Genomic DNA, 144,179 nt, shown 5'->3' on the forward strand with positions numbered 1-144,179 from the left:
ATCCTGCAACAGACGGATAGACCGAGAGAACAATCAAGACTCTTGAGGATATGTTACGAGCTTGTGTGATGGATTTTGGTAGTAGCTTGGAACAGAGGTTGGATTTGATTGAGTTTTCTTACAACAACAGCTATCACACTAGTATTGGCATGGCGCCATTTGAGGCCTTATATGGGAGGAGATGTAGGAGTCCGATTTGTTGGGACGACGGTGCAGAGGAAGTGGTTTTAGGACCAGAGATGGTACATGAGATGGTTGAGCAGATAAAGATGATCAGGGAAAGGATGAGAGCAGCTCAGGATAGGCAAAAAAGTTATGCAGATCTACATCGCCGGGATATCGAGTTTCAGGTTGGGGACAAGGTTCTTCTGAAGGTGTCTCCTATGCGTGGGGTTATGAGATTTGGGAAGAAAGGCAAGCTGAGTCAGAAGTTCATAGGGCCATATGAGATCCTAGACCGGGTTGGAGAGGTTGCTTATCGTTTGGCTTTACCGTCTTCTTTGGATAGGGTACATAACGTGTTTCATGTATCTCAGTTGCGCAAGTATGTGATTGATCCGTCACATGTGTTAGAGGCAGAGAGTATAGAGCTAGATGAGTCCTTGTCTTATCTTGAGGTGCCTAAGCAGATTCTTGACTGGAAGGTTAGCATGACTAGGAGTGGTGAGACAGTTTTGCTTAAGATCCTTTGGTCTAATCATGAGGTAGAGTAAGCTACATGGGAGGCAGAGGAGGCCATGAGAGAGCGTTACCCTGTCCTTTTTGATCAGGTATGTATGGTTACGGGGACGTAACCTTGTTTCTTTTAGGGGGGTAGGAGATGATCGCAAATAGTTTTTACACCCTTTATGTGTCGTGTCGGTATGTTTTGTAGTGGTTTGAGTCGGGTTGATTTTGGTTTGAGTCGGGTTGAGTTTGGTTGTTAGCATGTTTTTATGTTGAGTTTTGTTTTGGTTGTTGTGTCGGGAGTGTGGTGGTATGTTTTGTTTTGTTGTGGTTTGAACTTCGGGGACGAAGTTCTTTTTAAGGAGGGAAGACTGTAATACTATGGTTTTATGAGCCTCTGGGTACTCTATCGACTGGGCCTTACTCTGTCGAGTAAGGGTGTTTTGGTTTTTAGAAAAGTATTCTGCATGTAGGGTACTCGATCGAGCATCCTGGGTACTCGATCAAGTAAGTGGCACTCGATCGAGTACGTCAGCTACTCGATCGAGTAGCTCGGTTTACGGGTGATGTTTTTTCGGGTTTTGTTAATAACACGGATTAGTTTTAAATCGTTCCGTCATCTTTATAATACACTTTTACAAACCTAACTACATTGAAAAGTGATTTAAGTTACGTTCTTCGCATTCATCCGTGTTATTGACAAATCCCGGAGCTTGAGAGGTCGGATTTCATCGTTCTTTACATCAGTGTGATCCTTACGTCGAGGATAAGATCTACGTACCGATTTTATATTATTTAATCAAGTTTGTTCAAACCCTAATTTGGGTGACTGGGGATTTGTGTTAGTTTTGTATGGTTAGTGATTATGTGATGATATGTTACGAGGAGGATTCGTAGAGGAGGCTTTTTGATACAGCTGTTGAGATCGTCTGCGTGTGTTGCATTCCAGGTAGGGTTTCCCTACTCAGTATTAGTCACATAATGTGTTGGTTGTTGGTTGTGATTGTTGTATAATATCGTATTCGTATTGTGACGGTTGTTGGAGTTGGTTACTGTTGATAGTTGTAATTGTTTGTATCTGTCTGTGGTATTCAGGGTGCGTCCCTGGCTGAGTGGGGTCACTTGCGGGAATGGTTTCACGCCCATTATTCGCCTTCTGTGGAACCCGCCACAGAAGGGATGTGCACATTAATGGATTTGGGTTATGCGCTCTATGGTATGAGCGGGGCTTAGGTGGGAACGGTTGGGGTCCCCCACTTGCGGAGTGGAGTAACCTGTTGCGACGGGTACTCTGACAGGACTTCACACTTTAGTCTGTAGTCAGTGATGAGGAGTGATTATGGAGTTTGGGTTATATGACGGTTGAGATTTGTTGGTTTCTGTTTTATAGTGATTATATATTTGATTGTGTGATTAGTACTAACCCCTTCTTTGTTTTGAAAAACTGTGGTGATCCATGCGGGGATGGTGAGCAGTTGTTGAGCAGGTATGAGTCGAGACATATGGGCTAGCTGGGATGAGTCACCACGAGATGATAGAGTCTTCCGCTGTAGCTTGATAGTTTGTCAGACATTTTATTTAGTTGATCATCAGTTGGTTTAAGAACATGTAACCGTATTTTTATCAGTTGGTTTTGGATTGTATTCACTAAACTTTATACTATTCAAATGTTGTTTATTTATTGTCTTTTGATTATCATTGCCTCAGGAAACCGAGATGGTGACATCTTTATACCTGAGTGGTCCTGGTAAGGCACTAGGAGTATGGGGGTGTCACAACATCACCAATCTATACATGGTCATTAACATCCAAAAGAGATTTTCTTCCAAGCTCATATCATGACTTCACCCCATGTTTAAACCTAAAGTAACAAATCTCAACCTACCAAGCTTTCAAATCCCAAATACGATTAACAAAGTCAAGTTCCATAACCTATGTAACATATACAACTCACACCTTACACAAGGAATTCCACCAATCAATCATACCCGCTTTATGTCAAGCAATTGGGCATAAGAATTACCAAGGTATGTCTTACCACACTAGCAAAGCTTTCCTAAAAATAAAATCTCTCAAAGCATGGGTTACGATTCAACCACAAACAAACTCCACATAGCCAAAATCCAACCAAGGTTAACATGCCACAAAAGTAGGAGAGCTGTCTACGAGGCATCATGGGAGGATAAGCAAGAAACGAAAGATAAGTCGGGAGGGTACAAGGGTAGCTTCCAAGGTAAAACAAAAGAGAATTTAGATGAAATATAATCATTAAAAGGTAAAGAATAAGGCAAGGTACACTAAGAACGAGAAATATTTTCGAGGAATTAGAAGCATTCATCAAAGGTTGAACAAATCTTCAATCTTCGGCAATAGGCACCAAGACTTGATCGCCATATGGGTAAGGCCATGGTTTGTTGATCGAAGAACACAAGAACCAATTATTGACAACCAACAAACATGTTAGAACCTATCAAAGAGCAACCACAATATAGACTACCACCTTAGGTCCTTAAGTCTACCCATCTCTCATTCATTATTCAAGGTCAAGTTCAAATTTAAATTTGGGGTACACGTGTGTGCGTCGGGAGCAACATAGGCTCTGATACCAACTGTGACACCCCACAATAATGCGGAAAATATGAAATTTTTAAAAACTTTTTATTACTAGTTAAAGTTTAACATGCGGGAGTCACTAATAAAAGGAAACAAGTGCAATGATAAGCAAACTTAGGTTATTACAAACCAAGTCTAGTAAAAAGGGGGAAAAGATATCCCACAAATAACAAGTCTAAAAGGTGAGTCTAAGCATAACGATAGACAAAAATCCAACTGTCAAGGTACTCGCTAGCTCACACATGTCTTCACCTCAAATAAGTACCAATTTGCAACCTGTTCATTCATTAAAAATGAATGCCACAGTCAGTGGGGAGTAACTCACGGTTCTCCCACCCATATTATATCAAAATGAACATAACAAAGAACACAAATAAGGCAAGACATAATAAATACGGGATACAATTCACTTGAACAAATAAGCATGGGATTATTCATGTTAGAATAATAAGAGAAAGCGAGATAGAATAGCAAATGAGCATGTCATTGGCATATTTAAATAAGTGAAGTAAAGAAAAGAACATAGATACGGTTGGGTTAATCACAAGCACGAATTCCAATGAAATGTGACATGCAAGTATTCAAATTATAAAAGACTAGTACTTAAGTTATGTGAGATAGATAAATGAGTAGTCATCATAGCAATACATATAGTTGAAAACCACAGCCATTACTTTGAAAATCTTCTAACAAACACTGCACGGGACGTGGCTATCAACGTCACATGCGCACTCATGGCTTGCATCTCACCATAATAACGGATGGGAGCATCAATTCCGGCGATTATATCGCAACTAGAAGGCTTGCATCTCACCTCTAGTGTCCGATAGGACCAAGACTGTTATATTCAACCACATAAGATGTAAACTCTCGTGTAGAATGACATATGCCAATGACCATAACCAAGCAAGACATTTACTTCTCTAAGGCTAAATTTCCCCCGGAAAAGACTAAGATAAAACACACTTGCCAGAACAGCATAAGTGACCAAAACCGTACTTGCCAGAATAGCACAAGTAGCAAAAACTGTACTTGCCAGAACAACACAAGTAGCCAAAACCGTACTTGCCAGAACAGCACAAGTACTCAAAACCGTACTTGCTAGAACAGCACAAGTAGGGCGTAAAAGAAAATAGATAAATCGTACATGCCATAACAGCACAAGTAGTCAAAACCGGACTTGCCAAAACAACACTAGTAGGCCAAACCCGCACTTGCCAGAACAGCACAAGTAGGGCGTAAAAGAAAAGAGATAAACCGTACTTTCTAGAATAGCACAAATAGGTTAGACCCGTGTTTGCCAGAACAACACAAGTGGGCGTAAATATAAGTCAAGAAAGAAGGCATAGCATTATGGCAATTTCACGAGAATACGACACATTACAAGTAGTTACTTAGAATAAATCACTCATACTTAAAATATGATGAAAACATGAAAAGGAGCAAGTAACAACCCATAAGTGAAATATAACCAACCATTTCATACTTGTATAATATGGCTAAATATTTTATTTCATATTTACAAGTTACTTGAGCTTAAAATAGAACAAGTGATAACAAATGAATTAAGTGATACAAAATACGAGGCAAAACGTACGTAAACAAACAAATGAGAACTCAAATATGAAGTATATAGTATCTTCATACTTTTCTAACATGAATAAACATTATACTTCATATTTACATCTTAATTAAACATAGTATAAACAAACGATAACAAATGAATTAAGTAATGGGTAACACTAGGTAAAATGTAAACATATCCAAACCGAACCGCATTTAAGCTTAACAACTAAAATCGATGTTTAATATGTAAATAAGACATAAGAAAAGGGCTCCAATGATAAAAAAAAAAGGTTTCAACACACCATACAAAAGCATTAGAACCAAGTTTAAGATGCATACCCAACAAGAAACATAAAACCCAATTTATTATAACAAGTTTAGTACTCTACTAAAACAAGGGTCAACTTCAAACAGTCATCACTTGAGTTCTTGACCTGATAATGAGGTAAAACCAATTGTAGGTGATAGATTATCCTCTTACGGTTCTAACGGTAGGCCATAAGCCCAAAACAAATAAGGAACGAAGGAGTTATGGCCATTTTACGAAAACTGGTCAGGCTAAAAGCCGCACTGCGGGCTGCTTTCCACGACACAAACAAGGCATGAACTTCATTCCCAATTCAATTTATGATAGATTCACAACCCCAAATTAATCATATGACCAAAGACCATCGCAAATACGACATACCTACCATATCTCAACAATAAACACCCACAACATGTAGCAAAGATCGTCGCAAACTACAAGATACATACAATAGCTAAACAACACCTCATTTCTCACAAACCAACTTTACCAATTGATATTATTTGCAATAAGCCATCTCAATAACATAAAAATACAATTAAAATATCAAGTAACATTAATAATCCAACAAAATTCATCAATAACATTAAAGGTAGTAACTTTACTATCTAAAGACTAAACTTTAACAATTATAGCACATAATTTGATATAATACCGAGTAACCCATTACCGTTACCTTTTATCTCTTCAAGGACACGATTCCGACTCAATAGCACTCCGGAATACTAAAGCTTTCTGATGTGACCATAATTTGAGCATATTTAGTCCCCGAATTAGCCTTGTTACCATGCTTTTTAGTACATATTTGGGTCATTTATTGTCTTTTGTCCTTTGTTTTGCATATTCTTTGAGGTTTTGATCCCTTGGTAGGAAAGGAGTGCAAACCTTGCATTTTCATGGTAAAATGAAGCTAAATTGATTGAATTTAATGACCAAGCATCAAAGAGAAGACAAGACTAGAAGGCCTTTGTACATACTATAGTAGATGGGCAATGATGAGAAAAGATCTTTGCATCCCCGAGGAAATCCTCAAAGGTTTGATGAAGAGAAAGGAAGAAAAGAAGAAAGGAAGAAGCGGACAAAGAATCCGAGCGGATTGCCCACAATCCGCCCGTCTCGTGCCCTGGACGCTCGGATTGTGTGATAGCTAATCCGTCTTCTACTTGTTCAATGAAGGATGCGCATATTTTTTCAAAGACCGGTGAAAAGGAGACCGGAGTCTCCCTTGAGACCGGCGATTCCTCAAGGACTTAATCGTCATTTAAGCCCTTAGTAAACCTTAATTTATGTACCTAATCCCCACTATAAATACCCCATTAATCTAATTAGGTTATCATGTTCTTTTTAGCAATCTTTAGTGTAGTCTATATCAATCAAATCTCTCTTTAATCTTGTAATCAACTTTTAATCGAGTCTTAATACAAATCTCATTTCCTAATTTCTCTTTTGTTCATCTTTCATTTTAGGTAATTGAAGATTATTTGGGTTATTATTGGGAGATTGACAACCTTCCAATCAATCATCAAGTACTTCTATTATTCTTAGCTTTATTACTGGAATCATTAGTAGGTATAATTCTCTTAATCCCTTTTTAATTATTGTTAATTATCTTCATTTATTCATCATGTTTTACTTTGTTGGTATGATTGACAACCTTGCTAGCATGTTCAACATGATAATGAGTGAGTAGTTTCCTTAGCTAGGGTTAATGGGTAATTAGGGGAAACCAACATGGGGGATGATCCATGCTTAAATTAATATGTTTTCATAGTTTATTTGCTTGCTTGTTGTAATCTCAACTTATGCACATGTTATGTTTGATGAAATGCGAGCCTATGAATCCTTGCATTTTTTACCTATCACCTATCTTTTCAATGAGACTTGTAAGACATAAAACAACTCGAGTCTCATTAGACCATGCATATAGTTGAGTAGGGAAGATTAAGTCGACTTGTAGGTGTTGTACAATCTAATTGATTCGGCTCCGGGACCCAAACTTTCTTAGGATTGTAAGATATAAACCAACTCGATCCATCACAACAATAATTGCTTGCTTATGATTTGAGAATATGTTTGTATGATCAATTCCCATGAATCCCCTATGACCCCATGACACCCTAGTGCCTTTTATCAATTGTTTACACCCCTTTTTAATCATCTTGCTTGTTTACTTTTATTGCTATTTATTTTAGTGATCTTCTACTTCAAACCCCAAATTGTGACACCCCTAGACACCACTAGTTGCAATTGAAAATATCATCTCAATTCCCGTCCCTTGGGATCCGACCTTTACTTGCCTCTTTACTAATTGTAGAGTTGTTTGTGGAGTTATAAATTGTGTTTTGGTCTAGGTGCTCCTAACGACAAGTACCAAAAACTAAACCTCCAAGTGAGTCCGACCAAAAAAATGGCGCCGTTGCCGGGGACGGTGTTAACTTGATTTAGATTTTCTTATATTGTTATTAGTTGTGTCTTTCTTTGCCTTGGGGAAGTAAAACTCCTCAAGGTTTGTTCTAACTATTTTCAAGTTGTTTGATATTTTGCAAGATGGACCTTATAGATTGTTTTGTAGAGGACCACTTAAGTATACCTTTCTTCAAAGACCCCATGCAAGCATTGGAAGCCTTGGAAGCAAGTGAGGCTAAAAATATGTATTGGGAATTGGACGTAGATCTTTTTGAGGCCGCTCTAACCAACAGAGAACTTACTCATGAGCAATCCGAATTAGTACATAACATCCTAGTGGAAGCATACCAACCTATAGAAAATGAGCAATCCATCCTAGAAGACATCTTACAAGCTCAAGAGCAAGAAGAGTTTGTCATGGAATTCGAGTATGATGAGATTGATGAGAACGAAGAGTAAGTTGAATATGCCATGAGAATGGAATGTCTAATTGAAATGGAGCAAATCCTCAATAAACCTTCAAAGGAGGAAAGTGAGGTACAAACCCCTACTTTAAAACCCCTTCCCCTAAATTTGAAATATGCTTACCTTGATGAATCAAAGACCAAACCCGTAATTGTTAATGATAGACTTGATGAAAACCAATTGGGAAAATTGCTTGATGTGTTAAAGCAACATGAAAAGGCTATAGGTTATAGTCTAGATGACCTTAAGGGGATAAGTCCCAACTTTTGTATGCATAGAATTCATCTAGAAGAGGACCATAGACCTACCATCCAATCTCAAAGGAGATTAAACCCCCACATGCAAGAAGTTGTCAAGGGAGAGGTTATGAAATTACTTGATGCGGGAATCAAATATCCCATATCGGACTCTTTGTGGGTAGCCCCGTTCAAGTGGTACCTAAGAAAGGAGGTACCACGGTGGTGACAAACGAAAAGAATGAGTTAATACCCACAAGGAAGATCACTGGTTGGCGTATGTGCATTGACTATCGAAAATTGAATTCCGCAACAAGAAAGGATCATTTCCCCCTACCATTCATTGACCAAATTCTTAAGAGGTTAGCCTCCAACAAATTCTTTTGTTACCTTGACGGGTATTCGGGATTCTTTCAAATCCCCATACACCCGGATGACCAACATAAGACCACCTTCACATGCCCTTATGGTACTTTTGCATATAGGAGGATGCCTTTTGGCCTATGTAATGCCCCCGCCACTTTCCAAAGATGTATGATGAGTGTCTTCTCCGATTACCTAGAGACCATAATGGAAGTTTTTATGGATGATTTTAGCGTTTATGGAAAAGACTTTGACTCATGTTTGCATAATCTTTCTCTTGTATTGCAAAAATGTGAAGATGTTAGTCTTGTTTTAAATTGGGAAATGTATCACTTCATGGTCAATGAAGGAATTTTTTTGGGTCATTTAATCTCGGAAAAGGGCATCGAGGTCGATAAAGCTAAGGTTGAGGTGATAGAGAAACTCCCACCTCTCGTGAATGTTAGAGGGGTGAGAAGTTATCTCGGTCACGCAGGTTTCTATCACCGTTTCATAAAAGATTTTTCAAAAATAGCGAAACCCCTCACTCAACTCTTACTTAAAGATGCCCAATTCCATTTCACTGATGAGTGTGTTGAAGCCTTTAATATAATCAAGGAAGCACTAATCTTGGCAACGATCATTCAACCTCCAAATTGGGAACTACCGTTCGAGATTATGTGTGATGCTAGTAACTACGTCGTTGGAGCGGTTCTTGGCCAACGGGTGGGAAGAGCTATTCATGCCAGCTATTATATAAGAAAGACTCTTGATTCCTCCCAAGTGAACTATGATACCAACGAGAAAGAGCTTCTTGCCATTGTGTATGCTTTGGACAAATTTCGTTCCTACTTACTTGGATCCAAAGTGATTGTCTTTTCGGATCACCGTGCTCTCCGACACCTCTTGATAAAGAAGGAGGCAAAACCAAGGTTGTTGAGATGGGTTTTGCTTCTTCAAGAATTCGACTTGGAAATAAGAGACAAGAAATGAGCCGAAAATGTAGTAGCGGATCACTTGTCAAGGATCCGGTTTCATGATAAACAAGGAGAAACGTCGATCGATGACTCATTTCCCAACGATATCTTGATGGCCATTCAAACACAACTTGAAAGGCACATCACCCCATGGTTTGCCGATTATGCCAACTATATCGTTTGAAGAGTACTCCCTCCAAATTTGAACTACAACCAAAGGAAGAGGTTCTTATTCGAAGTAAAAAGGTACTTTTGGGATGACCCAAATCTCTACAAAGAGTGTAGTGATGGGCTCTACCGGAGGTGCATCCCTCAATGGGAAGTCCAAGGAATCTTGGAAGGATGCCACTCTTCACCCTACGGTGGGCACCATGGAGCAAGGAGAACCATTGAAAAAATTCTTCAATCGGGCTTCTATTGGCCTACAATGTTCCAAGACACAAGGGAATTCATCATTCATTGTGATGCTTGTCAAAGGACGGGGAATATCTCTTGGAGGAATGAAATGCCACAAAGGGGCATACTAGAGGTGGAGATCTTCAATGTTTGGGGGATCGACTACCAAGGGCCGTTTGTGACATCCAATGGGAATAGTATATCCTTGTGGCCGTAGACTACGTCTCAAAGTGGGTGGAAGCAATTGCCACTCCAAACGATGATGCGAAGACGGTCACCAAGCTCTTCAAGAAAATAATCTTCCCAAGATTCGGAGTCCCTAGAGCAATCATAAGTGATGGAGGAACGCATTTCCATGAAAAGAAACTCGCATCCCTTTTGACCAAGTATGGTGTTCAACATAGAACCGTCTTAGGATATCATCCTCAAACAAGCGGTCAAGTTGAAGTTTCGAATAGAGAGATCAAGCAAATTCTTGAGAAAGTTGTAACCAAGACCCGAAAAGATTGGAGCACAAAACTTGATGACACTCTTTGGGCTTATAGGACGGCCTATAAGACTCCCATAGGAGCCTCCCATTACAAGCTTGTCTATGGAAAAGCATGCCACTTGCCAATCGAATTGGAGTACAAAGCTTTTTGGGCAATCCGAGCCCTTAACCTTGATCTCAAATTAAGTGGTCAAAAAAGGATGATACAAATTCAAGAGTTGGAGGAATTCCGACTACAATCTTATGAGAATGCCAAGATCTACAAGGAAAGGAAAAGATTGCTCCATGACAAGAGGATCAAGCAAAAAGCCTTGCACAAAGGGGATAAAGTCCTTATATTCAATTCCCGCTATCGACTCTTCCCGGGAAAATTGAACTCTAGATGGATGGGTCCCTATGTGATCACCGATGTTGGAAAATATGGGGATTTTGAAATCAAGGCGGAAAATAGAAGCAAATTCAAGGTAAATGGTCAAAGATTGAAGCCATATTATGAGGGAGCACTTGTTGGAGAGGTCGAGGTCACCTACCTCGGGCCTCCCCACCCTTGAAGGAATCATCAAAGGGAGAGTTTGGTGGAGTCCTCCCTAAACCACCACTTGTAAATAGACTAACCCCTCAAACTTGTATTTATAATTTTGTTGCATTCCTTTTATCACAAACATAAATTCTTTCCATGAGAGTAAGTGAGGGAGGGTCACTAATGATTTTTCATGAAGGAAGGAACTAATTTTCAAGTGTGGGGAAGCTTTTATCGGAGTTAATGAAATCAAAGGGAATCCGCAGGAAGGAACCCGAGCGTCCAAAGAAAGAATCCGCTCGGTTTGCACAAAGACGACCGTCTTGTTGAGAATACGCTCGTTCGGCAGGAATCCGAGCGTCTGAAGATGAATCCGCTCGTCTTTTTGCTACAACATTTTAAGAAAAGTTCCTGTAACAGAATCCGCTCGGCTATGAGGAAAGATGCTCGTCTTGTGCTCGATCCGCTCGTCTTGGCTGCGTCAAATTTTTGCAAAAATTCGCTGTATGAAAATCCGAGCATCTTCCCTGGAATCCGCTCGTCCCAGAATGACAGAATCTGAGCGTCCCGAGCCCGAGTCCGCTCGTCTTCCCGCGGTCTTCACTCCCGATTTTCCCAATTTTATTTCTACCCACCACACAAGTTGTGACACATCACCCTTCCTTCCACTTGTATTATAAAAACCCACCTCCTTATGACTCCAAAGCATATCCCAAACACTCTTTTATTCCACAAAATCAAAAAGCCCCAATTTCTAGTGTTTCAAAAGCAACATTCAATCCACAAAGAGCATCTTCATACTTTGACAAATAAAAAAAATCCTACTCAACAATCAAAGAATGGGACCAAAGGGATCTTCCTTTAGGGATAGAAGAAGACCAAGAGTAAGGGAAAGCTCTTCTACCTCCCACATCAACACTCTAAGGAGGGAGCATGAAGAAATTGTGGATCTTACAAGGCTTGATGACTTCTCAAATGTTAAATTCGTCAATGATGTGCAAAGGCTCATTTTTCACCGGCTTCTTCGAAAGAACATTCTCCCTACTAATTTTTTATGTCATAGAACTTTAAGGAAGCTTGGGATTTACCATCAAATGGAAGCCCTTTTTAAGTTGTTTGGTCTCTCTACCCTATTCCACATGCACGAGCAAACTTACCGTTCCCTTGTTCTTGAATTTTTAAGCTTCTTGAAAATCACAACCTTGAATAGAACGATATGCATAGACTTTAGGTTGGAGAGTGTTTCAAGAATGATGACTCTAGTGGAATTTGCTAATGTGCTTGGTCTCGATGTCTCGCCTACCCGGACATCAAAACTGAAGAGATATAATGTTGCACCCCTATGGAGGGCCATGACCGGCCGAGATTTCATGTACATCAAGAAGTGTCTAGCTTTCCACATTCAAAATCCTATTTTGAGACTTACTTACCGGTTCCTTTCCGGCAACCTCCTTGCTCGCCGAGACCCGGCAATAGTGAACGAACTCGATCTTGTGTTCATGGAGTCTTACCTCGATATCCAAGGAACGGGTGGGTACCACTTTAATGCGCCTCTTATGCTACTCGAGAAGTGGGCTAAGTTCAGAAACAGTGATGATGATGAGATGAAACACATTGTTAATGGAGGACTCATTACAAAGATTGCAAAGCATTTCAATCCAAAATTTAATGAGAATAATTAGTACACTCCTCTTTCCGGGAAAACAAGGATAAATGAAGACCTTCTTCTTGTGCATCATTATTGGATAACCCTTGAGGGGGTTGATAAAAGGATCAAGTGGATAACAAAAGGAAGTGATCCAATCTACCTACCAATGACCGGACTACCAAGAATCTCACCAAGAAGGGGACCTTTATCACCAATACCATCCTACCTCATCCCTACAAACCCAACCCAAGCAAGACAAGCACCACCACCTCCAAATCCCCAACAACAAAAAGAGCAACAACCTCAAGATGAGAAAATCAAGATACCTCCCTACCCTTTTCCATATCAACCGTACAACCACCCTAACCCCTTTATCCTCCCCCGTGATGACTTTGTAACGGGAATTCTTCAAGATTTGCACTTCCGACAATATGAAGCTACCGTGGACAATTATTATGCACTTTACCCTCAATACCACGATATGATTCAAAGGGGGAACATTAGTGAGGAGGGAGCATTTCCATCTTGGGCACAAATGGATATACTCTTCCCCAATTCGGAAAGAGCAAATGAAGGGGCAAATGGGCGACAAGATGAAGGGAGCGACAAATCTTGCGGTGGGGACACGGTGGAGCTTGGTAGCGAAGAGGATGAGTTCATGGACCCTAATACAAGTGATGCATCCAAGGAAATATGAGATAGTGACCTAGAGGGAGATGATGGCGATCTCTAGAAGATCTCGTCATAACTAGATGGAGCGGGCATGAGGCACCCATCTCAAGCTTAAGTGAAGTTTCCTCATCTCCTCTCTTTATTTTCAATTTTTCATGAAAGAATTTTATGTTTTGTTAACTTGTACAATATTTGACTTTGACTTGGTTGGAGAGTCCTAGCAACATGAGGACTAACACCTCGGCCCCATTGAGGTGTTCTTTTTATTGTTCCCGTTTGAAAAATCCAAAATGACAACATTAAGTGTCATGCATTGCATCTTGTGTGCATGAACTACCCCATAATTCAAGACATTAGAAATAATGTCTATCTCGGTTTGGGGAAGTACATGCATACGCAACGGGAGGTAATCTAAATTACGCTCTCCGTCATAAACAAAAAACCATGCATCACGTAGTGTAGATTAGTATAGCTTGCATTTAGTATAGAATTCCTGCATCATTCTTGCATAATTTCCTATCATATTGGCCATTGAGGACAATGCCCATATTAGTGTGGGGATGGGAAATTCTAACTTAACTTTTATTCAAAAATCCAAAAAAATCAAAAATAAAAAAAATAAAAAAAAATTGAAAATCCAAAAACAAGTTCATTTCCTTTGTAGTGTAGACTTGTATATATTGTTGTATATATTGTGTTTGTTCTATCCTTGTTCACATTGATCGACTACGCCATATTCGAGACATGAGGATATTGAAGACCGTATGGTATGATCTTTCCAATCTCCTTTTTCCTCTTTATGTTAATGACTATGTGGCTTTATTTTGATTGATGCGGTATAAACAATGTGAATTTAGGACTTGCATTTAGACTATATGGCATATTAGTTGGTAGAATCATTTGCATTAGGATGTATATATGTTTGTTGCATCATGGCATGTAGTTGCATGTTAGAAAAATTTTGCGAAACCGTCTACTTGGGAAGCTTAACAAGTGTATATAGGCCCTAGTAGATGCTTTTTCTTCTTAAGACTTTGTTTGTTAGAATACTTGTAAAACACCCTAGGATGTGTCATGCTAGTATCCTTTGACCCATGGATTAAGGCCTAGTCAAGAGTACCTTGTGGTGTGATAACTCTTTGGCTACCGTTTATTCCAAGGTGACCCTTGAAACCATGCATCTATCATCCATGTTCTACCACATTTTTGTCATCAAAGGGAATGGGCACAAAAATAAATTGTTCAAAAATTTGAGTTCAAGAAATGAAAAGAAAAGAAAAGAAAAAGTTTGCAATTGCATCAAAAGAAAAGAGGAGTAAAAATAGAACTCTTAAAGCTTCAAATATAAGCACCCTCCCTACAAATGGGGTGACTTTGAAAATGTTCAAAAACAAATGCAAAGAAAAGTTGAAATTGTCAAGTATTGAAATGCCAAAAATCAAAAAGAAATGGCAAAAATAAAGTGTTCTCAAAAGTTATATGCCACAAGAAATTGGGGGGGGGGGGGGGGGAAACAACAACAAAGCAAACTCCCAAATGAAACTCAAGTTCTATTAATCCCTTTTCCATCGTATCCACTTTTGTGCATGGTAGAGAGGGGACGACCCTTCTTCTTGTCTAGGCAAGAGGGGGAATTTCGCGATCCTCCAGTGTTTCTAACACCATAGGGAGTCTACTCTTGACAAAAGCATTTAACGATTGAGGACAAAGGTACCCTAGCTTGACACAACTTGGAGGTGATTTATTGGTATCCTTCTAGGCTTAGTAGTTTGAAGAAATTGCATCTACGAAGGAGTGTGTACCCTTGAATTACTTCCCCTTTAGATAATTTCCGCCACTTAGATGAGGAAAGTGGCTATTCTTTTGTAGATGCATCCATTATTTGATTTTATGAGCTTTAATGTTTGGATGTGTCGCCATTTTGGCAAGCCCCACCTTGCCTTGCAAGAAGGCATCCTACCTCATGGTTGTCTTGTTGTTGGTTGAAGGGGCGGAGTGAGACCCGCTAATTATCTCATATCGGCTATGATATTAGGTTATTTTAAATAACGGTCCTAGTCTTTGTCACCTCTTTACTCGGGACGAGCAAAGGTTCGGTTTGGGGATATTTGATGTGACCATAATTTGAGCATATTTAGTCCCTGAATTAGCCTTGTTCCCATGCTTTTTAGTACATATTTGGGTCATTTATTGTCTTTAGTCCTTTGTTTTGCATATTCTTTGAGGTTTCGATCCCTTGGTAGGAAAGGAGTGCAAACCTTGCATTTTCATGGCAAAATGGAGCTAAATTGATTGAATTTAATGACCAAGCATCAAAGAGAAGACAAGACTAGAAAGCCTTTGTACATACTATAGTAGATGGGCAATGATGAGAAAATATCCTTGCATCCCCGAGGAAATCCTCAAGGATTTTATGAAGAAAAAGGAAAAAAAAGAAAGGAAGAAGCTGACAGAGAATCCGAGCGGATTGCCCACAATCCGCCCGTCCAGCACATGCAATCCGAGCGTCTTCCTCAGCTGGACGCCCGTCCAGAACCACCACAATCCGCCCGTCCACCCCACGAATCCGCTCGTCCAAAACACCCACAATCCGCCCATCCCGTGCCCTGGACGCTCGGATTGTGAGACCGCTAATCCGTCTTCTACTTGTTCAATGAAGGATGCGCATATTTTTTCAAAGACCGGCGAAAAGGAGACCGGAGTCTCCTTTGAGACCGGCGATTCCTCAAGGACTTAATCGTCATTTAAGCCCTTAGTAAACCCTAATTTATGTACCTAATCCCCACTATAAATACCCCATTAGTCTAATTAGGTTATCTTGTTCTTTTTAGCAATCTTTAGTGTAGTTTATATCAATCAAATCTCTCTTTAATCTTGTAATCATCTTTTAATCAAGTCTTAATACAAATCTCATTTCCTTAATTTCTCTTTTGTTCATCTTTCATTTTGGGTAATTGAAGATTATTTGGGTTATTATTGGGAGATTGACAACCTTCCAATCAATCATCAAGTACATCTATTATTCTTAGCTTTATTATTGGAATCATTAGTAGGTATAATTCTCTTAATTCCTTTTTAATTCCTTTTTAATTATCTTCATTTATTCGTCATGTTTTACTTTGTTGGTATGATTGACAACCTTGCTAGCATGTTCAACATGATAATGAGTGAGTAGTTTCCTTAACTAGGGTTAATGGGTAATTAGGGGAAACCAACATGGGGGATGATCCATGCTTAAATTAATATGTTTTCATAGTTTATTTGCTTACTTGTTGTGATCTCAACTTATGCACATGTTATGTTTGATGAAATGCGAGCCTATGAATCCTTGCATTTTTTGCCTATCACCTATCTTTTCAATGAGACTTGTAAGATATAAACCAACTCGAATCTCATTAGACCATGCATATAGTTGAGTAGGGAAGATTAAGTCGACTTGTAGGTGTTGTACAATCTAATCGATTCGGCTCCGGGACCCAAACTTTCCTAGGATTGTAAGATATAAACCAACTCGATCCATCACAACAATAATTGCTTGTTATGATTTGAGAATATATTTGTATGATCAATTCCCATGAATCCCCTATGACCCCATGACACCCTAGTGCCTTTTATCAATTGTTTACACCCCTTTTTAATCATCTTGCTTGTTTACTTTTATTGCTATTTAGTTTAGTGATCTTCTACTTCAAACCCCAAATTGTGACACCCTTAGACACCACTAGTTGCAATTGAAAATCTCATCTCAATTCCCGTCCCTTGGGATCCGACCTTTACTTGCCTCTTTACTAATTGTAGAGTTGTTTGTGGAGTTATAAATTGTGTTTTGGTCTAGGTGCTCCTAACGACAAGTACCCAAAACTAAACCTCCAAGTGAGTCCGACCATTTTCACCTAGCAACAAGATTAAAACAAAAAGGGTTAGAAAACTCATCTCACAAAAAGATGGATTTTCTAAAAGGTTCAAAAGGTAAGATTTTTCTTACATAGAAAGAAGGAGGAGAAGGAGAGGAGGATATTGGTGCAAAAATCATAGGATTTCGTTGAGAAACGAAAAAATGGCATCCGTCTTAAGGTTTTTGAGTTTGAAGATTTTTTGGTGGAAATCTCATCTTCTCTAAGGAAGAAGATGAAGAAAAGTTGCTAAAAAAATTAGAATAGGAACCCTAAAAGAAGGAGGTTTTGTTGTCTTAAAGATGGTCCATAGGTTTGTTTTGGCCCAATAACAAAGGCACTTGGTTTTTGACTCGATTTTGCACTAAGAAGACTCACACTACGACTTTTAAGGGATTCCGGGTCAAAATAAAAACAAATTATTTTTTTATGAAACTAAAACACAATTCTAAAAACTGATTTCCAAATAAATATTATACGAATTAAATCGAGTATTATTAAATTCGCAATTTTAATATGTTACCCATGATGATAAAATCCGCGGATGTTACAGCAGGGATATCATCATTCTAAGTTAGTCGAGAATTGGAACCCTAGAGGGTCACTTGAGTGAGTACGAGCTCACACTCGACTGAGTAGGTTATTACTTGACCGAGTGAACCAGTCACTCGACCGAGTGGGCAATTCCAGAATCTGGAAAACTTCTGGAAAAGGGTCACTCGAGACAGTAACTCGGTCACTCGACCGAGTACAACCGCACTCAAACGAGTGCACTCGGTACTCGACCGAGTGGACCTGATGGGTAGGAATCTCGTATAAAAACTCCTTTTTACTCTATCTTATCTTCTTCATTTCTACCACTTACCTCATATCTTCAACTCTAAAATTCCAAAATACCATTTTAGTGATTTGTTACTTGGGTTGTGTTTTTCTACCTCATTTTTCTTCCTTAATCTCCTCTTAATTAGAAATGTGAGTCAACCATCTTTCCTCTTGTTTTCTTCAATTTTAATTTGTTAGATCTACACTAATTTACTCAAGTTTTGTTAATTATTTGCGTGTTTTTGTTTACTTCATGATAGTAGTTAGCTTTTTATATCATTATTGTTGTTAAATGTCAAGTTTTCATGTTAATTTTTCCCCAACCATTGATGAACTCGAAACTTTGATGTTCTTGAGTCAATAATTGGATTTTTGTGTGTTTTTTATTGGGTTTAATTGAATAACAAAGGCTTAACCTTTGTTGTTAATGATGGATCTTGATTTTTCAAAAGTAAACCTTGGTTTGTTTGTCTTAGAAGACTACTATCCTTGTGAGTAACGTGGTACATTGTCTTAAAAACGAGAATCTCACCTTCGATTTGACCCTCAATTTTTGAAATGTACAACATGATCAAAACTAGATTTTTGCATCTTAAACATGGTTTAATAGTGTTACGGACCAAAATTTATGAGTATTGCCACGACATGGCTTAAGTTGATATTTCCGTCTTAAAAATCTTGACCAAGTCTCGGATTTTTGTACTAGTTGTGTCAAAATTTTGATTTTACACTCACAACATACTTCACTTGCCCATTATTATCTTAAACTTTGATTATAATGCCTGGTGAAGTCTTACATAGGAGATTTATCCGTCTTATTTTTCGAAAATGGGTAGTATACCTGCCCAGATTTTCGCTTCTTTCGAGATAAATGTTGTCTTGATTGTGTTTTATACCCTGAATGTGGTTGGTGATACCATGTATTATCTCATATCGTGACTTATTTCCATCTTAAAGACTCTCAAAATGTCGAAAGTGGGTAGTAAGTATACCCGGACTTCGTTTTCGTGCTTAGACTTTTAATTTGAATGTCTTTTGGCACTTAAATTCCTGTCAATAATGTGTTATGTTAATTTGAACTAGGAAACTTGTTTTAAAATCGCCTAATTTTATTTTTTTTTAAAAAGGGTGTAATGGCATACCGAAAATTTTAATTGTGAATTCGCTCTTGAATTAATGAAGTCAAAAGTTTGGTAATTGTTTCTCCTCATTTTAATTGGAATTAGACTTGGTATATTTCACGAAATCTCCATTTTTCCAGGAAGCTTGTTTTTAAGTTAACTTCGTTTTGATAAAATTGAAGGACGCCATGCTAGAATTTGTTTCGAATTGTTGTTTACCAATTTAAGGTGTTGGGGAAGATTTCCATTTATTCCAAGTTACTCCGATCCTCATCTCTTCCAGTCGGTATCTTGTTGTGTGAATCGATCATGCGGCATGTCGAGGCCATCAAGAACTCCCGAAGAGACTATAGAAGACGACCAAGAGTCGGTAGCACCTTCTGTGATTGAAGTTCCAAAGTTTTCGAGCATCGGGTTTGAGTGCGGGCCCCGGGAGAATGCCTCCCTAGTCCTAGCCTTAGCCCGATGGTCCCGACATGGTGTGTAGAATTGCATATGTGGTCATTAAGTGTGGGAATTTGAAAGTACTAGGAAAGGTTTAGCTTATACCAAGTCTTGAGTTGAGTTAGTTGATTTTACGAGGTAACCGATGTATGATGAGTGGTGTGTACTAAAGGTTGGATACATAGCGATTTCTTGGACTCATAGTTAGTGAAGGAGGTTGAAGGACGCATGAGGGTGACCCTTATTGAGTATGATTTGGGGATTTTGGTTGACAAATAGTTGGGTTCAGATTTATAGAATGATGAGGGAATAGTTAAGACGACCAATTACATGAAGTAGGGACGATTCTAAATAATAGGCGGTGGAAAGAACCTAGGTTAGTTCTAAGTAAAGTTTGGCGATGAAGCTATTAAGGAGCGGTTCCATACAGGTGATGTGAGGAAAAGTGGTTATATTATTGTACCGACGTCGATTTTCGGGGAGTGTTATTTTGTGAGATTGAGAGTGTGATATGCAATGCATACGGTTAAATTATGTTGTTAAAGTACTTTGATCACTTGTATCATATGGTATAACAGTTTGATTTAAGTATGGATGTACAAGTGCGGAAGTAGTTATGTGAGACTCCGACCCTATGAATGGTAGCATAGATGTCATTTGCAAAGTTGTCTTCTAGTTATTCTGTGAAACATCCATGTTATGCATTATGATATTGTTGTTGTATTTATTTGAGTTGTGATGTCGTGAAGCGAATTTTGACATATCATGCTTATGTTGGTCGTACAACTTGGATATTTATTTTAGTTGTGTTGTAATGATGGCCATAAGGCCAAGATATTGTTTTAGATTCGTTTAATAGACGGTGAGTCAGTCACCGTTGGGAGTTATTTATGGTTGTATAAGTGGTATATGCAAGCTTAGAATGAATTTTGGGAATAATCCAGTTCTGCCGTATGACACTCGGTCGAGTGCTCCGTTCACTCGACCGAGCGCCATCTGCTCGGCCGAGGGGTCACCCCACTCAACCGAGTGGCTCGCTATGGCCCTTGTTTTGTCAATATTCGACCAAATATTAGGTGTATATCCCTATTTTGCGGTTTATGTTAGTCGACTTATGCCTAGATGAACATGATAGCCCATAGGAGTGATATTCTCGTGTGTTGTTTACGTTTGGTCATATTATGTGACATTTTGCTATTTCAAGGTACAATTAAGTGAAAACTGTTAATTGACATGATTAATTTGATGATAAAGATAGTATGATAATGTTGTGTGGTGCATGATTAATTGTTGTGGTGTTATTTTGCAAATGCAAGATGATAATGATATTCATTTTAGTTGTTGTTTACCAAATATGTCATATAATGGTTATTTGCATGATTGAGTATAGTAATCTTCCTTGTAAACGGAAGTGTCGGTGGTGGATGGAAATGAGTATGGAAGCACATGTGTGATCATGAGGGGGATTTGACACGGTACATGCGTGACTTGGTGTATGCGGAAAATAGAAGTGTTGAACATGATGAGTCACATCACGAGTAATTTTGACATTTCTTAATTGTTCCATGGAGTCCGCATGTTCTGTGATTTGACGTGCATAAGTCCTCTTTAGAGCCATTGGATGAGGGAGATGGATAGTTGAGATTAAAAGGAAAAAAAGGTGATTAATTAGGCAATTTCACACTTTCTCACTCTACCCTCACCAATCCACCTAATTAAAAACTAATTCACTATATATAATTTATTTTCACACTCACTTATCTCTCATGTCACACAATTTCACTCATTTTATCTCTCAAAAACATCCCCTCTCTCAAAAACCAAAAAAATTCAAAACCATAAAAATCAAAAAAATTTCCCTCCATCTTCCTCACCAACCCACCCCAACCGGCCCCCACTACCCATCACCACTCACACCCTCCATCCCGACACCACCCACCCTCACCTCCTCATGGCCACACCCACTACCCACGCACACCATCTCACAGCCTTCACAATCGCACCACGCCACCAGATCTGACCCCCCATCACCACCAGGCCTCCCACATACCCACTTGCCACCACGCGACAACAACCCCACCACGCACCATCTTAAACTTCCCCTCCTCTCTCCTCTTCACTTATTCCACCCGACACCCCCATACCCGCCTCCCACCACCCGACAACAACCCCCACCGACACCATCATCCCCCACCACACTACGCCACCAGATCTGACCTCCCCCCCCCTCCCCACCACCACTCGACACCTCCTCTCTCCTCTTCACTCATTCCACCCGACAACAAAACCACCAGCATTCGCCACTCCCACAACCACAACCACTCCTCCATAACCACTCCCACCACAACAACCACTCCTCCATAACAACCACCACAACTGACTCTCTTTCTCCATTGATAGCACCACCACAAGCCACTTACAAACCACCACCACCACCACAAGTCGTATTTTTCAGATCTGAAAAAAAAAAGAGAAAGGAGAATGGGAGGGAGGTCATGTTGTCGTGAATGAAGTTGGTGTAGGTGGTGGGTGATTGTTGTTTTTGTCTCTCATTATTGTTGTCGTTGTTGTCTCTCCCTCCTCTTAATCGTTTTTTTTTTCTTTTTTTTAAATCTTTTTTTTTTTGTATTTGTTGTTCTCTCCATTAATTTTCAGTCTTTTTTTTTGTTTTTTTCAGAATTTTTAGCCCTTTAAATTTGCAATTTTATTGGGTTTTCAGATCTAGTAAGGATTTTATCAAATTTTTTTTCAGATATTTTTTTTCCATATATTTTTTTTTTAAATTTGGGAATTATTGTGGTTGTTGGTTGTGTCCTAGATCTATTTTTTTTCTCAGATTCTCTTTATTTGTTGATTTTTATCTTCTATTAAAGTTAAGATTACACTTATCTCTACTAATATTACAATTTTTTTTTTGCAAGAATGGTATGTCTCATATATTCCAAAATGGAGTACATGGGAGTTATTACAAAGCAAATATCCCCTATACAATATTTCTATTGCTTATATACCTCCTATACAACCTTGCTATACAGTATGGAGTGAACTATTCTGAATTTAAAGCAGCCAAAAATTAATCATAAATGGACTCAGGGGCAGAATTAAGGAGCACAGCACTGACAGTGAACTGAATTCTCCTAAGAGGAGTTTCTGTAGGTTGTTCTTTCCCTTCAAAAGCAAGAGCGTTCCTTTCCTGCCAGATGGAGTAAACCAGAACACCAATACTACAGTTGTTCAGACTATATCTCCAATGCTTCCTTTGGTTCCTTGCAGTAACAGATACAAGGAGAGATGGCAGATCAGTGTGAGGAGTAGACAGGTGCAACCACTATTTAATCTGATTCAACAGCTCACTAGTGTATGCACACTTGAAGAACAAATGGTCAGCACAATCAGCAGCAAACTTACAGAGGTAATATCTGTTCACCAGGGGAAGACCTCTATTATTCAGTTGGTCAATGGTTGCAAGCTTATGCTGGACAGCTAACATTAATGTTATTCGATGCCTGGATAGCACTGTGCTCTGATGAATTGCTTTGAACACAGGACTAACAGGATATTTTCATCTGAGCTCCTCATAGGCAGCTTGAACAGAGAATTGTCCTTTGATAGAGCAACGTGCCAGTAGAGCTTTAACAGCAGATATGCTACCTAGCTGTTCAATACAAGCATCTATGACTTTGAGGATCCCTTTAAGACTTTCAGGAAGCCTGCTTTGGAGTGTAAGGTCCCAAACAGTGCAATGATCCAGAAAGTAGTGTTGTATCCAAGACATCCAGATGGCACCTTGCTGTTGTTCCAGGTTCCAAAGCTATTTAAGCATTGCAACTTTGTTCCAGACATCAGCTGCCTTTACCTGAAATCCACCTTCATCCCAAGGAACGCATATACTGTGCCAAGCTTTAAAAACAAGTTTCTTAGTATTATCAGATCTCCCCCAAAAAATATCTCTGCTGAGTTTGGCAATGGTATCACAGATGCCTCTTAGCAGCAAAATACTAGTACACCAAAAGTTATTAAGACCAAAAACCATAGAATTTAGGACTTGGATTCTGCCTGCATAAGAGAGATGCTGAATGGAGCAGCTCCCAATGATGTTCTGAATTTTAAGCAACAGGCCACTGTACATGTCCACAGTGAGTCTACCAGTGTTAATTGGGATTCCTAGGTATCTGAAAGGAAACTTGCCTTCCTGGATTCCTACAGCTGTTAGGATAAGATTCTTGACTGCAGTCTGAACACCTCCAAAATAAGCCTCGGTTTTCTCCAAGTTAGCTTTTAAACCAAACCATTTAGAAAAGGCAAAAAGAATATCAGTAGCTTTTTGGACAGATGGGAGATTTCCCCTTGTGAAAATCATGAGATCATCTGCAAAAACCAAATGAGTTAATCCTATCCTGGAGCATTTAGGATGGTAAGAGACATTAGGGGCTTTGCACATATTCCTGAGACTTCTTGAGAGGACTTCCATACTAAGGACAAAGAGATATGGAGAGAGAGGATCTCCTTGCCTCACTCCACTCCTCCCTTTAAAGAACCCATGATGAGATCCATTCACTTTAAGGGTAAACCAAGAGCCAGTAATGCAACTCATGATCCACTTGATAAAAGGTGAAGGGAAATTGAGCTGGGAAAGCATATCCTGGATAAAGGACCATTGGAGGGTATCAAAAGCTTTGTTAATATCCACTTTAAGCATACATCTAGGAGTGATATATTTTCTAGAGTAGCCATTTACTAGCCCCTGAGTAAGCATCACATTTTCAAATAAGCTTCTTCCCAGGACAAAGGCTGCTTGTTCAGGTCCTACAAGGGAGGGCATGATACTCTTTAACCTATTAGTAAGAATCTTGCTAATAGTCTTGTAAATAGTGGAGCAACAAGAGATAGGCCGAAAATCTTTAACAGACTGAGGGGAGGGTTTCTTGGGTATGAGAGTAACAAGAGATACATTAGCTTGTTTTGGAAGGAAGCCAGTGTGAAAGAAGTCCTCTACTGCCAGGCAAAAATCAGAACCCACAGTTTGCCAAGCAGCTTTAAAAAAGCCAGCTGAGAAACCATCTAGGCCAGTGCTTTTGTGAGAGTCAATTGCAAATAGAGCATCCTTAATTTCTGACCTAGTGACAGGCCTAATTAAACCAGCATGATCAACCTCAGGAACTTTTGGCCCAGCTGAGATTACCTTAGGATCAATGTGCTCAAGGACCTCAGATTGCCCTAATAGCTGCTTATAGTAATCAACAAAAGCATTGCCAACATTTTGAAGTCCAGAATGATGTGCACCATCAAACCCCTGGATGTTGTCTTTCTTTAATTTTTGCAAAGAAATACCTAGAACAGATATCAGAGTGTTTGATTTGATGAAGTTTAGCTCTCTAGGCTAATATTTTCATTTCAATGTCTTTCAGTTTCTAGAATTCCTTAGAAATCTTTTGCTCTTCTTCAATAAAAAGAGGAGAAAGAGGGTTAGCTTGGAGATTTTTGAAGCAGCGAGATAATTCTTCCCTTTTAGCTTTGACTCTATCACCAATGTTTGCATAGTGGTACTAAAATTACAATTATCTTTATTAAAATTATATTTTTTTTCTATTAAAGTTAAAATTACTCTTTTCCCTATTAAAATTACACTTTTCTTTATTAAAATTACACTTTTCTCTATTAAAATTACAGTTATCTCTATTAAAGTTAAAGTTACATTTATCTCTATTAAAGTTACACTTATCTCTATTAAAGTTACATTTATACTTTAATGGATAAAAGTAAGTCTCTCAAGGACTAAAGTTACACTCTTAATGGACTAAAATTATACTTTAATGGACTAAAGTTACACTTTTAATATGGACTAAAGATACACTCTCAATGGACTAAAATTACACTTTAGTGGACTAAAGTTACGCTTTTAATATGGACTAAAGATACACTCTCAATAGACTAAAATTACAATTTAATGGACTAAAATTACACTTCTAAAAGACTAAATTACACTTATAAGTCACTCAATTTACAATGAGTTGTGTTAAAATTTGAAATATTCAAAATAATATTAGTCGTAAAAAAAAAAGTTACACTCTTAAAACGCAAAATTTATCCTAAACTTGCTTCAAAATTTCAAATTTCAAAATAATATCCGCCAAAACCGCTTTTTTTTTTGTTAAAGTTACACTTTTTGTTGTTAAAGTTACACTCGTAGACTTGTAAAACACAAAATTTGTCGTAAACTTGCTTCAAATTTTTAAATTTCAAAGTAATATCCGTCAAAACCGCTTTTTTTTTTTGTTAAAGTTACACTTTTTTTTTTTGTTAAAGTTACACTTGTAAAACAGTAAAAGTGTCACAAAATTTGTATAAACTTTCTCTCAATAAAAAAACTCAATAAACATGAAAGGATAAGAAGACAAAAGATAGTGTTAATTGTGTAGAATAATCAATTAGTGAATGTATAATTAAAGCTAGAGAGAGAAGTGGAATTAATTAGTGTATAGAAAACTAATTAGTGTTAAGTGTGTTTCTTGGTTTCAATCTCAACCATCCATATTGGAAGGTCTAAGGGATGTAGTAAGGACTTAGGGACTCAAATATTTAGGTGGACTTATAAGAACTTCATATATATATATATATATATATATATATATATATATATATATATATATATAGAGAGAGAGAGAGAGAGAGAGAGAAGGGTTCTCATAAGTCCTTATATCATATCAGGCCCTAAGTCTTTATAAGAGCCCTTGGATGAGTCAATCTAATGGATGAAATAAAGAGAGAAGGGGGCTGTTTTTGGCGTAAAAAAAAAGGAAAATCCTGATTCTATGAGAGAGGGTAGACAAAGGTTACTGTCTGTGTACTTATGTCAGTACTATCCATCGAACAAAGCAATAAACAAAGCCAACTTATTCATTTTGCTTGCTTCCTTATTCTTTTCACCATGTAAAACATCTCAACCAGGAAAACCCATAAAAATCATCCAAAAAACCCTAATAATTCTGCAAACCCATTATAATTTATCAAAAAAGGAAGATAAATTTCTTTCCCACTGTTTATCAACATCATTCCACAGAACATTTAGTTGAAGATAAAAAAAATTGTCATTGTTCATCACAAAAACACGATCAAAATGACAGTAAGTGTTCATGAAATGGATGATATGCAGATTGAAGTTGTCGTCGATGGTGAGTTCGAAATCTTGGTTGTTTATTTGCTTTCTTTATCTAAGCGTTCTTGATTATTGTTTTAGCTTGTTGTTCATGAATATCATTTAGGTAGGTTCATCATGTTGATCAAAGCACATATTATAACTAAATTTGTGATAATCATATATTCATGTAGATGGCAAAATGTATGGAAATTTAAAATATTAATGAAGAACGTATTATAACTTCGGTGGGTTTATGTAAAACTCTAAACCATATATGTATAACTTCAATTATACAGACTGTGTATACAACGTCATGCAGATTGTACTTTTTAAAAAAATGTAAATATTAAAAAAAAATTCCATACAATGTGTTATAACTTCAGTGGGCTTTTTTATAACTCTTACACTATTTTGTATAGATTCTGGTAACAGACTATATAACTCCTGTGATTCTTACCCTTAATTTTGAATTTAAAATATTACTCCCTCCGATTCACTATTTTCTTCCCTATTTCCTTAAACGGATTATTCAGGTTTTCTTCCCCTTTCTTATTTTGGAAACTTTTAATCTTATTTTATTCATCCCTCTCTCCTATTACCAAACCCCACTCAACTTTTACTCTTATTTTATTCATCTCTCTCTCCTATCATCAAACCCCACCTAACTCACAATTCCTTATTTAATTCCTAATTATTCATTCCTCTCTCCAATACACAAACCCCACCATCTTCCTTTATTCATTCTTCAAACATCTCCTAAAATCTTGTGCCCACATCAAAGGGGAAGAAAACCCCGAATAGGAGGGAGTATTAAACAACCTAATTTGATAGAGTTATTCATGTTCTGACTGAAGTTATACATTCCTTAATTGAAGTTATACTTACATTGCTTTGAAGTTATATATATCCTGTTAGAAGTTACACGTACAATGAGTTGAAGTTGTATATTTCTGGGTTACAATTTCATGGATGTGTGGACTTAACTTCAGTGGGTTTATGTAAAACTATAAACCATATATGTATAACTTCAATTATACAGACTGTGTATATAACGTCATGCAGATTGTACTTTTTTAAAAAAAATGTAAATATTAATAAACTTTTACATAGAACGTGATATAACTTCAGTGGGCTTTTTTCTAACTCTTACACTATTTTCTATTGCTTCAGGTAACAGACTATATAACTCCTGTAAGTCTTACCCTTAATTTTGAATTTTAAAAATTATTAAACAACCTAATTTGATAGAGTTATTCATGTTCAGATCACTGAAGTTATATATTCCTTAATTCAAGTTATACTTATATTGCTTTGAAGTTGCATGTAATGTATAACTTCAGTCAGGATAACTGTAGCTTCAGAGAGGTGACTTTTAACGTCAGGTTTTCTTTTATATAACTCTTATAACTTCATATAACTATCAAGGTTAAAATTACACAGTTTGTAGAGTTACAGTTATACTAATCGAGGTTGAAGTTATCTTGTTTTGGAGTTGGAGTTATACATTATATGCTTAGAGTTATTCATGTCCTGGCAGAAGTTATACGTTCCTTAATTGAAGTTATACTAACATTGCTTTGAAGTTATATATATCATGTTGGAAGTTACATGTACAATAAGTGGAAGTTGTATATTTCTTGGTTACAATTTCATGCATGTGTGGTTTTAATTATCTCATGTCGTTTTAATTAACTACATATAATGGTACTTACAATTTCATGGATGTGTGGTTCTGTTCATAATCAATGGGTCGTAAAGGCTAGGAAACGGAAACGGAAGCGGAAACTGAGTATTGCAAGCATTTAGCAAGTGAGTTTACTCCTTGTGTAGGACAACAATTTTTTGAAATCGATGAGGCAGTGACATTTTATAAAATTTATGCACTGGCTTGTGGGTCTGATGTTTGGAAGTATACGACGAAAAAATGGCGTGACGGTGAAATCAAGTCAAAGTTATTGGTTTGCAACATATAGGGATTCACATATGTCCCAAAAGGCGAGGTAGTAATAAAAAATATTGAGACCGGAAGAACGGAACAGGAAATGCAAAGGGGATTAACACATGCGAAGCAGAGGAAATATACAATCAAGAGGGTAGGGTGTAAAGCACATATCAGGCTATTTATGAAGGATGGCGTATTGGTAATTGACCGATTTTACATGGGGCATAATCACGAGCTTGTATCTATTGAGGATCGTCAGTTTCAAAAGACGTCGTGGAACATAGAAGATTTTCACAAGTAACTGATAATCTACAACTCAAGGGTTAGTCAACTATTAATCAAAACTCCAGTAACTGATTGACAAACAGGATTAGTTGATGTTATACATAAATGTGGAAGAGTTATACATAGTGTACTCTAAAGTTGTACATCAAGATCTTAGAGTTATTAATAATTAGAAGGTTCACAATCCATTACTGGAGTTTTACATAAATATTACAACTATATGTACAACTTCTACTAATATTTAGTATAACTCTTAGACCCTTCTATACATTAGTATGTAAAACTTCAGCCAAATTTATGTATAACTTTTAGACCCTTCTGTATAACTTTTAAAATTTTTATGTATAACTCTTAGACCCTTCTGTACAGCAGTATGTATAACTTCAGCCAAATTTATGTAAACTCCATTAATGGATTGTGAAACTTCTAATTATTTATAACAATCTAGAGTTATATAGAAAGTTGTAAGAGTTATACATCAAAATCTTAGAGTTATACATAAATAAATACTGGAGTTGTACATATTGTTGGCTCAAGTCATAGTGTTGTTATACATTAAGATTTAAGAGTTCTACATAATCGTAGGTGAAGTTATACATTAAGATTTAAGAGTAATAAATAAGAAGAAGTTCACAATCCATGAATGGAGTTATGCATACTGGTTTATGAAGTTATACAGAAAGGTCTAAGAGTTATAGATAAGAAATTTTTGTCGAGCATTCACTGAAGTTTTGATTATTAGTACGCATGATCGAGGCCATTTCGTGTTCACAATTAAGTATATGTGGTCGTTGGTCAATGGTCGATACAAAACACAATTTATACTTCACAAACAACTCTACAATTAGTAAAGAGGCAAGTAAAGGTCGGATCCCAAGGGACGGGTATTGAAATGAGAATTCTATTGTAACTAGTAGTGTCTAGGGGTGTCACAAATTGAGTTGGTGTAGAAGGTCACTAAACTAAAATAGCAATGAAAATAAACTAGCAAGATGAATAGAATAAGGGGTGTAAACAATTGATTAAAGGCACTAGGGTGTTATGGGTTCATAGGGAAATCATGGGATATGATCATACAAACATGTTCTCAAATTATAAGCAAGCAATTATTGTTGTGATGGATTGAGTTGGGTTATATCTTACAATCCTAGGAAAGTTTGGGTCCCGGAGCCGAATCGATTAGATTGTACAACACCTACAAGTCGACTTAATCTTTCCTACTCAACACATGCATGGTCTAACAAGACTCGAGTTGGGTTATGTCTTACAAGTCAAGTTGAAAAGATAGAAGATGATAGTAAATGCAAGGATTCATAGGCTTAGCATTTCATCAAATATAACATGTGCATGTATTAAGATCAAAACAAGCAAGCAAATAAGATATGAAAGCATATTGATTTAAGCATGAATCATTCCCCATGTTGGTTTCCCTAATCACCCATTAAACCCTAGCTAAGAGACTACTCACTCATTATCATGTTGATCATGCTAGAAAGGTTGTCAATCATACTAACATAATGAAACATGATGAATAAATGAAAGTAATTAACAATAATTAAAAAGGGATTAAGAGATTATACCTACTAATGATTCCAATAATAAAGCAAGAATAATAGAAGTACTTGAATCCTAGATTGAGAGGTTGTCAATCTCCCAATAATAACCCAAATAATCTTCAATTACCCAAAATAAAGGAAGAACAAGAGAGAGATTAAAGAACTAAAACTTGGATTAAAACTTGATTAATACTTGATTACAATATTGAAGAGAGATTTGATTGATATTAACTACACTAATTATTGATAAGAAGAACATGCTCCTCTAATTAGCCTAATGGGGTATTTATAGTGGAAATTAGGGAGGATGCATTAGGGTTAACTAAGGGCTAAACTAGTAATTACACTTTTAAGTTGAGCAAGGAGGACCCGGTATTTTCCGAGAGAAGGGCTTCTCTTTTCGTAGCTTGAAGAATGAAATCCGTCTTTGTCTTGAAATCCGTGCGGATTAGAGTCGGGACGGCCGGATTTGGGCTGGGCAATCCGAGCGGATTCAGGAGAAGGACGCTCGGATTGTTGAGGGGGAATCCGAGCGGATTCCAAGGAGGGACGCTCGGATTGTTGAGGCCGGACGGACGGATTGTCCGCAATCCGTTCGGATTGTTGGTCAGCGTCAATTCTTCTTCTTTTCTTCCCTTTTCTTCATAAATTCCTTGGGGATTTCCTTGGGGACGCAAGGATCCTTTCTCAACATTGCTCTTCTACTATAATATGTACAAAGGCCTTCTAGTCTTGTCTCTTCTTGATGCTTGGTCATTGAATACAATCAATTTAGCCTCGTTTTGCCATGAAAATGCAAGATTCTTACTCCTTTCCTACCAAGGGATCAAAATCTCAAAGAATATGCAAAACAAAGAACTAAAGATAAGAAATGACCCAAATAGGCACTAAAAAGCATGGAAACAATGGTAATTCGGGGCTAAATATGCGCCAATTATGGTCACATCAAATATCCCCAAACCGAACCTTTGCTCGTCCCGAGTAAAGAGGTGACAAAGACTAGGACCAAAACTAACCTATCCTAATAATAATAGCCGATATGAGACAATTAGCGGGTCTCACTCCGCCCCTTCAACTCACAACAAGACAACCATGAGGTAGGATGCCTTCTTGCAAGGCAAGGTGGGTCTTGCCAAAATGGCGACACATCCAAACATTAAAGCACATAAAATCACATAATGGATGCATCTACAAAAAGAATAGCCACTTTCCTCATCTAAGTGGCGGAAATTATCTACAGGGGAAGCAATTCAAGGGTACACAATCCTTCATAGATGCAATTTGTTCAAACTACTAAGCCTAGAAGGATACCAATAAATCACCTCCAAGTTGTGTCAAGCTAGGGTACCTTTGTCCTCAATCGTTAAATGCTTTTGTCAAGAGTAGATTCCCTATGGTGTTAGAAACACTGGAGGATCGCGGAATTCCCCTCTTGCCTAGACAAGAAGAAGGGTCGTCCCCTCTCTACCATGCACAAAAATGGATACGATGGATAAAGGGATCAATAGATATTTGAGTTTCATTTTGGGAGTTTGCTTTTGTTTTTGTTTTTTTCCCCCAATTTCATTTGGCATTTGACATTTGAGAACACTTTCTTGCCATTTCTTTTTGATTTTTGGCTTTTCAATACTTGACAACTTTTTTGCATTTCTTTTTTTGAACATTTTCAAAGTCACCCCAATTAGTAACGAGGGTGCCTTGTATTTGAAGCTTAGGAGTTCTATTTTTGCTCCTCTTTTCATTTGATGCATTTTTGCAAACTTTCTTTCACTTTTCATTTCATTGAACTCAAATTGATTTCTTTTTGTGCCCATTCCCTTTGATGACAAAAATGTGGTAGAACATGGATGAATGATAGATGTATGCATGGTTTCAAGGGTCACCTTGGAATAAACGGTAGCCAAGGAGTTATCACACCACAAGGTACTCTTGACTAGGCCTTAAACCATGGGTCAAAGGATACTAGCATGACACATCCTAGGGTGTTTTACAAGCATTCTAACAAGCAAAGTCTTAAGAATAAAAAGCATCTACTAGGGCCTATATATACTTGTCAAGCTTCCCAAATAGACGGTTTCGCAAAAATTTTTCTAACATGCAACTACATGCCATGATGCAACTAACATATACACATCCTAATGCAAATGATTCTACCAACTAATATGCCATATAAACTAAATGCAATCCTAAATTCACATTGTTTTTACCGCATCAATCAAAATAAAGCCACATAGTCATTAACATAAAGAGGAAAAAGGAGATTGGAAAGATCATACCATGCGGTCTTCAATATCCTCATGTCTCGGATGTGGCGTAGTCAATCAAAGTGAACAAGGATAAACAAACACAATATATACAAGACAATATATACAAAGGAAATGAACTTGTTTTTGGTTTTTCAATTTTTTCAATTTTTATGATTTTTGAAATTTTTCAATTTTTATGGGTTTTTTGAATAAAAGTTAAGTGTTAGAATTCCCATCCCCACACTAATATGGGCATTGTCCTCAATGGCCAAAATGATGGAAATTATGCAAAGATGATGCATGATTTCTATACTAAATGCAATTCTACACTAAGCTATACTACATGATGCATGGTTTTTGTTATGACGGAGAGGATAATTTAGATTACCTCCCGTTGTGTATGCATTAACTTCCCCAAACCAAATAAGACACTATTGCTAATGTCAAGGATGGGTATAGTTCATGCACACACTATGCTATGCATGAAACTAGATTGTTATTTTGGATTTTACAAATAGGAACAATAAAGAACACCTCAATGGTACCGAGGTGTGAGTCCTTTGATGTTGCTAGGACTAAACCAACAATGATCAAAATGAAATAAAATACAAAGAGATATAGACAAACCATGGGAGTGTAGGAGTCTCCAAGGCTAGTCTTCCATCATGCTATCATCATCATCACTTCCCTCATGAGAAGTGGTCACATTGCCACTTTCCTTGGCACTTTATTCTTCACTTTCTTCATTATCTTGCTCATCATCATCTTCACCATCTCTTTCTCCATCTCCACTTGCTTCTTCCTCAATATTATCATCAATTTCTTCACCATTTCCAACAACCTCATTGTCTTCCACCACGTCCCTAGATGCACCCGGAAACAAGGCTTCTTTATCCGCCCAACTAGGCAAAGGACAAGATGGATCAAGGAGTCCTTGCCTAGCTAAATGTAAGAGGGGAGGATATTGAGCCAAATAAGCATTCTTCCGATCTTCATAAGCTTGCTTGTGCATGGCTTGCATAAGAAGAGTGACATAGTCTTTCCCAATTTCAACTCCTTGCGGTTTGAACTCTTCATACACAAAGGGGTAAGGCGGTATAACAATGGAAGAGGAGGGAGTTTCATGATCACCCTTTTGTTGTTGAATGATGTACTCGGCTTCTTCGGATAGGGGAAGTAGATAGTTGGTCCGGTGGACACTTAGACGACAAATCTTTGCGGGTAAAGTGAATGATCGAGCCTCACTAGTAAGCCATCCATACTTGGTGTCAAAGGGGTTTTGAGCAACCCACTTGAACTTGTTAATCATGATAGGCATATCAATAAGATGGCCACCTTCCTTTGCCTTGTACTTGCTATCCTTATTGAAATTAGGATCAAAGTGCTTGGCTAGGACCGTGACTAGGCCGCCATTAACAATAACGGTTGTACCCTTCTTCCCACTATCAACATGGAGCCATCTATCAACCAATAGCCTCAAAGAATTGAAAGGCTTGGTATGGATTCTTCCGATATTCAAAGCCGATTCAAGGAGAATAAAATCAAGTCTTGTGAAATGATTGGTGTCTTTCCTAGCAATTATGGTATTTCCCACAACTTTGTGCCATACTCTTATCCCCGGATGATGGACCAAAAGAGCACGACAAGCATGAAAATCATCAAATTTCTTCCCGGAGATTGCCTCCCAAAGAGGCTCGGGGTCATACTTTCCATAATGCTTAAAATATCTCGATTCATCGCTAAGGCCCAAAATTTCACCCAATTCCTTAAAGGTAATGCGTCTACTAATGTTAGCTAGACGAAACTCAAGATTTTCCCTATTCTCAACTTTGGTGACTTTTAAAGAACTTAAGAATTCCAAGACAAGGGAAGGGTATGTCAATTCCTTTGTTTCAAACAATTTCTTCAAACCCATGGCATTGAAAAAGGCTTTTGTTTGTTCAAGAACACCCAATTTCTCCAAAGCATCTTTACATATGAATTTGGTGGATTGAATTGATTTCATAGCAAACTTGGCAAATGTCTTTCTATGGGTATCGGAAATAAAAGTTACCTCCGGATAATGCAAGAGTTGATCGATTACCGGAGTAGAAGGTGATGCTCCCATAGAAGTTTGTTGTTGTTGTTGTTGCACTTCCAAATTTGGTGTTGATACCACCATTGCCAAAGCTTTCTTTGTTTGGAGAGCTTTTTGCCTTTGAGAGAGAGCCTTTGCCTTTGGTGCCTTTGTTGCACCCTTTGTCCTTGCCATTTGATGAACTAACCAAGAAAAGAATCAAAAATCTTCAATTTGTAGAATGCCCAAATCGATTTGAAGGTGAAAGGCTTTGCCTTTATGAAAACAAAAATCGACTCAAAGGTTGAAGATTTTGTTCTTGGTTTTGATTTTTATTGAAGATGGAGTGATTGATTTGTTGTTTGAAGGATGGTTTGATTTGATTTTGGTGGATTTTGTTGAGGGTTTTTGTTTTTGTGATGGAGAGGATGAGGGTTTTGATGTTTAGGGTAGTGTTTATGAATGAATGATTGAAGGAATGAAGGTGGGAGGGTATTTAAAAGAGTCGAAATTTTCGAAAACGCAGGGGCAATCCGTGCGGATTAGGCACAATCCGTGCGGATTCTGCAGCTTCAAAATTTTCAGAAGCTCGCCTAAAGACGGGCGGATTCAGGGAATCCGCTCGGATTCTTCCCCGTGTAGGGACGGGCGGATTTGCTTTGCGGGACGGACGGATTTCATCCGAGAGAAATTTCTTTGTTTTCTTCACAAAGAAGACGGGCGTCTTGTTCACAAGACGGACGGATTCTGTGAGACGGGCGTCTTCCCAGAAATCCGCTCGGATTCTTTAACAGTCAAGAAATTTTCAATTTCAGCTCAGCTCAGGACGGGCGTCTTTTGGTCAGGACGCTCGGATTGTTGAAGACGGGCGGATTTTCAGGAATCCGCTCGGATTCTGGTCCTTTGTACCCGGATTCACTTCATTCGTGCACAATGCATTTCCCTTTACCATTCTTCCATTCTTCTTCATTTCTTGTGTTCTTCATTGTGGGGGCACTACTAAGGCATGAATAGCCTAGGCAATTCCCATCCCCACACTACATCAATTGAAATCGTTAGTCCCTCCCTCACTTCTCTCTTACATGACAATTATTTTGATCAAAGTAAATAAAAATCCAAAAATGACAAAAAAAATGCATTACAAGAATTGAAATGTAAGTTAGGGAGTTAGAAATATTTACAAGTGGTGGTTTAGGGAGGACTCCACCAAACTCTCATTCTTGATGAGATGTCAAGGGGGCATGTTCAAGGTGTTGTTTATGTTGCTCAACACCTTGAAGAAGTAATCAAAAGCTTGTTCATTGTTATGGTAGAGGTCCTCAATAGACCGTGGCCCTTGTTGTTGATCATGATCGATGGCATGCCCAATGTAGGGATTAAAGATCCCTTCAAATTCGTCGTCCCAAAGACCACAAACTTCATTGAGTTGATCATTGAAAATCTCTTGCTTAGATGGAGACAACTCTCCCAATTTCTTTTCTTGGCCAATGAGGCCATCTTCTTCTTCCTTGGTTGATTTTGATGAGCTTTGCAAGCTCTCCTTGTTACAATTCACTTGCTCTTTGAATGGAGCATCTTCAATTTTCTTCCTCCATTGGAGTTCCGATTTCTTCCTTTCATCTTTTCGGCTATAATGATCAATCATGAAACATGGCTCATGCAAACGAGGAGCTCTCATGGTCTTGTCAAGATTAAAAGTTATGCTTTCATCTCCCACTTCTAGAGTGAGCTCTCCATGTTTCACATCAATCACCGCACCCGCGGTGTGTAGGAAAGGTCTTCCTAAGATGATTGGAATGTTGGAATCTTCCTCCATATCAACAATGACAAAGTCCACCGGGATGAAAAACTTCCCAATTCGCACGGGGACATCTTCCCATATCCCTAATGGTGTCTTCGTCGATCTATCGGCCATTTGAAGTGTGATATTGGTGCATTTAAGCTCTCCCATTCCCAACCTTTTACTCACCGAGTACGGCATGACACTCACACTAGCCCCTAGATCACATAAGGCTTTGTTGATCGTCGTGTCGCCAATGGTACACGGTATTGAGAAGCTTCCCGGATCCTTTAACTTTGGAGGTGAACTTCCTTGAAGTATTGCACTACTCACCTTAGTGAAGGCGATAGTCTCAAGTTTCCGGATCGACTTCTTCTTTGTGAGGATATCTTTCATGTACTTTGCATAGGCCGATACGTGATTGATTAATTCCGTGAAAGGAATTGAGACTTCTAAGTTCTTCACAATCTCCATGAACTTTCCAAGTTGATCATCAAATTTGGGCTTGGCTTGACGACTTGGAAAAGGAAGTCTAATCACAATGGGCTCCTTTTCTTTGGCTTTGTCTTCATTTTTCTTTGAACTTTCTTCTTTTGATGATTCCCCTTCTTTGGGGCTTTGCACAATTTCTTCCTTTTCACTAGCTTTCACAACTTCATCCTCAACTTGCTCCTTCGGTTCTTCATATCTTGTACCACTTCTCAAGTGAATGGCACTAACCGTTTCATGTCTAGGGGGATTACTTTGAGGTGGTAATTGCCCCTTTTGTCTTTGTGAGCTTGAAGATGCTAGTTGAGTCAATTGTGTTTCCAACATCTTGGTATGAGCTAGAATGTTGTTGATGGTGGTGTCTTTTGCTTGGCTATCTTTTTGCATTTGAGTGAAAAATTCTTGTTGATTCTTTTGCATTTGGAGGACCGCTTTTTGGACATCAAAACCTTGGTCATTTTGGTGATTGTATGGATTTTGATTTTGGTAACCTTGGTTTTGATTGTAAAAGGGTCTTTGATTTTGGTTCCTCATGGGTGGTGGAGTGTATGTTGTTTGAGGGTTTTGAACATTTTGGCTTTTGTATGAGAGATTTGGATGGAACTTGGTGTTTTCATTGTAAAAATTTGAATAAGGGGTACCACTTTTGTAAGCTTGGAAAGCATTAACTTGTTCGGTTGTTCCCCTACACTCACTTGGGTCATGTCCCAAAGTTCCACAATTCTCACATATCCCACTTGGGATTGATGAGGATGCCGTCATGGCATTGACATGATGCTTTGATGTTTTTGAGTTTTCCTCAAGTCTAGCCATAGCTTGTTCAAACTTCAAGTTGATTGTGTCAATGTGAGCACTAAGTTGAGCACCCAATTGAGTAACGGAGTCCACTTCATGCTTTCCTCCTCTAGTAGCCTTGCGAGGTCTACTATATTGTGAATTATGGACCGCCATTTCCTCAATCTTGTTCCATGTTTGATTGTCATCAACTTCGGTGAACATTCCATTTGATCCCATATTGAGAATGTTCCTAGAATCTTCATATAAACCATTCCAAAATTGTTGCACTAAAAACCATTCGCTAAGTCCATGGTGAGGACATGAGCGACAAATACCTTTGAACCGCTCCCAAGCTTCATACAAAGATTCTTCATCCCTTTGCTTAAAACCCGTAATTTGAGCTCTTAGCATGTTAGTCTTTTCCAGTGGGTAGAATTTTTTGTAGAAAGCTAGAGCTAACTTCTTCCAAGAATCTATTCCAAGGGTGGCCTTATCAAGGCCCTTCAACCATTGCTTTGCGGTGCCGATTAACGAAAAAGGAAATAAGACCCATCTTATTTGGTCTTGAGTCACGCCCGTTTGAGAGATAGCATCACAATAATCGCAAAAGGTTTCCATATGAGAATGAGGGTCCTCACTAGGCATTCCCCCGAATTGGCTCCTCTCAACTAGTTGGATGAAGGCGGACTTGGCAATAAAATTACCGGTGAGATGTTGCGGTGTAGGAGTACCATTTGGTAGATTCTCCTCGGTGGGTATAGAGTGTGACGAGAATTTAGGCATTGTAGGTGGATTTTGTGGGATATTGTGTAATGGGTTTTCTTCTCCTTCTATTGCGAAAGGATTGACAAACTCACTAGTGGGTTGAACAACTTCACCAACACCTCTCAAATTCCTCCTAACAAGTCTCCTATTATTCGTCAAGGTTCTTTCGATTTCACGGTCAAAAGGTAACAAATCACCTTGTGACCTTCTAGACATGCAAAATATCAAACAACTCGAAGACAATTAGAACAAGCCTTGAGGAGTTTTACTTCCCCAAGGTGAAAAAGACACAACTAATAACAATAAAAGAAATCTTGAATCAATTAAACACCGTCCCCTAAGAACGCGCCATTTTTGATCGAGGCCATTTCGTGTTCACAATTAAGTATATGTGGTCGTTGGTCAATGGTCGATACAAAACACAATTTATACTTCACAAACAACTCTACAATTAGTAAAGAGGCAAGTAAAGGTCGGATCCCAAGGGACGGGTATTGAAATGAGAATTCTATTGTAACTAGTAGTGTCTAGGGGTGTCACAAATTGAGTTGGTGTAGAAGGTCACTAAACTAAAATAGCAATGAAAATAAACTAGCAAGATGAATAGAATAAGGGGTGTAAACAATTGATTAAAGGCACTAGGGTGTTATGGGTTCATAGGGAAATCATGGGATATGATCATACAAACATGTTCTCAAATTATAAGCAAGCAATTATTGTTGTGATGGATTGAGTTGGGTTATATCTTACAATCCTAGGAAAGTTTGGGTCCCGGAGCCGAATCGATTAGATTGTACAACACCTACAAGTCGACTTAATCTTTCCTACTCAACACATGCATGGTCTAACAAGACTCGAGTTGGGTTATGTCTTACAAGTCAAGTTGAAAAGATAGAAGATGATAGTAAATGCAAGGATTCATAGGCTTAGCATTTCATCAAATATAACATGTGCATGTATTAAGATCAAAACAAGCAAGCAAATAAGATATGAAAGCATATTGATTTAAGCATGAATCATTCCCCATGTTGGTTTTCCCCTAATCACCCATTAAACCCTAGCTAAGAGACTACTCACTCATTATCATGTTGATCATGCTAGAAAGGTTGTCAATCATACTAACATAATGAAACATGATGAATAAATGAAAGTAATTAACAATAATTAAAAAGGGATTAAGAGATTATACCTACTAATGATTCCAATAATAAAGCAAGAATAATAGAAGTACTTGAATCCTAGATTGAGAGGTTGTCAATCTCCCAATAATAACCCAAATAATCTTCAATTACCCAAAATAAAGGAAGAACAAGAGAGAGATTAAAGAACTAAAACTTGGATTAAAACTTGATTAATACTTGATTACAATATTGAAGAAAGATTTGATTGATATTAACTACACTAATTATTGATAAGAAGAACATGCTCCTCTAATTAGCCTAATGGGGTATTTATAGTGAAAATTAGGGAGGATGCATTAGGGTTAACTAAGGGCTAAACTAGTAATTACACTTTTTAAGTTGAGCAAGGAGGACCCGGTATTTTCTGAGAGAAGGGCTTCTCTTTTCGTAGCTTGAAGAATGAAATCCGTCTTTGCATCTTTGAAATCCGTGCGGATTAGAGTCGGGACGGCCGGATTTGGGCTGGGCAATCCGAGCGGATTCAGGAGAGGGACGCTCGGATTGTTGAGGGGGAATCCGAGCGGATTCCAAGGAGGGACGCTCGGATTGTTGAGGCTAGACGGACGGATTGTCTGCAATCCGTTCGGATTGTTGGTCAGCGTCAATTCTTCTTCTTTTCTTCCCTTTTCTTCATAAATTCCTTGGGGATTTCCTTGGGGACGCAAGGATCCTTTCTCAACATTGCTCTTCTACTATAATATGTACAAAGGCCTTCTAATCTTGTCTCTTCTTGATGCTTGGTCATTGAATACAATCAATTTAGCCTCGTTTTGCCATGAAAATGCAAGATTCTTACTCCTTTCCTACCAAGGGATCAAAATCTCAAAGAATATGCAAAACAAAGAACTAAAGATAAGAAATGACCCAAATAGGCACTAAAAAGCATGGAAACAATGGTAATTCGGGGGCTAAATATGAGCCAATTATGGTCACATCAACGCACTAATCAGGATATATTTTCCATTGCAGTTGAGGATAGGAGCAACAAGGACGTAAAACATGTGTAAGGATCATGTAAATGGGTTCGAGAACATTGGTGTTACGTTAACTGATTTTAAGAACTTCCACAGAGATGTGAAATGCTTCATCCATGAACGGGACGGTCAATGGTTCATATATCGGTTCAAGAATATGGCAGAAAATAGGCCGGGGTTTTACTTTGATTATGAAGTTGATAAGGATAATAGCCTTCGTAGGGCAATCTGGGCTCACAGAACGGCTAGAAGGAACTACTCGGTATTTGGAGATGCAGTATCGTACGACCCAACATACTCGACGAACAAGTATAATATGATTTTTATGCCATTTACTAGTGTAGATCACCATAAGATATCAGTAACATTTTATGGGGCGTTGATTGCCCATGAAGACCATGAATCATTCCAGTAGGTTTTCACGAGGTTTTTGAATGGTATGGGTGGAAAGGAGGCCCAGTATATTATAACAGATCAGGATGCAGGGATTATTAAGGCTGTACCCCTTGCCTTCAAGACTGCACGCCACCGGTTTTGCATGTGGCATATAATTAACAAGGTGCCAGCGAAGTTCGGGGCGACAAGGGAGGATTATAAGGAGTTCCTTCAGAAAATGAACGACATTATATGGGACGACAACCTAGAAGCAGTCGACTTTGATGCTAGGTGGACGGAAATAATGGAAGCGCATGGTCTTGTGAACGAAGAGTGGTTTACAGAAGCATACGATAAAAGGAGCCAGTGGGTGATGGCGCATTGCAGGGACTTGAACATGGGCGGTGTAATGAGGACAACACAGAGATCAGAGAGCACTAATAGTTTTTTTTAAGAAGTTTGAGCATAAGTCAGGTACGTTAGTTGAGTTTTGGATGCGTTTTAAAAGCGTTATGAACCATCAACGGCATACGCAGAAGAGGCTTGACCATGAAAACCAACACTCAACTCCAAAAATTGGAACGCATTTAGCCATAGTGGAATACGCATCAAAAGTGTATACCAGTGAGGTTTTCAAGGAATTTCAACAAGAGGTCATTTGCTTGATCGATACATGTAGGACCGGAGGTTATGCTGAAGTCGATGGACTTGAGGTGACTGTCATCAAGGATTCCTGCAGAGAGAGAAGTTTCAACGTAGAGTACAACCCAGGTAATAATAAAGCTTTTGTTAAAAGTTATGAAATATGCAGCAGATAACTGAAGTTACACGATATATTGCTAGAGTTACATTGTTCGAATAAAGAAGTTATACATTTGGCATAATCTTTATCTATGTAGTAGTTGACTGAAGTTGCTTGATATTGTTCTAAAGTTACACTGTCTGAACAGAGAAGTTATACATTTGTCATCTAATGAAATATGTAGTAAATGACTGAAGTTGTATGATATTGTTCAAGAGTTATACTCTGTGGATAAAGAAGTTATTTAGTTGTCAGAAACTTGTTAATTTAATTTGATTTCAGGGACACTTACGGCACGGTGCACCTGTAGAATGTTTGAAAGGAAAGGAATTCTATGCCGACATATAGTATGGATTTTGTCGGCTAACGGCAAGAAGACAATACCAGATGATTACGTTGCTGCAAGATGGATAAAGGATTCACTTCAATTCAGATTATCAGCCTCTTATGGTGAACTAACGGATGTAAATAGTAGCGTTGATGGAAAGAAGTTGAGATGGTGAAGTTGTGGTCAGAAGTTCATGTGACCATTGGTTTACTTCGTGGCATGAGTGTGACTGAAGTTTTGAACTTAAGCTCCTTAATTAGAGAATTCAAGGAGAAACTTTTACCGTGCAAGAAAGGTTTAACTAAGCAACAGGAATTGGAGCAAATTCTTGGTTGCCCCGCCAGTGAAGGGTTAACAATACTTCCACCAAAACAATCCAAAAACAAAGGCAGTGGTAAAATAATGGTGTCAGCTAAGACTAAAGCCATTGCCTTAGCTAGTAAACCAAAGCGCATGTGTAATAACTTCAAACAAATGGCACATCACGATAAATGGAACTGCCCTAACCCATTTTCAGAGCATCCACCATCATCACTAGCATCTGAAGAAGAAGAAGAAGAAGAAGAAGAAGAAGAAGAAGAAGAAGAAGAAGAAGAAGAAGAAGAAGAAGAAGAAGAAGAAGAAGAAGAAGAAGAAGAAGAAGAAGAAGAAGAAGAAGAAGAAGAAGAAGAAGAAGACGAGGAAGAGGGAAAAGAGGAGGAGGGGAAACATAATGGAATGTAGTAGTTGGCAATAGATAAATACCTCCGTCTCAACAAATTATTTACACTCTTTCTTTAAAAGGTAAATAATCTTGTGAGACGGAAAGGGTATTAAGTAGCTAGCTTTTGTCTATTTTGAATGGAAGTTGCACTGAAATGATGTAATATGCACTGGAGTTAGTTAGTCGAGGTGTATTAATTTGGTAACTTCAACTTACAGATTGTATGATATCAGTCATATTATGTGCAACTTCAAGTTCACGTTGGAATGGCCATTTGTATGATAATTAGGATATCTTGCAAAACTCCAATGCATATTATGTATAACTCGTAGCATTTTTTTGTATAACTTCACCTAACTTCCCTCATAATTTTTCCAGTGCCTATTATGTACTCCCTCCGTAACAGACCAAAGGTAACACTTACTATTAACGGACGTACCACACCAAAGGTAACATTCCTTATTTGGCCCACAACATTACCAAGTTATCCTTATAACCATTTGATATTTACACAAAATGCCATTACATACCCCCACCTACTAACCCACAATTACATACCTCACCTATTTTTTCCCTCTTTACCCTTACTTTTTCCACATTTTCTTAAATACTACGTTACCTTTGGTGTGGTACGGAGGGAGTATAACTCTTTGGCTACTATGCACAACTTCTATTAAAATTATGTGTAACTTTAACACGAATTTGTTTTACTTTTATTTTAATTAAAACACACCAAGATGAAATAATAACAATCTATTCACAAAAAGTTGTCTAGGTTGTTAAGGAGTTTCTTGATAACAGACTAGAGTTACAAAAGAGAGGCTACAAAATGAATAGAAAAACATTCTATTTTTTGACAGGTTTTTTGGCCAATACCTTGTTAAATTTTCGTTTGGCTTCCACTTGCTTCAGGATCTGAACTTTCTCACCTATGAAACTGTTGACCCTATTCAAAGTACCTTTTCCTATGATGTTCATGTCAGCTAGGACAGGGGTCGCTGCCAGCTGGATTACCAAATACCGACGGTTCACCTTCCTCTCAAGATCCACATGACGAAATGTATCACCCTCATACATTAACATGTGCATCATTGTGAACAAGCCAAACTCCGTGTCGTTGATCGTTTGCTTATGCCAAGCAAACTGAACCTGATGAAATTGGAACTCCGGTATGAATTTCCCTCTGTCCACGTCTCTAGATTCCAAATAGTCGCTCATGTGGCTCGCCTGGCACAAACAAAAAAAGTTATCAGAGAAATTATAAAGCAAAAACAAAACTGTTAAGTTGAACGTAATAACATTTCACCTCCACTTACAATTATATGACACGCTTTGCATATCTCCGACCTCTCCGCATTAGGGTAGTACTTATTGTCAAGAAGATCAATCGTACGTGAATTAAAGTTGATACATGCACAAGCATAATGGGATTCAATATTAATGGGTACGAAGATTAAATATGTCTTCAAGCTGAAATCAGATTCACTGTCTTGTCTAAAAACGTCCCACACTGTGTACAACTTTTCAGTGTTCTGTGTTTGTTGTTCAGGGTTTCGTACTGTCTCCAATATTGTTTCCGGTTTAGGTAGAAGTACATATATGAGAAAAGCAGTGAAGTTATAGGGGTTGTGGAATGGCGTTACACAAAAAAACAGTGAAGTTACATTGAAGGATGACTAACTTCATACTGGGAATGTGTAACTTCTCGTTAATGAATGTATAACTCCATAAAGGATATGTATAACTTTAGTTTTATATTCCACTATCAAAGTTATACAAATCATACCCATTGAGGATACACATGCATAGTTATTAAGCCAAGGTAAAGGACTGATTACAATCATACCATATGACGGATACCGAAAAAAGACATCCTTGAAAACTCGCTCTCCTCATTATCCAAACGATTAAGCAACATGGACGAACACTTAATCACTGAATCATCCATTGGCGTCTCAGGTAGCATGGACAGTATTTACAACCTATTAATCCTTGCATGACGAGTATAATACACCAGTGGTTCACTGTGGTTCAGACAGTAGGTGTTAATCAATCAGGATATAACTTCTACTAAATGGAAATGTAACTGCTATTAAAATGACATCTAAATTTCAGTGAGAAAACGTATAACTGCAAGTCAAGGATGTGTAACTCCATTAATGATATGTATAACTTTAGTTGGTAAAGTTATACATTTCATAGTTGAAGTTACTTAGCATGACATAGTACTCAAGTGATTCTGTGTGTTTTAGACATAAAATATAAGCTTCATTAAATTGATCAACTGTAAATCATTTAGGCATGTTTTAGGAAGCTTACCAATCTTCCAAATTGTAGTCATCAAGGAAGCAGTAATCTGCCACTTGTTTGCGATACACCGGGATATCCTTGATTAACGACTTGTTTAACTTGAGCATCTTGGAAACCACTGTAAACTCGAGGTCCTGTTCCCCGTAGAACGTGGTGCAACCAAGCCCATCGCCCTTACCACGGGAGCGGCTATTAACAGTTGAAGGGCCTTGACTAGACGGCGTCCGACCCAGAGCTACTTTGGAAGGTCGAGTTTAATGGGATGAACTGACTTTAGAGCAAGGGCGTTTTGCAGTACTGTTCCCTCCGTCGGATCCGATACCTCTCTTCCTTCCACTTGTGTTACCGGCTGACCGATGTGCCTCAATCATCCTCGCCAGTTCACCTTCTTTGACTGCCTTAAAATATGATACCCTAGATAACATGTCTTCCCTCTCCTTGTTAATGTCACTGAGGACAAGGGTGGCAGCAATTTTCGCGCGCATAAGGTTATTGCTATCCTTTGACCCTAAGGTACATTTAAATAGCTCTCTACGATAAAGCAACATATGAACCATGACGTAAACACCACAGTCATTCTCAGAAAACCCTACTCCCTGCCAGTTGAAGTTCATGTTTACAAAATTAAACTCTTGAACTTTCTTCCCTTTGTCAATCCCTTTGGAGACCATATACTTTCCCATCTCATTAGCCTGGCAAAAGGTAAGCAAGGCATTTAAAGAGAAGACCATTTTAACAAAACCACGGGAAAAATTAAATTAGTCATCCATTAAATAAATCTTACAGTAATACTCGCGATCCCTCCATATGGTAATGTCAGAAGATCGTCGTCGTAAGAACGATTATCAAGGTACTTGATCTGCTCAGAGAGTAAATTTATGCAAATGCAAGAGTAATAACCATTATCTCCAGTGCTTACCGGGACGAAAACATAAGAAAATGCAACACTGGTTAGTTGATGTCATACAAGCAGGGCAATCCATTACTTGAGTTATACATAATATAAGCTAAAATTATACTGAAAAGTCTATGAGATACAATATATTTTTTAAAGTTAAACATAAAGGTAAAAGAGTTACACATCATTAGAAGTTTCACAATCATTAACTGGAGTTATACATACTATTATCTGAAGTCATACAAAAGTGGTAAGAGTTATGCATAATATAACTGGAGTTGCACATAACGTGTCAGAAGTTACAGTTTCTGTGAAATGGAGTTGCAACAAAAAACATTGAAGTTATAGTAACGCAATTTACAAGTTTTATGCAAAATTCTACTAAATGGATGTCTAACTTCAGGCTCCATATGTGTAACTCCTAATCAATGAATGTATAACTCCAATATGGAAATGTATAACTTCAGCTGATAAAGTTATATAAATTGATAAATGAACTCACCATATCAGAGTCCAGTTAGAATGGATTAAAGTACGCCTCTTGACATAGGTCTCACATGTAACAAAATGATTTAGATTGATCAACAACCTTGTTTATCTAGGCCATCCCAAATTGAAATTGCAAGTTCCTATTAAAATGATAGATAGGTTATCAGACTAGATCAGAAGTTACGTACATATAGTCATAAATTACTTGCTTAGTTCGGACCACACTTACAGCGTGACCGAGCCCAAAGAAACAGCGGGAACTTGCAACAGGTGCGGTGTTCTTGGACATAAGCTGATTGAGTAGTATACACAAGCAGTCTATGACATTGTTCATGACCTGAACACCGGGCATCAACGTCTGGAGATCCTCACGAGGTATGCAATATGGCTCGTTATATGTGACCAATGCTTCCCTACAAAGGATTAGCCAATTAGCAACTAAGCAAGTATTGTTCATGACCTGTTGAAGTGTCATATTGAAATATAGGAAAACTCGTCTTTTACTTACACTGGGTTATAGTTGTGAAATTGATCAAAGACATAATCCATTACATCTTTCCTCACACTGAAAACCGTCTTGAACCGTTTCTTATTAAATCGCAACAACTGTGAGCATACGTGCTGGTCAGGCTCGGGTGCCCTACAAGGATATGAACAACCTAGGTTCTCGGGTGCAACGTCCATACACTGAGGGGGACAATTGAATGAAGTAAGAAAGGATGGTGGATCATGTCACTACTCGGCACATAAATGGGGGGAGGTGGAGCAACCGGCTCCCCTCTAGAACCAACGTTGTTATCCACTAGCCCTACTTCTTTGTCCACACTACTCGTGAGCTCTTCAACTTCTGCAAATGCCTTATTCGAATCCGCCGTGCTGATGTAAGTCAGACGGATATGAGAGGCACTCCGTTCCGTTGACTGATCCCCCGGGTTGACTTTCGCACCATCAACAACAACTACATTTTCACCCATGTTGATAGAGTGTTGTTCCACATTTCCAATTGCGGCCTTTTGTACAGATTATTGACCATCAACAGCAACTACATTTTCACCCACGTTGACAGATTGTTGTTCAACATTTTCAATTGCAGCCTTTTGCACAGTGACCTAAATGAAAACAAGCAAAATTATGTAACACCCGCGAATTTCCCATTTTGACAATTATAATTTATTAAACCATTTGATTGCTTTATTTTATATTTTTGAATCATTCAATTTAATTAATTTTATTTCAAATACGATTTTTATAAAAGTAATATTTTAAAGCTCAATTTATATAAAAATACTTATTTTGGCCGGACAATAATAATAGCGACAATAATAATACTAGTTTCCGTCTTAAGTTAATATAGACTCGAGACATTATTCCGTCTAGTTGTAGACCGTCACATTTCCACTTGTGAGACTAATCTTTTTTCGACCTATCCTATATCGACAACACACTCACCTGCCCTCTTACACTCTACTTTTAAAATATCTCTTCTATCATTATTATATATTATTATTATATATTTTATTGTAACTATTATTATTATATTAATATACATATTCTTATTATTGCTAATATTATTATGGTTGTTGTTGTTGTTCACGTGCTCCCCCACCCCCTCACTTCTTTCCCTTTCTTCTTTTCTTATCCCTGCAAACAACAAACGCAGCAGAGAACCAAGAATCAAACAGAACCCGTACACCATTGTCCTCACTGAGCGTCAAACCCAGATTTGTCCCTTATTTCTCAAGCAAACTCCATTATTTTTGTACCATTAGCTTCCTCCTTCCTTCCTTATTCTTTCAAGGTATGAAAGACTCGTCCTTGTGGTGGTTTCATTTGTCGCCGTCTTATAAAAGTTGCGATTTTTGTCTCAATGCTTTCATGTTCTTGCTCATTAATGAAGGTTTCGAAGACCCGGTGGATTACTCAAGCTTTGGGGGCCATTTATTCAAAGAAAATGCGAGGTAACGATGATAGGTTACTCGACAAAATGTCAAAATTTCGTCTTACCCATCGTTTTCATGCTCTTACGTTTTAAAGCTTGAGTCTTTTTTATTTTCTTACTTGTATGCTTGAATTTATTGCGTTAAATTCCGTCTTAAATCGTGTTCTCACTAGTGTCGATTTGTGACTCGTTATTGCTGCTCAAAGACGTGAGACTTAGGACTAGAAAATGGCCTTATACTCGGTATGTGTGGTCTCTAGGGCCCCTCTTGAGCTTACTTTATACTTGTGAACATCCGTCTTAAACCCGCTTCAGATGCTGTCTTGGTTTAGCTCAACCTAGGACTGTTTTATGCGCGAGGATAGAGTAACTCGGGCCGTGTCGTGCTCTGTCTTCTTGGGGACGGTTTTATGCGACTGTTGTGTAGCTAAATATGTTTGTTATGGGCTCAGACTAGACGGTTTAATCAGGCTGTTTCGAATGGTGACGGTGGCTGGGCAGTTGCTTTGGGACGGGTTTATGAGAACCCAATTTGGAGTTGGACTGGTGACCGGTCGCAGGCGGGCAATGTGACCACGGCCAGGTTGTCTGGGGTTAGTCACGGGATACCCATACCCCTCTTTCCTCCTTATTCCTCCTCCTCTGTTTATGTTGGGTGTGTTTGACAACTAGGCTTCGGGCCATTTGAAATTGTAGTAGTCAATTGGGCTTGTTTATAATTTTGGTTGTTGGGCCAGTCTAGGAGTTGAGGAGGTCTTATGTATGCTTTGTTTGCGGTTATTTAAATCGTATCTCGTGCATTATACAACGTATTTAGTTAAATATCATCCGTTCATATATTTTTCTCACATTAATCATAAATGTGGAATTTATTATTTATTCAAGTCAAAATTTGATGAAATGTCTCACTTACCTATAATATGAATTTTTAATCCGTTCATTCTCATTTATTTATCGTATCTTAAATATGAGTGAATTATTCTACTTATTTAATTAAATTGAGTCATTTATAATTGGATGCTTGTTTTGCTTATTATAAATGGTTCATGTCCGTTTGTTTACATTTTTATTCAAGTGACAAATATTGAAGAAATGGGTTACTTATTCATATTCATGATTATGATTTGGCATGAAATGTCTCACTTGGATTATCATCGGTTCATTACACGTAGTAGTCTCTTTCCAAGTTGATTCGTATCGCTTGGTTGAGTCGTATAGTCTTGATAATGCCTTCATGCTATACCGTATTGCTTGACTTATCTTTACGCCTCTTTCGGACTGTCCTGCCGATTGTGGATTTAGCTCATATTTTCCGATCTGTGTTCGAGTCTTGGATGCGGACTGTTCTGCCGCATGTCGAATTGAGAACTGTATTGTCCCGAGAGTCTGGCCAGATTTAGACTAGGACTGAGTCTTGGAAGTACCATTGTCGTCCTACTAGGGGAATTATATATTTATATATGAGTAGTAAAGGTCATGCTTGGTTATAGATATTGGTATTTATCTATCAAGGTAAGAGTTATGCCTTGTGTTGTTTGTCTTGGTCCTATCGGATACTAGAGGTGAGCTATAAGCCCTCTAGTTACGATATGATCGTCGGGATTGATGTTCCCATCCGTTCTTATGGTGAGATGCAAGCCATAAGTATGAATGTGACATTAGTAGCCACGTCCCGTGCAATGTTTGAAAAGTGGTTTTCCAAATAATGGCTAAGGTTTTTATTCTTGTAGTTTGCATTGGTTGATCCCTTACTTAACTGTTTCACATGATTCAGATTCTAATCTCATATCTATGTTGTAATTCCTTGAAATGCGTGCCTTTGCATAAATGAGCGTATTCTTATCTTTCAAATTTAATAATTATTTCACATGAATAATGAGTCTCCATCATGCTAATATTGATCTATCATGTTCCCTCTTATTTAATTAACATGTTTAAATATATAAACTTTATTTTCATATCTTTTGTAAGTTACTCCCCACTGACTGTGGCGTTCATGTTTACATGAATGACAGGTATTAGTTGGTGAAATCATTGGGTGAAGACATGTGTGAGCTAGCGAACACTTTGGCCTAATAGCTGGTTTATTAGGATTGTTTAGACTCACCTTTTATTGTATTGTCATTCGAGGGATATATTTTCCCACACCTTTCACTATCACATTTGTATAATTTAATCTTTATTTCCGCATTCTTTATTTGTGTTTTAGATTTTCATGAACCCGCGCTTTAAATTTTAAAAGATTTAAAAATTCCCAAATTTCCGCGTTATCGCGGCTGTCACAGTTGGTATCAGAGCCTATGTTTCTCCCGACGCACACACGTGTACCCCAAATTTAAATTTGAACTTGACTTTGAATAACGAATGAGAGATGGGTAGACTTAAGGACCTAAGGTGGTAGTCTGTAGTGTTTGCTTTTTCTTAAGTTCTAACATGTTTGTTGATTGTCAATCATTTTTGTACCCTTGGGTCAATGACCGTGAGCTTACCCGCATTGCGATCAAGACTTAGTGCCTATTGCCGAAGATTGAAGATTTGTTCATGCTTTGAAGAATGCTTTTTCTTCCTCGAAGATGTTCCTTATTCTCTGTGTATCTTGCCTTATTATTTACCTCTTGGTGCCTATCCTTCTTCTAAACTCTTTTTTCTTTTTCCCTGGAAGTTACTCTTGTACCTTCTCAACTTGTCCTTTGTTCCTTACTTATCCTCCCTTTTACGCCTTTTGATAGTACTCTTTCTTTTGAGGAATCTTGACCTTGGTTGGAAAATTTGGCTTTTGAGGAGATTGTTTGTGGTTAAGCCATAACCCTGGTTTTGAGAGGTTGTGATGTTGGAAGGACTTAGGTGGTGTGATGAGACATGCTTAGTGATCCTTATACCTAGTTCCTTGATAAAGTGAGTATAGTTGATTGGTGGATTCCATGTGTTATGTGTGAGTTGCCTATGATACTTAGGTTATAGAACTTGGCTTTGTTGTTTATGTTTGGGATTTGAAAGGCTTGGGAAATGTTGTGAGACGTGTCTTGGGATGCTAGTGCTTAGTACTTGACTTAAAATAGATAAAATTGAATGGAGAATTTGAGGATGTAGGATTGACTAAGTCGAGTTTGTAATTGGCTTTCGTAGTTGCTTTGGATATGAGGGTTTAATGTGTATGTTACCATATGAGAAATGCTAATTGTGGGATTATTAGTTGGTCTAAGTGAGTGATCTTGATTACTACTTGAGATAATGGTACGGTTGACGCCAATTGTTAAGTTAAAGGACATAGTTTTGATTTTGGGTGTTAGGATGAGGAAATATGCGGTGGTAAAGCGTTGTTACAACTGAGATCTTGTTTCTTGGGAACTCGATGGTAAGTGAAGTGCTAGGATATCGGATTTGAAAGAATATAACTTGGGATTTTGATTGAGGGTTTTATTTTTCTGAGGAACTCCTAGTTGACCCTAGTTTGATATGAGTATAACTTTGTTAGAAGCTTTGACCTTGATCTTGTGTAAGTTGTTTATAGATGTTTAAGGCTTTGGAGTGGTGAAATCACACTTAAAGTGAAATACCTTGTTTCATGGAATAGCTTAAGATGAAGTAACATGAGTGTTTTGAGGAAATCCTTGGGAGTGACGTGGTTATGAGTTTTGTTGCTAAGAAGTTTTCGGAACCGCTTAGGTTGATGTTGTTGTTTGAGGTTTGAGTATCTGGCGTTTTCCTTGTTGTCTAATTTCCTTTCCTCCTTGATCATAAGCGTTACCGTTCATACCTCTCTTCCTCGCTTCAGCATGCTCCTCCTTAAAATTTGATGTTGGTAACCTATGAAACTCTATCTTTAATCTCCTTGTTGACCTTACTTCAATTCTCACCCTAGAGAGTTCATCTTTACTCTTTTGTTAGTTAGGTTTGGATTCTCTTAGCGTAATTTGCTTTTAGGATGTCTAAATTGCTTTTCATTTCATACGATTTCTAAAAAATTCAAACTACCAGTTTTGATTCGTTGTTAAAAGTTTATGTTACTTTACAAAACCTTACCTATTTTAAAAAGATTTGAAAGTGAAAAATTGATTTAGTCCTCTATTTGTTATTTGAGTATAGACTTCTTTAACATGATTTTAATTGCTAAACCCGAGACTCCTTTAAATTTTATACAATTCATGTTAACTTTGATCTATTTATGACTTCTTTGTCAAAGGTTAATACTATATTTTCAGAAATTAACTCCTTTTTGAAGATCAACAATGAAGCTTTTAACTCCCATTGGACTTTTGCAAAGAAAATTTGAGTGAATTACCTTTTTCTTTTGATTTTAACATTGATCGAATGTTAGAACACGTTATTGGAGACATTTGATAACTTGTTCTACGCTGATCGGCAAGAGATTTTTGTTTTAAATTTGTCTTTGACTTGGAAAGTTAGGGTTCTTGTGTGCAGGACAAGAGAAATTTTGTTCCATGAATGAGACTTACACTTTTGAAAACTTTCCGTTAATGTTTTTGAAAGTGTTTTGATTTTGATTTATACAAATGATTTTCCTTTCGACCTGGTTCTGTCAGAAAATTTTAGTTGAAACTTTTGAAAGAATTTTAATTCTTACAAGTAAGTAACCTTTTAAATGTTTTGGTTACCGATTCCAAAATTCCAATTTTACTTTATTTAGCCTTCCATTTCTACTTTCAAGTTTCGAGAACGAAACTTTTTAAAAGGTGGAGTGATTGTAACACCCGCGAATTTCCCATTTTGACAATTATAATTTATTAAACCGTTTGATTACATTATTTTATATTTTTGAATCATTCAATTTAATTAATTTTATTTCAAATACGATTTTTATAAAAGTAATATTTTAAAGCTCAATTTATATAAAAATACGTATTTTGGTCGGACAATAATAATAGCGACAATAATAGTACTAGTTTCCGTCTTAAGTTAATATAGACTCGAGACATTATTCCGTCTAGCTGTAGACCGTCACATTTCCACTTGTGAGACTAATCTTTTCTCGACCTATCCTATATCGACAACACACTCACCTACCCTCTTACACTCTACTTTTAAAATATCTCTTCTATCATTATTATATATTATCATTACATATTATTATATATTTTATTGTAACTATTATTCTTATATATTAATATACATATTCTTATTATTGCTAATATTATTATGGTTGTTGTTGTTGTTCACGGGCTCCCCCACCCCCTCACTTCTTTCCCTTTCTTCTTTGCTTATCCCTGCAAACAACAAACGCAGTAGAGAACCAAGAATCAAACAGAACCAGTACACCGTTGTCCTCACAGAGCTTCAAACCCAGATATGTCCCTCATTTCTCAACCAAACTCCATTATTTTTGTACCATTAGCTTTCTCCTTCCTTCCTTATTCTTTCAAAGTAAGAAAGACTCGTCCTTGTGGTGGTTTCATTTTTCGCCGTCTTATAAAAGTTGCGGTTTTTGTCTCAATCCTTTCGTGTTCTTGCTCATTGATGAAGGTTTCGAAGACCCGGTGGATTACTCAAGCTTTGGGAGCCATTTATTCGAAGAAATTGCGAGGTAACGGTGATAGGTTACTCGACAAAATGTCGAAATTTCGTCATACCCATCGTTTTCATGCTCTTACGTTTTAAAGCTTGAGTCTTTTTTATTTTCTTACTTGTATGCTTGAATTTATTGCGTTAAATTCCGTCTTAAATCGTGTTCTCACTAGTGTCGATTTGTGACTCGTTGTTGCTGCTCAAAGACGTGAGACTTAGGACTGGAAAATGGCCTTATACTCGGTATGTGTGGTCTCTAGGGCCCCTCTTAAGCTTACTTTATACTTGTAAACATCCGTCTTAAAGCCGCTTCATATCTTTGTTTTGGTTTAGCTCAACCTAGGACTTTTTTTATGCGCGAGGATAGAGTAACTAGAGCCGTGTCGTGCTCTGTCTTCTTGGGACAGTTTTATATGATCGTTGTGTAGCTAAATATGATGGTTATAGGCTCGAGACTAGACGGTTTAATCGAGCCTTTTTGAATGGTGACGGTGGGCTGGCGATTGCTTTGGGACGGGTTTATGAGAACCCAATTTGGAGTTGGGATTTGGTGACCGGTCGCGGGGGGCGGCGTGACCACGGCCAGGTTGTCTGGGGTTAGTCACGAGATACCCATACCCCGGTTTCCTCCTTATTCCTCCTCCTCTGTTTATGTTGGGTGTGTTTGACAACTAGGCTTCGGGCCATTTGGAATTGTATTAGTCAATTGGGCTTGTTTATAATTTTAGTTGTTGGGCCAATCTAAGAGTTGGGGTGGCCTTATGTATGCTTTGTTTGCGGTTATTTAAATCGTATCTCATGCATTATACAACGTATTTAGTTAAATATCGTCCGTTCATATATTTTTCTCACATTAATCATAAATGTGGAATTTATTATTTATTCAAGTAAAAATTTGATGAAATGTCTCACTTACCTATAATATGAATTTTTAATCCGTTCATTCTCATTTATTTATCGTATCTTAAATATGAGTGAATTATTCTACTTATTTAATTAAATTGAGTCATTTATAATTGGATGCTTGTTTTGCTTATTATAAATAGTTCATGTCCGTTTGTTTACATTTTTATTCAAGTGACAAATATTGAAGAAATGGGTTACTTATTCATATTCATGATTATGATTTGGCATGAAATGTCTCACTTGGATTATCATCGGTTCATTACACGTAGTAGTCTCTTTCCAAGTTGATTTGTATCGCTTGGTTGAGTCGTATAGTCTTGATAATGCCTTCATGCTATACCGTATTGCTTGACTTATCTTTACGCCTCTTTCGGACTGTCCTGCCGATTGTGGATTTAGCTCATATTTTCCGATCTGTCTTCGAGTCTTGGATGCGGACTGTTCTGCCGCATGTCGAATTGAGAACTGTACTGTCCCGAGAGTCTGGCCAGATTTAGACTAGGACTGAGTCTTGGAAGTACCATTGTCGTCCTACTAGGGGAATTATATATTTATATATGAGTAGTAAAGGTCATGCTTGGTTATAGATATTGGTATTTATCTATCAAGGTAAGAGTGATGCCTTGTGTTGTTTGTCTTGGTCCTATTAGATACTAGAGGTGAGCTATAAGCCCTCTAGTTGCGATATGATCGTCGGGATTGATGTTCCCATCCATTCTTATGGTGACATGCAAGCCATAAGTATGAATGTGACATTAGTAGCCACGTCCCGTGCAATGTTTGCAAAGTGGTTTTCCAAATAATGGCTAAGGTTTTTATTCTTGTAGTTTGCATTGGTTGATCCCGTACTTAACTGTTTCACATGATTCAGATTCTAATCTCATATCTATGTTGTAATTCCTTGAAATGCGTGCCTTCGCATAAATGAGCGTATTCTTATCTTTCAAATTTAATAATTATTTCACATGAATAATGAGTCTCCATCATGCTAATATTGATCTATCATGTTCCCTCTTATTTAATTAACATGTTTAAATATATAAAATTTATATTCATATCTTTTGTAAGTTAATCCCCACTGACTGTGGCGTTCATGTTTACATGAATGACAGTTATTTGTTGGTGCAATCATTGGGTGAAGACATGTGTGAGCTAGCGAACACTTTGGCCTAATAGTTGGTTTATTAGGATTGTTTAGACTCACCTTTTATTGTATTGTCATTCGAGGGATATATTTTCCCACACCTTTCACTATCACATTTGTATAATTTAATCTTTATTTCCGCATTCTTTATTTGTGTTTTAGATTTTCATGAACCCGTGCTTTAAATTTTAAAAGATTTAAAAATTCCCAAATTTCCGCGTTATCGCGGCTATCACAATTGGTATCAGAGCCTATGTTTCTCCCGACGCACACACGTGCACCCCAAATTTAAATTTGAACTTGACTTTGAATAACGAATGAGAGATGGGTAGACTTAAGGACCTAAGGTGGTAGTCTGTAGTGTTTGCTTTTTCTTAAGTTCTAACATGTTTGTTGATTGTCAATCATTTTTGTACCCTTGGGTCAATGACCGTGAGCTTACCCGCATTGCGATCAAGACTTAGTGCCTATTGCCGAAGATTGAAGATTTGTTCATGCTTTGAAGAATGCTTTTTCTTCCTCGAAGATGTTCCTTATTCTCTGTGTATCTTGCCTTATTATTTACCTCTTGGTGCCTATCCTTCTTCCAAACTCTTTTTTCTTTTTCCCTGGAAGTTACTCTTGTACCTTCTCAACTTGTCCTTTGTTCTTTACTTATCCTCCCTTTTACGCCTTTTGATAGTACTCTTTCTTTTGAGGAATCTTGACCTTGGTTGGAAAATTTGGCTTTTGAGGAGATTGTTTGTGGTTAAGCCATAACCCTGGTTTTGAGAGGTTGTGATGTTGGAAGGACTTAGGTGGTGTGATGAGACATGCTTAGTGATCCTTATACCTAGTTCCTTGATAAAGTGAGTATAGTTGATTGGTGGATTCCATGTGTTATGTGTGAGTTGCCTATGATACTTAGGTTATAGAACTTGGCTTTGTTGTTTATGTTTGGGATTTGAAAGGCTTGGGAAATGTTGTGAGACGTGTCTTGGGATGCTAGTGCTTAGTACTTGACTTAAAATAGATAAAATTGAATGGAGAATTTGAGGATGTAGGATTGACTAAGTCGAGTTTGTAATTGGCTTTCGTAGTTGCTTTGGATATGAGGGTTTAATGTGTATGTTACCATATGAGAAATGCTAATTGTGGGATTATTAGTTGGTCTAAGTTAGTGATCTTGATTACTACTTGAGATAATGGTACGGTTGACGCCAATTGTTAAGTTAAAGGACATAGTTTTGATTTTGGGTGTTAGGATGAGGAAATATGCGGTGGTAAAGCGTTGTTACAACTGAGATCTTGTTTCTTGGGAACTCGATGGTAAGTAAAGTGCTAGGATATCGGATTTGAAAGAATATAACTTGGGATTTTGATTGAGGGTTTTATTTTTCTGAGGAACTCCTAGTTGACCCTAGTTGGATATGAGTATAACTTTGTTAGAAGCTTTGAGCTTGATCTTGTGTAAGTTGTTTATAGATGTTTAAGGCTTTGGAGTGGTGAAATCACACTTAAAGTGAAATACCTTGTTTCATGGAATAGCTTAAGATGAAGTAACATGAGTGTTTTGAGGAAATCCTTGGGAGTGACGTGGTTATGAGTTTTGTTGCTAAGAAGTTTTCGGAACCGCTTAGGTTGATGTTGTTGTTTGAGGTTTGAGTATCTGGCGTTTTCCTTGTTGTCTAATTTCCTTTCCTCCTTGATCATAAGCGTTACCGTTCATACCTCTCTTCCTCGCTTGAAATGCTCCTCCTTAAAATTTGATGTTGGTAACCTATGAAACTCTATCTTTAATCTCCTTGTTGACCTTACTTCAATTCTCACCCTAGAGAGTTCATCTTTACTCTTTTGTTAGTTAGGTTTGGATTCTCTTAGCGTAATTTGCTTTTAGGATGTCTAAATTGCTTTTCATTTCATACGATTTCTAAAAAATTCAAACTACCAGTTTTGATTCGTTGTTAAAAGTTTATGTTACTTTACAAAACCTTACCTATTTTAAAAAGATTTGAAAGTGAAAAATTGATTTAGTCCTCTATTTGTTATTTGAGTATAGACTTCTTTAACATGATTTTAATTGCTAAACCCGAGACTCCTTTAAATTTTATACAATTCCTGTTAACTTTGATCTATTTATGACTTCTTTGTCAAAGGTTAATACTATATTTTCAGAAATTAACTCCTTTTTGAAGATCAACAATGAAGCTTTTAACTCCCATTGGACTTTTGCAAAGAAAATTTGAGTGAATTACCTTTTTCTTTTGATTTTAACATTGATCGAATGTTAGAACACGTTATTGGAGACATTTGATAACTTGTTCTACGCTGATCGGCAAGAGATTTTTGTTTTAAATTTGTCTTTGACTTGGAAAGTTAGGGTTCTTGTGTGCAGGACAAGAGAAATTTCGTTCCATGAATGAGACTTACACTTTTGAAAACTTTCCGTTAATGTTTTTGAAAGTGTTTTGATTTTGATTTATACAAATGATTTTCCTTTCGACCCTGGTTCTGTCAGAAAATTTTAGTTGAAACTTTTGAAAGAATTTTAATTCTTACAAGTAAGTAACCTTTTAAATGTTTTGGTTACCGATTCCAAAATTCCAATTTTACTTTATTTAGCCTTCCATTTCTACTTTCAAGTTTCGAGAACGAAACTTTTTAAAAGGTGGAGTGATTGTAACACCCGCGAATTTCCCATTTTGACAATTATAATTTATTAAACCGTTTGATTACATTATTTTATATTTTTGAATCATTCAATTTAATTAATTTTATTTCAAATACGATTTTTATAAAAGTAATATTTTAAAGCTCAATTTATATAAAAATACGTATTTTGGTCGGACAATAATAATAGCGACAATAATAATACTAGTTTCCGTCTTAAGTTAATATAGACTCGAGACATTATTCCGTCTAGCTGTAGACCGTCACATTTCCACTTGTGAGACTAATCTTTTCTCGGCCTATCCTATATCGACAACACACTCACCTACCCTCTTACACTCTACTTTTAAAATATCTCTTCTATCATTATTATATATTATCATTACATATTATTATATATTTTATTGTAACTATTATTCTTATATATTAATATACATATTCTTATTATTGCTAATATTATTATGGTTGTTGTTGTTGTTCACGGGCTCCCCCACCCCCTCACTTCTTTCCCTTTCTTCTTTGCTTATCCCTGCAAACAACAAACGCAGTAGAGAACCAAGAATCAAACAGAACCAGTACACCGTTTTCCTCACAGAGCTTCAAACCCAGATATGTCCCTCATTTCTCAACCAAACTCCATTATTTTTGTACCATTAGCTTTCTCCTTCCTTCCTTATTCTTTCAAAGTAAGAAAGACTCGTCCTTGTGGTGGTTTCATTTTTCGCCGTCTTATAAAAGTTTCGGTTTTTGTCTCAATCCTTTCGTGTTCTTGCTCATTGATGAAGGTTTCGAAGACCCGGTGGATTACTCAAGCTTTGGGGGCCATTTATTCAAAGAAATTGCGAGGTAACGGTGATAGGTTACTCGACAAAATGTCGAAATTTCGTCATACCCATCGTTTTCATGCTCTTACGTTTTAAAGCTTGAGTCTTTTTTATTTTCTTACTTGTATGCTTGAATTTATTGCGTTAAATTCCGTCTTAAATCGTGTTCTCACTAGTGCCGATTTGTGACTCGTTGTTGCTGCTCAAAGACGTGAGACTTAGGACTGGAAAATGGCCTTATACTCGGTATGTGTGGTCTCTAGGGCCCCTCTTAAGCTTACTTTATACTTGTAAACATCCGTCTTAAAGCCGCTTCATATGCTGTCTTGGTTTAGCTCAACCTAGGACTGTTTTATGCGCGAGGATAGAGTAACTAGAGCTGTGTCGTGCTCTGTCTTCTTGGGGACAGTTTTATGCGACTGTTGTGTAGCTAAATATGTTGGTTATAGGCTCAGACTAGACGGTTTAATCAGGCTATTTTGAATGGTGACGGTGGCTGGGCAATTGCTTTGGGACGGGTTTATGAGAACCCAATTTGGAGTTGGACTTGTGACCGGTCGCAGGCGGGCGACGTGACCACGGCCAGGTTGTCTGGGGTTAGTCACGAGATACCCATACCCCTGTTTCCTCCTTATTCCTCCTCCTCTGTTTATGTTGGGTGTGTTTGACAACTAGGCTTCGGGCCATTTGGAATTGTATTAGTCAATTGGGCTTGTTTATAATTTTAGTTGTTGGGCCAATCTAAGAGTTGGGGTGGTCTTATGTATGCTTTGTTTGCGGTTATTTAAATCGTATCTCGTGCATTATACAACGTATTTAGTTAAATATCGTCCGTTCATATATTTTTCTCACATTAATCATAAATGTGGAATTTATTATTTATTCAAGTAAAAATTTGATGAAATGTCTCACTTACCTATAATATGAATTTTTAATCCGTTCATTCTCATTTATTTATCGTATCTTAAATATGAGTGAATTATTCTACTTATTTAATTAAATTGAGTCATTTATAATTGGATGCTTGTTTTTCTTATTATAAATGGTTCATCTCCGTTTGTTTACATTTTTATTCAAGTGATTGAAGAAATGGGTTACATATTTATATTCATGATTATGATTTGGCATGAAATGTCTCACTTAGATTATCATCGGTTCATTACACTTATTAGTCTCTTTCCAAGTTGATTCGTATCGCTTTGTTGAGTCGTATACTCTTGATAATGCCTTTATGCTATACCGTATTGCATGACTTATCTTTACGCCTCTTTCAGACTGTCCTGCTGATTGTGGGTTTAGCTCATATTTTCCGCCTCTTTCGGACTGTCCTGCCGATTGTGGGTTTTCGATTTCCGATCTGTCTTTGAGTCTTGGATGCGGACTGTTCTGCCGCATGTCGAATTGGGAACTGTACTGTCCCGAGAGTCTGGCCAGATTTAGACTAGGACTGAGTCTTGGGAGTACCATTGTCGTCCGACTAGGGGAATTATATATTAATATATGAGTAGTAAAGGTCTTGCTTGGTTATAAATATTGGTATTTATCTTTCAAGGTAAGAGTTATGCCTTGTGTTGTTTGTCTTGGTCCTATCGGATACTAGGGGTGAGCTATAAGCCCTCTAGTTGCGATATGATCGTCGGCATTGATGTTCCCATCCGTTCTTATGGTGAGATGCAAGCCATAAGTATGAATGTGACATTAGTAGCCACGTCCCGTGCAATGTTTGCTAAGTGGTTTTCCAAATAATGGCTACGGTTTCTATTCTTGTAGTTTGGATTGGTTGATCCCTTACTTAACTATTTCACATGATTTAGATTCTAATCTCATATCTATGTTGTAATTCTTTGAAATGCGTGCCTTTGCATAAATGACCGTATTCTTATCTTTCATATTTATTAATTATTTCACATGAATAATGAGTCTCCATCATGCTAATATTGATCTATCATATTCCATCTCATTTAATTGACATGTTTAAATATATAAACTTGATGTTCATATCTTTTGTAAGTATATTATATGATTTATCTAATTGAGTTCTTTGTTGTGTTCATTTTGACATTTTGTGGCTGGGAGAACCTTGAGTTACTCCCCACTGACTGTGGCGTTCATGTTTACATGAATGACAGGTATTAGTTGGTGCATTCATGGGGTGAAGACATGTGTGAGCTAGCGAACACTTTGGCCTAGTAGTTGGTTTATTAGGATTGTTTAAACTCATCTTTTATTGTATTGTCATTCGAGGGATATATTTTCCCTCACCTTTGACTATCACGTTTGTATAATTTAATCTTTATTTTCGCATTTTTTATTTGTGTTTTAGATTTTTATGAACCCGCGCTTTAAATTTTAAAAGATTTAAAAATTCCCAAATTTCCGCGTTATCGCGGGCTGTCACATTAAACACCATGCTATTTGTAATAGAAGTTACAGATTGAATAATAAAAGTTATACAAAGAGGTCTAAGAGTTACAGAAACAAAGCATTAGAGTTACACATATCATAAAAGCACCAATTTGAGATGAAGTTATACATAAATGGCTAAGAGTTATACATAATGATCGTTGAAGTTATATACATTGGCATAACTCTTACAACTAATTATAAGTTTCAATCAGAATTACTAGAGTTGTACATACTGTTAGTTGAAATTTAAAGCACTAATAGTTATTAAAAAATAAACTGAAGTTATAACAAATGGCATAAGAGGTACACATAATTAGTACAGTTTCACAAAGAATTACCTTGGCAACAGGACCACTCACGGCCGCTGGAGGTCCGCGTAAAGCTTCATTCATTTCAACAGTGGAATAGATACACTCCATCATTTGTTGTGTATCCATTGGCGTCGCTGAAACAGAAGGTTTTTCCTTCTCCTCTGACTGTTGAGTGTTAACCGCAATTTCTTCCCTCTCCTCTAGTTGACCGTCTGACAAAATTCTAACAGTTTCTTTCGTTCCCGTTCCATGTACTTGGTCATGCACCTCATCACCTTAGACAAGCCCACTTTCAGCTATCTCTGACCCCCTGAAAGCTATGTCGATTTCCTCCTCTAGGTACTTCGCCTCCAACAACAACTCTCTTTCCGTTTGGACCGGGCTGTGAACATCTTGATCCTCTAACCCTAGGCTATCATCTGCCACTCCTATATAATCTACTGTAGCACCTCCCACTTCCTCCATAATTTGTGACCATGAAACTGCAACTGATTTCATAGGCGCGTCAGCTTTATCCGACTCTCCACGCTTAGCTAGATTAGACAGCACTTTGCTTATTTGACGCGTAAATGCATCAATTTCGTCATCTTTTTTTGGGGACTCACGATCTACCTCTTGAAATGTAGGTGCGTTACCAACTGAAACCTTCAGTCTTTCTGCAATATATTCTACTTCAGCGACGTATTGTTGAATCTTTTCACCCTCAAAGAATTCTTGGGAAGCCTGACTAGGTGATGGGCCAATCGGATCACTTGTTGCGTATTTGATCCTTGAAGTAACGTCTGCATACCATGATTAGAACACAATAGCGTTCCTTTGCATCTGTATATAAAGCTCGTGCGTATGCTGCATTGAAGAAGTACAGTAAGTTAGTTATGTTATAATAGATGGGTTCGTTCAGTTCAATCAAAATCAATCTGCACAATATATAAACCAAATAGAACTTACATCGACAACCCTAGCTTTCAATTCCTGGTCATCCTCGACACCTGGTGGTAGTTCAATTTAAATGAACTTCTTCTCAGGAGTTGAGCGGGAGGGGGGATGGTAATAGAAGTTTGAGTTCACGAGAGTCGCTGATGGTGATACTGTCCAAACTCAAAATATTAGAGGGCCCTTGAAGGCACCTCGGATACTTCACCTTAGATAAAGTTAGCCTACCCAATCCCCATTTAGACACCTCAAATTTTATCCTACTTGAAAGTCTCTTCTCATCCCAGTGCTTAATCAGAGGGAGATCGTGGGTGCACGGACTTACGCGGCAATCATATCGCTGAAAGTAGGTTATCATGAGGAAGGGGATGCAGCCACCCAACATCGTTGCCGCCTTTTTTTAATCTGACCCAGTTTTGACTAGACTTTCCAACACATAAGAACACCAGTCAAAATGCGGAATGGTTTGAGGGTCTTCTACAGCCCTTTAAAGCTTTAAATCTATCCTGTTATTTGGGGTAGGTGCGAGGAATAATGACATACAGAACAAAACAAAGAGCCGATAAAAATGATCGTCCGCCTCTTTGTACTCCTCGAGTTCCTTGTGAACTTTGCCTAAATTTATTGAACTAGAGGCTTTCTCCACTCCGTAAGCTTGCCGCCATTTGTCCTTGGCGCCTTATTTTTAGGACTGTTGGACCCCTTCTGAGAGCCAGTTGGTACAAGCGGAAGAGGATTGGGGCCAAAAGTTATAAAAAAGCAGTCATGCACGTCATGCTTACTGATCATAAACTCCTTCTTCCGAGAAGCCCTAAACACATATGACCCATCAGAGAAGGAATCCAAAAATAGCTGCACGTGTGCAAATGGGAAATTGCTAATCTTAAGTTCCAAAAGACCACCAAACCCAATTTTCTTTACGGCAGCCACCTGATCCTCATTAAGCTTTTCAATCAAAGAAACAAACCTTCTAGGTCGACACGAAACCATGGTTTCATGTACTCTCTTTGCCCTTGACTTGGCATCAGCCTTCTGGGGAAAAACAAGGATAACAACAAAAATTAGACATACTGTAGTTGCAGTTATACATAAAGGGCTAAGAGTTACACAATTAGAAGTTTCATAATCAATTACTGGAGTTATACATACTGTGAATTAAAGTTATACAAAAAAGGGTAAGAGTTATACAAAATATAAGTAGAGTTATACAGATAGCTCAAAGAGTTCCAACATACTTAGTTGTACAATCAATTACCGGAGTTATATTTACTGTTAGCTTAAGTTATACAAAAAGGGATAATAGTTATAGATAATATAGGTTGAAGTTATACAGAAACTTCTAAGAATTACACAAAATTAGATGTTTCACAATCCATTATTGGAGTTATACATACTGTGTAATGAAGTTATTTAAAATGGGGTCAGAGTTATATAACAATTGTCTGGACTTAAAAAAAAGGCATCTTTTTTACCTTGGTATTAGGTTCCTTGTCAGTACTTTGTACCTCATGCATCTGAAAAACATAGATGACAACCATTATTAGTTGAACTTATAATACAGTGAGTTGAAGTTATAAAAAAAGGCTAAGATTTATACATAATATAATTTGAAGTTATACAGAACGGTCTAAAAGTTACATATAATTAGAAGTTCATATTCAATTACTGGAGTTATACATACTGTGAGTTAAAGTTATACAAAAAAAAGATGAGACTTATACATAATATAAGTAGAGTTATACAGGTAATTAAATGAGTTATACACGCTGTTAGCTTAAGTTATACCAAAAGGGATAAGTGTTATACATAATTAGAACTTCACAATACATTGATGGAGTTATACATTCTGTAAACTAAAGTTATTCAAATTGGGATCAGAGTTATACAACAAATGACTGGAGTTATAAAAAAGGCAACTTTTTACCTTGGTATCAGGTCCCTTGTCAGTACTTTGTACATCATCCATTTGTAGATGACAAACAGTATTAATTCAACTTATACATACAGTGAGTTGAAGTTATACATAATTCTATAAGAGTTATACAAATAAGACAAGATTTTTTACCTTTGAATCAGGTGTCTTGGCAATTTTCTTGGCATAAACCATTTGAAGAGAACAAATGATGAGAAAAAGGATTACACAACTGATGAAGAAACTTACAAAATTTAACAGTTTCGTCTTCAAAACCATAATTGTGAATTGAAGAAGTCAACAATAGCAAAACCATAATTGTAAATTGAACAAATCAAATAAACTCGTTTATGACAGTTTAAAAAGGCAATAATTAACAAACAACAAATAAAAATCACTAAATAAGAAATAAGAAAAATACCTTATCAGAGAATGAAGAGTTTGATGAAAAATTTGATATAAAATGGCAAGTTGCAGGCGAGTTGAAGAAAAAGGCGAGTTGAGTAAATTGGTGGAGATGAAATATGGCGAGTGGAGTTATCAGGAATGCGAAGAAAAATGAAGGGAAGATGAAATGACAGAAAATAGAGGGAAATAAAACCGCAAGTTGTTTTAATTTCTATGGGAAATGAGGAGGAAAATGATGGAAGACTGATGGGATGTAACAGCAGCATGCATGGGGTAGTGGGTAAGAGGAGAGAGGTAAATAAGGAAATATATGTTGGGTGGGTCTAGTGCGCTTTTTGTGTAAAATCTTGACCATTGATTTGCTTGATCCAACATGCCTCATTAAGACTTATGGACTTATTAACATAAGAAGGACTTAGTTGATCTCTACAATATATATATATATATATATATATATATATATATATATATATATATATATATATATATATATATATATAACCAACATAAGTTGGGAGTTGTTTATGGGATTGGAGCGTGAACTCTAGACTTGACCTTGTATTTTAACCTTCTGGAAACCATAGACCGGGAGCTACATCGATAGTATCATGATTGCGTATAGTACGATAGTAAAGGAGGGTGATGAACCTGAAACCTAGTTATTTATGGACTTTGGTAATGAGCGCTATGGAAGTATATTATGAGATTTGACCGTGGAACTTTGCGACGAAGTTCTCTTTTAGGGGGAGTGAATGTAATAATTAGGAAATTAAGGAAAGAGAAAGTTTGATGCGTGAGGAAGTAATTAGAGTTGAACAACGAACCTTGGGATGAGAATGAGAATTATAAGAGAATGTACGAGATAGATAAACAAGTGTGGTCTAATGAGAGTGATGATGACGGTAAGAATCTTGATGGACCTTATGATAGGGTAAAGGACAGCGGTAGGAACCTGGAGAGAGTACTTGAGAATCGGTGGTAAGATTTCACGTAGTTGTTGGAAAGGAGAGATAGTGAAGTGAACTTGGGGGACGAAGTTCCTTTTAAGGGGGGAAGACTGTAATACCCCGCATTTCTAGTCGTAAACTCAGCCGGGTAAAGCTGAGTACTCGACCGATTGGACCCTTACTCGACCGAGTGAGGACTGACTTGAGCAAGTATATCAAATGGACTTTGTACCAACTCCTGGAGTGCGTCACTCGACCGAGTGACTAGTTCACTCGACCTAGTGAACCCACACTCGATCGAGTGTCTTATATCAGACCTAGTTTTATGCGTGTGGGCTTCGTGATGATGGGCCTTGGTATATAAACCCCTTTTCAGATTTTTCCTTTTCATCTCTTAACCCTAAACATCTCCAACCTCCCTCTCTACCTTTATATCCTCTCAAATCACTCCCAACAACCTTATCCTTTGGGAATCCTACCTTAGCTTGACGATTTGGTGCCAAAGCTTCACCTTTTCTCATTTTTTTTTACAAATGTAAGTGTTTATTTACCCTTTTATCTTCCTTTTTTATAATTGGTAGTAACCCTAAATTTGGGGGTTTTTATGGGTAGTGTTAATTATTAATTATTGTTAGTATTGTGAGTGAATAAGGGGTAATAATAAGGGGATTTGTGTTGTATAATAGTATAGGATGTATTATGATAGTTATTATGTGGTATTGTAGGATGAAGCGGCGGTTTTATGAGACGGTCTTATGAGACGAATCTTGCTTGTATTGGATTACTTATGGATTATTCTAAAAGGTAGGTTAATCCTACTCGGTTTCAATAGGTTTGGATGGTTATATGTGTCATTTATGTGTGGTCATTACCTTACAACATGTTGTTGTTTTTTATTGTTGTTAGTCTCCTGTTAAGGTTGAAAATTCATGGTGATGTGATAATGAGTAATTAATGATAGTTGGATAATTGAGGATTTATGTGAGTCTCATGTGTTGTCGGTAATGCATTATATTACGGTAATGAGTTATGACGACTTGAGGTGTCGGTAAGTTTGAAGAATTGATGTTCATGTCATATTTGGGGTCGTGTCTCATAATGAGTCAGATATTGGCATGTGTGGCATATTGCATTTATTATGTTGTTTTGTATATTGGAGGACATGGTGGATTGTGATTAGATACTTGTCGTTGAGGAGACGTAAGGAAGTTGGGAGACCGTCTTATACTTGTGTTGCCTCTTGGAGCTTCCCACTCCAAGAGGGATATTCACATTAATGACTTGAGTTACAGAGGGACTCGTGTGGTTGAGGCACGAGATCTGGCAGGGGATCTGAGTCGATCTAGGGCCCGGTACCACGGACATGTTTCGAGTACCTATTTATGAGGTGTGGTGTCGTGGGCGTTTCCCTGACACAGGTGGTTGTTGGTAGTTGGTAGTTGGTACGTCTGGGCGTGTCCCGGTACTTGTGTGGTGATTGTATATTATTGTCTCATTCATATCATTGGCATGTTGCATATTTATTTATCATGTTTTGTCTCATGTTTATTTATTGAAACTGACGTGTGTGTGCCTGAGTAAATTGTCACCTATTTCTAGGGTGGCCTGTGTCGATCCATATGATATTTCCGATCATATGGTGAGCAGGTTGAGTATAGGTTGGTTTAGTGTCACGCGGGAGACTGGACGTGCTTTGGACTTATAGTCGAGCTACATAGTTGGATGACTTAGATAGTAGTCAAGTTGTACATGTTATAGTTTACATTTATTATTCAATTATTCATTTATAAATCACTTAACTTGTTATTTATTTAAGTTGTTCTTTAATTGGAGTTTTAAAATACTGCCTCGAGAAACCGAAATGGTAACATCCTCGCATTACCTTTGCTGGGTAAGAAGGGGGTGTTACATGACTCGTATGACCACAATAATTGCAAATCAAGTAATTAGGTAAATAAACATATTTTCTCTTTCTGAAATCGTGTTCTGAAGGAGTGGACAATCAATTTTTTTTATTCAAATTATATATGACCTATCGTTTAATTTTTTTTCTTAACTTGTAGCCCCAAATAAAATCAACTGACATCAATTATAAGCCAGATAATTATATTGCACCTAATCCTAATGAACCTTATGATAAGAAATACTCCCTCCTATTCTCTAACATCTTCCACATTTCCTAAAACGATAAATTAACAAAGATCTTACACTTTCCTTATTTATCTATCTTTTGTGGTTATAATATCTTACAACCCCACATTCTCTCTCTTATTTTCATTTACATCCACATATCATCCTCCCACTAAATTCTACCCAAAAACAATTGTGGAAGAACATAAAGAATAGGAGGGAGTATGATTCTTCGGAATATAAGAAAAAAATTACGTCGTCTTGGTGAAAAATCTGCATGAAATGGCTGTAAGGAATGCACAATCCGGGGACGTATTCGTGATTGAAATGGAACAGGAGATTTTGGGCAAACCTGATGATTTGGCTATTCTTGAGGCGAAGTCTCTGTTTGAATTTGTCGGTCTTGACGAGTTAGATGCGACTCATCTTTTAGTTTGGATTAACTAAGTTTATTAATAAAATTAGTCATTTGATTTTACAAATAATGAAGTTTATTTAAGCCATCAATGAAATTAACAATCGTTCCATGTGACGTAATAGGTACTTGTATAATATGATCGCTGAAAACAAGCTGTATGGACCTGCCAGCTATGGATTCTTGTATCCTTACTTGTTCTCTTTAAAGGCGGCCTCTACTTTATACGTAGACCGCATCCAACAAATCGCACTTCGGTTGACAACGACCAAAAGAATGTGGCTTGCCCCTTACAATGATAATACGTATGTATAGTACGTTATTGTAATGAACCACGATTCCATTAATTTATTAACACGATTTTATATATACGAACTAACATCTTAATTTTGGAAACTCCATAGGAAGCATTGGGTGCTAGTGCTAATCAACTTCAAAACAAAAACAGTCTGGTGGATTGACTCTTGCGGTGGCTAATTGTTTGAGACGTTTGTAAATATGATAAATGCGTAGTTAATTACAGTCTTTAATAATATCATTTGTTATTGTTTGGCCTTTGAATTCTATTATCCTTTTAATCTCACATCAATATTTTTGACCCATAAATATGCTAATTATAATTTCGTGTATGAATTAGTATTTTTGAAGAAAAAAGAAGAATATCTCCACCTGAGCAATATCACAGCAACACCTCTCCAAACATTGACGTCGTAAAAGTTTGTATCTTCTTAATAATTACTCGTATCATTTAATTTATGTATATGCGACAGGTTGATCGAATATTGTGTGATTTGTATAATAGTCTCCTTTACGGCAAGACAATAAACAATGCGCATTTTTCGTTTATCGATCAATGTTGGAGATTATCAAGGCTAAATATTTCACCATTTCTTCTAAGGTTAGTGTGTTTTAATAAATATTACAGCATTACGTAACTTGCTTGAGTATAATTCTGTATATTTTTCTTTATTTTGTATATTTTGATTTCTAGCTTCCACTAAAGGCCAACAACGCAACGCCAATGTACACGCCTTATGATATCAACGATGTTAGAGATCGCTGGGCCAAATATTTTCTTTCAGTACTTAAGCAGCATCGTTAGTGCGCTCATTATGTATGTATGTGTATATATAGAGCCATGTGTATTAATCCATTTTGATGCTGGGTTTAATTAATCATTATGTGTATATATTGCACCCTGTCGTATTATTTTGATGCTGAGTCTAATTGATCATTCTGTGTATTATTTTGATGCTGGATTGAATTGATCATTCTGTGCATTATTTTGATGTTGGATTGAATTTTTGAAGTGCAGTACGTAACTGCTGAAATGCTACTGAAAAATAACATATTCAGCAGGTGCTGGAACCTGCTAAAATCCTTTTTTTAAAAAAAAAAATAAATATACAATAAAACGAAAATGGTTCTGAGAAAACTGTTGTCTAAAATTCACTGACAACAGTTTTTTTTTAAATACCAAATCGTTGACATATTTTCCCTTCAATGCTAATTAATACCTGCCGTCAAAAAATAAAGATAACGAAAGAGAACTGTTGTCAGATGTATTGAATTTACAACGGTTTTGGTAACACAAAAACCGTTGTAAGTTTTTTCCCTCCATTGTAGAATGATAACGAAATAAAACCGTTGTCATACCTAGTATTTAAAAACGGTTTTGTTCAGGAAAAACCGTTGGCATTATCAGGTAAGGCAACGGTTGCGGATCCATTCTTAAACATTAACAACAATTTTTATTTGTAAAACCGTTGTTATTATCATTTTTGACAACGGATTTTAACCGTTATCTTTATTTTGACTACGGTTTTCTCAAACCGTTTTCAAATTTTTACAACGGTTCCGTATTTTTCAACACCGTGGTCAGTAATTAACAACGATAGGTTTTATAAAAGTTCCGTGTTTTTGTTTTAAAACGGTATTCGACCTTATTTAACAGTTGTTAGAGCATTAATTGACGTAGTGCTTGAACTTTATTAAATGTTTCTTGATTGGAGTTTTGATGCATGACCTCGGGAAACCGAGATGGTAGCATCCTCACTTGCCATGGCAAGGTAATTGGTGGTGTTACACCATATGTGATATAGCGAGCTATAGATTAGTCATAGAAAGTAGATGTAATGAAAATTTAGATTCTTGCCAAATTGAACAATAACCACACATGAAATGTAGTGTGAAAGTCATATCGGTTCACATATTTCAATTAATAAAAAAAATGTCAAGTATGGGCAGTTGGTACATCTCTAGAGTAAGAAATTTGGATGTCCCGGAAGTGACATATAAATATCTGAATGATAATAGATGGCCTACATAGGAAATGAATGGTACCATATATATATTCAGATATCACTGATCAGTACTGACAATATCGCGAGATGTTGAAATTATAACAATATATTTAAGGAACCGATATGAATTTGCGCGCGGAGTTTAATGGACTAGATAATGGGGAGCTTATAAATAAGTCCAATTTTATTATCGACATATAATCTATGATGATTATAATTTAGCTCATGGACTTGAAGTCTATTCATTAACCTGAAGTCAATTCAGATTATGATTATTGGAAAAGAAACTTTACAGTTTACATCAGTGAGTCATATTCATGTGCATTTAGAGATTAAGTTTTTCATTTGCATCTTAGTTTTAATATATATATAAAGTATTGCATTGTTATAGAAATGTTATTTAGAATAGTTATATATTATATGCATGCACGTGTTTCATAATATTGTTTTAAATGGATAAATGTTTAAAAAGAGAAATATACTTTACTCCTATGAGGATAATAACTCCCTGTAGGAGCCTCCTATAAATAATCATCGGTTATTAATGGTTGATCAATTGAGTTTTTGAAAACTCATGCTGAAATATATAAACCTCTATAATGCGATTGAAAGATATCGTGATTAGTTCAAAAATAGAATACTTAAACTCATGTAGAGTTTACTTGATGTCTCAACCTGAAGTTTGAGCATATTGGAATTTAAATTTGAATGAGCTTCTTGCTAAACATGTGAAATTATTTTATGGTCAAAAATTACCATAACGATTAGAATAATGTAGTGGAAATCTACAATGAAAAATGTCAACCTATACATATATTGTTTAGCAAAGAAAATAGCTCAACGGTATTGGATGAATTATTCAATAATTATCGGATTGATTCTCCTGAAGAGAATGAATTCAGGAATGATAGCTACACTCTTTTTCCCTTCGACTAGGTTTCTTGTCCCAATTAGTTTTTCCTATCAATAGTTTTAACAAGGGAGGACTGTAAGCGCATTGATACCCTATTTATTAAGATGACAGTTATTCTTGACATATAATATTAAGTCATCTATTGAGAAGTTCTCTATCACTATTGTGGAAGTATTATTTGAAATGAAGATTCAGAAGTCATCATGAATGATTATATTCAGATTTTGAGTTCCGGTGAAGTAGATGATTGAAATTATCAACATTTCTATTAATTGAATCTCTCAAGTTTATCAACTACGAAGAATCTGTTTCAACGACCGAAAAGTTACGTCAAAGCATGGATCATTTCAAGATATATCAAGTTATGTAATTATCAGGGGGAGTAGCAGAAGCTGTATTCTTATTCCTTATCCATCGTTTTGTTCCACTTGATTTTCCATGAAAATGTTTTAATGAGGCAACATGTTATACGTGTTTTAAGATTAGTGTACTCTTTTTCTTTCTAGTATTTTTTCTCACAGGGTTTTTCTAGTAAGGTTTTTAACGAGACATCTTTTTCAGTAATGGATATCCAAGGGCGAGTGTTATGAGATATTATTATATAATATTATATGAATGTCCATATCTTAGAATATTCTAGAGTGTATTATCTTATGAAAACTCTACCCTCATTGAATGTGTGTATATAAATAGACTATACCCCCTCATAATGGAATAATATACAGTTTTGTTTCCCTTATTTACTCTCTGCCTTCTCTCTATAATTCTCTCTTCTTCATTTCACAACAAATCTCAAAAATTAAACATCAGATTTTAAGACTGATATACATATTAGGAGAATCCACCTCAAAAGCTAACTCAAAAGGTAGTATAGCCAATTCTATGTAAACCCCACACAAGTCTTTACATGGCAATGTGGCACATTTGCAATGGGCCGTATCATTCTAGCACGTTCCGTATTCAAGCGCCCTCGCCTACTGGTTTTGTGCTAGAACCTTCTAACCTTGGGGCATCTCCTAGAGCTCGGGACGCAAAAGGGTGATGATTAGCTCTAGTACCATTGATATAAATACTGAGAGAACCCACTCTAAAAGCTAGCTCAAATGGTGATAAAACCTAATTCTATATAAATTTCACACAAATCTTTTACATGACCAATATTAGCAATTCATCTTATCCGATTTATTTAAAGTATGGACATCAAAATAATTGGGTATTGATTTCCGCAGTACGCTTTTTACTTATTACAGTGCAACTTTTCCCATATTACCTTACTGAAATGAGTAAAAAACGTACTTCGAAAATAAATTTTGAAATAATTTAACCAATATAGTAAGTCTCACTTACGATTATCACAAATTTCGTTTGTGACGGCACTATTCCCTCACAAGCTTGTGACCTCTCACAAGGAGCAAGTGGGAGGGCAAGTGGGAGAAGGGCTGTGAAAGGTCACAAGCTTATGACGGTCACAAGTAAGATTGTATGCACAAAACTGCTTGAATATATATTGTGGTTTGGCTTCAAAAATTCTCGCTTTAGACGAACACTATCCGTCTAAAGCTGTAGACGGATAGTGTCTCTCTCACAAAATGAGAGTGGATAGTGCAAGTGGGTGGGAAATGGATACCTCCACATGCCCTCCCACTTGCATTTTTGTGAGAGAGCCACTATCCGTCTACAGTTTAAAACGAATAGTGTCCGTCTACAATGAGACGGATTGGTTTGGCTTTTTCTGCCCAGACCCTAGACTCTAGGACATACATCCACAAGAATACAACATATAGTCGATCAATTAGTCTCACTTTAGACGGGTATATCCGTCTAAAGCGTAGACGGGTCAAATATGTCGCCACTTACATAATAAGACAAAGTGGTGATATCCTACTTGTTGTTTGTCTTATTATAAAAGTGGTGTAATATTTGACCTGTCTACAACTTTAGACGGATACTATCCGTCTAAAATGAGAATTTGTGATAGTCGATACTGTACAAGTACAACACAGAAAATCAGAGATTATAGTACACTACTACACAAATGACACATAATAGTAGTCTACACTAGAGAGAGCAATATTGTTAATATAACAAGTCTCCCTTGTAACATGCACATCCGTTACAAGCTTGTGACGGATTAAGTATTATCCATATAAGAAAATAAGATAAAATAGATTGCTAGTTTTCAGATATTTTGCTTTTGATTTATCTACCCATATCAATATTACTTGACATGTTGCAAACTTGTGACAGATATTTCTTTCACAGAAGAATTTGTAATGTTTATATGCCTGGGTAGGTAAGTAAAAGTTTCAAGTCATTGATTGAAAGCACTTGAATACTTTCTCTTCTCTCTGTTGACCTCTAACCCCAAAACTTTTCCCCTCTTTTTTCTTTACTAATTGTTGCGTCGCGTCCGGGTTCGATTAATAGTTTATAAAAAGACTAACAAGAATCTTGTTGAGTTACCGTGCGTTGGCGTGTATAGAATAGAATGTTAATTACTTTTCTAGTTTGTCTCAATCATTTAACAGACATATCGACAACCTTACTCCACTATTTTGGGTGGTCAAATTCATATAGGATGCCTTAGGGGTTAGAACGTACAATTTTACAGCTCGGTCACGAATTTGGGCGCTGTGTGCAGCACTGTAAAGTCATAATAAAGGTATGATGATATAGGCTAGATAGGATTAAGATGAGACAAAGTGAGGCACGATCATACAGGCTAGACAGGATTAAGATGAGACAAAGTGAGGAATGCGTAAGGAGTAAAACGTAGGGTCTTTCGAGTAGTCATATGTTACTAACTATCCGCTACACCCAAAAATTAACTGCTAGTTTAATTTTCAATCCAACTTCCCGTACAACTGTTTTTGGGCTATTTAACCCTGAAACCTTTCCTTCTTATACTTGAAAGTGTGCACCCGTTACAAAAGTCCAAAAGTTGACAAGATATGCCTGGACTATTTTGTGTTTAGATTAGAGAGACTTGTTTGAGGACCCACTTGTTCTTTAAATGTGCTAGTCTATCTTCTTTAATATATGCCCCATATTTTTTCAAAAAGCAGTGGCAACGACGTGCCGAGATTTTCATAACAAAATCAATAAGCACCAACCATTTACATATATTCTGAAATTGCAGTAGCTTTATAGCTCCAAACAAATCAATATAGCAAATGATGAATCAACACGTTAGACATGTACCATACACTCTATTCATATGAAGCATGTTTCTCCATAGTTACTAACATTTATCTAGAGAACCTTTACCCCGAAAAAAAATTATGGATTACGATTTGTTACTGGTAGAAGCAGACCCTTAAAATGATTATAGGTGTCTCACAAGACCACAAATACACTCAACCCTGACTCTACTCTTGCGCCTTAGCCTATCTGAGTAGTGAGAACAACATTTCCATCAAAACAGGTTACCTTAAGCCTTAGTTATCCTTTGTGAATCTTCAAAGGTCTCTTGTAAGCCGGAGGTTTTACATTGAATACTGATAGTGAGACATAGAAATACGTCCCTTTCTACGAGAATTTACATATGTTGACATAAAAGGTTCGGATCTTGTAATAGAAAAAAATCAGTAAAGCGGTTAAAACAACCTCTAGAATTACGTGTTCCCTAAGATACATTCCCATTTTAAAAAGGGCTTCTTGAAAGATGCAATGCGAATAGCTACCTTCATCTCCTCGATCTTCTCCTGTTTATTTGAGTTATAGTCCTTCAACTTCGGGGATGCACTACCACTCTTTAAGTGACTCAGTATTCGAACATCGCCCAATACGCCCGCCTTGTCAGGTTCAACGTACTGGGCCTGATTCTATAAACCTAGGCACGATTTAAAAACAGTGGTCACATACAATACATATCCACCTCGACTTACACGTACATTTGAGGGATAAAAGGAAAGTTTACTTGTCACCCAGACTATCCCCAAGTGTCTTCTCCCAACAAGCTTTGGAGCTAGAAGGTCAACAAGAATCGGATCTCCCTCTGTGACGAGGAAAGCATTCAAATTCAGTGAAAAGAAGGTATGAGTTTCTCAAATAAACAGTCGACCATAAACAAAATCATGCTACCAGTAATAGTAAATCAGTGCATTAATTCACGTTGGCACGGTGATAACGGCAAGGTGAATGAGAGGGAGCGGGATACAAAGTAAAATTTAATGCGAGTAGCCGAGAACATTTTTTAGCAGCAAAATATGATCCATAAAGTTGCTAATGAATGTGTCGCATCAGGGGCGGGCGCTGCATGCGGATATCACGAGAACTTTTATTGAATCTAGCTTGTAGCGCCTTTATAACCTTATTTTTGGTTCCCTTTTTAATGATTTTTCCTTGAACAAATAATTCAATCCATATCTTACACCCAAATTGACACATCTGCAAACCTACCAATATATAGTACTACATCCTTACTTGTAGTTCGTGGTGGCGCCACGGCCACTACTAAGGGCTGTAGATGAATAACTACAAGCTCCGTAAAACCCGAAATATTAGCACAAATACCAAGTCATGCCATAAACAAAGGCTTGAAAGAAATGACCAAATCAGTGGCACAATATAAACAGTTCTAATAACACCATCAATAATTGATGTGGAGTATTACTCCATAACCTAAAGGAATGTGTCTATTGTCAGAAACGTCAATACTAATCTAAGTCCGGAGCAATTAAGTGTTAAAACGTAAATATAAGCCTTAGAAAAAGTTCAAGTTCTAGAAGACAAGCAAAGAGCCGGTAAAAGAAGGAAAGGTGGAGGAAACGATTACCTGGAACTCTGCAAGGTTCTTATGGTTGTCGTCCGACCACATAATTAACAAAGGAGTTGCTACTGAGGCGAAACCAGAAATTAACGTGGCGCATTACCACGAAAGTTAGTAGTACGCTAAATCTATCACGCATAAAACAACAGAAAAATAATGCCCCTATCACAAACATATGTCTACTTTGAACATGGCACCGACACACGCACAGACTACTCATCACGACCGAGAGGCATCCCAATAAGGTCTTCCATTATGCCTGGTATCACAATAGCTGAATACAGGCGACATATGAGAGTAGCTACCAGAGTACCAGGTTTAAATCAAACGACACAACAAGAAGACATATAGAGATAGAAAGCGAGGGGTTTTGCCTAGATTTAGCTCCTAAATTTAGAGCAAACAGAGATAAGGTAGAAGAAGCATAATGAAAGGTTGCTAAAAAAGGGAACACTGAAAATTACAGTAAAGTGAAGGCAATTGTAAGTTCTACAAACTAATAAGATAGTCCTAGAAAAAATGGAGTACAAGAGGCAGTATAAGAGTTTAGTGACGCCAACATTATGATACTAATCCTAAGCTACATTGCCAACATTCTTGCAATGCTTCGCAATAGCTGACTTTAGGAGCATTTTAACAAAATCTTTAACATAGACTACACCACACGAAATCACACATTGATAACAAGAGCTATTGCCCAACCAAAGCTCACACAGACCGACAATATCTATCATGTATTTTTTTCCCTTCTTTTTAGTATAATACCAAAGCAGAAGCAATTCCTTCTGAACACTCAAATTTTGTACTGATATCATTTCCTGATGATCTCCTACCTAAAATCGAGCAATTCTTACTGCTATTGTTTTACTTTAATTCTTTAAATTAATTCCTTTCAAGGAAGTGATGTCAAAACCCAATTTTATTCCAGAAATTATCCCCAACTCTAGTAAGAAAAAACCCAAACTTAAATGTAAACCAATAGGCGGAGCTGAAATATAGATAGAAGAGTTCGGCGTATTTATGACAGATTAAAGTTTACAAACATACTTATTGTAACTAACATTAAGTGAACTGTACAATATTGAAATGGGTTTGCAAAGGAAAATAGGGAAAAGAATTCTGCAAATGAAATTGGTTAGCAATGACGTGCTCATCAAAATAAAATTTGACAAATTAGGGATAATGTCGGGGTCGCCTAACTCTCTAACAAACCTAACGATGAACCATATATGAATACCAAAAGCTTGCAGGGAAAGTTTAGTGTCATAGCTGGCAATTAACAAATGCCATCAAAACACAACCAAGATATGAATAGCAGAGAGGTGCGACAACCACTGACGTCACTATAACCTAATTAAAGACTTTTACAAAGAATGACCCAACTGTATCACCAGGTTGCCCATATGTAAGGCAGATCGTTGAGTGAACCCCATTAGGGAATTTATGCAAGTTTAACAATGAAAATGTTAGCAGCCAATTGGGCTACCACATTCCGAAACTCCAACTTCAGCCACTAACTTCAACATGAAAACAATGAACACTCCCATCATCACCCAAACCAAGATGAATCAATTCAACCACCCATCTTTTAAGCACCTTTAGTAGATAATAAATTATAGAATACAACGTCTTACAACATGATACGGTACTTTTAGTAATAATTGAGTATTTTCATACATAAAAGAACCGTCTTACAGGTATTCCACAATAATTTCTCTTATTAGTAGATTGTACACCAAAGCTGAAATCTTTTTTAAAATTCCAAAATTTTTCACCAAAAGTTATGATCTGTCCTCAATAATCAATTAAGATATTTCCCACTTCACTATATTTGAGTTAACTAAAACTATACTTCCCATGTCTAGATCAGTTGTTTACCTTTTATATTCTTTATGAGATGATACGTGCATTTTTTATACTCTTTTTAGCCTATTTCAGCACGTATTTCCATGCATTTTTATACTGTTTTTATAGTATTTTGCCCCGAATTGGCTACTTTGGTTCGTTTTGTCGGTTTTGTAGAAATGAACGCGAAAGTAGTGGAATCGTACCCTTTTTCGTCCTTTTTGCATGCATTTAGAGGAGACGGGATTTTCCAGAGTGAGATACTACGTTGGGAAGCGTCAAGGCACGGTTTACGAGGTAGTCAGTGACGAATCTGAGCTGAAATGAAGACAAAAGACTCGATCGAGTGGTTTATTCACTCGATCGAATGGTTTCTGCATCCCCAGTTGGTTGATCGAGTAGTTTTGTACTCGATCCAGAAGTTGCTGAAAAGAGAGTTACTCGATCGAGTAACTATTCTACTTGATCGAGTGGTTTCTGCTGTTATGGGCTTTAATTAGCCCGTGAGTTGATTTATTTCGATAAACTTATCTATTTTCCTATTTAAGCACGCTTTACTTGAGTCTTGCACTTTTTTGATAGTTATTAGCTTTGTCATACGCATAGCCTACGAGTTTCTGTTCAAATATAGCTGATTGTTTAGACTTGACCTGATAAATTGGCAAACTACTTGATAAATTCTGAGTTTTAGAGCCATAACTGGTGACATTCAAGACCAGTTCATTAGGAATTGAGAGTAGTACTCCTTGCATAGCATGTTCATCTTTTTTGCACTTTTATGACATTCAATTTCTTGTCAAATGCACATATTCGGGTTTGTGGTTGGTGTCACATGCAGGGAGGTGCTTGCAAATTTTCCCTTTTCCTTATATTTTTCACCCATTTAGCTCCACATAAGCCAAAACTTGCCTTTTTGACCCATTAGCTACATCCAAAATTAAGCCTGCCTAGTCAAGCTAGTTTTAGTATGTTCTTTTGTGGTATGATTTTCCGTCTGCAGTTTGGCCTGTATCTTTTGTATGGAGTTGGTGGAAATTAAGGAAGGAGAAAAGAAAAAAAGAATTGAAAAGGAAAAAAAGAGGAAAACATGAAAGAAAAAAAATGAAAAAAAAAAAAAAAAAAAAGCTGAATCACGTGAAAGAAGAAAAAAAAAGAAGTTTGAAAAAGTTTTATTTGTTTGATATGATTCATTTAGACGGTATTAAAAAAGGGAAGTTTGTGACCGTCTGACTCCTCCATTCTTATTCTATATTTTTGAGGAGATTGTGTTTGAGTTTAGTGAGTTGTGTGCCAAATGAAGGGCACTTGTATTCTATTTTTCAGTCAGTTGAGATTCGGATGGTTTATTATGGTCCTGTTAGGAACTAGCTTGACGCTTTTACCTCCACATTTCCATAACTTGTTTTGCCTTTTGTCACCTGAACCTCACTATTCCTATATTATTTGTACGCCCTCGGCTGTGACGGACATTATTGGTTGGAGTGTGTGCATTAGTACTTAAATTGTCTTTCATTTTTATTGCATGCATGTTATGTAGGTCGCAGTTAGGTGAGTGACTGTCTTTTCTTCTCTCTTTTACATATAACATTCACCCTTTGCTTCATAAGAGAAGAGTGACCACGAGAGAGTCCGATTTTGTTGGTCTTGCAAGGTCGATAGGTTGGCTATATTTCTGAACAGCTTATAACTCGTTTGCGTATTGACTGCTTAGCTTTAACTGTTAGTTTTTGTTGCATTAAATTGGTTCAAGTGGACAAGTTAAGCTAGCCCTGAGTTATCATTTCCGTTCCATTAGTTGCATTCTAGTTTACTCGAGGACGAGTAACGGTTCGGTTTGGGGAGATTTGATACGTGCATTTTGTATAGTCTTTTTAGCCTATTTCAGCACGTATTTCCATGTATTTTTATACTGGTTTTATAGTATTTTGCCCCGAATTGGCTACTTTGGTTCGTTTTCTCCGTTTTGTAGAAATGAACGCGAGAGTAGTGGAATCGTACCCTTTTTCGTCCTTTTTGCATGCATTTAGAGAAGACGGGATTTTTCAGAGTGAGATACTGCATTGGGAAGCGTCAAGGCACGGTTTATGAGGTAGTCGGTGGCGAATCTGAGCTGAAATGAAGACAAAAGACTCGATCGAGTGGTTTATTCACTCGATCGAATGGTTTCTGCATCCCCAGTTGGTTGATCGAGTAGTTTTGTACTCGATCCAGAAGTTGCTGAAAAGAGAGTTACTCGATCGAGTAACTATTCTACTCGATCGAGTGGTTTCTGCTGTTATGGGCTTTAATTAGCCCGTGAGTTGATTTATTTCGATAAACTTATCTATTTTCCTATTTAAGCACGTTTTACTAGGTCATTAGCATCTATCTTTTATCTTAATCAGTTTTACACAGAGAACTTTATTACGTTGCTTTTCCTTATTCACTGTAACTTTACATTGGGATTTACTTTGCTCGGATTCGATCGTTCTTTACGCCGGATTCGCACGATTGTAATTCCTTCCTCTTCTCTTAATAATAGTCAATCATTTGTTTGCTTTAATTGCTTGTTTACCTCATTTAATACTTTGCCCTAATTTACTTTTATGCATCTTATTGTTTATTTCATTATGTTTATTGTTAATTCGTTGTTAATTGTTAGTTTTGATATTAATAGCAATATGAGTAGCTAAATTTAATGCATGTTGGGATTAGGGGATCTGCGGTAGGAATGTGACGATGTAGTAAATGAAATAGATGAATTAATTGTGAGACTCTGTCACCATAGCAATTTAATTGTATTCATCGACTTAGTTGAGTTCACGCTTCTGAGTCATCTCTTTAGTCTGGCTAAAATTAATCCTAGATCGAAAGATTGGACTAAATAGGCCTGCTATGAACAGTAGACTACCCTGGCGAGAATGAAAGTTAAGTTAGTGGTATTTTAGGATAGAAAGTGGACCGAAAGGACCTTTCCACATCCGTCTTGCATTAATTCGTCTGAGTTATTTACAGCTGAGTCACTGGACTACCGTAGTGAACCGAATTTCCGACATGTCCCTTCTCTATCTGATAGTTTAATCCTATTTCCTTGCCTTTACTGCTCTTGTCTCTATTTCTCTTCCTTTAACCCCTTGTAGTTTAGAAAACAATTCAAACAACCACCCCCCCCCCCCCCCAATTTGTGACCAAATAGACGGACTTCTACAGATATCTTGCCTCCCTGAGGAGATCGACCTGAATTCCCTAGCTATATAGTTAGTTTAGTTAGTTTATTTTTGATAGGTACACGACAGACGTATCATGAGACTTATTTTAATCAAGAGTACGCAAATAACTGGGCCGAAGGAAATAATAAACTAATCATAGATCTAATTTATCACACCAAATAAGATCTAAACACTAAACAGTTTCAAAGGAATTCAGGATCAGGTATGATGATAATCTTAGCCATAGTATGACAAGTAAATCAAGAAGAGAAAAAGTAGAATGTAAAACAAAAGGAAATGGAAATCAGTGATAAAAAATAGAAAGGTTATTGGGGGAGTAAAAGTAACAAAAAAGGCAACGAAAATAGGAAAACCAATCAACACTTGCCAAAACGGAAAACAACAGAGATTAGACCAACGAAATAAGCACCTGTGTTTTAGCGTCGCTTATTATATTGTCGGTAGGCACGAGCTGGAAGCATCAAATAGCCGCTTTCCTATGGTTGTGCCGAATCTGCAATGTTCACCATATTAAAAACAGCCTGAAAAAGAGTAGTGCAAATTGCATAAAAGCGATGCACAACAATGCAACACCTAATCACCGTCCAGCACAAATGTCTATGACTGCTTCTAGAGTTAAATGCCAAATCGCCCACCTTTTTGCAGAATTAAAAGCAACTCGAGCCCCAGGATCATGCTCACAACTCCAGCTCCAGGAAAAAATAAACCCAATCCAGAAATCAAAAACAATAATCAATAAGAAGGAGGATAAATGATAATGGAAATACGTAAAAAAATTTAACAAATTAACAACTTGAATGAAAACAGTACTCACGCAAGGGTAATGCTCTCACTGTAAGTATTCACAGTCTGAACACTCACTACCAATGAGGCAGACCTTGACCAATTGTATTAGTATTGCCAAACAACTATCCTGTTCTATAATACAGAAGCAGGTTGCAGTCTTCCTGAAACACCCAAACTATCTCCCGTGTTTTTGCCTAAAGCGACGAAAAACTATATATATAGAAGGCAAAAGAAACATAAACTAAACACAAAATTCCAATAAACCCCACTCCCACTACAAACAAACACCAACAGAAGAATAACAGTAAAATAAGTACAAATCCATTCCAAGGAAACCCTAGAATAATAACAAACTCGAGATAAACCCTAACATATTACACAACCAACATCTCTTTAAAACCCACATAATTCTCAACACGCCACCCTAACAGACTCATGAAGTAAGCTAAAGAAGCCCTAAAACCCAAACGTAAAAGCAACTTAGAGCCTAAGACCACATTCATTAACCAAGCTGCAACATAAATCGAAAAGGGACATGTGGATGATACCTATGCAGGAGAAATTGAATGACCGTATCTACAATCCCGTTTGAAAAAAACCTGACATGAAGCAAAAAAAGTAGTCAGATGATTGATTAAAACTAGACATATCACAACTAAAATACAGAGCCTCACCTCTAGAGTAAGCAATGATCACTTGTGAGCCTATGACATCCGGACCGCCTTTGAATCCATCATTCAAAACGATTCGTGTAACTATAAAAGAAATCCTTTAAAGGGAGAATTAAACACTTAGAACAACACCCCTTAATTAAGAAACGAACAGAAATGGTACCCGGGTATTACAACAGCCAGCAGGATTGGCAATCCTAGCCGAGCAAAAAATACAAGTAGGTAACCCCAAACCGCGTTGTGTTTGCAATAGTAAGCAGATGTAAGCGCAAGCCGAGGAAGGTGATGTAAAGGAAATAGGGGAGCAAACAAAAAGGTTCACATACTGTAACAGACGAAGAAACTAAATGATCACATTCAGCGACGGGCCAACACAGATAGCCAAGGGTTTGAATCCACCACAGATGAGCAGGTGCTTAAAGCTTGGATGCCATGAGTACCTGTAGACACAATATCAGATTAGCACAACCACTGCACAACAGTTTAAGACGCAATGACTGTGCTGCAACAAAAATCAAAGCATAACCAGAATCAACAAAAACTAACATACCATTCAAAACCAAATGACCTATCGGTGATACCTGCAATCGCCCAAAACCAAACGGCAACCACATTTCTCAACATCTAAAATCACCTAAGGAGTGCATGAACTCCAACTCACCCGGCTAACTGCAGCCCCAAGCTCATGTCCTTTGCACACTCAAGCACCAGTAAAAAAAAAATGGAATTCAAAATAAGTGTTACTCTTGTTAGAGTGATATGTGGGTGAGCTCCCTAGATAATTAATGACCATAAAACACATACATCAAAGGCATCAACAGTTCTATTCACTCCTTGAACTTGGGGAAGATAATAAGTAGACTGACACTACTCTTGTCGCAGTTGTTTTAAATAATGAACCGAGCTATCCACAAACGGTCCGCATAGTAGCAATGCTACCCTTAATAAACCACCACCATAATCATCATAACTCAACTTAAGGCAACTTAAGTAACTGATGTTCTGACATCTTTGATACACAATCCCTCACACAGTTGTAGCAATAACAGCTATACGACATTCGACCAAACCTATATGCAATTAACAAACATACAAAATCACACAATGAAAACAAATGTAAATTCGGCAATGTGGGAAACCTAACCAGACTCTTCTGCGACGAAAATAAATCCAAGCTTCTGCCTGTCAAATCAATTAGCCTACTTTCTTTGTGAATACCCATTTTTTATAACAAGAAAGCCAGAAACCCTATTAATGCACTAATGCCTGCATACCTGATATATGCTTCATCCTAAATAATAAACTTCATGTTCGAACATGTAAACAATTAATTAATACTCAGTAAAAAGTAGTCGAAATTCAACATATTACACGCACTACTACAAGCACCAAATTATAACTCAAAATTACAGAAAAAGGCATGTATGAATTGATTTGCTAAAAAGGATAAAAAAATAAAATGAGAATGAATATGAACTCATAATACCATTGCTAATTTTAGAGGAAATGAGCTTATTGACGAAGTGAATTGCATAACCATGGACCGACACCAATGTTTACCAAGTTATCCACTCTATAGCAGTAAGAACCAACAGAAAGTTAACAATGAGGCACTTCAATCAACCCACTAACAATACTAAATTTGCAAAGAACAACAATAACCCACGAAAACTAAGCAAAGACCAATTTCAATCAAACCTGAGATTCATAAGTTTGCAAATATATCGGCGCATCAACACACGGGCAATCTAAATAATAAAAATAAATGCAAATTGGCGAGTGAAAGATTGAGCAAAAAATAGCACATACCACACAAAACTAAGCTTCCAACGTTCCACTAACACGTACGATGAAACCAAAATATCAAAATTACTATAAAATCAAAACAATCAGAAAGTATACCCGAAATTAGGTGAACCAATACCGCGACTGTGACTGAAATCAAGATGTTATAATATCTCAGCCGACTTGTTTGATTCTTAAACCCAAATTATACAGTAAATACTGAGTAGTAGTCAGCGTCTAGAACACACAAGTAAATTGATAATGGTAAAAGCTTGGTGTCAAATATCACCCAACAAAACAAATGATACATTCCCCATATGTACAGACATTTCAATATTTCGGACTTCTAACATTTCGGATTTAACTGATACATTTTCATATTACTGCCCGGATATAATCCAACTCCGCCAAAACAAATGAAACTAAGAAATTAACGCCTGTCAACGGCCAGTAGCCTTTGCAATGTACGAGTAATGCGGAATTATATGTTATGGCAATGTGATTCCATGGATAAAAGTACATAATGTCCAGCAGATTGCACGGTGATTGTTATTCACGTCAACTCAACGGCCATTTAACTATAAACAACGAGATAAAACAGAAATAGAAAAAAAGATGCTGAGAAATTCAGCACATATTTCCCGCCCCCAGGATCCTCATCATCGACAATCCCATGACCCTTGATCGCATATACACAAGATATCGCCATAGCAAAAGAAGAAAATGACAATGGAAATAGCAACCAATCAGTAATCGCAAAAAACAAAAAGTAGAAATGAGGGTATGGTACCAATCACAATACTAATAATCGCAATAGTAATAATAATACACTAATAATAATAACAAGAAGAACAACAAACCTTAATAGTAATAATAATACCAATCTCACCACTAATAATAATAGCACCAAAAAGCCAATGTCGGCAATAACAGTATAACAACCAAACTTCATTTGAAAAACCTAATTTACAATTTACAAATCCTAATTTCTAAACAAAACTAAGAAGACGGAGCTCATAGATTAGTCTGAAATAATCAACAAAGAATAAAAATTGGGATAAATACCTAGGTTTTGCGGAGAGAGATGGATAGAGATGTGAGAAGCAAGAGACCGATGAGAATGGTTGGAGTAGATAGAAAGAATAGGAAAAGGTGTGGCTGTGAGTGAAAGAGAGAATGGAAGGATAAGATCTAATAGGACAAATCAACGGTGGAAAGGGAACTTGGCTGTTCATTGCTACAGTGCAGCCAAGTTCTCTCTTTTAAAAAGATAGGGATTACTAGATTTTACACCTTATAGTACAATAGTGGCTTTAAAATATCTTTCATGTTGTTGACCTTAAAAAAGAAAGTTTTTTTTTATTTGAAACGTATATTTACCCCTATTTTGATCAGTTTATACACTTAATATTAAAGAAAAAAATAGGGTATTGATGGTTCTCGGAAAATATAAAATTTGTCAGTCTCTTCTAAGACGAAGGTATCCATCTTAACAATAAAACGGGTCAAATATCACCCGTTTAGATATATAAGACAAATAAATTGGCTTTCCCTATGCATTCTACTTACTAAATCCCGTCCATAATATGATTGAGTTGGATTTTAACTCAAAAGTATAATTTTTCGTCAAAAGACGGAATTAGAAATCAAATCAAGAAAGCTTACAAGAATGATCGTTTTTTTTTATGAGTTAATATTGAAAAGAGTAAATTAGAAACAGAAAAAAATCAATTTTAGCACACTTTTCCTGCCCTCCTACACCGTCATTAGTTACTCACTTTTTTTTTTTTTAATTCTGCTTTCACCTTAAAACTAACTCTCTAATTAAAACTTATTCATCATCAATGAAATACGCCATTCATATTGAGTTCGACAGATTAGAAATTAATACAAACTCTAAGAACCATATTATTAGTTAAAAAAGGGTAAAATTGTTAAAACAAGAGGATAACAATCTGAACTTCACTAAATCTTATTGAACACACCAACTGGCTTTTTATAGAGCCTAAACACAAGAAGCATGCCTACTTACGTGCTAACAAACTAACAACCTAGGACTAGATCAAAACAAATAGAGAATCCCTAAATTATAGAAATATTCAAAGATGATGACTAAGTAGCAGACTAACAACTAACGTAAAAATAGGACAAACTACAACTACTTCATTTCCTCCCCTAAACTAAACTGTATGTCACAGTTAGTTTAACTCGGATGCTGCGCAAACTCCTAGCTTCTCTCTCAATCTTTGGAAAGACTCTAATTTCAATGGCTTGGTAAAGATGTCGGCTACTTGATCATGCGTACCACAATGCTTCAAGTGAACAACCCCATCACTTGCAATATTATGAAGAAAGTGAAATCGCACTTGAATGTTCTTACTTCTACCATGGAATACAGGATTTTTAGCAAGCTTGATTGTTGAACTATTATCACAAAAAATAACAGTGTTTGAGCCTCCTTCATACTTGAGTTTTGCCAAAATTCTTTTCATCCATATTGCTTGAGTTGAACATGCAGCAGCAGCTACATACTCCGCTTCAGTAGTACTTAGAGTAACGATCGGCTGCTTCCTTGAGGACCAAGCAACTGCTCCTGAACTTAAAAGAAATACATAGCCCGAGTACTTTTTCTATCATCAACGTCACCCGCATAATTGCTATCAGTAAATCCGATAAGCTCCTTATTTCTACCCGTCTTATAAAATAATCCAAAGTTAGAAGTTCCTTGTAGATAGCGCATTATTCTTTTGGCAGCCAATAAATGAATCTCGGTTGGTTTAGACATATATCTACTAATCAAACTCACAGCATACATGATATCTAGCCTTGTTGATGTGACATACATCAAGCTTCCTATCAGTTGCCTATAATAAGTTTCATCAACTTTCTCTCCGTTTTCATCTCGGGAAATCTTTGATCCCGGAACAATAGGATTTTGAACCGAATTGCATTCTTTCAATCCAAATTTCTTCAAAATGTCCGACACATATTTCTTTCGGCTAATAAATATTCCGTCACTGCTTTGTAAGACTTCTAACCCAAGGAAAAATTTCATTTTACCAAGGTCTGACATTTCAAACTCATTCATCATTGATTTCTTAAAGTCACTGACTATATTCTCGTCATCTCCGGCATAAATCAATCATCAACATAAAGACTTACAACCAAAAGTTTACCTTGCCTGCTGACCTTAGTGAAGAGTGTATGTTCACTGTCACATTTCTCGAAACCTTCTTTCAGAAAATAAGCTTCAATGCGACTAAACCATGCCCTTGGTGCTTGCTTTAGTCCATATAACGCTTTATTGAGCTTGTAGACTTTGTGCATTTCATTTTTTACCTCATAGCCTCTTGGTTGATCAACATACACATCTTCCTTAAAGGTACCATGAAGAAAAGCCGATTTAACATCAAGTTGATAAACATGCCATCCTCTCTGTGCAGCTACGGCAAGGAACATTCGAACAGTATCCATAAGTGACACCGGTGCATATACTTCTTCATAATCAACCCCATACTCATGTGCGTACCCCTTAGCAACCAAACGAGCTTTGTATTTCTCTATTTCACCATTCTCATTAACCTTCGTCTTGTAAACCCACTTAACCCCGATTTTCTTTGCACCTTCTGGTAGCTCGGTCAAGTATCATGTATTGTTTTTGTGAATTGACTTTATCTCTGAATCCATGGCCTTTACCCATTTAGCATCAGTTGATGCCTCTTTATAGCTCACCGGATCTGTCTCAACAGAAAGTGCCCAATTAGCCGCATCGTCTTCATCAGAGAGACCTTCTCCAGAAGTGTAATCTTGCATCCATGATGGAGTTTTTCTTACTCTTGAATAATAGAATATGTCAATATTCTTGTTATTATCTCTTCCTATCTTTATGTATAGTTAGTCCTCTAACTTAGGAGTAGTTATACTGACTTCCTGTTTTTTAGCTTAGAATTAGTCTAACTCCTAATTGCTCTCCTTGTATTACGTTGAGTTGGACTAGGATAGTCAGACTCCTCATTGTACTATAAATATGATATGTGATGAATAAGAATACTCAGGGATTGAAATCTTTTATGGTATCAGGTACCAATCCGATCCTCTCATCTCTTCCGCTCTCTTTTCTATCTCTACATTCTCATCATGGCCAACGGCAACAAATCATTTCATCCTGTTTACTCCGTCTCAAATATCAAAAATTTTGTTCCTATCACCCTTGAAACAGAGAACGTTCACTATGCTTCGTGGGCGGAATTATTCAAAAACACCGCTCGCGCATTCGATGTCATCGCTCATATTGAGCCACCTAAAGACACTGTCATTAACAAGGATGCTCTATGGTCTCGACTCGACGCTATCGTCAAACAATGGATTTATGCTACCATATCCATTGATCTTCTCCATACCATCATTGATGCCGACTCCTCTGCTGAACAAGCATGGACTCGCCTCAAAGACCTTTTTAATGATAATCAAAATGCTCGTGCCGTGATGCTTGAACAACAATTCACTAACATTCGGATGGATCAATACCCGAATGTCTCCTCTTACTGTCAAGCCTTGAAGATGATAGCCGATCAATTGGCTAATGTTGGCGCCCCGGTCTCCGACACCCGTCTCGTTCTCCAACTTGTCACTCACGTTTCTGATGGGTATCGGGGTATTGCCACCTTAATTCAACAAAGTGATCCGCTCCCCTCTTTTCACAAAGCCAGGAGCATGCTCACACTCGAAGAAAGTACCCGCTCTGCTCAGTCCAATGCCGGACCTGATTCTGCCCTTGCCGTGTCCCACTCGGACACAAATGCTGCTGCTGAACCCAAGCCGCCCTCCAACCATGGCAATAACAATCAGCAAAACAACTATTACAGAGGGAAAGGCGGACGCAATAACAATCGCAGCAACAATTACAAAGGTAAAAACAATGGTAATGGTAACTCTCATTACAATAACAATAACAATGGCAGGTACAATGGTAATGGCAATGGCCGCAACAACCAGCAGAGCTCCGTTCAGGCACCCTCCGGCTGGACATGGGTCCCTATATCCCCGTGGCAAGCACAACCAGGGTGGGGGACACCACCTTGTCCTTACCCGACTACCGGCTGGACTCAACCCAATTCTCGTGGCATCCTTGGGCCTCGTCCTCAACAGGCTCTCCTTACTCAATCTCCTACTACCGGGATGCCCCAGGGAGCCCTTGTTCCCACTGATCTCGCCGCGGTGATGCAAAGTCTCAATCTTCAACAGCCTGACGACATGTATTATATGGACACGGGAGCAACTTCGCACATGACCGGTACCAATGGTAATCTTGCTTCTTATTCTTTTTTGAGTAGTCCTCGTCATGTTATTGTCGGTAATGGTAACGCGATTCCTGTTATTGGTCATGGTACAACCACCTTCCCTTCCCTTAAACAAAATCTTCACCTTAAAGACGTATTACATGTACCTAACATAATTAAAAATTTGGTCTCTGTACGAAAATTCACTACCGACAATAAAGTTTCTGTTGAGTTTGACCCTTTCGGTTTTACTGTGAAGGACCTCACGACGGGGGTGCCGATAATGAGAAGCACTAGCACGGGGGACCTCTACCCTCTCGTCTCATCTCAAACTGAAGCCTCACCTGTCCCTCAAGCTTTGTCTGCTGTTTCGTCCTCTACTTGGCATGATCGTCTTGGTCATCCGGGATCCGCTATTTTTAATTCTGTTTGCACTAATAAGGACATTGGCTGTAGACCCATACGTCCTACTTCTATTTGTTATTCATGTCAAATTGGAAAACATATTAAATTGCCGTTTTATCCTTCTATGTCCAACACTGTTTTGCCGTTTGATATTTTGCACTCGGATTTGTGGACTTCACCAGTCTTGAGTAACATGGGTCACCGGTATTACATATTATTTTTAGACGATTATACCAATTTTTTATGGACTTTTCCACTTACAAATAAATCACATGTATACCAAATTTTCACTACCTTTTATACCATGATCAAGACTCAATTTCACATCTCCATTAAAACTATTCAATGCGATAATGGACGGGAGTTCGACAATTATTCACTTAAAAATTTCTTAACCACTCGTGGCATGCTTTTCAGGTTTTCTTGCCCATACACCTCGTCTCAAAATGGAAAGGCGGAACGTAAAATCCGAACAATAAATAATACAATGCGCACACTCCTCCTTCACGCTCACATGCCCCCCTCTATGTGGCCCCATGCTCTTGAAATGGCAACATACTTACACAACATTCTCCCTAGCAAAGCCAATAAAAACGTATCCCCGACCTCCAGCCTTTATGGTCGCACTCCGTCTTATGCATCTCTCAAAACCTTCGGATGCCTCTGTTTTCCTCACATACCTCCCTCCACTACTCACAAACTTGCCCCACGTGCTACCCCTTGTGTGTTTCTCGGTTACCCGTCTCACCATCGAGGTTATAAATGTTATGACTTACAAACTCGCAGGATTCTTGTTGCTCGGCATGTTACTTTTGATGAGACCGTCTTCCCTTTTGCCTCACAAAATAACATCCCCACCTCTTCTTATGATTTTCTAACTCCTGCCCCTACCCCATATTTAGTTTCACACCTCAATAATGAACCCGACAATTGCACACCCGAACCTACTACCACGGCTACTGCGTCCCCTGTCACCTCCCCGGTCCGGTCTCCAAACACGACCACCTCCCCTCCCTCGGCCAACACCCCACCTGCCGAGCCACGACCTGCTCCACAATCCCCACAAATGCAAACTCGTGCTCAGCACGGGATTTTTAAGCCTAAACCCATCCTTGATTTATGTGTCACTACTCCTCTGTCACCCATTCCCAAAAACCCCATAGACGCCCTCCATGAACCTAATTGGAATCGTGCCATGAAAGACGAATATGAGGCTCTCATTAAGAATGAGACATGGGTCCTTGTGCCACGTCCACCCGATGTCAATATTACTCGTTGTCTATGGTTGTTTAAGCATAAATTTAAAGCTAATGGTGATTTGGAGCGGTACAAAGCTCGTCTTGTTGTTAATGGCAGGTCACAGCAGGTAGGAGTCGATTGTGATGAGACTTTTAGTCCAGTAGTCAAGCCCGCTACCATTAGGACCGTCCTCAGCCTGGCCATCTCCAAACATTGGTCTATTCATCAACTCGATGTTAAGAATGCTTTTTTACATGGTCATCTTGCCGAGACCGTCTACATGCACCAGCCACCTGGGTTCCGAGATCAGGCCCGTCCCAATCATGTTTGTCTATTAAAAAAATCTTTATACGGTCTAAAACAGGCCCCACGGGCGTGGTATCATCGGTTCGCTACATATGTCGCAAGTATTGGTTTTGTTAACAGTAAGTGTGACAATTCACTTTTTATTTATGCTGATGGCTCCAACATGGCTTATATTCTACTATACGTTGATGACATACTTTTAATTACAAGCACTGATGCACTACGTAAAGATATTATGGCTCGGCTTCGGACTGAATTCGCAATGACGGACCTTGGTCCACTCAATTACTTCCTCGGGATTTCGGCAATCAGAAACAAACAGGGACTTTTTCTTCATCAAAAGAAATATATTGAGGAAATTATCGCCCGTGCTAATATGCAGTCGTGTAAACCAGCGCAAACTCCTGTTGATACCAAAGCTAAACTTTCTGCCTCGTCTGGTGCTCTTATCTCCGACCCGACTTTGTACCGCAGTCTCGCCGGGGCCCTTCAATATTTAACTTTTACCCGTCCCGATATCTCTTATGCAGTGCAACAGGTGTGTTTGTATATGCACGCTCCTCGGGATGCCCACTTTGGTGCGTTGAAACGGATCATTCGGTATTTACAGGGCACACCAACACACGGTCTACACCTCTCTGTCTCCAATACTTCTTCATTGGTTGCCTACACCGATGCCGATTGGAGTGGCTGCCCCGATACTCGTCGGTCCACATCCGGGTACTGTGTTTATATTGGTGATAATTTAATATCCTGGTCTTCAAAACGGCAAGCTACAATCTCGCGTTCCAGTGCAGAGGCCGAATATCGAGGCGTAGCTAATGTCGTTGCAGAAACTTGTTGGCTCCGCAACCTGCTATTAGAACTTCATTGTCCAATTCGGAAAGCCACCATGGTTTATTGTGACAATGTCTCTGCCATTTACATGTCCGGCAACCCCGTCAATCATCAGCGGACCAAACATATTGAAATCGATATACACTTTGTCCGTGAAAAGGTGGCGCTAGGTCAAGTTCAAATACGTCATGTCCCGTCTCGCTACCAATATGCTGATATTTTCACTAAAGGATTGCCTAAGATTCTCTTTGACGATTTTCGCTCCAGTCTCAGCGTTCACCCACCTCCCGCTTCGACTGAGGGGGTGTAATAGAATATGTCAATATTCTTGTTATTATCTCTTCCTATCTTTATGTATAGTTAGTCCTCTAACTTAGGAGTAGTTATACTGACTTCCTGTTTTTTAGCTTAGAATTAGTCTAACTCCTAATTGCTCTCCTTGTATTACGTTGAGTTGGACTAGGATAGTCAGACTCCTCATTGTACTATAAATATGATATGTGATGAATAAGAATACTCAGGGATTGAAATCTTTTATTGAACTTGACTGTACACCATCAGTTTGATGGTCCACATGATTTTGCACATTTGTGTCTTCAGTATTTTGAACGCCTACATCATCATTACTTTCAGAATTATTGTCCTCTGATTTGTTGGTAATTTAAGTGTAATTACCGGTTCATTTTAGCGTACTCAGGTTTGGTTTATAGATGGGTAAGTTCGTTATAATATAATGTAAGTTCGGGTAGTACGGAGTGTACACTTGCATAATTATTTATGAATTTACGGAATAGTTTTCATTTGAACAACTATGACGGGGGGCTTCGGGGCAATGCCCGGGAAACTTTGACGGGTTTTAATTCCCACAATAGACATTTAATATGTCGGAATTTGTGAAAAGTTACTACTCTTCACAAATACATCCCTCTACACCTTTTCATATCTATATAAATAGAATGGGGTTGAAGATGTTTGGAAAAATAGACAATCTCATCTTCTGCATCATTGAACAAAAAACACAAACTACTCAAAAATACTTCTTAATTATATCTCGTATTCGTGCCGAATACGAGAGGGCAACCGCCTTTATCTCAATAGAAAGTTCGATACAACCCAGGCACTAAAGTAAGGGTCGAATTGTTCTATTAGGAAAGCATAGCGATTCGGTGCGGTTTTCATTATTGTCTTTTCAGTTCGTGTACAATTTTCTAACAATCTAATAGAACAATTTCGAAATCTGTCAAGATGACGAATGTCAAGGAATGACAATGAAAGATTCTTAAGAGTATTTGTTCGTTCTGTGATTATGATCGTACTGGTACACGTGATATCAAGAGAAATGGTTATTGCTGTCGGAATTGTTTCCAATTATTTAATTGATGATATTACGTAAACATCATAGCTTTGTCTACTAATTATTGAAAGCAAGTGCGTATATGATGTTTTCTGTGCGGCAATGGGATGATCATTGGGCCATGATAGTTAGTAATTTAGTGCTGGAACATTGGCCATTGCATTTATACATGCAGAATTGCAAGTTTGTGAAAAGTTCGGTCTCGATTTCATGATGATAAGGATATCTTATATTCTCGGATCTGAAACGTCACAGCCCATAAGATATGTCCTTAAATTTCTCTTATAATTGGGTCTAAAAAGATGTTAATCACTAGTATTAACATTGTCCACCCCTGCTATTTAATTTGTGTGTGGTATATGTCGAATTACTAGGAGCATAAAATGGCATAATTTTTTTTTCATCAACATTTTGTACGGCATTGTTATTTAGTGTACGCTTCTGGATAATAATCAATGCATTACTTATTGTTTCTTTTGCTGACAAGTTGTGTCATTTGTTTAAGAAACCGTATTTATGATACTTGTTTTTATGATATATAATACATGTAAGTTTGTCGTCTATTGGATAATGAATAATTTTATATTATTCTTATGGAAGTTGTAATGGTACAATATCTCTAAAACGAGTGACTTGACTCGTGTTCAAGATTGATCTATGGGTCTCTTATGCGATGTTATATAATGTGAAAATGAGCTATTGAGTGAGAATGACTATATTTTGTCTCTTGAATGTAATACATGAAAATGTGGATATTAAGCGGTAGCATATAGATATACATGTGTGGCTTGATAGCATAGTGTATTGATATAGGGCGGTATTAAGGGTCCGTAAATGGTACCTTAGGTAGCCTAATTTTCAAGGAGGAGATGAAACTCACCCATGTAGGACATAAATATTGAGGTTGTGTTAAAATCTCACATTGATTATTTATATATGCAAATTTAATATGTAAAGTAATATTTATGAAATGTGATGTTTTGATCAATGGATATTTGATCGGTTATTTAATAAAGTTGTTAAAGTTCTAACTGTTTTGTAATGATTGTTTAACATGTTAATAACTTATGTAAAGCTTTTTAAAGTTTGATTATGTGATAGATTTTACCATATAATCTCGAGAATGATGGTTTGTTATAACCATGGTGAGATTATGGAGTTATGGTGGTTTAATCATGTAAGAGGTACATCAGTAATATTGAATGTACAGTTTTTTAACGAGTCCGGTAATGGAGAAGTCATTTGTTGTAGGATTTTTGACAAGTTGATCTTTGGCATAGACCAAAGATGATTTACTTTGTAAAAAGGTGGTTTTGTCATCGTGTTCTTCTATGAAGGACATGGGGGAGGTAATATGATCCTTGGTATTAGGATCAAGGGTGAGAGTATGATTATTATATACCGGTTAATACTCTCAAAGGGCGAGTAAGGCATTTTATTCAATAATAAAAATGGAGTTATTACTCGGGTTTTCACAAGGGATTAATTATTGCGGTTTGACAAGTTGAATAAGTATACTAGTTTAGCTAGTGCTCATATTTGACGAGCGATTAGGCAAATGTGAAAATGTATAAAGTAAACCGTGAAATATGGTTTGTCCTATGTCGTTTTTCCTTCGGTTATATAGGGAAAATGTTGTAGAAATGACCATTACCAATGTAGATGGTCATTTCTACAAGTTGTAGAGTGTTTTTGCTTATGGGAGGCACCATTAGCTTATGGTTTCCAAGAAGCGGATTTGCCTTAGGAATTTGACATTGGAGTTGGTATGCGTAGTGTTAGCATATAGCCGGTTAAAAGGCTAAGTAGCTGAAGAAAATAATCTACGATGTTCTTTAAATTATTTGACCAATTTCATTCATATAATTTTTCATAGTGAATAACGGTGCGCACCGGGGTGTTTGTTATAACACGGTTTATGGACTATCATAAATGAGAATTGATATTGGTTGTTTTGTGAGATCTCAATTTTTAGTTGATCACTTTGCATAAAGGATCAATTAGGGACTTGGTTATAAAGTCGGTTGACGGGATGAGACTAAAACTCGTATAAGATCCTTGGCGATAGGATACCCAATTCCCCTCTAATACAACGTTAGGGGCTGAATTCAATGTGGAAGGCCTATTGTTAAGAGATTGAAGCACACAATAATTTATATCCCGAGGTGTGTGCTTAGACTTGCATGTTGTAAGGTTGATCTTTTGAAAAAGTGTGTTTGCAAGGACACGATGAAAAGAATCAACCTATATGAACATGAAGTACAGCCGCTTCAAGGGAGTATGGGTTTGACTCCTGATATGTTCATGAATAGATATGGGACACTAGGCTTGTAAATAAGTGTCGGTTTCGTAATTTTAGAAGTAAATTAATTTATGTGTGAGTTATCTTCATGTATTCAAAATGGGTAGAAAGGTTCAATGCTTAGTCACACCCCGATACTCGAATATTTGGAATGTGTAATTTCACTATGTGGAAATTCAATCTTCGTGACATTTTCATTTATGCATAAATTGGTATGTTTGTTAACTTATTTAAAATCTTGAATTACGCTTAAATGGGAGAGGAATGTTGGTAATATAAGTGTAATTACCGGTTCATTTTAGCGTACTCAGGTTTGGTTCGTAGATGGGTAAGTTCGTTATAATATAATGTAAGTTCGGGTAGTACGGAGTGTACACTTGCATAATTATTTATGAATTTACGGAATAGTTTTCATTTGAACAACTATGACGGGGGGCTTCGGGGCAATGCCCGGGAAACTTTGACGGGTTTTAATTCCCACAATAGACATTTAATATGTCGGAATTTGTGAAAAGTTACTACTCTTCACAAATACATCCCCCTACACCTTTTCATATCTATATAAATAGAATGGGGTTGAAGATGTTTGGAAAAATAGACAATCTCATCTTCTGCATCATTGAACAAAAAACACAAACTACTCAAAAATACTTGATTATATCTCTCGTATTCTCAGGCCGAATACAGAGGAGAACCTGTCTTATCTCAATAGAAAGTTCGATACAACCCAGGCACTAAAGTAAGGGTCGAATTGTTCTATTAGGAAAGCATAGCGATTCGGTGCGGTTTTCATTATTGTCTTTTCAGTTCGTGTACAATTTTCTAACATGATTCACACACCTCTTCATCATCGCCCCAATCCAAATCAAGAGCAATCTCATTTTTGTTTCTTTGATCCCAATCCCAATTCTTGTCTTCTTCGAAGACGACATCTCGACTTATTATTATCTTCTTCGCAACTGGTCATAAAGGCGATAAGCCTTTGACTCTTCACTTACTCCCAATAGCACACAACTGCGACTCTTGTCTTCCAACTTTGTTCTTTTTGCATCTGGAACAAGCGCATGAGCGACACTCCCAAACACTCTGAAATGGGAAACCGATGGTTTGATCTTACTCCACGCCTCTTCTGGTGTCATGTCTTTGATAGATAGAGTAGGAGACCTATTTAAAACATAAATAGTCCAGTTGACTGCCTCTGGCCAAAATGTTTTTGGGACACCTTTCTCAGATAACATACTCCTGACCATATTCATCACTGTCCGATTTTTCCTTTCGGCGACGCCATTTTGTTGTGGAGTATATGCTGGTGTCAATTGCCTCTGTATTCCATTTTCTTTGCAAAAATTAATGAATTCATTCGAGGTAAATTCCCCACCCCGGTCTGTTCTTAGACACTTAATGGAAAGACTTGTTTCTTTCTCCACACAACTCTTAAATAACTTAAAATGAGATAATGCATCTGATTTTTCTTTCAGAAAATAGACCCATGCTTTTCTAGAATAATCATCAATAAAGCAAAGGAGGTACCTCTTGTGACTATTTGATATTGGAGTAATTGGTCCACATATATCGGCATGAACAAGCTCGAGTTTCTGAGATGCTCTCCAGGTACTTCTTTTAGGAAAAGAGTCACGATGTTGTTTTCCTTTCAAACAGTCGGTACAGACAGTTGTGATTTCGTCAATCTCAGGCAGCCCTTTCACCATTTTTTTCTGTTGAAGTGTTTTGAGCCCTTTGTATCCGAGATGGCCATACCTCTTATGCCACAGTTCAGTGACATCTCCATCTTTAGTTGTACGTAGACAAAAGTCCGACTTCAATTGCACTTTTGTTGATTGTGTTTCAGACTTCACTACAAACATCCTATTTGTTGTCATATCTGCTTGGATGATCAAACCTTTTGTTGGATGATATATTTGGCATTGGTTTGATTTAAATAGCACATCCAAACCTTTCTCTTGCAGCTGACCAATGCTAAGAAGATGATTCTTTAATTTAGGCACATAGAACACCTCTCTTACAACAAAAGTAGTGCCTTTCAATAAAAGCTTAATATTCCCTTTCCCAACCACACTCATCTTCATATTATTATCGAGCCTCACAGTTTGTTTAAAATTCTTATCAAAATCATAAAATAAGGAATAATCACCACACATATGGTTACTACATCAGGAGTCGAGAAACCATAAATTATCACAATTACCTTTGACTTTGTCTCCATATGCCATGAGTAGCATCTCCTCTGATTCATCAAACTCCACATAGTTAGCCTTCTTTTCCCACTGTGGACATTCATATTGAAAGTGTCTAAGAGTTTGACATTTGTAACATCTAATAGTAGCTTTGTCATAGGATTGTCGACCTCTTCCCCTGCCTCTACTTCCTCGATACGGTGTCCATCCACGCCCATTTGAACTGTTTCCTTCTTTATTAGTGACTTTGAGCACTTGTTCCTCTTCTACATCATTTTTGAACTTTTGCTCATGAACAAGTAGTGAACTTTGTAAGGCATCGACAGAAAGTTGATCGATATCCTTTTATTCTTCTATGGAACAGACAATATAATTCCATTTGTCTGTGAGGGTCCGCAGAATCTTTTCGACTATCTTGACATTGGTCATGTCTTCTCCGTAATTTCTCATGTCATTTGCAACAATCATCACTCGACTAAAGTAGTCAGTGATTGATTCATCTTTCTTCATTGCTAGTACTTCAAAGTTCCTGCGAAGACGGTTGAGTTGGGCCCTTTGAACGCGAGCATTTCCTTGACATTTTATCTTCATGGAGTCCCAAAGTTGTTTAGATGTCTCCTTGTGTGTGATTGTCTTTAGAATTGTTCTATCAATAGACTGGAACAAGTAATTCTTGGCTTTCAAATCTTTGAGTTTCATCTCCTCCAATGTTTTCTTCTGTGCATCTGTTAATGCCTCCGTATTTTCAGGTTGTTTATAACTTGATTCCACAACAGTCCAATACTCTTTGGACGCGTAGAAGATTTTCCATGACCATGCTCCAATGATCATAATCACCATCATACTTTGGAATGGCAGGTTCCGCAAAATTGTTATTTGCTTCTGCCATGTCTCACGCACTCTCTTAACTGAGTTTTTCTTTTGCCAAGCTCTGATGCCAGAATGTTAAAACAAGAGAATAACAATCTGAACTTGACTAAATCTTATTGAACACACCAACTGGCTTTTTATAGAGCCTAAACACAAGAAGCGTGCCTACTTACGTGCTAACAAACTAACAACCTAGGACTAGATCAAAAAAAATAGAGAATTCCTAAATTATAGAAATATTCAAAGCTGATGACTAAGTAGCACACTAACAACTAACGTAAAAATAGGACAAACTACAACTACTTCAAAAATTTATATCTCTCTTTTAAGACGGGCGTATCCGTCTTAACATCAAAAGAGGTCAAGTATCAATCCACTTGTGTATATAAAACAGCTCTGTTGCTTTTCTATATGATTTCTTCTTTTCTTTTATTTTAACTACTTGACTCATCTTATGTTGGGTAGATAAAGCGGTATTAAATAAGAATTCGTGAAACTTTTAATACCACTATTTGTTTTACACCGTATTATGTTGCCGAGGTATATATGCTTGGTAACATTGAACAAATAGTATGCGTAATTATTGCTATCAAAGGCATAAGAGTAGTTAGAGAACTTAATATTGTTATTTAGTCGAGTCAAATATATATCATACAACTAAATTATGAAAGATAACATGAAAATATTTTAGGACATCAACTCATAAGAGAAGTTAATATTGACAAATTTACACAAGAATATTAGTAAAGAATATCAACTAACAAAACAGATTTAGTGCTTGTTTGGTTACCCTCTCAATTCATGGGAATTCTAAACTCCCATGAATTGAGTTTTTGGTAACTTGTTTGGTTACCCCTCATATTGCAAAATGGGAGAGTTTACAATTCTAAGGGAGTTTTCAACTCCTACATGATGTAGGAGTTTGATTACCAACCCCTCCCTAGGTAATTGAAAACTCCTCCATCTTATTTCCTTCAAAACTACCCATTTACCCCTATAAATTAGGTGTTAGTAATATTGCGGGAGGGTATAATGGTAATTAGAAACTAAAATCACGTGAATTGACACGGTTCAACCAAACACTGCACGGGAGATTAATTCATGGGAATAACAAACTCCCCCAAGGCAACCAAACATGTTTTTATCATTTCTTGGGAATTGAATATTGGAGTTGGATTCCAGTAAATTGCAAATTAACACAGGAGTTCTATTCCCTTATGAACCAAACGAGGCCTTACACAGGACAAATTTACAATAATAAATTTTGAGTAAACAGATTGTTTTGTTTTTATAATCGAGAAGATTTTCAATAATACTACTCATTAGTCATTATTCCATGGTCCTTCTCTCTTTCTCTCCTATTGCCCGTATAAACGACTCAATTTCCTAAGCTGTACTGACTACTGACCACCACCAACATCACTATCCCCCGAGTTATACTAATTACCACTCTCTCCGATCACGACATCCGCACTACCACGCACTGGTCATCTACTCCTTCGGCACACCTATACCGTCTATCGACACATTTGTTGTTAGTGATTTTGATCACATTACATATAAGTGTATTCGAGTTTCTTATGTAAAATCGGTTTGAGCTCGTAATGGATATAATGTGAGTCGGGAATATGGAGTGTATGCTCATATAATCGTATATCGAGTTCATGTGTATAATGGATAAGGGACACTATAAAAGTGTTTCCATAGTATATATATCCTCTATCGAGGTCATATACCCGGGGTTAGGCATCCCCGACCGGGTTGTCATGTACTATCTATTTGAGAATTGCCAGGAATTATGTATTTAGGAAATAGTTACGTCCCCGATCGGGGTAGGTAACCCCTGACGGGGTTAAATTGCTTTTCCTGTACGTATGTTTCATGTGTGTTGCACATGTTTGGCAGTTATCATTTCTTTTGATTGGTTGGTAACAAATCAACATACTTATCCACTTATTTTTATATTCTGTATGTGAATTCCACATGCATATATATAGAGTGCGAGGGAATTAAACGAACACACTGACATTTTCACGTATTTCGTATTTGACAAAATAAAGTAAAACCAAACTCTCTTATTATTCTTTGTTCTTTGCTCTTTGCCTTAAGACAAAGGAATCGTCTTATCCTTCAGAGATTTCGTGATACCCAAAGGCTATAGGGTCGAAATACGCTAAGTAAAGTGTGTTCAACACGATTCGATTGGGTGTAATAAACCGTCTTATATTGTTTTAATTTCTGTTTTAGTGCCTTTGTTTGTATAAGTTTCTAGTTTGTAATCTTTGTAATGCAAAAACTACAACATTCTTAGAGTATTTTCTGCATTTGGAAATGGATTCAATCAAGGACATGACTACTAAGTTTGGAAAGTTGGAGAAAATCGAGGGTGTCGATTTCCGTCGTTGGTAAAAGAAGATGCACTTCCTTCTCACCGCTTTGAAGGTTGTGTATGTGTTGAGTACTCCTATGCCGGAGATTGTGGGGGATGAAACTCTTGCGGAAATTCAACGAAAGAGAAACAAGTGGGAGAATGATGACTACATATGTCGCGGTCACATCTTGAATGGTATGTCCGACTCTCTTTTTGACATTTATCAAAATGTTGAGTCCGCTAAAGAATTATGGGATCAACTTGAGTCTAAATATATGGATGAAGATGTTTCTAGTAAGAAGTTCCTTGATGGAAATTTCATGAATTATAAAATGGTTGATTCTAGACCGGTAATGGAACAATACAATGAATTGCTCCGGATTTTGGGACAATTTGCACAACATAAGATGGAGATGGATGAATCTATCTCGGTGTCTAATATAATAGACAAATTGCCTCCCTCTTGGAAGGATTTTAAACATATGCTTAAACACAAAAATAAAGAGTTGAGTCTTGTTCAACTTGGTAGCCACTTGCGCATAGAGGAATCTCTAAGGGCGCAAGATGGTGGTAAAGGAAAAGGTAAAGATTTTATGGGATTGTGAGATCCCTGAAAAAATCTCCTTTTTGAAAAAATATAAGTAAATAGTAGGGAGTCGCCAGTAGGTTTTATAAAAAAAACATACAAAAATAAAGTTAACGGAAAAGGCCCCTTTTGATCCCTGGAATGGGGACTGATTCGTCACTCCGGTCTGAACCAAAGATTGCGGATTCGGGGATAAAGGTACGATAAGGGAAGGTGTTAGGCACCCGGATCGCCCGTCAAACTGACGGCCTCTACTATTTATTTGTAATATTATATATTTGACGAAACTAAGACAGAAAAAAGAAAGTTAGTGTAACACCCCCTCATACCAAGGTACCTTACCAAGGACTACCCTAGCATGAAAGACTGTTACCATCTCGGTTTCCCGAGGTTAGTATATCAAAGTTACAATTTCCAAACAACATTTATCAAAGTATATAAGTTAAAGATTACATTATCTCAGACCAACTCAAAATAAACGTACAAGGTCTCGATACAAATGAAATCCAAGACATCTAAACTCATAACAACGGAAGCTAGACTTGACGTGGTGACTCCCCATGACTGTCCCATAGCTAAATATCTGCATTACCTGTCACAATCTGCTCACCATCCCCGAATGGATCACCGCAGGTTTTACAAAACAACAACACGGGGTCAGTACTACTCAATCAAGACAAGACAACAACAATACAACCAGCTGATCATCGATCTCACACAGTAACCGACTACACACCGAAGTGTGTAGCCCTGCCAGATTACCCATCGCAACAGGTAATCCTCGCCGCCGATGGGTGACCGCACCCATCCCCACCTAGTCCAGCTCATCAACGAGCGACTAACAATCCCTGTCCCTTAATGTGCACATCCCCTCCCGTGGCGGGTTCCACGGAGGGCGAACTAGGGTGTGAAGCCACTCCCGCAAGTGACTCCACCACAATCACAATCACATGACATCACAACCATCTCAATCCGCTCATACCGACATCGTCACAACAATCCCCATACTCCGATGATCAGCAAATAACAACAATTACAACAAGCACAATCTCAAGTCAATTGACAAGAACGAGTAGGGAAACCCTACCTTAGCAATCAACAAAGTGGGAAAGGACTTGAACACTCGGGAAAGGCTCCTCTACGAAGTCTTCTCCTATAACATAATCATATCACACAATTACACATTGCACAATCCCCATATTTCCCCAATTCCGTAAACACACAAAGAACCCCAACGAATACAAACAACATAGAATAACACTTACCAACAGTAGGATGAGGAAATGTACGTAAGGACTCCGAAGGTTTCGCAATCAACAAAGCAAAGGGGTGATTAAGGAGTAATTAGGGAGAGATTAGGGTTACGTAAGAATGATGAAGTAGAAATGATATTTTAAAAACTGACGCGGATATAAAATAAATCTTAAACGCTCCCTAATCAAACCGTCGAAATAACACTTCGCCAAACCGGACACTCGGTCGAGTAAGTGTATACTCGGCCGAGTGTCCCATACTCGGTCGAGTGTTAACTTTACTCGGCCGAGTGTTCCTCAGCAGAACCAAAACAATACACAACCTCAAAGACTACTCGGCCGAGTAGGTTCTACTCGGTCGAGTAGTCACCAAGGAAAATCCGTAGTGTTACAATCTTCCCCCCTTAAAAAGAACTTCGTCCCGAAGTTCACACTCTACTATAAAATAAAGCACAACACTACGCCACAAGGCTACACCAACCACATATAACAACACCAAGGAACTATACAAGTCACCACAAAAATCATTATCCCGAGTCAAAGCAAAACAACAAACAAAACGAAACACGACCGCAAAGTTCCAACCCAACCTATAAAACATGGACACTTAACACCAACTCCACAAACTACTCTTCCTTCCACAACATGGCTCACGATATCGTCTCAACTATAGCATAGGCTCTCAATACTGACTCCATAACATTACTTCCATAACACTCAATAGCACTCAATCCACAAAAGAAGATCAATCATCAAAACGGAATGTTACATTCTATCATCCTTAAAACGAACTTCGTCCTCGAAGTTTACTCAAACACATAAACATCATCTTCCAACTGTCAAAACTATTAGACTCATAATCATTATCATTCAACTGTCAACAACACCGTTGAAATATTCTCTCATTGCTAAACATCGAACTACAACAAGCACGGTCATGACCTTTAATAAAATCAACACAAATATCCGTCCTTTATACTACACCAACACTCTACTTCCAATTATACTACCATATGCACAACCATCAAAATCTCTTTCATCGCATCCTACTCCTCTTAAGATAAATGTTACGTCCTCGTAACTCACTAATACTAGATCCTTCGTTATACCTCTCATTATCTTCATCACCACCACATGTCAAAGATAACCACTTATAATCGAATAAGTCGCCATGCATATATCTTAGGCTCTCTTACTTAAACAACTCTCATCCTTCAATTCACTCGTCACACCCCCTAACCTATACCTCAAAATCCTTAACTTAACCCAAAACTTCAACTCTTCCACATTACCGCAACATGACATATATCTTTATATAAACTATATAAAACTCATATCACCAAAAGCATAATTCACACTCCACACTTGTTACGTACACTCACACTAGATCCTCAAGTTCTTTTCTTTCATTACCGCAAAACTCATACATAACTGAACATGACACTAATCCCCAATATCCTGCACTCACTATCTCGACAAAAGATTATGAACCACTTGTCGCTTTCAGATCATTACAACACATATTCCACGAATCACTTGCCATGACTATGACTACCGATGCCTCATCTTAAAACAAGATAAAAATTATCAGAATAACTTCTCACAACTGTGTCCCATCAACAGAATATCACTATACCATGACAACAACGAAAACATATACAACTCTCTTTCACATCATACTCTACCCTCATTCCCAAATTGAAACTGGTAAGAAACATCAACAAAACAAAACAACAGTCTTTATGTTCAACCAAAACTCACAAGGAACAAAGAAGAAAACAAAACAACAATCTATGTTTAACTGGTATGCACTTACGAAAACTCGTATTATAGTCATCTCACCTACTCCACCACAACCGGTGACAACATCGCAACATTGCCACCAACAAATGCACCACGGTGCGAAAATACCCGCATCACAACAAAAAGTACCGCGCCATACACAATCCCATAAACACTGACTCAATATAACATCTTGGACAACAAACTTACTCAAAACTCGCTTTACAGGATCACAACACCATACATAATACGGAATAAATAGACAAGAATCTCATGCATACCATCCATACTTTTCATGGATTAAACCTATATCATGAATACACATGCAAGTATAACCAGTCTTGTCAGACCACCCAAACTATCACTTTTTTTTTTTGATCATCATTCCATTAAGTTACCGTATCCAACATATATTACAAACATTCATATAACAACTTTATGACTATCACACCATACCGCATCTCGTGAGGTCACAACCTCACACAAACATTTACATACTCCTAAGACCCATAATCACATCCAAATAGCCAATCCTGATTACGTAAGTTACCACTTGACAATGAATACCTCTTATCCGGACTTAACTCAGGTGCCCTTCATAACATATCTTCTTTTACACACAATTATCACCACCCTATTAACGTAGCCATATCATCTGTACCCAACTACTAACGAATACCTCATATATCCATACCTTAAAATCCCTCACAACCAAACATTAATAACCTTCACAAAATCAACCTCACTAGAACAACTAACTTCCCCAAAATAACATCATCCTCCACCACTAGTTACAATACTATGACACCAACATTTTTCATGTGACTACTCTCTTACTATCACTTCTTAATATAACAATCCTTTTCCTCCCTTTGGTTCTCATCCCAAACGACAAACATCAAATATATCAACAAAAATCACCTCAACACTATTTCCAATTTCATCCGTAATCGTATCGTCACCCGACTCACCACCAAAATCTCATATCGTGCAAATTCTTCACCCAACTTTTGCTTTCTTTAATTCCTCGAAACTCATGATTATCATGTTGTCCTGGAACTTCTATATAACTGTAACTCAAATCCTCATGATAGTATCATACATCTCTACGATTCCTTACTTTTATATCACATATCCTCAGTGAACATGTTCCTAGTTTTACTCCCCTATTCTTTTCTTTTACCCTCGACAAACTCCCTTAATGATTCAACTCTTCATTATTTCTGTCTAACTCTTAAGTGCTCCGGTTACCTTCACATTGCTCCAAACTCAATCCCCATTATTTTATGTCGATATCATCTCACTCTTTCTTACCATGGGTCTTCTCTCATTATACTATAACTCCCAATTGTCACTAATCTATCCATAAAATCAACGTTTAAAGTTCAAACAATTGCATCTCCCTTTTTACATCACTAGGAAACCAAAATTCATCTCATAACGTTAGCTGCCCAAAGAATTACTCACTAGGCTCACATCCTGAAAATTCCAAATTCCCAAACTTGGTCACCATCTACAAATCCACGTCGCGACATAACTCTATCTAAGTTCACTATATAACCCTCTTCTCCATCCCTCTAAAGCAACCTTTCATTACATATATCCTTAAGCAACACAATGCTAACCGTCTCCCTCTATAAGTCCTTACACATCCCGAAATGTCACTATTCGTATCTCTCATCTCAATCTTTCATTCTCATGCTTCTTTGCACTTACATCACCCTTGCCCATATACACTTACTTTTATACTACTCAATACACGACTATTTCACTCATCATATCTCACAAAACATGCTCTTTACCTCGATTAGCTCATCATTCTTTTTTTTTTTCACAACCACATTAACACATGTCTTCCTTATCCAACACTTATCTCTCATAACCCGGCATTCTCCCTGTCATACCTTCCGGTAACTTACGTATCAAGACCGTCTCTCATATAAAAGAATGCGTTAAGACTCAAAACATACATGTGTATATACCCTATGACTCAAAACAATGAAAAACATAGCCACCGGCTCAAAACAAAAGTAAAAACATAGCCACCGACTCAAAACAAAAGTAAGAACATAGCCACCGACTCAAAGTGGCCGCCCAACGAGGTACTCGGTCGAGTACATAACATACTAGGTCAAGTACAAGGTACTCGGTCGAGTAACTATATTACTCGGTCGAGTTTTCGACTCCGAGAAGCAACTCAATTGCCGCGAAGGATTACTCGGTCGAGTATTGGGAATACTCGGCCGAGTAGACCTTACTCGGTCGAGTATAAGACTACTCGGCCGAGTTCACGACTCCAGGCGCTAAACAGTATTATCACAGAAAGATTACTCGGCCGAATATGGAATACTCGGTCGAGTATAAAAGACACTCGGCCGAGTAGGGACTACTCGGTCGAGTATAGGCGCATTCTCAGACCGTCCAGTTTTCGTAAAACAATCATATCTCACTCGTTACTTGGTCAATCTGGGCGTGTGACCTATCGTTAGAATCGTAAGAGGACAAGCTATCACCTCAACTTGGAATCACAGCAATATCTTTTCTAGAACTCGACTTATGACAGTTTTAAGACAACCCTTCCAAAATCGGTTTGTATACAAATCAAAAATTTCTTTTCAAAACAACTTTAACATGCATAAAACAAGCAATAACGACCCAATGCTTCTAAAAACCAGTACATAGTTGAACATTTATCATATTCACATTAAAATTAAACACCACATTTACATATACAGACGCATGACCTTAATCACATGCTTCTACCAACAATCAAGCATTAAAATCATCATATTCATATGCACATGTACCACTACCATACTTTATGCTCAACATTGTATTAAACAGGTAACATGATCACATTCTTCATGCTCAATATCAACCAGATACAATTTCACAATTCACTTTTCATCTTTTACCATGTTCCAACACTTAACATGCCAACATATTCCATGCTCAAAGTTTCAACATCAACAAATCGTCGATACATCTTTCAACTACTACCATATTCCACTTCTTTCCTCATTTAATCCAACCATGCACAAGATTCAAACTACAGATATCAAACACACATGACTCAAACATACAACAGTTTCCCCCATGTGACCGGCTTGAGATCGTAAGGGCCTTAGTGCGACTCCGGGACGTCTCCCAAGTCTTTGCGGTAGCTCCAAACAACTCTCCCGGGTTCATTTTATTTAGACTCCCTAAGTTCATTGAGTTCATTAGTTTTAGGTGCCGGAATCGTCGGCTCCGATACCACTTTGTAACACCCCCTCATACCAAGGTACCTTACCAAGGACTACCCTAGCATGAAAGATCATTACCATCTCGGTTTCCCGAGGTTAGTATATCAAAGTTACAATTTCCAAACAACATTTATCAAAGTATATAAGTTAAAGATTACATTATCTCAGACCAACTCAAAATAAACGTACAAGGTCTCGATACAAATGAAATCCAAGACATCTAAACTCATAACAACGGAAGCTAGACTTGACGTGGTGACTCCCCATGACTGTCCCATAGCTAAATATCTCAGCATTACTGTCACACCTGCTCACCATCCCCGAATGGATCACCGCAGTTTTACAAAACAACAACACGGGGTCGATTACTCAATCAAGACAAGACAACAACAATACAACCAGCTGATCATCGATCTCACACAAGAATCGACTACACACCGAAGTGTGTAGCCCCGCCAGATTACCCATCGCAACAGTAATCCTCGCCGCCGAGGGTGACCGCACCCATCCCCACCTAGTCCAGCTCATCAACGAGCGACTAACAATCCCCGTCCCTTAATGTGCACATCCCCTCCCGTGGCGGGTTCCACGGAGGGCGAACTAGGGTGTGAAGCCACTCCCGCAAGTGACTCCACCACAATCACAATCACATGACATCACAACCATCTCAATCCGCTCATACCGACATCGTCACAACAATCCCCATACTCCGATGATCAGCAAATAACAACAATTACAACAAGCACAATCTCAAGTCAATTGACAGTAAACTGAGTAGGGAAACCCTACCTTAGCAATCAACAAAGGGGAAAGGACTTGAACACTCAAAAAGGCTCCTCTACGAAGTCTTCTCCTATAACATAATCATATCACACAATTACACATTGCACAATCCCCATATTTCCCAATTCCGTAAACACACAAGAACCCCAACGAATACAAACAACATAGAATAACACTTACCAACAGTAGGATGAGGAAATGTACGTAAGGACTCCGAAGGTTTCACAATCAACAAAGCAAAGGGGTGATTAAGGAGTAATTAGGGAGAGATTAGGGTTACGTAAGAATGATGAAGTAGAAATGATATTTTAAAAACTGACGCGGATATAAAATAAATCTTAAACGCTCCCTAATCAAACCGTCGAAATAACACTTCGCCAAACCGGACACTCGGTCGAGTAAGTGTATACTCGGCCGAGTGTCCCATACTCGGTCGAGTGTTAACTTTACTCGGCCGAGTGTTCCTCGGCAGAACCAAAACAATACACAACCTCAGCACTACTCAGCCGAGTAGGTTCTACTCGGTCGAGTAGTCACCAAGGAAAATCCGTAGTGTTACAGTTAGTAACAAACCTTATACAATTATTTACACTGACAAATTAATATGTTAGTTAAGACAATAAAATAGAGAAAATAAATAAAAGGTAAAATAAAGATTTAAATAAGAACAAAGAGTAAAGAAAAACTTATTTGAGGTCGGTACCCTCAGGCCTATGTGGATGTTGACTATTAATGAATTTCGACTTTGTCGTTAATTTACGGCTCTTATGCGCTTATATGGAACTGGGACGATTTATGTGACTGGTTTGATTTGAAAGTGGGATTGAATATTTGAGACGGTTGATTTGAACGAGAGTATTGATTTAGAATCTGGTCTGATTTGATTTGTAGGTGTATCGTATATTCGTCTGTATCTCCGTCTGTCCGTGTGTTTGCATGGTATTTATACCAAACTAATCCCACTTGCATCATGATTCTAACTCTTTGGCTTTCTTGTTATCACCCTTATCTTGATAGCTGGTAACTCTTAATTATGATAGGAAAAGTACAAGAATCTTTATCTTATTCTACTCCCCTAACATCACTTTGACATTCATTCCTATGTATTTGACAAAGTTGGGCTGATTCTCGGCCAACTCTAATAATTTGCATGCTGCTTAACGTTATTTATCTGGCCCAATTGCATTAGATCAAGTCTTAACGGATAAATTTCGGAAACTTGTTGGTTTTGTGCCTATTAAATGGGCTTAATGGAAATAGAAGCTTAAGGATGGTTTTATGCCATTTTAGTAATTTTATGGTAAATAAGCGTAAAGAGCCTTTAATTATAGCATTGTCAATATTCATTTAGTCATTTAGTTTTAGCCTCATCATCGGGTACCCGTAAGGCTAGGTAGACATTTTGAGGTGTCTACAGAAGCCCCCACTTTGACCGAGTCTGAGTAAGACGAAGGTCAAAGTAGTCTGGTCGGGACAGATAAAGGTTAAGAAACGTACCTGGGCCTCTTACATTACCTGTCTGGAGTAGCTGGAATCTGGAACGGCCAAACTTTGTTTTACTAATCTGGAACTGGTATAGCCAAACTTTGTTCAGCTTGTCCGGAACTGGCATGACAAAGCTTTGTTTTGTCAATCTGGAATGGAGTTGGTAAAACTTTGTTTCACCATTCTGGAAACTGGCATGGCAAAACTTTGTTTCGCCGGTCTGGAATCTGTATCTGGTATAGCTAAACTTTGTTTAGCTTAAAGGTGAGATCGTGAAATCTGATCTCCCGAACTCGGTTGCGTATCAGGGCCCGCCGACCAAGGGATGCTTCTTAGTTTTGCAGGTGAACAAAACGTGAAATTGTTTAGCTTCGTCAGGTGAACGAAGGCCGATCGGTTAGTTTCGCAGTGAACGAAATCGGATTGCTTTGCGGTGAACAAAGGCGGATTATTCCGCAGTGAACGGAATGAGATTGCTTAGCTTCGCAGGTGAACGAAACCGGATTTGCTTAACTTCGCAGGTGAACGAAGCTGGATTAGAACACAAAATTTGATTTTATGAACTAGGACGCGTGTCAGAGCCCGCCGACCAAGGTATTTCAAAAATTTTATTTTGAAAAAAGGATGGATAAGATCGTATTTTATTTTACAAACTTAGATGCGTGTTAGAGCCCGCCGACCGAAGGAATTTCAAAATTTTATTTTGAAAAAGGATTGCGTGTTAGAGCCCGCCGACCAAGGAATTCAAAATTTTATTTTGAAAAAAGATTGCGTGTTAGAGCCCGCCGACCGAAGGAATTTCAAAATTTTATTTTGAAAAAGGATTGCGTGTTAGAGCCCGCCGACCAAGGAATTTCAAAATTTTATTTTGAAAAAGGATTGCGTGTTAGAGCCCGCCGACCAAGGAATTTCAAAATTTTATTTTGAAAAGGATTGCGTGTTAGAGCCCGCCGACCAAGGAATTCAAAATTTTATTTTGAAAAAGGATTGCGTGTTAGAGCCCGCCGACCGAGGAATTTCAAAATTTTATTTTGAAAAAGGATTGCGTGTTAGAGCCCGCCGACCAAGGAATTCAAAATTTTATTTTGAAAAAGGATTGCGTGTTAGAGCCCGCCGACCGAGGAATTTCAAAATTTTATTTTGAAAAAGGATTGCGTGTTAGAGCCCGCCGACTGAAGGAATTTCAAATTTTATTTGAAAAAGGATTGGAATGTAAAATTTTATTTTACAAACTAGGATGCGTGTTAAAGTCCGCCGACCGAAGGATTTGAGAATTTTATTTTTAAAATGATCAGATTTAAAAATCATAAAATTTTGTAAAATAATCTGGAATTATTTATAAAATATGAATTTTGGGGAATGAGCGAGAAAAGTAAAATTTAATTTACGAACTTGGATTTAGAAATCGCAAATTTCCATTTTGAAAAGAAGAGACGAGTGTTAACCAGTGGAACTTTGCTAACCCCTAATTTGAGTGGACCCATCTCATTAACTTGATAACATGTTGCGCCTAACAATTGAGTAGTTAGCCTTATCTTTACAAATCTCACAAATCTCAGAATAAAGAAATCATCAGCTGACCAGACTTTCTCTTTCCTCTTTTTGTTTATTGAACTTTCAGTTACCCCATTGTTGTTTATTAGAGCTACTTCAATAAATCGTGCCCTTGTTCCCAAATTTATTCGATTTCTTTTTCTTAATCCGCCTATTCTTTGGCTCCTGATATGGGATGAAATCAGCGTGGGTTGCGCCGCCTTGGCAGTCATTCCAGCTATCGATGGAGAACAAGATGATTGACATCAGAGCACCGTCGAACCTTTGGTTTCTGATACGGGATACGATCAGCGGTTTTGTGCCGCCATAGCTGTCGTTTGAGCCCCCGGTTGGCGACTGGGTGACTGATGATGGAGCACGGTCGAAGTAAGTGCTTCTTTTATTTTGTTGATTTTGAATTTATATTATTCCAGTGTACTATCCTAATGTGGGACACGATCGATAGCAGCTGTGCTGTTGTAGCCATCGTCTGAGCAATAGAATGACGACCAGTTGACTGATGAAGGAGCACTGGCGATTGTCGATTATGCTAGCTCCTGAGATAGAGTGAAATAAGCGGAGGTGTGCCGCAATTTGAGCCCCCGATTGGTGACCGGATGACTGATTAAGGAGCACGGTCGAGTCTTGTGATTTTTTTTTTACCGGACTTTCATTCTTGCTTTCAAGCTCCAAATCAGATCGTAAGTATTATGTCTCTTGACTGACTTCAAATTCATGCTTCTTTTTTTTTGTTCCGTATTTTCACTGGTCAAGTCGTATGTTTGATGATTGAACTGATAATTTTACTGGTGTCTGGCGAATCAAGTAGTGTGCTTGATAATGAGACCGAACTGATAGTGCGATTGTGATACTAAAACCAAGTTTACCATTTCCTTACTGGTCTTGTGAATCAAGGTGTGTGCTTGACTGATAATATGATTGAATTGAAGTTATGCTCCTTTTTTATTTTTTATTTTTATCTCTAAATCAAGTTGTGTGCTTGATGATACAACTGGACTGATAGCGCGATTACGACATTAATGCAGACGATTTATGATATTGATGATGTATAAATAGTATGCTGACAATGCTAATGATATACGCTGATGCATGATGCTCACTTACTTACGACAACAAAGACTACACTAGCCAATTGACAATGCATTCTTTCTAAAATAGATCATAGACACATTACACATCTCATTTCTAGTCCTGTTAATTTTTTTTACCAAAAACGCGCTACTGCATGATCTGGGAAAGGGACAGAGTACTCTAGTCCTAGCTGCTTAGGTGTTGTGCCTATTGAATTGTCATTGCTTTGTAAGTCCTTAACTTTTTTGGTCAGGGCTGTCGTCTAAATGTAGTCAAACATATGCGCGAAGTGTTTACTTATGCCCCTGGTCTTAGCTGAAACTCCTCACTCTATGTTCTGTGGTAGCCCCCTGTTCAGGTATTTTCTTCTGTCTTTTTTTTTTTTTTTTTTTTTTTTTGACCTGGTGTGGGTCGTGACTGTGCCAAATTGTTTTCTTATTATTATTTTTTTTTTTTGGATTTTGAGATTTGTATTGTAAAATAAGTTTTGCCCTCTTTATAGTAAGAAGCTCGGCTAATTACCCAAAACTAATACTATAGAAATAAAATACTTATGTGACCGTATAAACTTAGTGTACATCCCCCGAAGTCTTAGATGCTAAACGAGGGTGATAAATGGAATGGAGTAGAAGGGTCTATGGTGTTAGAAGACACTGGAGATCTGTGTGCCTCTCTCATTCACCTAAATGAATGAAAGGATCGTCCCAACAGGTATGGAGACAAAGTAACTGTGGATTGACTCGTATGAGAGATGAAAAAGTGACTACTCTGCAATTTGATTGCAAATGGGACTGGAGCTTTTTTTTTTTTTGTCTTTTTTTTTTGGAACTTTTTTTTTGTCTTCTTGAACTTTTGAGATTTTGGATACGGGATTAAATTGCATCTTTTGCTGGATTTTTTTTTGTCTTGTGATCTTTTGAGTCTTTTGACATTGGATTTGATTGCAAATTTGACTGTTTGAGTCTTTTGACACTGAAGTGCAACTTTGATTGGAATTTTTTGTTGACTTATTATGAGAGTTTTTGATGCGAGTATTTTTCAGCTTCTATTGGTAATTGGACTCACATCTTTAGTTCATTCTAAGGGACTAGTGGTCACCTATAAAATAGCACGGGGTGCGCGCTCCCGTGTCTTATTTAGTATGTTTGGACACGGTTGTACTGAGAATCTGGTTTGAATATTTTTGAGCTAATTTTCTAGCACCAATGGGAGTGAATGATAATATATGCTAAAATGGTCGATTATATGAGTTTGTGCTCATCTAGTGGTCATTTGAGATATGAGAAGTTATGAATGTGGTAGACAGAGAGTTGTGCTCATTTAAACTAGTAGTCACATGAAGTATGGGAAATTAACGAATCAAGTAGAAAGATGGAATCTCCAAACCTATAGGTCACCTAGTTAGAGACACGGCGATCAAGGAATTATCACACCACAGAGATGGAAAAGATGGTCTAGTGCACGCCCTCGTTTAGGCTGACTCTAAGAGGTCGACTGATCTACACTAAAAAGATACGCCCTAAAGTATTTCAAGTCTATTCTACTAGTTAAGGGTAAAAAGTAGAACAAGTGACTAATAAAAATGACATATGCTCGTTTTTTCCACTTATTTAATTTATGCAACTCAAAGAGGACTAGGATGGTCCTTTCTTAATTAGATACTTGTAAAGTAGTTTTTTTTTTTTTTTTTTAGGTAATGTCAGGAACACTCGTATGAGTTTGTGATTATAAGAATGAATTTTCTTGTTCTATCGACATGTTTGTTCTTACTCTTAATTTTTCTTATATATATGCAAGTGAGAAAGGACTTGGATGGTCCTAATTTAAGCAAATTTTGATGGAAACTACATGTGAGTTGGTATTGTCTAGTCTTCATGTACCCTTCTTTTGTTCCCCAGCTAGAGTGGCTATTAAAATTAGGGTCTCGTTTACTCCTCCCTATCCCAGATCATGACTTACCTTTTAGAAAATGATTTTTTTTTTCTTTATAGGAGACATGACTAGTATGGAGTAATATGGCGAAGGAGATGCAGGACTCCCTATGAAGAAACTTATTTATCTCATGCTAGGTGAAATCTAAATGCAAGTATCTAGTAAATTTTTTTTTTTGACATGCTGACCATGAGGTTCTATTGAGGACGCATTGGACTGGGTTATGCAGAGGATGGTACCATATGCAAATGCTCATAGGAAAACAGCCTAGATATGATTAGTAAAGTAATGCATGCTCTATATGAGACACTGTCTAAGAATGGAATTGCTACATGGAGTGCATGCCGAACTACCTAGGCGGCAAGTTTTATTTATCTAACATTGAAATAGGACTTATGCAAGTGCTGATCCTAAACTTTTTTTTTTGACACACTCAACACAGACGGGCACAAGCACTGACGGACTAAATGGGCTGAACTGTGAACTAGCTAAATGCAAAACCTATGTAATGTCCTAGGATGCTTCATGATGATACGAGACGGAATGCAACCAGACACAAGCCAAATGGTGACAGCCTACTGAGTATAAGCTATATGCAAATGCGAGGTAAAATTGCAAGCGAGGTAAATGCTATTTGAAAACAGGGACATCCTAATGTGACCTTGGAATGTAGACTCAATGGATCAAATGCATATGTTAGGACGCTTGATTAATGGGATGCGGAAAGCTTTAGCCATTGTATAATTATATTTATCTACTTTATTCTAACCAGTTATGGCTATATGGCTATGTGGGATGCAATACTATATGCAAGGACTCAATGCAAATGCAACTAGGACTAATACTACTGTAAGTACGTATGTGAATGCATACTACTTATCCTAGTTAACACATGTAGAACACATTCTATTTATCATAATTTTTTTTGGTTAATTTGTTATGAGCAAGATTATGTCAAAAATTAACAAACATGACACATAATATAGCCTAACAAAGGTTCTATGGGATCTATGGTTAGGTTTATGGTTGGCAATTGGGTACTCACAACATTAAAATACCCGAGGGTATCTCTCGCTTTTGTGCTCCCCCAGTCATATGGACCAGACGAGTTGCCAAAACGCGACGTCATGAGGTGGGAAATATGTGTAAGGCCTAGTCAGTCGAATGGACCTTCTAAGTATACAACATACTTTACCGAGGGTAAATTAGGGTAGCTTAAGATGACATAATACTGGCTTACGGAGAGCCTATGTCTTTTTTGTCTGAAATAATATATAAAGTGTAAAGCACGAAAATAACGATACCATATTATGTATACAATAAAGAGCAAATGAGCAATACGTAGAGCAAACACTATCATGAACAATTTGGCAGATTAGCATACGTGTTTTATACGGAGTGATTGACCTTACCAATTCTGCATGCAAAAGCCACTGAGCCAACACATATCCATTAACAAACAAATTTGTTACACACGTTAGTTTCACGCTTTTTATATTCACAATTGTACGCTAATCAACAAATTAAATTGCGGTGAAATTAAATTAAGCGTATCAACTAATCTTTTGTCAAAATATATAATATTATAAACAAATTTCAAGTCTTACCCTCTTAATAAGTCCCCAGCGGAGTCGCCACTGTGAGATCCCTGAAAAAATCTCCTTTTTGAAAAAATATAAGTAAATAGTAGGGAGTCGCCAGTAGGTTTTATAAAAAAACATACAAAAATAAAGTTAACGGAAAAGGCCCCTTTTGATCCCTGGAATGGGGACTGATCCGTCACTCCGGTCTGAACCAAAGATTGCGGATTCGGGGATAAAGGTACGATAAGGGAAGGTGTTAGGCACCCGGATCGCCCGTCAAACTGACGGCCTCTACTATTTATTTGTAATATTATATATTTGACGAAACTAAGACAGAAAAAAGAAAGTTAGTAACAAACCTTATACAATTATTTACACTGACAAATTAATATGTTAGTTAAGACAATAAAATAGAGAAAATAAATAAAAGGTAAAATAAAGATTTAAATAAGAACAAAGAGTAAAGAAAAACTTATTTGAGGTCGGTACCCTCAGGCCTATGTGGATGTTGACTATTAATGAATTTCGACTTTGTCGTTAATTTACGGCTCTTATGCGCTTATATGGAACTGGGACGATTTATGTGACTGGTTTGATTTGAAAGTGGGATTGAATATTTGAGACGGTTGATTTGAACGAGAGTATTGATTTAGAATCTGGTCTAATTTGATTTGTAGGTGTATCGTATATTCGCCTGTATCTCCGTCTGTCCGTGTGTTTGCATGGTATTTATACGAAACTAATCCCACTTGCATCATGATTCTAACTCTTTGGCTTTCTTGTTATCACCCTTATCTTGATAGCTGGTAACTCTTAATTATGATAGGAAAAGTACAAGAATCTTTATCTTATTCTACTCCCCTAACATCACTTTGACATTCATTCCTATGTATTTGACAAAGTTGGGCTGATTCTCGGCCAACTCTAATAATTTGCATGCTGCTTAACGTTATTTATCTGGCCCAATTGCATTAGATCAAGTCTTAACGGATAAATTTCGGAAACTTGTTGGTTTTGTGCCTATTAAATGGGCTTAATGGAAATAGAAGCTTAAGGATGGTTTTATGCCATTTTAGTAATTTTATGGTAAATAAGCGTAAAGAGCCTTTAATTATAGCATTGTCAATATTCATTTAGTCATTTAGTTTTAGCCTCATCATCGGGTACCCGTAAGGCTAGGTAGACATTTTGAGGTGTCTACAGGGATCCTCTGCCGTAAATATGATGGAAAAGGGAGAGGGTTTCAAGAACAAATTTAAGGGAAAGAAACGCCCTTTTAACAACACCAATGATGAGTCTAACAAGACACCGAAAGGTGCTTGTCAGATTTGTGGAAAGACCGGGCATTTGAAAGCAAATTGCAAGGTTGGAAAGCACAAAAAGAAAAAGGCTGCAAGTACTAGCCAAGGAGGGAAAGGGTCTAATGACCAAGATCCACCCACTAATCAAGGTCAGATTTTAGACATTGGTTTTAATTCGGTTGTGAATTATGTACCGCTAATTTCTGAAGCATTTTATGTGCAGGATGATGTAGTGGCATGGTGGATAGACTCGGGTGCAACCAATCATGTTTGCAAGGATCGACATTGGTTCAAGTATTATGAACTAGTGAAGGATGGATCCGTTCAATATATGGGCAACGAGTCTACCGCTCCTATTGTAGGTCGTGGCATGGTGGTGTTGGAATTTAGTTCCGGAAATATTGTAAAATTAAATAATGTATTACATGTACCCAGAATTAGAAAGAACCTTGTATCCGGTAGTTTTTTAAGTAAACTTGGTTATAAACAAGTGTATGAATCTAATAAGTATGTTTTATCTAAACATGGTGTATTTATTGGATTTGGTTATTATTGTAATGGAATGTTTATGTTGAATGTTGTTCCAAATGAAAGTTCCATATTTATTGCTTCCTCTATGAATGATACTTCATATCTTTGGCATGTGAGATTAGGACATGTACATTATAAAAGATTGGAAATTATGTCTAAAGATGGTCTAATTCCATCATTTAACATGAACATAAATAAGTGTAATACTTGTATGTTGACAAAAATCACAAGGCAATCATTTGGTAATGTGTCTAGGATCTCACATGTGCTTGAGCTTATTCATAGTGATTTATGTGATTTTCGCAATTATCCGTCTTTAGGTGGTAAAAAATATGTAGTGACTTTTATTGATGATTTTAGTCGGTTTTGTTACATATATTTACTTCACTCTAAAGATGAGGCAATTGATAAGTTTAAGGTCTTTTAAAATGAAGTGGAATTGCAACAATCAGTTTTGATTAAAATGTTGCGTTCCGATAGAGGTGCTGAATATTATGATCCTTTGTATTTTGAGTCAAGTGGTATCATTCATGAATTAACTCCTCCATATACACCACAATTAAATGGTGTAGCAGAAAGGAAAAATAGAGTCCTAAAAGAAATGGTTAATTCTATGTTGTCTTACTCGGGTTTGAGTGACGGATTTTGGGGTGAAGCCATGTTGACGGCTTGCTATTTATTAAATAGGATTCCTAACGAAAGGAATAAAGACACTCCATATGAACTTTGGTACAAAAAGAAACCTAGCTTGAATTATCTTCGAGTTTGGGGTTATCGGGCTGTTGTAAGACTACCCGATCCCAAGATTAAAACCTTGGGGGAAAGGGCATTGATTGCATATTCATTGGATATGCTGCGCATTCAAAGGTTTATAGGTTCTATGTAATTGAACCTAATTATTTTGTTTCGGTCCACACTGTAATTGAGTCAAGGGATGCGATATTTGATGAGAGTCGTTTCTCATCAATGCCGAAGCCTAAGGATCTAGTACCTAGTTCTAGTGGAGCTATTGAGGGAAGTGACAATGTCACAACTCAAGAAGCAACACCTGAAATTCGTAGGAGTAAGAGAAAAAGGATTGCTAAATCATTTGGTCCCGATTTTCTTACCTATTTGGTTGAAGGTTCAAGGGATGGATGTGAAAACTATTATCCATATTGTTTTCACATTGATGAGGACCCTAGGACATTTGATGAGGTGATGAGGTCTCATGACTCTTCCTTTTGGAAAGAGGCGGTGAATGATGAGATGGATTCCATAATGGGCAATAACACTTGGGTGCTTGCGGATTTACCTCGTGGTTGTAAACCATTGGGTTGCAAGTGGATCTTCAAAAAGAAGATGAAAGTTGATGGTTCTATCGACAAGTTTAAAGCTAGATTGGTTATCCAAGGCTTTAGACAAAAGGAAGGGATTGATTATTTCGATACCTATGCTCCCGTAGCTCGCATTACTACTATTAGGTTGTTGATTGCACTTGCTGCAATTAATAATCTAGTGATCCATCAAATGGATGTCAAGATGGCGTTCTTGAATGGTGAGCTTAAAGATGAGGTGTATATGAAACAACCGGAACGATTTATTATGCCCGGTAATGAGCATAAGGTTTGTAAATTAATTAAATCATTATATGGACTTAAACAAGCCCCTGAACAATGGCATCACAAGTTTGATGAGGTTGTTTTATCTAATGGGTATAGACTAAATCAGTCGGATAAATGTGTGTATAGCAAATTTGATGACAACGGTAATGGAGTCATTATTTGTCTATATGTTGATAACATGTTGATTTTTTGGTACCGACCAAAATCAAGTAGACCTTACTTAGGCCTTTTTGTCATCAAGCTTTGTCATGAAAGACATGGGTGAGGCGGATGTGATACTTGGTATAAAGAGCAAGCGTGAGAACAAGGGATTTTCTTTGACACAATCTCATTACATTGAGAAAGTGTTAAAGAAGTTTAATCATGGAAATTGTTCTCCGGTTAACACTCCAATGGGATCCTAGTGTTAAGCTTATGCCTAATAAAGGTGAAGCTATTTCACAACTTGAGTACTCTCAAGTGATTGGGTGTTTGATGTATGCCATGACAAGCATACGACCGGATATCGCCTTTGCCGTTGGCAAGTTGAGTAGATACAAAAGTAATCCTAGTCTTGAATATTGGGTTGCGGTAAAACGTGTATTGAGATACTTGAGGCAAACCATGGATTATGGTTTGAACTATGTCGGATTTCCTTCGGTCTTAGAAGGGTATTTCGATGCTAGTTGGATCACCAACATGGAGGATCATTCATCTACTAGTGGATGGGTGTTCTTGCTTGGTGGAGGAGCTATCTCATGGGCTTCTAAGAAGCAAACTTGTATAACAAGTTCGACTATGGAGTCGGAATTCATTGCTTTAGCTGTTGCCGGTAAAGAGGCGGAATGGTTAAGGAATTTGGTTTATGAAATTCCGGTTTGGCCAAAACCTATTCCTCCTATTTCTATCCATTGTGATAGTTCGGCGACTTTAGCTAGGGCTTATAGTGAAGTTTACAATGGAAAGTCTAGACATCTTGGTGTTAGACATAGCGCGGTTCGTGAGTTGATTACTCAAGGCGTTATTTCCGTTGATTTCGTAAGGACACATCATAATTTGGCTGATCAATTGACGAAGGGATTAGCTAAAGACTTGGTTATAAAGTCGGTAATCAGGATGGGTTTAAAGTCCGTCTAGATCTTTATGATAAGATACCCAAATTCCCTCTAACAAATTTTAGAGGCTAAGTTCAATGTGGAAGGCTTATTATGGAAGATTGAGGCACATGTTATAATCCCGAAAGGTATGTGCATGACCTGCATGACAAGAGGTTGATGTTTAATACTTCTTAATGAAATCTTTGACAAAGTGCATTTTGCAGGTGCACGATGAAAGATTCACCTATGTGAGTGTGAAGTGTAGCCGCTTCAAGAGGCTTGGACTTGGCTTCCTATACTCTCATGAAAGGATATGGACACAAGGCGGTCAATAGTGTTAAGTTTGTAACTTTAAGAGTTTATTAAGTCTATGTGTATGTTATCTTCATGTATTCAATATGAGTTGAAAGGTTCAATCCGTGGGACACCTTGATTCTCGAATATTTGGAATGTGTAATATACTAATGTGAAAGTTCAATCCTTGGGACACTTTCATTTATGCCTAGACTTGTTTGCTTTGTTGTTTTATTTTGAAACAAGGGATACACTTAAATGGGGGAGGAATGTTAGTGATTTTGATCACAATACATTTAAGTGTATTCGGGTTTCTTATGTCAAATCGGTTTGAGATCGTAATGGATATAATGTGAGTCGGGAATATGGAGTGTATGCTCATATAATCGTATATCGAGTTCATGTGTATAATGGATAAGGGACACTATAAAAGTGTTGCCATAGTATATATATCCTCTATCGAGGTCATATACCCGGGGTTGGGCATCCCCGACCGGGTTGTCATGTACTATGTATTTGAGAATTGCCAGGAATTATGTGTTTAGGAAATAGATGCGTCCCCGATCGGGGTAGGTAACCCCTAACGGGGTTAAATTGCTTTTCCTGTACGTATGTTTCATGTGTGTTGCACATGTTCGGCAGTTATCATTTCTTTTGATTGGTTGGTAACAAATCAACATACTTATCCACTTATTTTTATATTCTGTATGTGAATTCCACATGCATATATATAGAGTGCGAGGGAATTAAACGAACACACTGACATTTGCACGTATTTCGTATTTGACAAAATAAAGTAAAACCAAACTCTCTTATTGTTCTTTGTTCTTTGCTCTTTGCCTCAAGACAAAGGAATCGTCTGATCCTACAGAGATTTTGTGATACCCAAAGGCTATAGGGTCGAAATACTCTAAGGAAAGTGTGTTCAACACGATTTAATTGGGTGTAATAAACCGTCTTACATTGTTTTCATTTCTGTTTTAGTGCCTTTGTTTGTATAAGCTTCTAGTTTGTAATCTTTGTAATACAAAAACTACAACATTTGTCTGGCTCACAGCATCTCAGTCTACCATTGCCTTCCCATCTCAGTCAAGTCCTAACCATAACGGCACGATCGCCCTATGCCTTTACGTATTCCTTTTTAGTCCGTTCCTTTGATTCTTTACATTTCCCTATATTGACTTCACTTTATCCATTAAATGACTATTATATCTTTCTAAAATTTATGAGGTCCACACACATGAGGATATAATTGTAATCCAATATATAAAAACATTACATACCCCACTTGCTTCCACTTTCTTAATGTTTGTGCAAAAAGCAAACATAAAGAAACAAATGAAACGGAGGAATTATTAATATTTTTTTTTAAAAAAAAAACTAGGTAGTTTATAAACCTTGGATTCCTAATCGCTATCGTCACATTAATTAAATAAATAATCCTCTATCCCACTTTTTGAAATCCTTTTTCTTAAAATTAAAGATTAATGCTAACCATCAAATCCCTAAAAACTCACGTATTACTTTTGTTTTGTGTTTAAGATCATTCAACCGTGCGTCTAATCCTTAGTTAATATGGTAGATGCGTACATGCGAACATATGATTATGCGTAGTATTCTCATAAACTAATATTGTTATATTTGTAATATGTTTTCTTCACTGAAATAAAAGTACTCTTAATCTCCATAATTCATTGCTTAATTAGAGTATGCGCAAAACAACAAACTTCAAAAAGCGGACATTATCGATTTATCATCTTATCGAACACTTACCTTTGCCGATAGAACTACCTACAGATTTGTCACACGAATAATTCCATCAACCATGTTATACACAATATACATCAACCATGTTATACACAATATACATCAACCATTATACCTGAAATTTCAAATTAAAGTGCACAGTTAGTACGTAACATGGCATATTGACATATATATTATTGATTAAAGTAATATGATATACGTAATTAGCAAGCACATTATTAGCACTACACGCATTAAGAATACACAATAAATTATGTTTAAAAAAACAACATGACATAGAGGAATAGGGGAGGGGATATATACGTGCAAAATATCATATAAAAGAAATTCTAGACGTAGGACACTTTTATATGTTTATAACAAAATTCATATTTATAATGGTGAAGAATTATAACTCCATACAAATTCTAGTTGTAGAGACCATTTATATTACGTAAAAGTGCAAAGCTATACTACAATTAATTAGAATATTATATAATATATGCTTGGACCACACTAATGCTTATATATATTCTCTCTTATTTCACTTACTAGTTGGTAAGTCCGTGCGATGCACGGGGCTCCTATTAGGATTATCTGTAAAAATATATATTCTTAAGTTAACAAAAAAAAGTCTAACTATGTTGAATCATGGATGAAAAAAACTCCATGGTTGGTATAGTTGATTGAAGAATTATTAGTGCTTTTACCGTAAAAATTTGACATTTAATAGTACTTATAACATCAAGTGATTTATTTATAATATGTACTTTGCTTTTTCATTGTTGCAAACACAAATTGGTTTTTAATTCAATAAAAAACGCTTTCTTTGTTAATATGGTGCAGCTCACCAAAATGAATCCTTAATAACGGAGACAGACCTTTATGAGTCTTGTAAATTATTCTAACCTACAACAACTACGTAAAACTGAATGCTGTTACGTAAAACAACAATTATCATAATTATATATAGTGTGTTCAAAGAAAATGTTAGATCTCTTAAACATAATTTTACCTTGATTATATATATTTACAATTAAGGGGGTGTTTGGTTGGACATATTGGAATGGAATGGAATGGATTTGATCCATTCCATTGTTTGGTTGGGGTGATTTGGAATGGAGTTAGATACCTAATGGATTCTAACTCCACCCCAACCCCTTGGAATCCCATACCCACCCACCTCCCTTGGATTCAAACTCCATTCCCTTCTTCTATAATTTATGATGAACCAAACAAGATTAGACAAGTATGGATTTAGAACCCCATACCACCATACTATCAAACTCCATTCCATTCCATTCCGACTTGTTGAACCAAACGACCCCTAAGAGTATTTGCTCCTTATAAACTTCTCGCAACATCAAATCCAAACTTAATTCCAATAGAATTATTAGTCTCTAAATAACAATCAAAAATATATGTGATATTGTGATTCTATTGCATAGAATGCATGGGCAACATCATTTATTAGTTTTATGACATCATTTAAAATCGTTGAGTTACAAAGTTAGTATTTTATGGCAACGCTGAAACGTTGATTTAAGTTACCATGGTCTGGTAATAGAAAACTATTAAATTTAATAAAAAGTCAAACCATGCTGAAAATGAGAGCAAACAAAAATTCGGGAGTTGATTTAGATGAGGAGAGATTAATCATCTGTTCCCCTCACAAAAACGCAACAAAAATGTTGTTATTTGGTATTGACTATATCAGTTGTATAACATTCACAGATATAATTGGATTGTAGAGTTATTATTCTTATAATCTCACGCGTCATTGATTTTTAATAGAAATAGTCTTTGACTATTTATAATTAAGATTACTTGTCCTTAAAAGCTTCATGCAAAATATATAATACGATACATAATTTGATAAATTTGTGAAAACTTCTTTGTAAATAATGTATTTCGTTTGGCCTTGATACATTTGGTCTCTATCACGATGAGAACCTTAATCCTTTGGATGACTTTGCTCTTGACGCTTCTACGTAAAGGTGGTCATTACTAAAAACTGGTTTCAGCACATAAATTCCAACATGATTAAGTGATTGTCCCTGACTCTTGTTTATTGTCTAGCGAAGCATAGCCTCAATGTATATTGTCTCCGCTTAAGAACGAAAGGAATCTTTGTATCCGAGGAAGTCATTCCTATGCTCGGTTTAGTACATTTTGCCAACTTTGGAACCCGTAATTATCTTCCTTTCTATTTCGAATTTCCCAAGGCAATTGATGATAAGACAATGTCTCTTTCGATAATCCTCTTACGGAGTTGATGTTCCTCAACAACATAACCGACATACCACACTTGGTAAAACATACTATTATGAGTTATGTTAAAAAATTCATCACGTATACTCCCTTCACTTCTTAATAAACATCTTTCCCATTACTTCTCAAGGGTCAAACGTCGTTTATAACTTTGACCATTAATATGTCAAAAATCATGGTCAAACTAATGTATTGACGACTCTGCAAAAACAATACTACATAGGATCATTGGGAAGAGGATGATGTACATTTAGTGTGAAATTCCTAAAAGATAATGAATTTTGCTCCCAAAGTCGTCTAACAAGACTAAAATACTCTACCAAGTCTCGAATAATAGGAAATAAAAAAATGACTCCTAAAAGCAAGGATGTCATACGAGCGAGGGGACATGACGAATATAGGCTTTCTCATACCCATATATATTATTAGTTATAAAAATTACATGCCCTTAGTTGTCACAAGTAAAAATTTTCAAAGCCATAGATCAACTTGTGTAGATCTTAAAATAGTTCGTTCCATATAAATGTTATATTCTCGCTTATTCTATAGTTTTCAAATATTTCTGATATTTTATTTACCCATGTCCCATGGTTGACATTATTTAAAATTCAGTTTGAGTCTGAAACTTTATTTATATTCGCTGCATCCAAGACAAAAGAGATATAATTGGACAATTGTGATAGATTTTCCTTTTGATCAAGTTTGTTTTTTTTTTTATTGTAGAGTCAACAATTTTCTTATATGGAACGCTATTTATTTTGAACCAATTGCTTATTTATTCTATTTCTCATGATTATGATATATACGTACTTTGTGTTACAATGTCTCATTGCTAATATTTATTCTGAACAAATAGCTATTTATTTTATTAATCAAGTTTATAAAATTAAAAATAGAACATGAGATTAACTCCTAACAATAGGTTCAAAAGTAAGTAAACATGGGTTAAAAAAATATCAAAAAGAAATTAATTTGATATTATAAAGGTCAAGAGATCATGAAATTAAAAATCTCATATTTAGGCTCTGTTTCGAAAAAAATAAGCTTAAATTTATCTAATCAAAATTTCAATTATTTTTTTTGTTGTAAGTATTTGGTGGATAAATTATTTACCAAAATAATCGAAGCATATGAGAAATAAGCTACCTGTTTTTTTTTTAATACTTCAATTTATAATATCAAATATGGAGTACTTACAATGTCCTTTTATGCCATATTATAAAAAAAAAAAAAAAAAAAAAAGCGTTCTTTCGGTTAGTTTAAAAAGTAATTTTTATTTAATCGGTTAACTGATCGGTTCCGAATTTTCAGTTATCTTTTAAGCTCGTTTTTTAGGTTTCAGTTAAGTTTTATAATGAAATATAAGATATAGTATATGAATAATGTGTATGACATTAATATACCATATAATTAGTTACATAGTGTATTTTGAGTATGTAGCACCTACTATTTCGTAATGGTTAAATTACTTGGATATATGCTGGCGGTTTATATGAAATTTTGTAGTAGATGAAATTAGGTGATACTACTAATACGTGGGTCTACAATCGATCATCAATTTATCATATGAATATAACACTATGAATTGTTCCATTGTTACACAAAAGCTTTGAGTTGTTTACACCCCCAAATTCTACTTCAAGTTTTCTCGGTTTCATTCCTCCATCTAATGGTCTCCACATTCTTATAGAAAGTAAATTAGTTAAACAAAAATAGTAACATATATAGATTAGTGAAATATTTTATGTATTGATACCTTGAATGTACACGGAGGCATTTATGTTTATGATTTCTATACATACACTCCAATGATTATTTAGTGATTACATTTTGATGAAATCGTAATTTATACTTCGTGTAATTACGTAAGATTACACTACATCATCTTAACATAACACTTTAATAAATAAATTCATCTTTTATCCGCCAGCTTCTTGAATTTTGATGCGAGAATACAAACTAAAAATGTATGCGACCATAAGTTGGGGAAAATAAATACGATAACTTGAACTATTATGAATTTCTATTATCTATTTGATAATTTTAATCTACTTATATTAAGATAATTTTATTAAAATATATTTGATCTACTTATATTAGGATAATTTTATTAAAATATACTTGATCTACTTATATTAGGATAATTTTATTAAAATTTGTTTTAAATAGTAAGAAATATACTTTTATTAGGATAATTTTATTTATTTAACTTTTTTTTCGAAATCTACTTTTGCTAGGATTTCTAAAAAAGTTGGACTCTCTATTATCGCTCGAAAAGTTTCTGCTTTATATATATGTATTGATTGATTAATTAATTTATTGCAATTTATTAAACAAAACTAGTAGCCAATAACATCCTCGAAAAGTTTTTCTTTTAAGTAGACTAGTTGTTGCTCCGTGCCCTACCGGGCATGATGCCCCAATTCGTGCCATTTGCGTATACGAAGCCAAGAGTTATGCTGCTCGGGAAGTGTGTGCTGCAAATTATAACAGCATGTTATTGGTGACCTTTAGGCGCCATCGGAAGTGTAGTCATGCGTACATTCTAGGAGTCATAACCAGCAAAAAAGTGAAGTTTATGCAAACTGTGTGGTGTGTAATTGCTGGCTTGAAGGAACATCGAAATGGGGGCTGTAATTGGGTGCCTAACAAGTAAATTGTTTTATTAGTTTGGTGGGTGTTGTAAAATGTATATGGCATTCACCAGAGTCATTTTTTTGTGGGAATATTTTTTTCCTTTTTCTGTGGAGAGGACACTCGGTCAAGGTATGATGATGGAGGTTAGCCTAGACGAAGATGGAAATTAGCTAGGAGCGCGTTGTAGAACTGAGATAATGTAGTCATGCAAAGAAGATAGATATTTTTACATAGAAGGTAGGTTTTTTTTATAGTCGCATTCTAAAAATGATAAGCAAGTCCAGTTGATAGCTGCTTGTTGTGCTACTTCTAATAGACCGCCCGTGCATAGGGTCTAGGGCTAGCTGCCCCTGAACGCCATCCTTCTTAGATTTTTATGCGCGCAGCGGGTACAAAATGTTCCCAGAAGTTGCTATGGCGGTCCTGTCCATCTTTTTGGCTAGATTAGTGAGACTTGTTTGAGCACCCTCTTGAGTTCTTGAGTTCGGTACAGAAGCCTATCCGGCACGACCTGAATGTATAGTTTAGCAATCCCTAGTTTGTCCTCAACGTGGCTGAGGTAGCGTTCTCGTTTCTACATACAAGCGACATGTAGTTATGGCAAAGCATAGTTGGTTATATATATATATATATATATATATATATATATATATATATATATAGAAATAGGATCTCGTGCGAACTTAAAGTTCGGTACGAACTGTGCGAACTAATTTAAAAACTAAAACACGCGTGACATTAAACCCAAATCACCCTTTTATTTCTTTTATCCTTTCAAACACAGACCCCCATCCCCTGACTTCCCACATATTAATCTAACACCTCCGAGCACCCATACCGACGCCGGCCACCCGTACCAACGTCGGCGACGGAGCTTCCCTTTCCAGATTACACAGTTGTTGTCGGAGAACCGCTGCTCTTCTTCTGCGAAGTTTTCATTCTATCGATAACGAGGTGGTGTTTTTGGCTTAATTCGATGATGGTGGTGTGGCTCCGATGACATTCACCATCAGCGACCTCCGGCGAGATAAATTTCCTCCATTAACCCTATTTTACGACATGCGCTTTTCCCAATTTGTTGTTATGGTATATTTATGGAAAAATTGATTTGAAATTCCAGATCTACAAAATTTTAAGCAATGGTGGTTATCGAGCTGGGTGAGTGGTGGGATCGTCATCGGAGTAATGTGTTAACTAGGCTGTTGGCAGTGGCGGCACTCCGGTGATGTGCAAGGGGTTCTTCCATTGTCAAAGAATTCCCGTTTGGGTGGTTCCTCCGTCAAAGCCAACTTCAGTTAAGCCCACGATCTTGGCTTTGCATGCTGCTATCTGCTCTTGCGTTGACTTGTAATATGTTGCGTACAAAATCAGTTGGACCAGCGCAAACATCTGTTCACTAATATTCATACATTTTCTGGAATTTATTTCAACTCATTGATTTGAAATGAGAGTTTGGGAACTTACAGCAATGTGTATGGATTTAATGGATGCAAAGCGTAGATCGTCTATGCTATGCCATTCGCAAATGAAGCAAATGACAGGAAAAATGGCATATATTCCACACTTTTTGTTGTGATCATCAATTTCTACCCAAAATTAGTACAGTCCTTAGTATATCAAACCAAATATAGTTGCCACCTTATTTAACAAGGTTATACAGGGGAGGTTGTCACTGCACAATACTTTGTTTTCTCGATATATGACATTTAACTAGACGTAAAGACGTTGGGGTAATGTTGTTATTGTTGCCGCTGCTGTTGCCATGATAAAGTCATACTTAGATTTCTGTCAAGTGTTACACAAATCTTACAAGTTTTAGGATGGCCTTAGACGTAAAATAAACTTATATAATTGTGCGTACAAAAGGAGAAAAGAAACTTAACATGACAGATAAAGGGGAAGCATACATCATAATGTTGCAGACAATTGCAATCATGCCAACAATAGAAGACCTTTGTTTGGTGGTATGAGTAACACTGAGGACGACTGTGGTCATAATTCCGAAATAATTTTGACAGTTTTTATTTAAAATATCTCTTTTGATTTACAGCAAAACGATCTAAGCAGAAAAAACGTAGACTGCTATTGGAAGAGAACGAGTGATAAAGTTAGAGCATGTGTTTTTTACCTTAACCTTGCTTTTGTAGTATGTGTAGTAAGTAAGTTTTGTTCGACTAATTTATGAATGGTACATTTATGGTGTAGGAAAACATGCCATATTTTCGATGCAGAACAGCAAAAGAACTCTTGAGGCTCCAAGCTCATTGATATGCTGCATAATCTTGTTCGTCATGAGTTATTATTTTTGCTATCGGGAGTTGTTGTCCTTTGATCCTCTCTTATGGCTAGAAATATGAAATGTCCTAAAGATAGGTACTGTAAGCCTACGACAAGCTTGTACATTATTATATAGGTTCCTTTTTTTACTGAGGACGACTGCGGTCATAACTCCGAAATAATAACCTCAGCAATGGCAATTAAAGCAACTTTGAGCCCGTCTTTCTTGTTGGAGTGAATGAGAAAGACTTACTTGGTAACGCAACTTTAAGTATCTAAATACACCCCTTTAAATTACTAGATACATACTTTTATCTTGTTTGATACACTCATTTAAGTTACTAGATACTGTGGACAGCGGGCCGCCCACGGGGGCGCTTGGGAGTGAAGGGGCTCGAAAACAAGCGTTTGCATTTTGTATGGAGTCGCCACCAATTTTTATGGGAAATTGGAACCGTTCGAATACCTCGTGTCATGTCAAGACACAAAGTAGTGACATGAACACTAAGCAATCGTTACCCTTAGCATTCTATGTCTAGAATGACTCTCGTGGATGCCAATGAACACGGGTGCTCACGGAGATCTGGAGTAAGGGGTGAGGGTACGTATTAGGAAGCTCTTTTGATCGAACACCTAATCCCGCCCGCCTCGATAGCGGCCTCTACTAATGATTAGGGAAGTTTATTCGTACTTGATATATCGTCGGCTATATGCATGCAATGCAACATCCATTAGATTAATCCTAACATGTGAATTAAGACTAAGTCGGTGAACAATTAATTAGGCGTACAATTAGGGTCAAAGTAGGATTTTAATGCTCGATTACATGTGGAAGCATACAAAACAATGAAATAAAATAAATAAATTACAATAATGGAAATTACATTAATTACATTGGATTAGGCGGTTTATGTCGAAAATACCTTTAAAACGGATAATTTGATAAAAAAGAATAAAAGAATAAAACAACAAATTAACGAACAAGAATTAGCGATATTACGAATATTAGTTAATTGATACGTAAACTAATTAATCTAGGTCAAGGCGAAAAGGAGTTCAGGGACGAAGTCGTCCTGGACAAAGCAGCGGCAGACAACTGCGCCCTTTGGAAGAGGCGCGGCCGACGCTGCGTCTGCTTCCAAGGACGAACTCTGTCGTGAAGCCAAAATCGCAATTGTTAACGTTAATTGGTGAATTTAATGGACTGATTTAGATTATGTACCCGGATGAAAGTGATTTACAGATTATTTAACATGTGATTTGAGTCATAAAACAATAAACATGAATGAGACGGAAACGAAGACAGATTAAACATGTGAAGGGTCGATGTTAATGAACGATTAATTAGTGACATCGGTGAGACAAACTAAACAATGACGAAATATCCATGAATACGGATGCAAATATATCAATGACGAATCTCAGAAACTCAATATGGACAGATTGAATCCCTAAGAATCCGGGTTTGAACATTAATGACAAAAAACCCGCAAATATCGATTATCTAGGATTTAAGTCGGAACAACAATGAATAAAACATATTAATGATGAATGAATAATTTATTAATGATCATGTGAACGAATTAACAGAAAACAATTGAAAGCAAATAAAAAACGAGAAACGAATTACAGAGGACGAAGAAGAAGAAAAGAAGCAGGAACTGCGGCAGCCTCATGAAGAGGCGCAGCAGGTGCTGCGCTCCTTTGAAGAGGCGCAGCAGTTGCTGCGTCTTTTCTCGACTGCCTATCTACTGGAAATCCGCAAAACAGGTTTTAAAGCACGGTTTTAGAAATCGGTTTTAATGAGATACTTTCGACATAAACCTTACAATTGTGATACGATAAATAAAATACAATAAATAAAGAGAATTATACACCCTCAGACTTACATGTTGACGGAACGAGAAGAACTAAGAAAATCGATTAGTGATGCTCGACGCGAATGCAAGGAAAGAGTGCCCTCTTAAGAGGAAAATGATTGATTAATTTAAGTTGATTGAGTGTAGTGGTCAAATTGGTCGGTCATGCAACGGAGAGGCTGGTACCCGGAAAGATCCGAGCTTACGTGGTCGAAGGTTCAAGCACGTAGGCGCCAATTAGTAAGAACGAAGTCTAGAATGCAAAGGGAGAAGAGAAGGGCGGACACTCGCGTGAGAAATATGAGGAACGAAAGCTCCTATTTATACTAATCACGTGAAGGAATAGGGTTTCGGAGACTCTTTGGAAGTGAATCTCGGAAAGATATAAAAAAGATACGTAAATCATGCAAAGAAGGGCCTGGGAAGAGGCGCAGCAGCCACTGCGTCTCTTGGAAGAGGCGCAGTGCCGCGCTGTTCCCGGGGGTTTCCTCCGCTAAGAAAGATTTCCGCGTTTTAGTTATGGTAGGACGGATTTAATTTGATTATCTTTTGAATATTACGGGATATTATTTGCCAAAAGATAAAATTTGATGAATATGGAATAGAAATATCCGGAACATTCCAACATTCCGACTCGGGATTTAACTATCGAAAAATGGAGACGGTTTTTGACCCGGACTCCAAATGTACTCTAATTACTGCCAAAACGACCGTATCGGCACGTAGATGACAACTAAGAGGTTGACATTTATATTTGAGCAATCACTTGACGATAATCTTACGAACTGTCACTAATCGTTCCGCGAATCAAACATGCGGCCCAATCATCACCGGGTGGTTTGCGAGGGGTGCAGAAACGAGGTGTCTACAGAGCCCCCACTTTGACTGAGGCTTGGACAAGGCGAAAGTCAAAGTATAGCCATCAGGTCAATCGAGGATTACAACCTGACGACTATGGCGACGCGAGGCGGCTCAAGGGGTCTGAGCCAAGGACCTGTCGTCGGGAACATTTTAGAGTCTGTCGACTATCGGGGAGGGTCGTTTAAAGTCCATTAGACTACGTAAGGAAGCTCGCCAGCCATAAGAAGAGATCATACCTGAGACTTCTTCCTGGAGATGCTTCCGGAGGTGCATAGGAGCTAAGGTTAAGACCTAAAGATATATATGAATGTGCTAGGGTGTGGGACCCTAAAGGAAAGCATTGACAGGAAGGAGGCCAAATATGAGTTCTGACCTAAAGGTGACTAAGGTTTGGGTATAGGAACTTCTGGAGAACGACACCCTGTCGAACTCCGCGGGGAAACAAGAAATATCGGTTTTTTCCCATGGTACCCTCGAATTTTGGCAGATTACACATGGTACCCCTCATTTTAAGTTTCTACATATGGTACCCCTGTGTTTACCTTTTTCGTTCCCAAAATACCCTTAACAGACTTTCCGTCATAACACCGTTAGTTTACATCTACTAAACACTTTACCCCTTACTTTTACCCATAATAAATCCTCTAATCCTTAATCTTCATCTTCTTCCTTCACATCTTCAAACCTAATCTCAATCATCCCCTCTATCACCACCGCATCACCACCTCCCGACTCTGACAACCACCACTCGTCGCTGACACCGAAGCTCCGACACAGGCCATGCGCGCGTCCCTGTGTAACACACCCCTCTCTTCCCTTAAAAACTCACTCCTCTAAATAATAGTTTTGTAGTTGATTTGCTGCAAGTAGCATTGTGTAATTGAAATCATCACATATTAAACATATACCCCTCATACGACTCTCACCAAATACAATTGTCATCAATTCCATCAACAACAATTAACCCCATTATATTTTTTTTTCGACAATTGTATTAACCCCATTATATAAACACAAAACAAAAAGTCTTCCCTTTCTTCAACAACTTTCCCCTTTCATCTAATCTCAATTTCTTCAATTCATCATTAATGGCGACCATTGCTCACAACAATCATCATTTTCTCCATATTTCTTCAAGTATGCAGCAAATTAAACCAATTGCCAACATAATTTCCAAAAGTAGTACGATTTCAAGTACAGAGAAATCAACTAGAAGCCATGGATTTAGAAGCAAATTCGAGCAAGTACTTCACATCATAAATAAAAGGAATGTGTTTGGTATGCATTCTTGAAATTAAATCCGATGGTAGTAGTATGGTTTTAGAATGGGTGATGGTGCGGGTTACATTGATTCTAGCGGTTGCGGGTCTCACTGATGGTGGCGATGGCGATGGCGGATCCCGCTAATGGTGATTGGGTATTGCCGGTAATGGTGGGCGATTAAATAGGGGGAAAGAATAAACGGTGGTTTGCAAATGGTGATGAAGAGTGGCTGAGATTGATTAGATTTAGGTTGAAATTAGATTTGAAGATGTAAAGGAAGAAGATGAAGATTAAGGATTAGAAGATTAATTATGGGTAAAAGTAAGTGGTAAAGTGTTTTAGAATATATAAACTAACGGTGTTATGACGAAAAGTCTGTTAGGGGTATTTTGGGAAAGAAAAAGGTAAACACAGGGGTACCATGTGTAGAAACTTAAAATGAGGGGTACCATGTGTAATCTGCCAAAATTCGAGGGTACCATGGGAAAAAACCGAAGAAATATTGAAAGCAGCAGGACGTTGGTAGAAACTGCTGGGGATCCGCTTGCGTCGGTCTCGAGCGAATTCTGGCGAAATTTGGAAGTTGAATCTGCTTGCGTCGGTCTCAAGCGAACTCTTGTTGGGGAATATGTCGACGACTAGGAACATCTTGATCGTCGGGGAAAGTCTTGAGTGAGCAGTATGCGGAATACTACTGCGCCAGACAAAATGGTTGAGCAATACTGCGAAATACTGCTGTGCGGGATAAAATGGTTGAGCAATACTGCGAAATACTGCTGTGCGGGATAAAATGAATTCGGACAATACTGCGAAATATTGTCGCACTGGATAAAATGCGGGCCGGAACGAAAGGAAATCGTCGAAACGGACCAAAGTGATAAAATGTCATCGAGGAAGAGGCGCACCAAAGATGGGCCCACGAGTAACGAACTCATAACGGATTTTTGAAAATCCAACAGGAGGGAAACAAAGGAAGAGGCGCAGCAAGAGCTGCGTCTCTTGGAAGAGGCGCAGCGCCTGCTGCGTCTGTTCCCCAATTCAGCAATTCCGCGTAAAAACGCGAAATCAGAAAGGTTTTCATTTCATTATTTCGAAACATAAATCCTTCAATTTCTCTCTCAAATCTTCACCATTTCTATCAAGGTTGGATTCAAAAGCTTGCTTGGAATATGACTAATCGAGGTATGTGCTTTAATCTTGCATTAATCATTCATTTTTGTCGAATTTTGAGCCGCGAACATTAGGGTTTTCGACCCAATTGATCGAAAATTTGGGGCTTTTCCCCCAAATGGATTTGTCATGCCAAATTGATACTAGAAACGAGTAGTAGGCAATGTTAGGAACATAACCATGTATTTACTTCGAATTTTCATCAAGTTTTGAGCCCTTGAGCGAATTTTGAGACTAGTTTCACGACTAGATCGAAAATTGCTTCGAAAATGGCCTTAGGATTGCCCATTTGTGATGAAATTTGATAGTAGGGACCCTTGGGTGATGGGTAAACTTCCTACCATCTCGGAAGTTTGGTTTGTGACAACTTTTTGCAGGACACTTTTTAGGGCATAATCGCCATTATAGCGAAATGCTGCCGAATTTTCGACTCGAACTCGGAACTAGGCTTTGACTTGGACTTGACTTGACCCTATTCATCACATGAGTGATTGGGTTTGGCGGGAACATGGCCAAGGATGGCCGGAAAGGGGCGATTCTTGGGCCTTGAAGGCTCGAAATGCTACTTAACAAGGGCTTGTCGTCATGTGACGCGGCCTGGATTTGCTTTAATCGTTGCAGGTGACGATGCTTCTTCTTCTGGGAGAGATCCCATGGATATAGACGCCGCTGCTGTTGAGGAGGCTTTAGAGCAGGCCTTCACCGCCGCGGTGATGGCTGCTGCAGAGGAGGTCCCCGAGGAGGAGGCTGCTGACGAGGAGGAGATTCCGAGACGGGCCCACCTCGGGCGAGGGGGTCGCCAGCTGAGAGGCGCTCCTGCGTGGGCCGAGACCTGGGAGAGTAGGCACCTTGTGTGGGCTGCAGAGGGTCACTTGTCCTACAGGACGGTGAAGAGCTTGGTAAATAGGAATTCCCTAACTCATTACCTATCCTTTTCCGTTTTTGTTCAAATCTCTTTCAAATTTATTCCAAAACTAAAGATAGCTTTGTTTCAAATCATGATAGGAGGTCGGGAACATCCGGTCGTTCTCGGGGTATACGACGGCGATGGAGCACTACGAGCGGCTGTCGGAGGAGGAGAGGGCCATGATCGAGCGCGGAGCATTTGGTCCTCTGGTCCAGGTTTGGAGGGATATCGTGAAGAGGAAGTTGCGGGCCAACCTTAGCCTGGTTCGCGCTTTCTTGGATCGATTCTGGGATACGACTTCCACATTTCACCTGCTTTTTGGTGAGGTGGGAGTCACCTTGAGGACTACGGCATGATTTCGGCTGCCGTGCGGGATCGAGGAGATGGTGTGGCCGGAGGCCGGCATGAGGGCGGATTCGGCCGAGGCGAGGAGGTTGATCGGGTGGAACTTGTCGCCGAAGGCTGTTGCGTGCTTGGGTTTGGTACCCAGTTCCTATGTTCGAGATTACTTTGCAGGGAAGACCCCGGCATCGGTGGTGATCGATGGGAGGGAGACGGCTCCTCCTCCTTGTACAAATGAGCGAGGGGCTCGTCTGTGGCTTTGGTGGTTCTTGTCTTCGATTTAGCTCGGAGACAAGGGTGAGAGGTCACGTCGACGAAGCTTCTCCCCTTTCTTTCGACCCGAGTTCCTTAGGGCGTTGGGACCGGGTCATCTTTCTGGTTTTGCGGTCCTCATCCGCTTCATGAGGGCCATGGTTCGCCCAGAGCTGATGGAGAAGGGGACTTCTCCTGGCGCTGTCGGACCCGGGCTGCTGTTGGAGGTATGAACCTTCCTTTAGATCAACGTAAATTCCTTTCTTTTATCAAAGATCGTCATTGACCATTTCGCTTTACAGGCGTGGGTGTACTCTTACTTTCCGGACCTCGCGCCCAAGAGGACGGAGCCGTTGGAGAGGGCCTATCCCGTGGTGAGGGATTGGGTCATGTGCCGGATGAAGAGCAAGCGCTCTTCTCACAATGTCTACCGGCGGGATGTGAACGCCCTTCAGCTGAGCAGCGTGAGTATCCCATTTGTATTCATTCACATCTTCTCATATTTTGTTTTCAATTGATCATAGGAATGACCTTTGCCTTCATATTGTGACAGTGGGTGCCCAGACCTTGGGCGGAGTACGCTGGAGCGCCTCCCTTTGTTCTTTGAGACCCTTCATCCTAGGAGTTCGAGTCGGTCGTTGCTTTGTTGTGGACGTCGATGGGTCCCGTATGGTATCCGGGCGAGCGGTTAGCTCGTCGGTGCTTTCGGGCGCGTTGACGGTTCCCGTCGATCCTCCTAGGACGATGTTTAGGGAGCCTTCTGAGGCTGAGAGGGAGGCGGACCTGGCCGGTGCCAGTGGCGACGACCTTCTTCTCCCTGAGGAGGATTACTCGGCGTTCCTTTACGGGAGGTTGGCCTATTGGCCGGTAGTGGTGAGTATCCTTTGTTTTCTTGTTGATTTGATTTTGAAAATTACGACGAAGGATCATCGATTAACGAGAGTTGTTTTGTCCTTGTAGGAGGTTGAGGCGGCGGGCATCGAGCCCCCAGAGTACCCCGAGACCCTCGAGTACACCGACGCTCCGGGAGGACGACGATCTCTGAGTTACGTGACTTTGACGTAGCTGTGACGGATGCTGGCCTAGATGACTGGCAACATCTGATTCGGAGGGTGAGCTCCCATTTTGCATGGTTTTCGTGTAAGAACACGTTTGACTGAATTTGTTTAATTTGCTGAGAATTTCTTTTTGAAATGCAGGGCGCGCCATCTCGGTTCGTGGCACTATGGAGGGTGGCCAACCGGCTACGAGCTACGGCCATTGAGGCACTCGTCGGTGGCCGAGGTCGTCAGGTATGAACCTTTGTGCCCATTTTTCGATCTTCTTTTTTTTGAGTTTTGGTTTTCCAATTGAGTTGATTGACGTGAGCCAATTCGTTGTTGTTTGCAGGGTGACCGCGAGTCAGGACGAGAGTTGGCCCAGGCTCGGGAGGAGACGGCTCGCTTGTCGAGGGAGCTCGAGTTTCGGGATGCCGAGATCGCCGCTCTGATGGCGAGAGTTGCTGAGTTGGAGGGTGCCCAGCAGTAGCTTGTGTAGTTTTGTAGATTTGTACATTTTGATTTTGAAACATTTTTGGACTTGGTTTGGGGCGCAAGCCCCCAGTTTTTTTGGACTTTGATTTGGTCGGGGCGCAAGCCCCCAGTTTGCTTGTACATCTGGACTTATTCGGGGCGCAAGCCCCCAGTTTGCTTGTATATATGATGGCCTGAGTGCCTTTGTCTTTGGGTTGTTTGTACTGCAGTTAGTTCTTGAACAGGTTTGGTAGATGACGGTTTATGCCGTTATGCTGCCGAAATTTACATGGAAAATCACGCGGTTCACACATTTTATATACATATAAGGCCTTTAATTAGCGCACAATGAGACTCAAAAGAAACGCAAAAATGCAAAAATTTTGCCGGAAATGAAATGACAAATGACCGGACGGTAGGGAGGGTTACCCCCAAAAAAAAAAAAAAAAAGAAAAATAGAAATTCATAAGTTAGAAAATGTAGCAAAAGAAATTAAGAAAATGAAATAAATATATGAAAGTTTGAATAATAAAAAGAATTAAATGGACAATTAAATACACAAATGTGGTAAAATGGCGGAAATGTCAATGTCGCCTCGAAATGCGTGCCCGCGAAATTAGGAAATCCCAAAACATGGTAAACTTCCGTAGTTTACCAAAATAAAATCCCATAGGAATAGGAAATCACGCGTGTTATAGAATTAGGAAAGATCCAAACGCGGAAATCACAGGAGTGAGCACAGGAAGAGGCGCAAGACACCAGTGCGTCCCTTTGAAGAGGCGCAGCAGTGCGCGCTTTGTTCCCGAGAGGGGTTTATTCGACGGATTTTGGAAACAGCAAATTAGTATAAATAGAAAGCGCCGCCAAGCTTTGAATCATATAATTCTTCCGTCTTTTCTTCGTCGCTTCTCCTAAAACTGCTATAATAAATTTTCAAGAGAAAATTATCATCATGAATACTTTGGAGGTTCGCTTGAAGGAATGGACTAATGAGTTTTCGAACATGGAAAAGCACGACATGGGTGCTTATAATCTTGGGTCTTTATTGAGTTTGAAACTCATCAAGGTAGTGAAACCGTTCTTAGATGCTTGCCTTGATTATTGGGATCCAAATTATCACGTGTTCGCCTTTCCAGGAGGTGATATTTGTCCTTTTCCGGAGGAAATTGCCGCTATTGGCGGTTGGGACCCCGAACACTTACCTGCCATCCCTTCTACTGCTCAAGGGTATAAGAGTAAGTTCAGAGATTTGCTTGGGTGACTAGACTCGAGGTAGATCGTCTTGTTACCCCAAAAGGCGTGCGGATGTTGGATTTTATAGACCGATTCATCAACAGGGCCGACCCTACTGTCTCGTATGTTGCTAGAAGGAGAGCATTTGGCTTCTGTTTGTTGCATGTGTATGTCTTTCAGGGACATGTTGATGAGGACTTGAGAGGTGATCCTCGCCTTTTGAGCCTTATTGAGCAAATGGAGCTGCGCAGGAGCCCAGCTTGTCTGTGCTTAGGGGAGATCATTTTGGGTTTGGATAATAGGAAATCCAACCGCGATCTGCCGTTCTTGGGAAGTCCCGTTATCCTACAGGTAAAAGACATCTTCTTTTTCTCTTTTTTTCGTTTTTTTTTTTTTCGTTTTTTTTTTTTTTTTTTTTTTTTTTTTTTTTTTTTTTTTTTTTTTTTTTTTTTTTTTTTTTTTTTTTTTTTGTTTTTTTTTTTTTTTTTTTTTTTTTTTTTGGTGTCTAATACCTGTCTTGGTAGGTTTGGCTCATGGAACAGCTCCGATTGCTTGAGCCCCGGTTCATGCACTTTCCTATCATGCCCGTATGATTTCGATGAGGACACGGCTGTACATGGTGGACTTCACCCGGTCTGTGACTATTGGAAGAACAAGTCAAGACCGATGACGGCCCTTTGATCGGGTGGGTTGTCTGCGTGGTGGCACCTCAAGTCATCCATTTGGGGTGTCTTCTTTGGATCCTACTAGGTCCGTGCGCATCCCTGGATTGGAGTTTATGGTGTGCATCTTTCCCGAGAGGTTGATGAGGCAAGTTGGGTTGAAGCGAGATGATCCCTAGGCTTGACACCGTCCCAGACGCCATGGCGTTGACTACCGAGAGCCGAAGAGAGTGGGCTATGAAATGGGCCCGAGAAAACATGTGGTTCCTGAGCTTCTCCTCCAATGCCTTGTGGGTGTCGGACTCTTATCTGAGGTGGAGGAAGGCTGCAACTTCGGAAGAGCGCGAAAGACTGAGGAAGCGCGAGCCCGTTGATTACAAGGTGCGCGATGGAGAGAAAGAGAAAGAAAAGCATCTGACCGAAGGAGAAGAAGAAGCCGGCTTTCAAGTCATTCATCCTTCAAGAAATCAAAGATTACTCTGCGCCATGGAGATGGTGGTTGACAAGAACGGGAGAGTCGGGCCTCGAGAAAGACCGTTGGTGATTAGGTCCGAAGTGGCGCAAGAGCGCCGGCTCGAGGTCGTGACAAGAAATATGACAAGAATGACAAGGGCAAGGGAAAGATGGAGGAATAGCCCAAGTCTTATTATTATTATTAGATTATTATTATTATTTGTTGTAATAAAAAGGGGGATTTTTAGAATCCTAGCCTATCTATTTTTATTATTTGTCGTACTATTATTATTAGAAATTGAATGAAATAAAAGGTTAAATGGTTATGAAACCGTTGGCATTTTCTTTAATTATTCTTGTCGAATTTCAGATGCGACGCAAATGTCCTTCTATTTACATTTATTTTATATATAATGGCGGGTTGAATCCCGTGAAGGATTGCCTACGTATTCACTTAAAAAAGTGAAATCAAACCCTTGCGCGTAGTTCGAGTAAATGTAAAAGAATAATTGTTCGAAGCAAGAGCTTGTAATGAACATAGAAAATAAGCATGAGCTTTGCTTACTCGGGAGGTGCGAATTTAGTTTGTTTGATGATATGAGGATGACAAGTTTGCCAAGATGCAAGAGCATAGTGACATTCAAATGGGCCAGGGGCCGTTTATTTAGTGCCACAAGAGCGACACGTAGGTTTACGCGAGGCGCGTTTCTGTCTTATCCTAGGCATAGTATCGTTTCAGTTGGTCGAGATTTGTGGGGTTTGAAAACTCATTCCCATCTAGGTCTGTGATTCTAACCGCACCCCCGGGAGTATGGATTTGACTAGATATGGTCCGGCCCAATTAGGTTTGAATTTCCCTCTCGGGTCGACAGGGTAAAAGAGCTCTAACCGATTTGAGAACTAAATCTCCTTCTTTGATGTTTCTTGGCCTAACCCTCTTGTTGAAAGCTCGTTTGATACGTGCTTGATATGTTTGGACATTATGTAAGGCACGTAGCCTACGTTCATCCAAGAGGATGAGTTCTTCGTATCTGTCCCTTTTCCAATCGGCCTCCGGGATTTGACTTTCTAGTAGAATACGCAAGGATGGTATTTCTAGCTCAACTGGTTGTACGGCTTCCATGCCGTAGGTCAAATAGAAAGGAGTAGCCCCAGTGGGCGTCCCGACGATGTACGATACCCCCACAAAGCGAAGGGTATTTTGCTTGGCCAATCTCTATAATTGTCAGTCATCTTCTTGAGGATCGTGACGACATTTTTGTTAGCCGCCTCTACCGCGCCGTTAGTCTGTGGTCGATAGGGCGAGGAGTGATGATGCTTGATTTTGTACTTGGCTAGCAATTGTTCGGTTTCGGCTTGGAAGTGGGACCCATTATCGCTAATGATCTCATGTGGGCAACCATATCGACGGATGATGTTGTTTTGTATGAACTTTGCCACATTTTTAGTCAGTAAGAGCGGTGTAGGAAGCCGCTTCTACCCACTTGGTGAAGTAGTCAATCGCTACTAGGATGAAACAGGTGACCTCCTGTTCGGTGGGGTTATTTTCCCAATTATATCAATTCCCCATGCGGAGAATGGCCAAGGAGATGTCATTGTATAGAGCAACGAAGGAGGGACGTGTTGTACGTTCCCGAAGATTTGACAGTTGTGGCAATGCCTCACATATTTGATGCAATCGGATTCCATTGTGGTCCAATAGTACCCTAGACGTGTGATTTTCTTTGCCATCATAGGCCCACTCATGTGAGGACCGCATTCTCCGTCGTGGACTTCTTCCATTACTTTCCGTGCCCGTGAATGATCAAGGCAACGTAGGACTACACCAAGAGGTGTTCTTTTGTACAATTCTCCTTGCATCAGGATGTATTGGGAAGCTAGTAGGCGTATAGCTCGTTGGCCCCTTTTGTCCATTTCTGGTGGATAAGTGCCGTTAAGCTTGAAGTTTAGGATTGCTTGGAACCAGGGTTCTTGTGCGATTTCTTCTTCATCGGTAATTTGATGGACATACGCTGGTTCCGACCGTCGTTCGATACACAAAGGCATTTCCATCATGTAATCCGGCATGTTTATCAAAGATGCAAGTTTC

At 37.8% G+C, this 144,179-nt stretch overlaps 3 protein-coding genes, 3 long non-coding RNA genes and 1 other non-coding gene across 8 annotated transcripts; 5 read left to right on the forward strand and 2 right to left on the reverse strand.

The window, feature by feature from the left end:
• The first annotated feature begins 38,157 nt into the window (after positions 1 to 38,157).
• On the forward strand, positions 38,158 to 38,264 carry LOC141636993 (small nucleolar RNA R71). Its single transcript, XR_012541558.1, has one exon. It is a non-coding gene; the product is annotated as a small nucleolar RNA R71 (small nucleolar RNA).
• Positions 38,265 to 75,766: 37,502 nt separating this feature from the next.
• Positions 75,767 to 82,874, reverse strand: LOC141634004 (uncharacterized). The gene is made up of 4 exons (XR_012538748.1): positions 82,802 to 82,874; positions 82,576 to 82,659; positions 76,261 to 76,338; positions 75,767 to 76,173 (listed from the first exon to the last, which is right to left on the reverse strand). It is a non-coding gene; the product is annotated as an uncharacterized LOC141634004 (long non-coding RNA).
• LOC141634005 (uncharacterized) lies at positions 82,869 to 86,524 on the reverse strand. The gene is made up of 4 exons (XR_012538749.1): positions 84,174 to 86,524; positions 83,950 to 84,063; positions 83,627 to 83,721; positions 82,869 to 83,551 (listed from the first exon to the last, which is right to left on the reverse strand). It is a non-coding gene; the product is annotated as an uncharacterized LOC141634005 (long non-coding RNA).
• Positions 86,525 to 89,249: 2,725 nt separating this feature from the next.
• On the forward strand, positions 89,250 to 91,242 carry LOC141634006 (uncharacterized). Its single transcript, XM_074446339.1, has 2 exons — positions 89,250 to 90,710; positions 90,947 to 91,242. The coding sequence occupies exons 1-2, from the start codon at positions 89,546 to 89,548 to the stop codon at positions 90,982 to 90,984; spliced, it is 1,203 nt and encodes a 400-aa protein (XP_074302440.1). The 5' UTR covers positions 89,250 to 89,545; the 3' UTR covers positions 90,985 to 91,242.
• Positions 91,243 to 102,610: 11,368 nt separating this feature from the next.
• On the forward strand, positions 102,611 to 103,171 carry LOC141631837 (uncharacterized). The gene has a single exon (XM_074444459.1). It carries the CDS (start codon positions 102,611 to 102,613, stop codon positions 103,169 to 103,171), a length of 561 nt encoding a protein of 186 aa, XP_074300560.1.
• A 10,015-nt stretch (positions 103,172 to 113,186) lies between these two features.
• Positions 113,187 to 117,197, forward strand: LOC141627334 (uncharacterized). Of its 2 annotated transcripts, XR_012536900.1 has the most exons (4): positions 113,187 to 113,620; positions 113,703 to 113,934; positions 114,579 to 114,683; positions 116,317 to 117,197. It is a non-coding gene; the product is annotated as an uncharacterized LOC141627334 (long non-coding RNA). The 2 variants fall into 2 exon arrangements; XR_012536901.1 differs by lacking the exon at positions 114,579 to 114,683 and having other exon boundaries at positions 113,189 to 113,620.
• A 1,864-nt stretch (positions 117,198 to 119,061) lies between these two features.
• LOC141631838 (uncharacterized) lies at positions 119,062 to 121,541 on the forward strand. Its single transcript, XM_074444460.1, has 2 exons — positions 119,062 to 119,499; positions 120,540 to 121,541. The coding sequence occupies exons 1-2, from the start codon at positions 119,062 to 119,064 to the stop codon at positions 121,539 to 121,541; spliced, it is 1,440 nt and encodes a 479-aa protein (XP_074300561.1).
• The last annotated feature ends 22,638 nt before the right edge of the window (positions 121,542 to 144,179 follow it).

The sequence above is a fragment of the Silene latifolia genome, chromosome Y (genome assembly GCF_048544455.1).
Source record: "Silene latifolia isolate original U9 population chromosome Y, ASM4854445v1, whole genome shotgun sequence".
In the NCBI taxonomy this organism is placed as follows: Eukaryota; Viridiplantae; Streptophyta; class Magnoliopsida; order Caryophyllales; family Caryophyllaceae; genus Silene; species Silene latifolia.

Bases quoted from the DNA above. Each gene is read 5' to 3' on its own strand.
- LOC141634006 (XM_074446339.1), top strand. From the start codon at position 89,546: ATGGCCAACGGCAACAAATCATTTCATCCTGTTTACTCCGTCTCAAAT. The intron at 90,711-90,946 runs GTAATCTTGCTT...TTTACTGTGAAG, and splicing joins GCACATGACCGGTACCAATG to GACCTCACGACGGGGGTGCC.
- LOC141631837 (XM_074444459.1), top strand. From the start codon at position 102,611: ATGCACTTCCTTCTCACCGCTTTGAAGGTTGTGTATGTGTTGAGTACT.
- LOC141631838 (XM_074444460.1), top strand. From the start codon at position 119,062: ATGATGGAAAAGGGAGAGGGTTTCAAGAACAAATTTAAGGGAAAGAAA. The intron at 119,500-120,539 runs GTAGGTCGTGGC...GCGCATTCAAAG, and splicing joins ACGAGTCTACCGCTCCTATT to GTTTATAGGTTCTATGTAAT.